Source organism: Oxyura jamaicensis, chromosome 3 (assembly GCF_011077185.1).
Source record: "Oxyura jamaicensis isolate SHBP4307 breed ruddy duck chromosome 3, BPBGC_Ojam_1.0, whole genome shotgun sequence".
NCBI lineage: Eukaryota > Metazoa > Chordata > Aves > Anseriformes > Anatidae > Oxyura > Oxyura jamaicensis.
In genome coordinates, this window is record NC_048895.1 from 21,443,527 (window position 1) to 21,587,705 (window position 144,179).

At 40.4% G+C, this 144,179-nt stretch overlaps 2 protein-coding genes across 4 annotated transcripts in view; one reads left to right on the plus strand and one right to left on the minus strand.

Moving 5' to 3' along the window:
* Nucleotides 1-2,684: 2,684 nt before the first annotated feature.
* Nucleotides 2,685-111,477, minus strand: PTPN14 (protein tyrosine phosphatase non-receptor type 14). Of its 2 annotated transcripts, none has more exons than XM_035320160.1 (19): nt 111,065-111,477; nt 70,127-70,451; nt 62,561-62,730; nt 38,292-38,389; nt 35,712-35,779; nt 32,740-32,810; nt 30,939-31,026; nt 29,115-29,203; nt 27,320-27,407; nt 26,675-26,757; nt 24,321-24,378; nt 21,393-21,471; nt 18,304-19,793; nt 16,066-16,209; nt 14,828-15,046; nt 10,793-10,921; nt 9,574-9,808; nt 8,814-8,977; nt 2,685-3,649 (listed from the first exon to the last, which is right to left on the minus strand). In XM_035320160.1, exons 2-19 carry the CDS (start codon nt 70,298-70,300, stop codon nt 3,521-3,523), a joined length of 3,576 nt encoding a protein of 1,191 aa, XP_035176051.1. In that variant the 5' UTR covers nt 70,301-70,451; nt 111,065-111,477; the 3' UTR covers nt 2,685-3,520. The 2 variants fall into 2 exon arrangements, with proteins under 2 accessions (XP_035176051.1, XP_035176053.1); XM_035320162.1 differs by lacking the exon at nt 111,065-111,477 and adding an exon at nt 89,968-90,073.
* An 11,069-nt stretch (nt 111,478-122,546) lies between these two features.
* The window catches only part of CENPF (centromere protein F), a 41,490-nt gene continuing 19,857 nt past the window's right edge, over nt 122,547-144,179 (plus strand). For both annotated transcript variants that reach the window (XM_035320970.1, XM_035320971.1), the window contains exons 1-10: nt 122,547-122,708; nt 124,092-124,288; nt 127,175-127,290; nt 128,826-128,917; nt 131,702-131,972; nt 133,398-133,600; nt 135,659-135,784; nt 138,546-138,674; nt 140,206-140,328; nt 143,630-143,765. In XM_035320970.1, the coding sequence (XP_035176861.1) occupies nt 122,547-122,708; nt 124,092-124,288; nt 127,175-127,290; nt 128,826-128,917; nt 131,702-131,972; nt 133,398-133,600; nt 135,659-135,784; nt 138,546-138,674; nt 140,206-140,328; nt 143,630-143,765 (1,555 nt within the window). The remainder of the gene's footprint in view (nt 122,709-124,091; nt 124,289-127,174; nt 127,291-128,825; nt 128,918-131,701; nt 131,973-133,397; nt 133,601-135,658; nt 135,785-138,545; nt 138,675-140,205; nt 140,329-143,629; nt 143,766-144,179) is intronic.

The window sequence follows — 144,179 nt, forward strand, 5'->3', positions numbered from 1 at the left end:
CTTTGCATAGAAGGTGCTTGCTTGATTTTCCTTTTAAACGCAGCTATTTACATTCTTTTATGAAGTAACTTTTCTGTCCTGACTGCAGGAACAGTAGGATGCGCTTCAGCCAAGAACAGCTGAATAACAAGACACGGGAACAGATTATTTCCCCTCCTGATTTTCTACCTCTCAACTCCAAGTGGAGCAATGGGACTTGACAGCTCTGAGTTCAAACTTAATTCATCATTAGGAAATTATTCAAAAAGCTATAACGAGATAACTAATTTAATACACTTTGCTTCAAGGTTTATTCCTTGGCTTGTTTCCCAGATATAAAGCATCTCTGTGCAATTACCATGCAGATGCTGCTGAAAAGACTTTAAATGGTTGCTGCTAATTTAACAAGAGATATGTTGGCATTGGCAGAAGGAAATAGAGGAAAAATGAAGTTGACTGGAAACTCAACTGATCCCTAAGAGGAACGCGGTTGAGATATTACAGCTAAATAACTCTTAACCATGTGTTGGTTGCTGGAAGTCTCCACTAGAACTCTCGTCGTTACGCCCCTGGTGCATAGCACCAAAACACACACAGTGAACTTTTACATTAATTTAGGAGGCTCCCTGGAACATGGCCTTCGATTAAGCTCCTGCTTTTACAGAAAGGTAGGTGTGTGGGTCCCTTTAGTGATCCCAAAGTTGAGAGTACTCATTAGGTTAGGCCTTTATACTCAACTTAAAGCTAGTTATGGCTTGGCCACCTGCATTTAGAACAAGAAAAAAAAAGTAGTATTTTGCTGCCAAGCAGTAGGAGGGAAATTACAGAAAAGCTTCAGTGTGAGATGCCCACAAATGTGCAGAGTAATTCCAACCATCATAAAGAGAAAATGCACTGCAGTCTTTCCAGATCGCAGCCTGTGTTTCCACAGTAGGTTTTAGGACCCACCTGACTGATATAGGAGCTGGGAACTGCTGTCCCATGGCCTTCAACAACACTCGGCTTGACCTGTCACACCTGCTGCTGCTGCAGCTGATCTTTGCAGAAAGGCAGATGACTGCGGTTCACATAACGCCACCAGGTAACAGCTGTATCCTCAGAGGACAGGAAGGCTCATCCCGGAAAGAGAAACACAGTAGGAAGCTGGGAGACAAAACCAGGACACCAGCATGTTTGTCTGTCCAAGCTGTGGGATGATACGAAGCCACCGGGGGATATTTAGGGGATGCAAAACCCCAGGCAAAGGAGGACAAAGCATGCATGGAAGGAGTGGGGATTCTGGAAGAGGAGAAGAATGATCTTGGGTGCAAGGGACTGAAATGAGCGAACAGATAAGGATGGGAGGCCAGGGGTTCAGAGGGAGGGATACAAAGGAAAAGCAGCAAGGGACTAAAAGATGAAATTTACCTGGGAAGGGATATGCAGGAAAATAACTTGACAGAATAACCGTGACAGAATAAGTACACTGGGACTGGGGCCCAGACACACTGCACAATCTCCACCCTTGGAGATTTTTGAAATTTGCCTGGACGTGGCAAGCTGATCCAGCACTGAGGTTAGCCCTGTGGGGCGCAGGGCTAGGAGCTGAGAGTGCCAGGGCTCCTTTGCAGCCTGACCCTCCTGGAGCGCCGGGTCGAAGCAGCCAGCTGGGAGCAGCACTGCTGGCAGGAGCGGGCAGCGCAAAGAGACGAGGAAGAGGAGCCAGCGTCAGGAGGGGAGCAACCAGGGGAGCACAGGAACTTTCCTTTCCATCTCTTAAGCCAGAAGTAACAGTGTGGAAACCCCAGCACAACTTGCTAAAGCCTTATTTTTTAAAAACAAACAAACAAACAACAACAAAAAAAAACCTTTAAATACAGTTTCTATCACTTCTAAACAACCGTAAGTGAATGCTACCATGCAGCAGCATGGTAGTTCATAGTGTGCTCCAATGAAATAAACAGTCTGGAGAAAGGGATGTGCACAAAGTTGTGCAAAAACCTCTGGTCAACACTGAGGGACAGAAAAAGAGAGAGCAGAGGACAGGTCCAACTGCTGAAATACTTGCAGGACTCATGGATTTGTTCTTAGCTCCTCCACAGATTTCATTTTTGGACTCCGGCAAACCAGTTAAGAATCTGTTAATCCCGTTCTGAAGTGGAGGAGGTTTGTTTCCCTTTTCTGTTCCAATTGTAAACGTCAAGCAAGGACTGTTTCTCCATCATGTATTTATACAGCATCTGGCAGAACAGATTTCTAACCCTAACTGGAATCCCTGAAAACTGCCAGAATAAAATAGTTATAATAAATAGCAGGGAGAACCCAAAATGACCAGACGTGGAAACAGCAGCCTAAGAGGGCTGGTATGTGCAATTTAATACAGAGAACACCCTAACAAAAAAGCAAGGGCTGCCAATACCAGAAGACGACTGCTTGGTATGTTCATAAACCACAAGACAATGATGGGGGAAGAATCAAGAAAGGCTGTAAGCTAAAGCCCTCCTGGATCACTGTTAGGAGAAATCAGCTACAGAGTAAAGACTACACTGATCTACACTGACTAAGTTCAAAGAAGTAGAAAATAAAACTACAGCAATGAAGACACAGGAAACAAAGAGAGGTGACAAGAGATGTCCAACTTGTATGGGGGTTCTCTTCTACACTACACAAGGTGAGCCTCTAGGCAATAAAACTTCCTGTGCAATTCATGAGGAGATGCTTCATTATTATTATTTTTTTTTAAAGCTGCATTTAGTTGAAATTGTTTTGTTCAGCCCACAGGAAAGACTCATTTACTGACCTCACAGTGCTCTGGGTCAGTTTTCTAACACTGCTTCAACTCTTAAGAATCCCTCCAAGGACTGCAGATAATAGCAAAGGGTTTGTTTAAAAGATCCAATATTGCTTTTTTCCAAGGACTGTTCTAAAAATGTAATTCTCATGGAATTTGAACAGTATAGCACCCAAACTCTCTGCCCTCACAACAGCCTGTGTTTGAGCCCTCTATAACGTGCCCTGCTGCGTATGCTCAGGTCTCCCTGTCCCAGGACTGTGCGTTCTCAGCTTCCACTCATACTATAGCTGACATCTAGCAATTATTTCTTCTCTTTTTTTTTCTTCTTTTTTTTTTTTTTTTTTTAAATCACAGACACCACTTATCTGGGTCAGAATGTTCTTATGTGAGAAGAAGCCCACTGCCAACTAACTGTTCATTTCAGAAACTATGTAGCAAAATAAAAGCCAGTATTTTATCTTTATGAAGGATTGCTTTCCCTATGGACATGTTACAATGCAGACCAGTCATGTCAAATATAGTTCAATTCAAAGCTCACTATAAGTTTTACAAGTTATTAAAGTAATTCACAAATTATTCTAAGAAAAATAAATTATATCTTCTATAAAATAATCCATGGGACACTATAGTAAAGAACATATATTCCTTACTTTCCAGACAACTTTAAAAAGTGCAATGTATGCACACAGTGTTGTCAAGGCAGTTCCCCTTGTTCGTAGGTATGTTTCAGTCAGATCCACAAAGATGGGTCCGGGATGTTTAAAGAGATTAAATAAGTCTGGAGTTTTGCAGGAACTGGATGAGCACTTGATAGACAAATTTGTACTGGGCTATGGTCTGGATCATAAACATTCTCTGCTCACGCAGGTGTCTCAGCATCACAGGGACGTCCACTTTCTGTAAAGTAAAGGAGAAAAGGCACAAGGATGAAGGTTTATCAGGTCAAACAATCATTGCCTCAAAATTTAGTTATCTGACACAGGAACTCTTATAGTTATGCAATGAAATGAATTTTAACCAACTGTAGTGAAATATTGCCTCCCCCCCCCCAACTTTTGAACACAGAATCACAGAATGGTTTGGGTTGGAAGGGACCTTAAAGGCCACCCAGTTCCAACCCCCTGCCATAGGCAGGGACACCTCCCACCAGACCAGGCTGCCCAAAGCCCCATCCAGCCTGGCTTTGAGCACCTTCCCGGATGGGGCATCCACAGCTTCTCTGGGCAGCCTGTGCCAGTGCCTCACCTCCCTCATACTGAAGAAATTCTTCTTTATTATGTTATCTTCCCTCTTTTAGTTTAAAGCCCCTTGTCCTATCACTCCACCCCCTGACAGAGTCCCTCCCCAGCTTTCCTGTAGCCCCCTTTAGGTACTGGAAGGCCGCTGTAAGGTCTCCCCAGAGCCTTCTCTTCTCCAGACTGAACCACCCCAACTCCCTCAGCCTGTCTTCGTAGCAGATGTGCTCCAGCCCCTTGATCAGCCTCCTCTGGACTCGTTCTGATACATCCATGTCCTGCTTGTGCTGGGGGACCCAGCACTGAACGCAGAACTTCAGGTGGGGTTTCATAATAAAGCGTTTCTTCTCTTTGAAAGCTTCTAGTTCCATAGGGCTGTTTTCAATTAAATAGAATAAACCCAGTGTATTGTATTATCTTGGGCTAAAGGCTAGATATATCAGGAAGGTCTAAGGCAAAAATTGAACAGCTAGGATTATACAGTTAAGTCCAGGCTCCATCACTCAGTGCACATGGCTGTGATCCCTGGTCAGCCTCATTCACAGAGGGAGGATTTGAGAGATTTTTCAAATGGCAAGCAGGCATTAGATCTTAAGAACAAAAGGTTCCTCAGACAAAATTGAAGCGCAGGCAAACAACTGATCCTTCCACTAAGAGAAGGAAACCGACTGTCACCAAAAGATCCAGAAACCCCGACACCTGACCTCCCCCAGCCAAGTCTGTGCTAGAGCACAAGGCTCTAGCCTCTTTCTGGAAGACGTGCATCCAGAAAGTCAAACAGTTGGCCCTGAAGACCCTGCATCAATAATGCTAGTTTTGCAGACTTCAGGATAGCATTTGTCTGTTGCCACATACTGAATGGCCATGAGGAGCTGGGACACATCACGTACCTTCCACAAGGGCATCTTCCTGCTTAGTTTCATCCCAAAGAAATTCACTCGTGTGCCCTGAAAATGCTCTGCAGCAGGAACTAGAGTACAGTAAGTGGGGACAGACTGGGAGACCCACTGTAAAAGTGCACCTCTAATCTTAACGAGCACACAGGTGCACATGCACCTTCTGATGAACTGAATGAAAAAATGAATGGGCTGTGTGAAGCGGAGAGCCTTGTGAAGCAAAGTGTTAGAATTTGCTGGAAAACTCACGAGGTATTACCATCCTATCTCCAGGATTTAGGGAGCAAAAGCACTGTGATATTACCATGTCTCAGCTGTTATAACAGGTCTACCAGGAGCTATTCCAAAGTCACTGAGCCATTGAAGCTCAGCCTACCAGGCTCAAATTCAAAGAATGTGAATGCAGTAGGACCCAAGATGGGGGATTTTCTGTTCCTATTGCAGCACTAGATGCAAGCACTGGGATACACACTCCTGTTGAGGGAAGTCCTTAAGTGGTGCAAGATACAAACTGAGGAATAGTTACTCTATCAGGCTACACAACGTGCACTTTGCAATGCCAGTTTGCCATTCCAGAGACACACAAAGGAGCTTGGCAAGCCATCTGGCTGCAATGAAAAGTGTTTCAAGTACAATGCCTGTGCAAAAGGGCAGAGAAACAAATCAAGATTTCTGCTAGCCACTGGAGGCGAAACTGAGCATGGACTCTGCTTGCACGCACAGTAGAAATTTTCTGGAAAGTTTAAAATAAAAATCACGCTGCATATCCATTTTCTGTCCACTTGTACAAAGCTCAGAATCTCCATCCTTTGTAAACAAGCCCTAACTCATACACCGTCACTTTCTGAAAGCAAGGTTAAATATTCTGCCACATCCCCAAACAATCTGTTACAGAAGAACAGCTCTAGAGAGTCAACAAGCATAAAGATTTGTAGGCTGGGATGAGTAATGTCATATTATTTTCAGCAGGTACAAAGGCAAACATAAGCTCTTTTCACTTGCAAACTTAGAGAAAGCCTCCCTGTGGAATCAGAAGCTTACGAAAGCCATTTGGTTCTTGCTGAGCAAAGTCACGCAGAACTCGATCTCAGCTGACTAACTACAACAAAAACACAGACCAGCTTCGACCTGCACAACCACATCACCATCTCAGTGGTTCAGTGTTTGACAGTTTGCTGATTCTTACTTGGCCTGCAGCACACCATGATCAGTGACTCCATGCACCTCCTTGTAACCGATGAGGCTTCCTTTTCTCTCAGAAACGAAAGAAAAGCCCGTCCTGCCTATCTGACCTCCCTATTTGTATTCACCTTAGCATTTTATTTCAGGCAAGCAGAACCTTTAAATTCACCTTCGCCAAAACATGTCAACAGAAGACAGGTAATGCTTTGCTAAGGTGGCATTTGCAAAAAGAACAGAAACATTACTTTCTGACTCCCAAACTAAAAATCTCCCTATGAAGATGCACTTGAAGGTGTGACCGTGAGTTCATGTCCCAGTGCCAAGTCTGAACTAGAAGTCAGCAGAGCACAATAAGCTCAATTACTCTCTTCTACATGACTAGAGAAGTAAGGATGTAATGATGTGACTTACTGTATTTGTTACCATATGGCAAGCTACTGAAAATCTACCCCTGCAATGAGATACACAGCTTCAGACTCAAACAGCAAGTGCCCACAAGTCACACTGACTGAAGTTGTACAGCAGTTCATCAAAAATGGCTTTTCAACTAAAGCTGAACACTCGGAAATCAAGAGGTTGTGTTTGAGCATTGCTGCAGACTTTCCAAGACTGTCTGCAGGGGGATTTTCAATCTCCTTCTCCTTTTTTCTTCTCGACTAAAATATTAACATTAATGTCTCCTTACTAGGATGCTTCTGAAGAAATCAACCAATTCATAAGACTAAAGTTTTTTAAGTAATGAGCCATTTGATTTCAGAAAAAAATAATCAAATCTACTTCAAAATAAACCAGTAAAATTGCTGCGTGAAAAGGAAGCCTCTGTCCAGCATGTAGTATCTGTCGCAAGCTGAAGACATACTGCTCAACTAATAATGAAATAATAAGATTTTTAATCTTTTTTTTTTTTAATTAGGTTTTAACAAACCAAAAATATTAACTTAGTACGATCTAGAGCAACAAAGCCCTTAAGGCAAATTGTCTTTAATATTACTGATGATTATTTCCACCATTAATCAAGACAAAAGAATGCTTTAATTAAGAGACATCAGAGAAATCCCTTATTATTGAGCACTACCATCAGTTCCTACTGAAGTTGATGGAAATTCTTCTGAACATCAAGGCTCACCCCCATGCTCAGAAGTTGAGGTACCTCCTTTATCTTCACTTGCTATTTGGCTACTCTTGGCCAAAGAGGTGACTTCTGTAAACCGCAGACAAACTCAGGTGGCCGAAATGTGTTGCACAACTGTTTAGCATGTGTTCCTGGCACACCATTAGCATTCAGAGGTTACTGTAAAGCTGACCCAGCTAAACTTGTTCACAAACAGTTCAGGTCTGGCTCTTACAACCAACCAGATTTCCTCTGGGGTGCAGAGGTTTCATTGCTGCGGTGTGCACAACAGAAGATCTCGGTGCCTACGGAAATTAGTAAAGTGGTCTCAAATAATCAGAACCACTGCCTCGCACAGGAGTGGTTATTAAACAGCAGCTGACATAAGAAGGCTGCAGAGCTCCCAAAGCACATACGTGTGGGTTCTTTCTGTCCAGGCCAGTTCCTTCTTGCCCCTTTCCCCACGAAAGGGTGTGAATTGTGACACAGATCTAGAGGCCAGCTTCTACAGAAGCCCAATTGAAGTTGCAGGAGGTTTATCGTGGCTGAAACGAGCCCATGATCTCTAGGTGATCTTGTAACTACAGAACAAGGCAACTTCTTGCATCACTTTTTTTTTTTAAAAATAGTGAACAGAACTGTGCAACTTTTCAAAAAAAAAAAAAAAGCAATGAAGTACCAACTTGTCTCCTTTAGAACCTGATTTTGGAACAAGCCAGGAGCACTTCACATGGCACCTTGCACAGGAAGGCTCCAATCTATAACTGCATGGTAACACAGGTCAGTGAGCATTTCAGGCCTGCACATACAGTCTTCAAGCAGCTCATCTAATGGATGATTACTGGGAAGGGCAGATAAGTGCCAGTGCCTCCCTCCTGCTGTATTCTTAGCTCTACAAGAGGTTTTGGTCTCCGAGCAGTTCCTCTGGCAATAGAAACCCCCACCCGTTTCAATAGCTGTTTTCCATATGTTGTAACTGTGTGGCATGTTGTTATTCAGGATGTAATGTTTTTCCTGGACAGGTCTCCAATGACAAAAGACAGTTGAAAAGCAAGCACCTACACACGGTTACTCTCCCAGTGCTCTTATTCTTAACATAGCTTCAGACTACACTACTAGTTTTGTATCAGCTGCTCCTCTTAAAGATCTATTCCCAACACATACGCCTTTTCCTTAAGGCACCACCAAGTTTTGTTCCACATGAGATTAGAGAAAACACAAGAAAAAGAAAGGAGTCTGAAGAGTGAATTTATCCAGCAGGAAGCATTAGTTACAAAAGCATGGAAGCTGACATACTTTAAACTCTGTCAGGCTGTTCTTGTGAACATGCTGTCTTTATCTAGACTGTTAATTACATACAGGTAAGAATTAGACTAAACTCTTAAAAGACATTAAAAAGCCTTAATTTTTAATGTATTAAAACAATATTGACAAAAATGAGTAACATCAACCCAACAGCAAACCAGAAGAAATACTTTCTACAATGGTAAATCTCTGCCTGTTACATTAAGGTCCTTGTTTTACAAAAGTAATAGAAAGGAAGCATTTCAATGCCTTTTAATTTTAAGCTCAGAAAGGTAGCTAGTCAGTCAAGGAATGAGCTCAGGGTTTGTGTTGAGAAAAAGAAGCTTGCTTACTTCATTGTGCTCCAAGCACCCAATCATCAGTTCTGTTAGGATAACCACGCCGGTCCTTCCTACCCCCGCGCTGCAGTGAACCACGATGGGAGGGTTGCAGTTGTTGCTGCTGTCCAGCACGCTGTTGGTATGGCGACGCACTGACTGTATCTCCTCCAAGTAAGCTGCAGGGTAAAACACAAAGTTGCAAACATCTATATGTCTAAATGTAAAAATTGGAAAAAAAAAAAAGGAAAAGGAAAAGTCATTCTTTGTCAAAATGGCAAGAATTTACATCTTTTACAACATACTATTTTTTTTGGCCAGGGTGTACTGAACAGTGCTGAATCCAGCAAGTACCAGTTGGTTGTCAATTACTACTTGGGAGTCTGCGCCTTTAAATTAAACTGCACTTTTTAAAAATTAAATTCCATTTTCACCTCTGCAAATCTCCAGGTCTCCTAAACAGATGGTTCCAGACATTACTTACAGCAATTCCTGCTATTAACAGGATCAAAACAACACTGTTGCTGACTCTGATTTTTCCTCCTGTTACATCACATCTTTCAGGACCAAAATCCTCAGCCACCTCAGCTCCTACCTCTTGAATCCTACTTCTTTCTCCAAATCACAGTAACATCTGACCTAGTTAAGGCCTCTGCTTGCCAAAGCAATAAAGATTTGTGATCAGTCTCAGCTCTAACTAGGTGCAGTGAGCTGAATCCAGTGTGAGCAACCTTTTGTTTGGTGTCTTTTATCATTCAAGTTAAAGAATTCTTACATAAAAACCCTTGGACTTCTTCTGGACAACCATGGTCTGGCCAGTCAGTATACTGCAAATGCCACACTGTCCTCTCCTGCCCAGAGAGAAGATGCTTGACCTTCAGACCAGTGGTCGCGTAGCAGCCGGAGTCTGTGCGGAACTTAGTTGTCACCTTGAACTTCCCATAAGTGGCTGAGCTGTGCTTAGAGCCCAGTTTAGGCCAATAACGATGACTCTTGCTTCTTCCTCCCTCCTTAATCACACAGAAATAAAAGAAAAAAAATAGTAGTTAGCTGCTGCAGTTAGAATTCTCTACAAGTAGAGAGCATAAAACTCTTCAGATAGGACAACACTACTAGAAGAGCTAGGAGCATCCCACGAAGTAAAGAAAGTACCTGTTAAAATTCTCAGCAACATAATATTTCTTATTTCCAGTTTTTACACTTAGAAAATGTTTACATAGGTAGAGCAGACTTATTAGAAATGAATATGAATATATGAAGAACAAACTCTTGTCTCAGGGCAAAAGCCAGCTACTGCCTACAGCATCCCAGGAAATATTCTCCCCCTGGGCATGTCTTTCCTTTCACTTGAAAGATTCCCTACAGTAACTTCCAAGTATCTGTTGTTCATAAGCCCTGGGAACTGGACAGTGACTTGATGTAGTATGGGACTCCCCTGTGCTCGTTAAAAGCAACCAGGCATAAAGCTGAATGCAGAGTTAGTAAGCAACGTGTGTCAGATTTTATAACATAAAGAAATCCAAGCACATAGTTCTTGGATTACAATAGAAATAGCTGTTTTGCTTGGCATAAGAATAAAAAGGTTTTATTTTATTTTTTACATGGACACTTCTACGGAAACAGCAGCTTCTGGTCTCTTTCAGCTGATAAGAGCGGCGGTATGCAGAACTGGCCTTGGACAGGGTGGAAGTTTGTGTCATTTTAACCAGGAGCAGTTCAGCACTCTCACACTCCAATGGAAACATCTTTGTTTTGTTTGGCCAAAGTGGAGTGAAGCAGGGGGAAGGAGGTGCTCTGGTTGCTTCACTTCAGTACTTGCCAAACTGAATACTAGAGAGTTACAAAATATAGCATTATAGCAGCACGGGCATATGCTCAAAGAGAGTGAGAGGAAAAGGGGCTGTTGACAGAAAAACAGGTTACTGGAGTGGGAAGTGATGATAACAGGAGATTCACTCGCATCAGAACGAACTGTGCTCCATGATTTTACATACCTCTTCAGCTGTGACCATGGCTATAACATTCACCCCCTGTTCCCACACCATCTGCCAGAAGTCATGACACGTGTGCGGCAGAGGTCCTTGGGTAGCAATGTAGTGCCACTCTTCTCCACCTACAGTAACCTGGGAGTAAGAAAAAAATAAATGATATAGTCAGTGCTTAAGTTCTCAGCAGTGTTTGTGTCAGAACTGCCCATTAAACAAAAGAGACCACAATGAAACCTTTACTACTCTGTTCTTCCACTGTTGTTTAAAATTTTGAACAAGAACCATCCTTTTGGTAAGAGCAAATCTGACAAAACACAATCTTTGGTGTTTCCAAGTCCTTTCTTGAGGACCACAAAAAAGCATTGAGCAAGATGTTACCCATTTTTCTTGCCATTGCATCTGGATCATACAGATGAAAAAAAAAATAATTGAGGCCTTGTTTCTGAGATGGCTTAAGTACAAATAAACAGCTGACTGACTGCCCTGGGCTTTGTGATAAACTCACGACAAAAAAAGAACTGAGCACCAGAGGAAGTGTCTACATGCATTTAAAGGCATTGCACTGCTGCAAATTAATGCATAGTAGTGTAGAAAGCCTGAATGCAAATGACATTTTGTGCTAGGAAAACTAAAGGCCTCCAACTATTTAGGGCCTCTTTCAACAGTTTTCCAGTCAGGGAAAAAATATTTTATTTAATAGACTCTTACTGCACCGATCACTGTTGAAGATGTGGCCAAAGCCCAAAGTTGATGCAGTTATGCCCACACACTCTACGTAACACAAAAGACAGAGAGGCCCAGCTAGTGATTAGATCAAGACAGGCACCATTTCAAGTTTCTATTCCTTGCTCACCTTGGGTTTTTCAGTTTAGAATCTGCCATCTACTTATATACTAAATCCAGCACATTAGATGTGTTTCAAATGCCATGTGAGATTTAAAATTATCTAAAGCTGGAGTCATGTCAGTCTGTTTCCCAATACGTAACTGGATTAGCAACCGCATCCTGTAACATTATTTTTCTACATGACTATATGCAATCAATTAATTTTTAAAACACAGAGATCACTTTTGTGTGTCAAAAAATATTATCACTGATTATTTGCTATACATCAGGCAAAGTTTATACAAACTTTTTTTTAAGTAAAGTTTTAGGTCAAAAGAGCCAAACCACTCTTAGAGCTACTAGATCTTATTTTAAAATGTCTTTAACAGTGAGAAAAAAAACAAGACAGACAAAAAACACACAGATGAACTAATTATTTTGAAAAAGTTTAAACATTTTTTCTTTGCAGACTAAGACCTTCTAATTCTACATGTCAGCCCAGAGCCACTTCTCACAACAGAGTTATAAATCCTAGAGAAAGAGATTTACAACTGAAGTGCTGACACGTCCATAAATATCAAGGTGCTGGCGGACAATGCTACAAGGAGAAATCAGTAACTCTGACAGGTTTAAGCATATACTACGTTTGAGGTACAGGTCTTTGAGTACATTTTCAGAAATTGAATCAAATTTGTTATTCAAACAGCTGCTCACGAAGCTGAACTGCTTGGGTTTTTACCCCTATAACTAACACAGTGTATGGTAACAAATTCCTCACCACACTGGAAAGTGTTTTCAATCCTGTACACCTAGCTCATTTTCTTATTTCATACTATTCATCAGTCTCCTTCATGACTGACAGTTAAAAGCTGCAAGGCCAATGCAGGCAAATCCCTCGTGTTCTTGTACTAGATGGAAACACAGACAATACAGCACTAATCTGCATCTTGCTCTGCTCTTGCACTTGCCTTTTGGTCCACAGTCACAAGCACTGGTATAGAATTACCGAGGCCTTTCAGTTAGTACTGGCCTGACCCAAACAATACGATGAAGCAGTCTTAAGAACCTTTTGCTTAATCCAAAAATTTAATTATGATCTGCATCTTTGGTGTAGGCAATGATCTCGGTGTCTTAACAGACAAGGTGAATGGTAAATAAGCAGATAAACACTGAAGAACTGTAGGGCCTGCAGACTGAGCGGTGGGAGCTGGAATCTTCCAGGCATGGATCTTATCAGGATGATATAGGAGTTTTCTTTGTCTCCTGACTTCTGGTCCAAATATCCAGCCTCCTGGCACACGAAATGAAAGGCCCATAAATAGTCTGGAGGGAATGTGATGCCTGGAATGTTTACTGCATTCTAATGCCCTGACTGCAGGATATTAAAAATTGAATATTGGGCTGCAAACACACACACACACTGTGACACCGAGGAAATTTTGCAGATGCAATTTCACCTTCTAAGCAAAAGAACATCTGCTTGGCTTCAGTAAGCACCACTTGGAGTGCAAGAGAAAAATACTGGCAAGGACTGCTGTCATGCGCTAAAATATTTCTGCGTGTTCCTGGGTGCTCTGTGAATGTGAACCGAGTGCGTGTCCAACACTGACACACAAGGTGAAATGCAGACTCAGAACTGGCCAGGGAAAATTCTTTTTCTGGCTAGTACTGGCTTGTGGGCATAATTTATGTTAGCAATCTCTTTTTTCATCCTCCCACAAAGTATGGGAAACATTTTGGGCTCAGAAATCCATCATCACAGCAATGCCTGATTATGCAAAAACTCAGTATCTGCTACCTCCCAGGCTATGGCAGAGAAGTGATAGCGAGCCAGGATCCTGGTTCAGAAATTGTTTTGAATCAACACAATTTAGCTCTGTAAATCACAACCAAAGAAGCCAGCAACTGTCTTTAAACTTTTAAAGGGCTTTTACTCCAGTAAAATATCAATTTAACAGGATGTTTTATTTATTATTTTTGAGTTATTTCTTTATAATTTGGATTTTGACAAGGAAATAAAGCAGACAGCCCTCCCTGACAAGAGAATCTGTCATCTGAGGGAGACGAGTGCTGTTAGTTCTCTCAGAATAGAGCTAAAAACAGCAAGAAATTTTAAGCTTCCAATAACTATTTCTAAAGAAAAACCAAGCATCTGCAGCCACTGCAAGACAGTTCACTAAAACTCGTCATGATCATAAGTAAGTCATGACATGGCTTAAATTATTTCCACATTGAATTAACAGGAAGAAATCTGAAGTATCCTGACATCTTACTTTGAAACACAGAAATCTAATGCAGTACCCTAGCAGAAATATAGGAAAGTTCATTAATGAAGTGCTCTCTTTATCACTGCAAACGTATATATATGTATATATACACACACACCATATATATAAATATATAAAATGCACCTCACAATGAAAGAGGCCAAAATCAATTACTCATCTATACAATTGCAATATCTATGTGAATATGGATTACTCATAACTGCATGTTTTCTTTGGACATAGAGCTATGCACATGAAACTATATCCCCCATTTTTAAAAAATCATAACCCATATGCTAGTAAACAGAAAAAATATTTCACTCAAAGCTGGTAAAGTATTAGTTCTGGGCCGTACTTGTCTGTTGCAGGGACCTTTCTATCTTGGAAAGAAAGGGGTTGCAGTGGCCTGCAAGGTTATTGGGACCGATCCGTCAGAACATGTACAGATTGAATACACAAAGTTTGCCTGCAGCTGTTTCTCTGTTTCTCTCTTGAAAACTTCCACTCCTGGAAACTCTGAATGTACTCCCCTCTGACAGTAACATCTCCTTGCTATGTACTTTGCTGCTTTTTCTTTCAAGTACACATTCTTGACAACTGTATTACATTGAGTTAGATCTGCCCCACTACCTGCATTTTCATGTGCGTTAAGAAATGCAGCATCTCTTTCTACAGTAGCCAACAGAGACATTCCCCAAGTTGGCAGAGATGAACATAAAGATGCCACTCTAAAATGAATTCCAAGTCTCTAGCAAATTAATCAACTCATGCATGTTAATTGATATGGGACTTTACAGATGCCTGTGTTGACATGAAGGTACAATGACGCACCCTGTTTTGACCAAGTTACATTTTTAAGTTCCAGAACTATGGAAAATGCTGCTGTACATCCAGAAACAAAGTTCTAATGTACCTTCATTTGCAATACAAAGCCCAAGAAAGCTTTTACCTTTATGTGTGAAGCATTGATGTAGCCTGTGTTATTTTCTTTGGTCGGCACCAGCTCTACTCGGTTCTCCTCATAAGGAACGACCTCCCTGATGCGGTTGCGCTCCGTGTTTTCAGGCAAGGCAGCAGTGGTGAAGATCCCATCTGCCTTCTTCTTTGGAATCTGCTCATATTCTGTAAACACCATCCCCTCTTCCAGCTTCCTTTTCAGGTTCTTGCACTTTGATTTAACAGAAAGTAACATCAATCAATTAACTCTTTCAGGAATAAGATGTACTACTAGACGTGTTTATCAGATCTCTGAATCTCTTTAAAAAATACAAAACAGTATTCTCTCATTTCTCTTTTTTCAGTCACATTTATCTGAGGAAACATGACTTTCTCTATTTCTAACCAAATAAAACCACAAGCAAATTTTACATTTTTTATTGCATCTCCATATTTTTAAGACCAGTACCATAAAAAGGAAAAACATGCTAAATACAATACCATTCAGTATGAATTTGTATGCTATCTCCCCACAATAAGTATTTGTGAAAACATTGCAAATTTATCTTTTTATGAAGTAGATCACACCGAAAAGCATGATGCAATCCACATTTTCACAATACTGTGTAACTTGCATGTATGCAGTTTCTGTGGTTGAACAAAATCCTGCATACATGCAAACTGAGGTTAAGTTCTGTCATCTGCATGCCAGGCAACAAGATAAGGCTGCAAAATTCTCCTCAGAAAGCCAGAAAGAAAGATTCTTAGCAAATGTCTCTCAAATCCTAACAGCAGCAACCGTTTTTAGTTTCCAAAATTCCATTTACATGAACACACCCACATGTGCAAACATTAGGAGACAGATGACCTTTTTTTTTTTAAATTCAGTTAGAGATATTAACTGAACTTGTTAGCTGTATCAGAACATGGAGATCGCAAGGATGATAAGACTCCTTGATCAAGTAAAAAATGTGCAAAAGATTAGATTTACAATTTGACTTCATATGGCATTGATTGGTCACGTGAAATGTAAGCAGCCTCAACTTTCACCAACTTCAGTAAGCACTGAAGGTAATTAACACCTAGCATCTGAAGGTGCACCAGTGGTAACTGCAGACCTTTGCCATTAACTGCTCTGAAAACAGTTATGAGAAATTGTTTCAAATTTTAAATCAAATTTTAATATTTTTAGAAACTTCGTACTGCTGGGAACAAAGGGAACAAACAACATTTCATGAGCCTCCATCTTACCCTCTCGTCCATTGGCATCTTGGATGCTTCATCCTGGCTATCCTCCGGCACTGGAACCCTAGCAACTGAGAGTCCGTTCAGTGCTGCCAACATCAAGGGCCTCTTCTGGGCCTCCAGGCCTGCCATCTTCTGCTTTTCTAGATTCTTTTGGCAAGAAAAGGCACGTTTTCATCTCTGTGTGATTATTTATAATGCCAGTAAAATGCTGGAATGTTTTTTTAATCTCCAAAATCTGCAACTCTCTGGCCAAGGAATGCAGATGATCACCATTAGCATCGTAAATTCAAATACAACCTCTATTCTTCCTGTTATTCCTCAAAGGCCTGCTCCTACATGAGCAGAGAATTTTAATTTCAAAGAAGCAATCCCAGCATATAATACAGTTTACATGCCATCAAAAGACATACAAACACAATCTTGAGCATTTTTCTGCAAACATTATTCTGAATGTAGGACACAAAACACATCACCCTATTACGTTAAAGTAGCTCTGCTGTAGCCAAGATACCTGGGGCATCTTTTAAAAAGCAATAATTTCAATCTATTACAACAAACAGAAAAACACAGGACAGTTTCTTCTCTTCTGTGATGTTAATACTTAAAATGAGAAGTCTTCTGATGCACTCAGTTATTATGGCAATTCAAATAGCACCCGTGATATATTTTGCACTAAAAATTGAGCTCACAGATCCTTGAAACAATGCAACAGCAGACAGGGAGGGATATTGTTTAACATATTCATGCATCACATTATGGGGCAGCACGGAGAACCCAAGTATGAATTTTAAATTCATCCTACTGCCCTCCTTATGCCACTGGGAGCTGAAACATTGAGAAAGAAGACAGACAACCTCCAGAAGGAGTCCAAGCAGGAATATTTACTGCATTTCCTTAACATTTCTTCCTGCTAGGCTTGGACGGAGACATGAGCACAAGGAAGCCGGGTTCTCAGCATGCATATGAAAGCTGTGGTCACCACACGGGCCAAGTTTAGTGTGGAAACACACTGCTGAACCTGAATACCCTCAGACATATGTAAATGCCATGACTTTACCACCACTGGTTTCCTCCAGAGCACTAAATAAAAACAAAAAGGCAAAACAAAATCCCCAAACACTGCTTTCTTTTCTTACTAGACTTCCAGGAAGGAGGAAAATGCAAGTATTTTTCCTTTATTTGGGGATTTATTTATTTTTATTAATATTTACAAGCTAAGATAAAAAAGCCTGTGTTTAAAAGATTGAGGTCTTCAAACTGGCATTAATGTAATATGTGATTCCTATAAGAAGGGAAGGTTTGCATGCCTTTAGACACCTGCACCGGGCTGAAACCACCTTGAAAGCTTAATGCTACGACCACCCATTTACTTCAAATATGAAATCAAGAAAAAAACCTCTTGACCAAAGGCTGATCAGCACGATTGTTCAAAGGAGCACTCAAACAACACCTCTAAGCTCTCTTCTCACCTTCATTTGTATCCAAATATCCACTGCGTTCCTGCTTCTCCACCTTTTGTTTCCCCAGAAGGTCAAAAGAGCCTATATACACTCGTTACACCAATGTCTGCAGTATTCGTTCATGAAATGTTATGTTTTATATTCAGGTACCTGTTTTATATTTAAAGTTTAAGACTCCGTATGGAGTAAACTCAGTTTGCATGATACAATGTAGTGGCCCAAGTTTAATTCCTAACCATTACATCAATGTAAGAATCTCTAATAAGTAAGAAGCATTATACATAAATTTAGAAAACTTCTGAATATACAGCAGTAGTATGTAAATCTAACTAGTTAATAATCTAGCATATTCTAAACTCTTTCCTGCTCCACTTGGATGCTTCATTAATTTGTTTTGGGAATTGTTTACGGCCCCGTTTCTGAAAGACTGAATCACTTTGCTTTCCGTGACTGCAATTGCACTTCCCAGAACGTAACATCAAGTCCACAAAGTCATTGAAATTTAAGCACCCCTCTCTTCTCCCATTGCACGCAGTGGCACTTAAATCTTTATATACACACTTTTTATTCTATATTAATTGCCTGTTCCAAAGGACTCTATTTTTCATACTGGAGCACCTCCTCACTGCCCAGCTGCGTGCCTTGCCACCCCCTGTGGCTGGCATATAGTTTACATAGTTTACCAGGTCCCTATTTACTGCTCCAACAGCTTTTTTAATGTAAGCAGCCCTGTATGATTACCGGTGTTCAAGGAGCCCTAGCAACAAAGGAAAGCACTTACCCTCATCATGATTTCTCTCTCTATAATGCTGTCCTCAATAGAAAACATTTCAGACACAGGCCTTTCTTTGACAGGTTCTTTCTTGACCCTCTCCTTCACACTTGTGAGGTCAGGCTCTGAGATAGAGGGCCCAAGCGAAGACCCATTTATTGCCACTTGATCAGTCCGAGACACACTAATGGCCTTGGAAGGCCCTGGCCTCATGGCCTTGGCCCTGGCTACGGCCACAGAAATGCTAACATGGTCCTGCCTCAGGGCTCCATTGCTGACACTTTTACGAGGCCCAGGGTATTCTGGAGGAGGTTTGTTTGGTATTCTAGCCAAGGCAGCTTGCAGCTGAGCACTATACTCCATGTTCTCATGGAGGGCTGTTATCTGTGACACAGATTCTGTGGTTTCTTCTTCCTCTTCGCTTTCACTGCTGTGTATCAGCATTGTGGCATCAGAGAATGTCTTTTTGTGATGGTAATGAGGAACCTGCTGAACTTCGTGCCCCATCTGAACCGACTCTTCTGGCTGCACCTGCTCCCGCAAAGTGTTCCTGCGTGGCAGAGGGGCGTTTAAAGTTTTTAGTGCCATGGCTTCTATACCACGTACCATATTGCTGATGACCTCCAAGCTATGGCGCTTGTTCACAGCAGCATGATGCTTCACCGCCATGAGGGGCTCGCTGACCTCCTGCAGTGACTGACGGACAACCGGCGAGCTGTCCTCTTGGAACGTCTTTACTGAGAGCTGGACTTTGCGTGTTACCAGGTCGGGACTGCTCCCGCTGACATATTTGTGCCGGTGGCTTGCCAGGTCAGGTGTACTAGTGGCGGGACGTGGGCGCGGGTATGGAGGCGGGGGCCTGAAGAGATAGTTCTTTAACATATGAGCGGTGTTGTAATTCTGGCTGCTCTGTAGCTGCATGTTAGCCAGTTCTGGCGTGCTGACTGTGTGTGATATGGCACTGGCTGCTGTCTTATTTTGCACAGCATTATTAGGGGTCATTTGGTCAGACGGGGCAACAGGCTTGTTATAGCCACCACCCTGGGGCCCATAAGTAACCGTGTAAGGATGCCTCTCTCGAATCTCAGGCTGACTGTAAACTAGGTCTTCTGGCTGGTTATAAGCATGCGTGTTTCCAATGTTGAGATTTCTCAAAGACTGACTTTGGCTATCCATCTGGATCACCCCCCTCTTCATTTGCCTCATGACGGTTTCATAATCCGGAGTCGGCCGGTAGGATGGCACTATGATTGCACTATGTCTGTGGCTGGGGATGTAGTCTGCTCTCATGATGTCACTTCCAGGGATGCTCAGATTTGAGGACATCGGGGATGCCTGGATGAAGTTCTGTGAGCGATTGAGGGAGTTCATGCTGTGTGCACTGCATACGCTCCCATTGGGTCCATTACCATTCAAGTAGCTAAAGTCCACCGGACACCTGTCCAAGCTGGTCTGAGACCTACAGTAGAAAGTTTCTTCATTTCCATGGAAAATGCTGTCTGTGTAGAGCAGAGATAAAGATGTTGACAATTTAACATACAAGGACTCGTTCAACGTTATCAACACTTCAAATACAATCTGTACCAACGATTAGAGAGGGAGCTTAGTGTGTACAACTGCAGGGAACATTTGGTCTTGGGAGCATCCTTGAGTCACCAAAATAGAACTAAAGCGAAACTATCCCCATAAGCTCTCCCAACAGTTAGCAAAATACGGTAGCTCAGATCCCTGTGGGAGACATGAAATGAGAAAGAGAGAAAGTGTTCTTTTGCCTGGGATGGCAAGGAAGAAAAAGGGATGACACCTCTCTCAGCATCTTGGAAGGATTCACCGTTGCTGCTACCACCTTAGAAATCCAGTGCTGGTAGCCTATGATAGTCCTGATAATTATCTTTTCTGCTGATGCACTGCTCTCCATTACTCAACATAGTGTCTGAGAATGAAACTGGAAATCCTACTTCATACGAATCAACAATTTTTGAGGATTGGAAGTACAGCGGTATCAAGACTAAGAAAAAATATGCCAAAAAATAGTTCAGCTAAGAATATCTGAGAGGGAATCAAGATGCTAAAGATGATGTCCTGCATCACAAATTTACTGCAAGACTGTCCATGTCTAAAACCTTGTAAGAAACAAGTAGTAGCTCCCAAATCTCTGAAATTAGTCAGTTTTTCAACAATACTGAGAAATCTGTAGTAAAAACGAGGGAACTTTACAGTTCATCTAAAATTAAAATCAAATCTCCCCTTTGAAAGGCTCTGTTTAACAGTAAAATAGCAGTAGCCACTAAGATAAATCGTCTATTGTACGCAAGGAACTATACTGAATGGCTTCTTTCAAAACTTATCAAATCCTACCTTAAAACCAGTCAGACAACCACAATTCCAAAATGCTATCACGTACAACTAAGAGCACTTCAACTGTACTTCTCATGAACTGCTGAGAACGTAGCCTAATAGACCTGGCTGCGTGTCTTCCAAAAGGTGGGGTCGTTAAGGGTGTGAGACTTAAGGTGTTTAGAGGCTGGGCTCTATTCCCAGCCTTGATCAAAGTTACCTGGTATAACCTCTTAGAGGATTTGTTTGTCAAATATGGGGGTAAAAGTAGTTAACTCTCCTTAAGTAATGGGTACTCCTATGGGTAAAAGCACAGGCAGATGTTGGTTAAAGTCAGCAGAAAATACTATCTAAATATTATCAGTTTTGTGACTATGGCACACTGATTTCTCCTACGACAATAGATGTTCTACTGTCTCCTCTTCCCTCACTCCATTTCTCTCCAAGATCACAGCTGGCACTGCCTTTGAGTACAGCCATCATACTTCCTTCAGAAATTATTTTTTCAGTTCTTTTAACTGGAACGCCAAGTCTAAGATCTATATAATCATGTGCAGATATTTTAGATACATTTTTAAACTGAAATTTGACTTTAAACACAGGACTTACCGCAGCATTAACCATAAAACTGCTAGCTGTCCTCCAGCAGCAACTCTAATTTGACTGTGACAGCACTAGAATTCTAAATATAAGGGGTAGTAGCTTCTCTGCATACGCATAAAATTTAGGCCCCCCTAAGGTAACATATACATTCTGCGTACCTTGCGAATTATGTGTTTCAGTGTAGTGTTCTCCACACTGGACATGCATAGGAGGCAGTATAAATGGATGTTGCCTTGGCTGAAATAAAAGCATAGGTTAAAAAAAAGCATTAGGAACTCAGTTTGCTAGAATTTTTGCAGATGAAACACAGGAAAACGTAGGAACTGAATACTGTTCTTTCTTACCCAGATGAATACACATGCTCAGCTCTTCTTTACAGAACAGAGAGTAACATTTTGTAAATTGTTAGGTTTTGCTAAGGAACCCAAAACTGACCATTTAGACTCCTTTAAAGTAAACCACTTCAGAAAACATTCAGACTCACAGCTCACTTAGAACTTTTGAAAAGTTTATTAAAAGCCCTTACCCTTGAACAATTAAAACAAAACTTTAAAAAAGCACACACAAACACCTAATCAGGACAAAAGCAGAAGATGGAACAAACTCAAGGCCCTAGAACACTGTTATACAAGAAACAGGAACGCATACAGACTTAAAATAACTCTGCAGACAACTTGAATGTTGGGTTCCCCTAGATAACGAATTGGAGCCTTCCTTGAACAATCTGCACCACCACAAACTTTTTAACGGTACAGGTATCACAGGGTAATTCAGCATTAAATCAGTAGAGTTATTTACAGGGAAATAAGCCACAGCTGATGCTATATTCACCAGCTTGTCCATCAGTGAACTGATGGATTTTGCAATTTCATTTTACCACCTGCATTGTAATGTCCTGACTGGTGCTGCTGAGCAGAGTTTATGAAAGCATGCTTTGATATACAAGGAGAGAAGGAAGATGCTCTTGTCTCGTGAACGTGTCTTCCTTAACAACAGAATAAGGGCTTTTCATCTAGGCTGATTTAAGTAGTTTGAACTATTAAGGAATTCTGTGGATGCCCAAGGCAAAAAATAAATGCCAAACAATTTAGCTTTGCCTGCACAAAATGAGCACCAAGCAACAGTTTGCCACTGAAAGGGGGGTGGGGAATGGGTTAAATTTACATTTTCTTTGTAAATGGGGAGAGGGAATGAGAATCAAAAGAAACTGTGTGCACATATGAATTCTTGCATACAAAATGGTTGTGTTAAGCCAGAGCTGGAAGATGACAGGAAATATTTCTGCTAGATGGATTATACTTCTAAGGGCATAAAACCGTACGCTCACTGAACATTTTGGGCAAAGGAGACTGCTCCTGACCACCCATGAATGAGAGTGTAGCATGGAAGAAGCCAAGATGTTTGAAAACCTAACAAATAGTGGGTAGAGGAATTATACAAGGAAGGAGAAAGTTATTTCTACTGAGAACGTATAAATTTGGAGCAGACAGTTGTCTTTGAGATAGGTATTATGAAATAACGGAAGCTATTCACAAGTGGCCTGAAGGTTCCCCCACCACCTATTTCCTTTTTTTGAAGGCCCATCTGCCTCTTCCAAAGAAATAAAGAAATAGTAATGAAAGCTTAGAGGTGTGGAGAACTTCAATATCCAACTTAGGGATCGCTTGGATTAAAATAAATAAATAAATAAATCAGTTATTTAAACATATCACATATATGGAGGAGGTTTTGCTGGAAAACGAACTTCACCAGGTAGCCTGACAGGAAAGAGACAGAGCGTAAAATGGCTTTAAAAAAATGGTTAATAAAATACAAGTTCACTATGATGGCAAAACAATGTTAAGGGTCTTAATCTAAAAGTAACATACATGATTCTCAGTCAAGTGGTAGAGCCTCATCCCAAAGACTCCACTTGGCTTCCCATTTATGCCTATTGATTTACTACCATACAAGACAAGTGAATAGGTAGGCAGACAAAGGTGTAGGGAGCAGAGAACAGTCAGGAGTCTTTCTCCCCAGATAAGAACTGTACAATAACTGTACCAACAAGTTAACGATTATGAAAAAGCACTAAAAGTTCATCACAAATAGTTAACAGTCCAGTTCACTTTTTAATTGATGAATATATATTTATTCCTCCTCTTGATCCTTCTGAGCCTTTTTGGAAAAAAAAAACTTGTTGCCTACATATGTTCAAAATAAACAAGCAGCGGTATTTTTTTCCTGTTAACAAGTAGATTTACATTTTCCTTATCTAAGGGAAAATTTACATTTTCCTTATCTCTCTTTCCCTTTGTGATATATCTGAAGCTGTAGTATAAGAATGCAAAGCACATTTCATTTCTTCACCTTAAGTTTTTCAGAGTCATCTCCAGGGACCAAAATAGCAGATACCAAAAATAATTTAAGTGTGCTTAAGAGAGCGTGATAAACAATCTCTGTGTAACACCCCAGACACATACTGAGAATGAAAGGACAAAGAAATCTGAATTCAAGATTTCAGGAAGAAAGTTGTATTTATTTATCAAGATCAGTTAAAATGGAAACAGACTAAGAAAAACTCAGAGGTCTTGGACTGATGATAAAAGTTTTACTTAAAAATCACAATAACTTCACATAGAGAATAAGCTCTCAACCCAAGAAGCTGAGAGTAAACAGTAAAACAGTAAAAGCAGACTTTTTACAAAAACATGAGGAATAGAAGAAACACAAGATGAGAAGCTCTAAAATTATGTAATGAATAGATTTTGACATATACAGTGTAAGACATTTCAAATTCTACTCTGTAGATAATTATTTTATCTACATATTGAATATAATCTCAATCCAGTAGAAAAGATGCTTAGTTTCTGTATGGCAGATACAAATAAAATGCCTTGAAGACTGTAATTTCTAAACACATGATATTACCCAGTTAAATTAATCAACCTGGGCAGCCACACCCTTGAAACTCATTCCAATCATATTGCCTACAAGAAACGAGCTAATGCACGTATTTGAAATTTAGCAAATATTCCATCTTACACAATGCCCCATTCCATTAGTAGTGCCATAGACATTCTTAAAGAAAGCACTATGGTACATACCAAAGACGATCTACTCCACGTGGGCCGTCGTCGGATAGGGGGAGGAGAATTTGATTGTCTGTGGAAGAAAAAGTAAAGAGAAATACTAGAAACTGCAGAGTTTCAATTCTAATTCACGAATGAATGGGAAAGACAAGAGATGAAGAATCTGTAAATACTTGCTCATTCATGAGATTAAAAAAATATGAATAAGATGAAAATAATTCAGCTTCTTCCCTAAATACAGACAATATTCTAATTCCAAAATATACATGCCTTCTGTTCATTATCCTATTTAGCTTATTTGGAAACACAAGGGGAAAAAAAAACTTCATTTAAAAATGAATCAAACAAAAAAGTCTCTTAAGCAATAAAAACTGAACATGCCACGCAGGCATCGTCTCAGGTGACTTAAAGTGTACATTGAAACAATGACAATTTTATGAAATTCATAGCAATCACTCCAAAGCAATGCACACAGATCATGAGGAAGAAAGCAACTGGTTAGATGATACTAGCAGAGGCAGATACAATGTTAGAGTAGGCAGGTGCAGTGGGAAGCAGGAGGAGTGTGGGAGGAAGAAAATTAAATATGAAGAGAAACAATTTGAAGGAGGCAGAAATATAGTGCTTACGTGAAGAGAGGAAAGGTGGGATTTCTCCTCTTACAGTTTCTGATCTGGTGAATGATGTTATGTGCAATTAGAGGAAATGCACACAGGAAAACAAACAACTACAATTTTAACACAGAGGTCAGGAAAATTACTTGGCTAGAAAACACAGACTGGCATATGCTGTCATCAATATCTGTGGCCCTAACACAGAAGCTCATACCGCATGAGACTGTGGTAGGAAGGAAGGCAGTTATAATGGCAAAAATACATTTAAACTTCAGTTATTTCTCTCGCTGACTTCATGATGTTCCTTATTTTATTAGTCCAAATATTTGGAAGTTGTATGTGAAGCTGTTACATACACCCAGTTCATGGTACCCACATAGTTATGGCTCAGTAGTCAGAAATAAACATGATCAAAAGCTATTGCTTCTGCAGTCTGGATTATGGACTGTAATGGAATAGTCCTCTCTGTTGGCCCCAATAAACAGCTTCAAAGGGGAAATATTCTAATACAGTGGATGATGGTATTTTGTTTTCTTTTTCTTGACTGTCACAGAGAAAAGACTGAGGAATTTCCTTTGAACTCAATTTCTCTGAAACTATTACATCTAGCACTGAAATAATGAAATGCATTATATGCTGCTAATAAAGGTCTTTTCTGGTCTTCCACTCACTTCCCAAGAACTGTAAACAAATCTGAAATCTAATCAACATCTTCTTCCTGTACGCGAAAAGATCACTGTATACAGTTCAACTCCTCAGTTTCTCCAATACTTGTAACTCAGCATATGTTTATATACTGTGCGAATATGTCATACTCGAAAGTTAGACCTTCCAATCTTCCCTTCATCATTTTGGCTTAATTTTCCAACAGATGGCATTACCCAGCTGAACAGATGGGATGTCCAGCTCTAACTAGAGCTGTTTTTGGAGATGAGACTTCTTTATAGCTTTCCAGCTAACTAAACTGGTAAGTTTTGCAAAGAATTCATGTTCTCGTTGCTATACAAACCTAGCATATTAAAAAGGTTTCTCAAAACCCTCGACCTCTTAAAACTAATTTTATCTCAAACTAAAATTGGCTGTGCAGTGGCATAAATAAAACATTCTCAGCTAATAAACTTAGTTTTGACTTAAAAAAAAAAAAAAAAGCCTTATGAATTCCTCCAGTTAGGGTGACCACAGCTGTGAAAGGACTAGCTCATGGCCAGTTTCTTAGTAAATGCTCAAAGCAGTGCCTATAAGAGACTCTAGGTTCAGATTCATTCTCTGATGAGTTGTACAACTATGACTATGCTAATGAACATTCCCATGTGTCCTGCCTTGCTTGGTGCATGTAGGAGGATAAGTTGGGTTCTCCACTGGCTTTAGAAGCCACCTGGGTAACACATCCTCAAAACTCTACTGTAATTCATATTTTGGCATGTTATGTCACCTTTCACTCCAGTTTATACTAACACTCTGGGTCATGAACAACAGAGACCAAGGGCTTCAATTCATTATTCTGTCAGATTTGGCTGCTTGGTGAGCAGTATCCAACAGGGCTCATGCATCAAGCCTCCCAAGGCTCAGAATTAAATTTCATTCTCATTCTTCTGTTGTAGCTGGTGGTTAGAACAAAAAGAAAAAAAACGACAAAGTAGAACAGAATAACTGACACAAGTGACTAGAAAAAACAAACAAAAACAGACACGCCAAAACTCGGAGCACTTCCAAAGCAGGGTTGCCAGAACATAACTCTGAAGAAAGAGTACTCACTCTGTGCAGATTTTGTTCTGTTTGTAAAACTTATGTCTTGCTGCAAACAGCCGTGAAATATATTTGGCATTTTCAAGATCATCCTTTAAACACAAGAAAAATCAGAAAAAAAAATAAATCATTCATGTTGTTGTTCTCACCAAAAACAAAGAAGAGTTCTACAAATCAAATTGCAGTAATGCTTGGTAAGGTCTGTCATGTACAGGATCTGGCTGCCAAGAACATGTCTAGTGCCCTCAAGAGTGTTTAAGGCATTGAATTACTGAAATACAGTGGCATGCCTTTACATGCTGCCACTTCAGTGCTAAGTCACAGTGGGAGGGGAAGAGGGACAACAACAAAAAATGGCTGAAGGTTGCTGGTCCAGTTTCTACATTGGCCTTGGTTCAGTGAGATGTAGAGCGATTTGAAGAAGTGCAGAGCAGCACTGCACCCCTCCTTGAGTTTCAGTGTGTGTGTGTGTGTGTGTGGTAACATGTGGCACTGTGGATGTTTCATCCAACAAGCACTTTTTTTTTTTTTTCAATCTTCCCAGCATGTTATATTTCAGTATGCTTGGAGTGGAATTCAAAAGCACTTTTTTTTGTTGTTCTTATGTATTATATAAGCAGATTCTTCGTAACACTGATTAGATCTTTTTCTTACTGTGTGAAAAAGCACATTCTCTTCTTTGTTGATCAACTCTAGAACAATCGAAGACTTGTTATGTGCAATATTCCCAATGTCATTCCACCTGTAAGAGTAAAAAAAAAATGTGGTAGAGTTTGCCAACACATATACTCAAACATTTCACACACACATTAAGAATCCCTTAGTCAACATTAGTCTTGTTTTATGGGAAAGCTTTTCAGTGGCTATTTGGTGAAGAAGCATGGTCAGGAAAATGAAGTCAAGCTCTGATTCAAGGAGTGAGATTATTCTGTACTTAACCCAAAACAGGAAAGTTAAAAGCTCTCTTTAAAAACACTGATTTGAAGAACCAGAGTAGAAGGTACTCACGTATCAAAACGTATCAAAAATACATTAGTAATAAATATTATACTGAACTGTAGCATTTTTGTACAGAGTGACTTTAACCAGATGGATTTTTTTTATTATTTTTTTAATATAATGCCATTCCACTCCAAACCCTGTTTCCAACATTCCTACATAGTCAATTCTTCCTAAAGGAGGTTAACTTGACAACACGGTTATGTAGGCTATGCATACCATGCTAATACCCTGTTTAACGTTCGCAATCTTTTTTTCAAGTAATTGTCAAGTTACCCAAGATCAGAGTTATAATCTTCTTACAAATAGCTGACAGACACATTGGCGTACATTGCATGCAATCCATGGAGATGGAAAGGACTTGTTTGTTCTGTTTGCAGCATGCATTCCTCTTCATGTCATGGCAGGATGCTTGAAGCGCATATTTCCAAAGAGTAAGGATCCCAGCACCAACTATTATTTCTACATTTAAGAAACTTCTTGCTTTTGTCACCTACACTTTAATACGTCTTCAGAATGGCACAGTTAAAATAATTATCTAATTTCTTCACAAAAGTACATATGCAAAACATCAGCTCTATGGAAAAGGTAGCCCTGACATTTTTGAAGGTGACCACTTAGATCTTTTATAAGGTGCCAAAAAGAAAAAAGAAAAACAAACAAACAAAGAAACCCAACACCCTTCTTGCTCAAGTCTGATACATGCCTTAGCTACTGACTGAAAATGAGTGTACCTCATAAAACAATTTTTTGGCTGCATAGTTGTTGATATTCTAACAGCAACAAGGACTAGGAAAAATCCACTCCAAGTTGACTTCAGCATTAAGGGAAATGCCCAAAAGTAGCAAAAAGAAATGACAGAAACACCACCTTCCCTGGAATCATGCAGATTTCTAGCAGTACCTTCATGCAGAAGAAATTATTATAAGAAGTAACAAAACCTGCAATGAAGGTCAATGGAATGGCTTCAGTGATTCTTAATAACCAAAACAAACAGCAGTACAAACACTTAAGTGACACAACCAGGATTTTCAAAATTACAGAATGAGAAAGTTCAGCTTTTTTAGTGGGGTACCTAAATAGGCAACCAGATTTTCAGAAACATTGAGCGCCTAGGCTGCCAACAGTGAGGTTTAACAGATTTGCATTCAGATGCATCAAAGAAGCAGACACAAAGGCAAGCAAAGAAAAGGGATCAAAGCCTTGTAAGTAGAACAAGATACATGACAGACAACTACGTCTTTCTTGCTGTCAAACCCATTCAGAGACATCAGAAATTATTCTTTATCACATCTCTTACGGCCAAGAGGCCAATGCTGAAAACAGTGAGGTGACTACTCCTTAGTTAGAGCATTGGCACTATTGAAGTCACGTATGTAAGGAAAAAAAAACCCACACACAGAGCTCTGAAAAGAAACTCACTTTAAATACAGAATTCCCCAGTTTTTACCTATAGATCACAGTTGTCCTTCCAATTCTGTTTTTTATGAAGATTCCCATGAAGAAAATACCAAGGTGTATGTCGTTTCCATGATTATCCTGCACAGAAAGGGTATATATTTAGTTTAATAAAGAAACTGGCAAAGACGTGTAAGAACACATGCTGAACCACCAAACAGAAGCCATTCTTCAGGATGAATGTGGGACTAACCCTTGACTAACCTGTATTTTGCTGCTTTATTGGACACTGATTTTCATTATTTCAAAGCAACTAACACTGAAGTGGATTCATTCTGTTGATTACTGAGAATAGATTAAGGCTAAGCGAGCTCAAGGTTCTCCTCTATGAAACAACATGCACACCACAAACTGGCATTTGTTATATAATACCCCACTTTCCCTATAATTGTGATTAGAGCTATCAGAGCCTGTATGACTACCAAAAGCAACAGTCCTCTTTTGCATTCACAGTATTGCTCCAGTCATCTGTTAAAACATGCAGAGATTTCAGAAAACCACACCTGAAGATGGAATCCTTCTCAAAAGCTCTACCCTTCACCCTTCCTCTTTTAAAGTACTGTGTAGAAGTTCAGTGTGTCACACTAAAAAAGTATTTGTTGTATCTTTATACAGATACAGCCTTCATTGTTTTTCAATTATTGCTTAAATATTCATCTGCTTGCATCATGTACCATCCACTGTTCTTGCACTGCTTTTCAGAAATTTTATTGTGTCTAGCCACGTCTCCTGCATGTCCCCTTTTGAAAAGCATGTGTTCCTGCTCCCTTTTGCAAACTTATTTTTCTTAAAAAACGCCTTTTATTTTTGCCAGAAAAGTTTAATGCTGTTGACAAAGAGGTTTCTGAACATTATCAACAAGAACAACTCCTCACAGCTTCATATATAGCAATGGATTCAAACTTCAAAGTGGTAACGCAAATAGCATGGTTAAAAAGAACTGCTAAAAGAAAGGTATAAAGAGAAGTTCATGCACTGCACACACCTAAGTTCTAGAAACCATGAGGTGCCCCTGCGTTTTAAAAGATCTGATTAGAGCTGTTTTCCTGGCCTTCTTGTACTTTATCCCTGCAAGGCAGCAATGGACTATATCTGCATCTGTTTCCAACTATTAAACATTTGACCTTCAGTAAACAACGACGGACACCAGTTTTCAAGCCCCAGTCTATGCACTGCTTTTCGGTGCTGCTTTCGTCAGGATACTTCCACCTGCACTGCAAGGCAGAAGAGGTCCTAACAGCTGACAGTTTTTAGTTTACGCTATTCAGAGAACTTACAGAGATCTCCTTGTCCTGGACACGGGGGAAAAATCTGTGTGTTTTTGTCTATATAAATATACATATGCATACATATAAATATTCTTTTGCATACATATAAATATATCTAAAGAGAAAAAATGCTATTAGAAATATGTATAACAGGAACAACAACAACAGCATCTTTCAGCTGTATATTCAAATGCAGTTCTATTTGTCTACGATACCAGCCTGCTACTCCTTCATACAAAGCTAACATATTTCTGCATTTTTGTAGAGCACCCAGTCCACCACTCATACTTACCTAACATGCAGTATCATCTGCAGGAAGGCCCTTGAATGTAGCAAGCAACATATTTTGTCAAAAGGATTTTGGTGGAAGGAAAGTAACAGCAGAGGCCTAAGATACCCTCATGCTGCAGTCTACATTCAAACTACCAGAAATCATTTCATCTTCTGGAACAGTGAAACAACTCCTGCCTCTTTTGGACGAACAAACGTTGCCACAGACTCCTACATCATTTCACTTAGAGGTTTCTTTATAATATATGCTGACATACCTTCACAGGGAAAGTTTCCTGTCCAAATCCGTCAAGGCGTTCCACTTCATTGATGTACATTAGCTCAGCCTCTGCCGCTGTAATGCCGCTGCAATTGGAATAACAGAAGGCAGCAGACGTTTCAATATTACATGCACACAAAAAATACTAGTGAAAAAATGGGAGATTCACAAACCACTTCACAAGATGCTTTGGATATGCAGCCTAGAAATGTACAACAGAACTTTCAATGCTAGGATCATAATCTGGAAGGGGAAGAATTTTACTGTATGCTGCTAAGGTAAGGTACAAAGCATTAGTTCAAATTACAGCAGGAACAAACTGAACCAATCCCTTTACTCAGTTTCTTCTGCATGCAAATGTTTTCCAAGCTTTATTAAAACATCAGGCCATTGCAACAGGTTGTGCCCAGCCTTGGATAGCCACTTTGAGCCACAAGGGTCCTAATTTGCATAACTAGCTTAAGAATTCACTAAAGGTGCTTAAAATGGCCTAAAAGTGAAGACCTACATATTCAAATATGCTGTTCAAAAACACAGGCACTGAATCCAAATTTTGAGCAGGTTCTCTTTCGTAACAGAGAACAAACTATCTGAAAAAAACTTCTACACACGTGTCCACACATGCTCCTGTCACAGCTCAGGAATTCAGACAGATTTCAGTTCTCAAAAGCAGGTCAGAATAGATTGCAGGTTGTTCCAAAAGAAGGTCACTCTTAATGTTTCTCCTCTTTGCTCTTCCTTACCACAGCATATAAACAGAAATATAGGAAACCAACAAATACCTACGAGAAACACAGAAGGAAAGAAACTGGAATTTGATCTACCTACTGAAATGAGCCTAAGTATTTGTTCTTTGTGTTGTTGAAATGGCACTAAAGAGCACAACGGGGGATGGAAATCTTCCCTTTCAAGTCTGGGAGTTAACCAAGATCACACAAGGAGCCCGTGGCAGAGAGACTGAAGAACAGAACCAGGCGTATGTATGGACAGCTCAGAAACTGGCCGTTCGGCTGCAAAGGCCCAAGCTTGCATTAAACCTCACAGTGAAAATGGCCTTCAACTCACACATTTGTGTTTGCCCCTTTAGGATCATTTTCTGGCATACAATGGAAAATGCTGCACCTTTCACATACTATTCCTATAGCGTTTCGTATAGTCAAGTTTCAAATGCAGATTCATAGCACTATAAGAAAGACAATTTCCAATGCCACATAGGCACTGCCGTTTTTCTAAAAACCAAACTCGAGAACTTTGAATTCCTTTACCACCAGGACACCTAGATGACACAAAAGAAGCCTAGCTACAAAAAAGATATTTGTTCTGGAGCACTAATGCACAGGTCATTAATTAGTGACAACGTATTTTTACCTTTTCCACAACTAGACTTAAAACCCAACAAGAAAGGGATTCCACCTCCTGTTATTTTCAGTTGTGTTACACTGGGAGTGTGTATAACCTTCTCTCTCTTGAATGGGAGAAAACCCTTGAACAGACACTTGGACAACCCTTGATCAAGTCATGAGGTCTTTCACCATCAGGATTTAAATGAAGACAAAAAGAGAAAGAAGTCTACTCTGTAGCACCACTAGTTTTACACATACTCATTAAACCTCGTGGTGGAAATCCTCATTTATTTGGGATTAAGTTCCTTGGCCATTTTGTGTGGACAAGAGGCAGATAACCTTTTGTAACAGACTATAAATCCATCTAGATGTAGCATAATAGTAACATGGAGATAGGCTGGTATACTGCTGCAAGGTACCACTGAAAAAAAAAGGATCTTCACATGTCAAGCTCACCTGTGAGTTCGGTGTTCCTGCGCAACCTTTTGTGTCAACTCTTCCAGGACAGCTTCATCTTGGGTCCAGTCCTGTAAGAATATGAGGTAGTCATCCAGTGAGAGAGAGAATAAAATACAAGACAGGAATTATGATGGCATACATTTCAGGGCTGTTTCTCGTTCATGTTCTTGCACGTAGTTACACAGAGAGAACCTAGCACCAAATGTATTGAAAATTCAGGGCACATATCCAAGCACAGGGTGTTGAAAACATGCAAGAAAAACACAAGTGTGACTTATTTTATTATTTATTTTTTTCTAAAAAGATACTATTAAAACAGGGTTTAGGTGGCTTTTATTCTATAATATGAAACAGAGTACAGAGCATGGATAAGGGATCTTTTCTTGAATAAGGACCAAACAAGCCTTTAAAAGCACTTGGAAGTCTACAAATAATTGTAGACCTTTTTAAGCAGACCAATATATTCCGTGGACCATGTAAATTTAAGTCCTGGGTATTTTCTGTCCTACAGCCTGCTGGTACTGCCTTCTCCACGTTAATAGGAATCAAAAACTTTGCTCTCTCTCCAAACATGTAATGAAATTCACCTTACACTTGCAACACATTTCTGAGTGGAATATATCCTCCATAAATATAATCATGTGTGGTAGAAACAAGTCTGAAATAATTGGGAGCAAGTTAATAAATGAAGTCTGCTCATGAATTCAAGGCAACAAAAAGGAAGCTGAAAAATTTTCTTGCAAAACCTCAAAGCTCTTATTTTTATTTTAAAAAGCCTTAAGGCTGCATGTAACGTACTTAAATTCACTGCCTGTTTCTTGCTCAATGCGGCCCTCCCTCTGATATTTGCTTCTGCCACAAAAAAATGTGAAAGTGGTAGTGTGCTAATGAAAAATGGCATGGTACATGCCTATGCACAGCTACACACCTGTGGGGTGTACTGTGTACATAACTTTGTTCTTTTTGCTGCTGAAGAAATGCCATTTGACACACATTGTAGCCTCACAAGATCAAACAGTACAAATGTAGCTGCCCCTCCCTCATTCACCAGCTCCCTTCGCTAATGAATTTATGGCAACGTTCTCGTTGGAGGCTCCTTCTATGCCTGAGATCTGCTCGCATACTCCCACTTGCTTCAGGCCTAGTTCATATCTGCAGCACTTCACAACTGTCACTGAAGTTGCAGTGAAATATTTACTGTTACGTTATCCGCTCCTCCCCAGAAGGGCAGAGACAAGAAGTTAAATAAAGGGAAAGAGATGCCTAGAAAAAAAGCTGATTTAAGAGTAGGCTCCCAAAGACTGTAGGAAGCTGACACTTTGCTGATCTTGTCAAACTTAGTGGTAGCAGCATGGATGAACAGCTAGATACCACAAAGTGAGCACATCCAAAACGGAAGGGAGCCAACCACAACACAACAAAGGCAGCTGACTCAGAAAAGGAGGTCCTAGGAGGTTGGCCTGAAAAGTAAACTGCTGAGCTATATTGAAATGCGGCTTGAAATCTCATCTGGATGCCTAAACTCTCACCCCCTCCTTTTTTTTTTTTTTTTTTTTTGGTGAAAAGAAAAATACCATCAGCACATTGAAAGAACTTTGCAGGAGTAATTTACAAAGTGACAACTTGGCTACACCTTCCTGTCTATATTTTCACCCATCACCTTTCCCACATACACTACCATATGACTTCATAAGCCATCAACCATACACAGGATCAACAATTACCTATTATTAACAAGAAATCCTTGTTGCAACAAGAATAGATGAATTAACAGCTGCTCTGCTAGTCGGGCTAACAGAAGTTCCTTAGTGAAAGGTCAATACTGAAGCCATGTTCTAGGTATCAAAAGTATATTCAGATCTCTGCATATTCGTTATTTTATCCTCTTTCTGCTGAATTTCTATATTCAACCGTCTGCTAGCTTGAAATTGCACTTTCACTTGAAGACACTGTGTAAATGTTACCTTTTTGAACTTGAGAATTGATTACCAACTTAGAGAAGGGCTGCAGCTTCTATACTGTCAAAAAGTGAAGGTAAATGGGATGAAATGCTTCTGGAAGTATATTTCTCATGCCTTCATATAGTGAGCTTAATCACTCTCCTTCTACCTCGCCACTAATTGCAGAAGGAAACCATATGCCTAACTTTTAGACAGTGACATTCAGGGCATGGGAACCCCAACCCACTTCCAATTTTTATTTATATTCTGAAAGAATTCCAAGCTCTTTTTCTTTTATGAAGCTTAGACTCACTTCCTGTGCTGATGGAGCTGGTGGTCAAAGATAAAGCCAGCCTCTATCTGAGCAGGTTGTGGTGTCATGTCTTGCCCGCCCCCCCCAATCCATCCTCCCAGATGGAAATGGGCTCAGTATCATGGGTTGCAAGTGCTTGGCATTTATCACCAGTTTCTAATGTCATCAGTGTCCTAAAACAATTCCCCCAGCATTCAAATGATTTGCTAGTTCCAATTCAAATTTAAAACAAATTTACAGCACAGTCCCTGGAGGATATTTTGAGAACTGATTCATGCTTCTCTTCATTCTAGTAGTCAGTTGATGTAAATTCGCATTCTCTTGAGCAAAGACTGCATGATTTATCCTGTGACACAACATTTATTACATCAGCAGCTTTCATATCCCTTTATAACATGCCATGTTACTAATACTGCAGTATGACTAATATACACCTTTCTAAATAGCTGCAAATGCTTTTTTGATTCAAATAAGTACACTTATTTTGTTGACAGCTATTCCCAGAGGAGGCTTAACAGCAACTGAAAAAGGGCTACATTTCCATAGCATATATTCATTCAGCTACAACCAAGTATATTGCAGGATTTGGGGAGCAAAGTTTACATCCGCTGTTAATAATTTAGCACTGGTGCTTTTATTGTTATCAACGAAGCCATCTCTGAGGCATGGAGAAATTATTCAGAAAAGACCACAAGAGAAGAGGGTAAGGAACTCACCATAGGAAACAAGACATATTCTCGGAGGAAGTCATGAGATTCAAACTGATTATAGTCTCCAAAATCCGCTGGAAAAAACAACACAGTTACTCATTTTAGCACTTTCCACACATGCTAAGACCACACTCAGTCTTTGCACAGATGCTTAACTTCAAGTGGGCGAGTTCTCTCTGAAGCCACAACCCAGCACAAAGATTTCTGTTTGTACTTTAGCTTTTAACACAGTGGTCTGAAAATAAAAGTGTTATTACCAGAGATCAAATAACAGCCAACAAGTAATTTCTCTTTTTTTTTTCCTTTATATTATAGCTATTTGCAATGATTTACTATCAGACATGCAAGAGACTGGGATATTCCAGTTTCTTTAAAATGGCACGTACTTTTACTTCTCCAAAATCCCCAAACCTGACCCTGACCAGGCAAAAAAAATTAACCTAACTCTGCTACAATTCTACATAATTGCAAGAAAGATGCTTACCTTAATAGCCTAGAAGGTTAAGATCAACTAGCCAATTATACTAAAAATTGCTGATAACCACCATGACTGGGGGAGGGAGTGTGGGGTAAGTCTTATCCTTCTGCAGCCAATATAACAGTCCAGGCAAGTGTTAGTTTAATTGACTGGCCCTTCTGACTTCTCTACATTTTCTGCCTCTTAGAGACGTTCTCATCTGCATGATCACTTTCACTTCTAAGTCAGGCTGAGGATTCTTGTCTAAATGTCCTTGAAACTGTAGCATTTTGAAAATGCTTCCTAAAGGCTAAGCTACTTTAAACAAAAAGAAGTGTATATATATCTGTTAAATACACAACAACTTATATCAAAAGAGTATCTTGCCGGGAGGTTTCTGTTTTATATTAATTGAACTGGATCAAACGCCATCTACAAGATTCTCATATTATAGAAGCTGGAAATCCCCACCATAAATCATATTAGCTAAACATTCTTTCAAAGCTTCTAGACAACTTTACGTATTGCAGGATGCCAAAAATGCAGTTTCATTTTGTTTTCACCTCAGAGTTATGTTTTAACATAAACATAAAGAAATCAAAATGGACATGAAACAGACTCTGTAAGCTTAAATCTAAGTATTTCAAATATCTTTGTTTGCCTCACATGAAAAGGACAAAGGGAGTAACACAAGGTCATGAATAAAGCAAACAAGATTAGATGCAGGATCCTGATGCAATGGTCTTTGAAATATATTACATAGAAAATTCAGAATAATACTGACTATTGCAAAATGTTATAAAGAATGACTAGCTCCCAAAGTCAGCAACAAGCTCCAAGAAACACAGGACAGTGAAAAATATCCAGTGTCTATTTATCATTAACTTAAATGCTAGAAAAACTTAATTTACTCAGAGTGAAAGGTTTAGTATGGAATTTTGCATACATCATCTCCATTACTCATAAAAATATTTCAATATTTAACGGAAAACATTTTTCCTTCAATTTTTAACCAAGCAAGCTGGTGCAGACAGTGCCCAGTGCCTTGGTTTTCATCTGTACCTACAATGTTCCCCTCAATGTCAGAGAAGAGCATGAGGATTAAAATCTTTGAAAGCTCATTCTCCAAGGCAGTTGCAAAGCATCCTGCATACTACCACTGGCAGTCAGAAATAGAACTCAGTCCCTATAAACTCTATATGTCCCTCCTGCAACTATTAGACTTACGCAAAATGGAAAATGAAGATTCAGAAAGGCCTAAATGAAAAATAAGTAAGTCTTGTATTTACAACAAAACAGAAAAACAGCTTTCAGTCACTGAATTTTAAGAGTCAAATTCTCAAATCTAGCAATATTACTGGGCATTTTATATCATAGAACCTGTAATTTTCAAGAATCCGATCTTCATGTTTGTTATTATATGTACATACTTGTCCTCCCTGTCCCACCCGTAACCAAAGAAAAGTGCCCAGTGCATGATTGTTAGAATTCTACTTTGAGCTCTCATAGTCATGAATAGATGAAATATATTTTCTTCAAACACAGGACTTCCTCCTTTACCCACATACATTACATGATCACACTTTTATTGATGTCATTAGGAGGCTCAGAATAAAAATCATATTGTAAGAGGTAGTTTATTATTAATTTATAACTCACGTAACAATTATGGTCATGTGTTCTTTCATACTACAGATAGCACTACACAGCAAAATGAGTTTTTAATTAAAGGCAAAATTAAAGCTGCTGCTATATTCTTTGATGTAACTCCATTTCAAACCAGAGAATGTAAAGTAAATTCATTACTGCAAAGTACTCTGTGGCTGGGGCTAGAACTGGAATTTTATTTGAATTCTCTAGCATGGCTTTAAGAAAAGGGAAGTTGAACATTGTGATGCAGTCCATCATTCCCTCCCTAATGGTGTGAGTTTCACCAACAGCAGTCCACCTAAGCACTTTGTAAAAAAAAAAAAAAAAAAAAAAAAAAAAAAAAAAAAGCTGTTGTGAACAGGAGTCATTCATGGCCTTAGTTAACACCCTGTCAACATCCAGAACAATTCCCCTACCCCCCCACCCCCCAAAAAAACAGCCCATGTTTGAAAATAGCTAGGCAGGTCATATCATCTTACCTTGCACTGCTAAACCAGCTAGTCGAATTCCCTGCTCCAATGAAGAACGCAATCGGCCATCAAGAATATCCTTTTTCACTTGTAGGTAATATTGGTATCTACAAGCGAGAAGAGAGAACATCAGAAAGGCAATATGCATATATGTTTACAACTGAACAAGAGACTGCTGAAAGCAAGAAAAACTCACAACAAACATGTCAGGCAGTTTAACAGCAGTCTGCGCCTGGCTTCAGAAGTTCCACATCATCTACCAGGTATATGCGTGTTAGCAAAATAAATCAAAACGGTCCCAGTGTTGGCAACATTTTCAGGTATGAAAAGGAAAATAAAGTGTTCTAGTTTATATTCCCTAGACCACACAGAAGAGGGACATCTGCTGGGACTACCTATACCCTCCATAAATTCTGTAGAGATTATAGAAGACCACGTGTTCATCAATACAGAAAGAGGGTGCTCCGTATCTTTTTTTTTTTTTCTCCAGTGCCACCATTTGGATAGGAGTAATAGAATTTTAGTAATATACTCTTGCTGCCTGGCATACCTTTATAGCCCACATAGAAGTTTAATTGGCATCCCTCATCTATAAGGTTGACTTAGACACAAATAAAGCAAAACCAACCTCTAATGACACACTTGCTGATCCACAACTAATCACAAAGTAAACTATGCGAGTTTTAACCACAATGACAGAACTCACACATTTCAGCTTACATTTGGCCAGACAGTAGGTGAGGACAAACAAGAAGCTTTCCACAAAAGCTTAACAAGTTACTGTCCCCATCTGTGCATCCCTCCCATCCACTGAACTGTATCAGACTCACAGCAGAACTAACCAAAGCAGAAGGGATGGGTACCAGTCCCTCTGGCATATCAGGTGAAAGTCCAGTGGAGACAGCTTTGTTAACAGGCCACAACATTTTATTCTGCAGGCACTCACACGTTTCATCATACTACCTGTGTTGGATGGACAGTAACACTAGCAAGGGGCGAGAGAGGCAGCTGAAAAAATTACAGCCACAACTGCAAGGACACCGCATCAGCCACCACCACGACAATAATTAGAATTGTGCTACAGTGATATAAAAATCCAGTGTTCATCAGCTTTAAATTCTGGTGCCGGCATGCGTAACCCATCCTAGCTGAGATGAAACATTTCCTCCTCAGCCAACGAGCAACAACAGCTCATCAAGCTGGAGCCCAAAGGCAGAAGTACTGCACCAGTGTAGCCAGTCTGTGTGCTCAGCCTCACGCACCCAAGCCTGACTTCCTGATAGTAAATGGTGTGCCTGGGACACCCATGTTCAGAAATCCCCAAATCCATCAAAGGGGTTTCTCAGGCTGTGACCAGACATGTCAGTCTGGTGCAGCTGAACCAAGTTACAGGGCTACAGCTTCCCAACAGTCTGCCGCTCTCACTGGGAGCATGCCTGCTCACCCTCCCTAACCACAGGGTATCCTGAGTTGGAAGGGACTCACAAGGATCACTGAGACCAACTCCTGGCTCCACACAGGACTGCCCAAAAATCAGACCACACGTCTGAGAGCCTTGTGCAAATGCTTCCTGAGCTCCAGCAGGCTTGGGGCTGTGACCACTGCCCTGGGGAGCCTGTCCCAGTGCCCGACCACCCTCTGGGTGCAGAACCTTTCCCTAACCCCCAGCCTGACCCTCCCCTGTCCCAGCTCCATGCCGTTCCCTCGGGTCCTGTCGCTGTCCCCAGAGAGCAGAGCTCAGCGCCTGCCCCTCCGCTCCCCTCGTGAGGGAGCTGCAGGCCGCCATGAGGCCTCCCCTTGGCCTGCTCTGCTCTGGGCTGAACAAGGGATCTCAGCCACTCCCCATGTCTTTCCTTCCAGATTCTTCACCATTTTCATAGCTGTCCTTTGAATGCTAATAGTCTTATGTCCTTCTTATATTGGGGCACCCAAAACTACACACTGCACTTGAGGTGAGGCCACACCACTGCAGAGTAAAGTGGGAGGGCACCCCCCAAAACAGCATGGATGTTTAACTATCTACTTGAGCTAAAACAGATCACTCTGCGAGGACTGGGTTAAGAAAGAAGTTGTACACAAGCATGCCTGCCAACCTCCGCAAAGGCGGACCAGTCAAACAGACTGGGGGCAGTAAGTGCCTAACCAGACTCAGCTGCAACCAGCTCACCATCTGATCTTAACCTTGAGCCTTTGGGAATAGCATATAAACAGTTCTTGTCATAATGATTTAATGTGTGTAAGTCACATTCCCAGAACCAAGGCAATTAACTTTTCCTTCCTGGAAGGGAGAACCACTATAACATCACCTGTGTTATGTGGATTGCGCTGCATTAATAATACCCCCAAACATTACCATTTAATGGCATGGAGGCACTAGAAAACACCTACATGCTTCAAAAACAGCATAACCCAAATCATTCTTTGAGGGGTATTAATCTTATACAGCATTTTTCATTTTTCCTCAGTTAACTCTTCTGTCAGCGATGAGATGCAGTAACTTGCCACTAGACAGCACCACCGCTCTGACCAGACCTGTCTTCTCAAGGTAGCAGCGCTGTACTGGCTGCAAGCATTGCAGTGCAGAGGAATCCTCTCGATGAAAGGACTGTGGCTGTATCTTTAATATCTGAGAAATTCCCCTTGGAGTTCACATTTCTTATGTGTACTTAAAGAGGTAATTGTTGGGTTACTCATTTTTAGGTTTCCTCTTCCGCTCTCCTCACCTCCCCCAGAAAGGGGGAAGAATATTTTCAAAGAACAAAAAATTAATTTTATTTAAAATACTTAGATTTGGCTTTCGCACAGACTAATGAAGGTTAAAACTTCAGTCGATTTTGAAATTTGATGGCGAAAGGCAATGCAAAAAACATATTGCTTCTCTGATCCCTGTGTTACAGCCCCAGGCATCACACTTGCTTGGTCCTGGAGAGAAGTCAGCTTATTTGCAGTTCTTTGCAATGACTAAATCCCAGTTCTGAAAATACGCTTTCACGCGAGCTTAACGTAAATTGCTTTGTCAAGTATGCAGGTGAGTAAGTGTTTGCTGAATCTGGTCTTACAGACCTGTAATCTGAAAGCATGCTATTTATGGCAGTGGTACATACATATGCATGAGTTGTACATTCTAGTTGGGCAGAACAAAAGTAAAACCTCCATCTGCCTTAAAGCTCTATATAGGTAGAACTATTGCTAAAACAAACACAAGAGACTACATGAAATCCAAAATAATGTAAAATCTTATCATGACACCCTAGCTCTATAGAAATCAATAATCTTACCAGCTTTAGTGAAGCCATGATTTCAACTGCAGTGCCCACAAAAACGTAGATAAACCATGGTAAGGGTTATCTAAGTAACCATCATCAAAAACAGGACATTAATGCAGTTACTGTAGTACCAACTACTATGACAAAGACTTTCAAAAGGAACAGTGATGTGCTGTACCTGCAATCGTAGGCTGCCAATGTTGTTTAAAGAAATTGTTTTAAGAGAGCATGTAGCATCCACTTCATGAGAAAGATGCCATTTAAAGGTGTTCAACCCTGTGCTGGGAATGGGTCATGCTTAAAAATCTTAACAGTGCTATTCTGTAATACTACAGTGCAATACTACATTTACTAACATTGCAGAAGAATACAAGTTTAGGATTTGTTATTACAGATTGTGGCTGCTTAAGACATGAACTGGAGTCACTAATTCCACTGTCAAGGAAGAGGAGGAGCTGGGCTGTCACTGAATACCCTGGAGGAAGCTCTGCTTGAAGGCCACAATAGCTCTAAGAGCCACTGATTCATGGCTCAGTTGTGCTTCAAAACTGTGGTCAGGCTCTCTGCCCAGTCAACAGAGAGCAGAAATTGGCCCATATTCTATCAAGGATTTGATGCTCCTCCATCTAAAATTATGTTAAACATTATTATTATGTCACTATGCTAGCTGAGACTGCTCTTTGTTTGGATTGTAAAAGTATATCTGTAATTTGAAGGAAATCAAACGTTTTAAAAATGATTTGGCTATAGATTCACTGAGGAAAGCTGTTCAAGAACAGCATATAAAAACATGCATTTCATAAGCCTCCTATTAGGTGGTTTAGATGGGAAAGCATATGGAAACTGAACAAAAGAGAAGTTTGCAAACTGCACCCCCAATAAAAGACAAGAAATTCAAACTTAAGACTTACAAGGTTTTAATCACAGAGCCTGTCTGGCATACGAGAAGAACACAAGACAGAAGAGAGACTGCTATAGCCAAGTGGGTGGACAGCTGAAGTCTCTCACCTTCATTGCTCATTTCGGGTTAAAATTTTTTAGCAGAGCCTTTGTGTATTCAATATAATAAAGGCTACTACAGTTTGCCAGCTTGAAGTTAATTCCAAGGGGAATGGGAGTGGACAACAAGTCTGAACAAAGCCATAATTGTAAGGATATCATTTCCCACAACTCTATTTAGCCAACACAGAAAACATGAAGAGTATATTTGCATCTATTGCATTGAAAAGCACGCTTTTTCTAAAGTAAATAAGCTGCAATTGGACAATTACGAGAAAATATTTGAACTCCAGAAGCAACGACTGCATTTCAGCAATATATACTACATCAGAGGGTAAAAAACCAAATAGTACTAGAAACATGAATAAGGGTACTGGTTTAAAATTTAATTACAAGACCCAGATTCAGACTCAGCTGCAGCTGTGTAAATCTAGAGAAACTCCATTTGCCCATGCAATTCTGCATAGACCTCCCAAGACCAGATTCATGTTTGTTCTGCTGTGACTTCAAAAAAAAAAAAGTGGGCTTTTGTATAGAGTTGCTGAATTCACTGTACCCTTCAATCACCACTGATTATCCGATGTATAACCTCTGCTGCTCTTCTAAATAAGCAGAAAATAACTGAGTTCATTCTCCTGATTACATTCTCTTCCACAATGAATGCTTCAAACACTGAAAACCATGCAGAACCTGGCCCAATCAATATTGAAAATGAGATCCACATGGAGATATTAAAGGCTAGCCTACAACAGCAAGAGTAAGGGTTAGTTTTTGCAGAGTAACTGTATTGGTACACTGCATCTTCACAGCTTTTCTGTTCTGAACTTCCACAAAGAACCACAGTATAAATACTTCATCAATAATTACTCAATTTTATCAGAACGGTTGCCTTAATAATCAAGCAGTATCCAACTCGGCTAGGAAACATACAAAAAAAAAAAAGATGAAAAATGTCTATTGACCGAGGGATTTATAATCCATCTATTTCATACACACACACATATATACATTTATATAAAAGATGACAGACTAGAAATAATAAGGATTAATGATGTACTGATCAGTCTGGATTTTTGATATTTTTCCCTGATTTTAGTTTCATTCTCTGTATCACAAGGACAGGAAGGGTTTGGAAAATACACATCTCTAGAGCAGCAGCTAACACTTTTAAAAAAGTTTTTAATTGGTCAGTGTGTTCTGCTAGAAACCTCAAGCTAGTATGAATAAATTCATTACAATTTCAGTGTCAATAAACTATTTACCTTGAGTATACCTGAAAATGCACACAAGCAATAGAAAACATTTATTAGTTACCCATGAGGTACAATTCCTTTAAAATTGTTTCTAATGATGCAATTACTGGCTTGACTAACTTTTTTTTTTTTTAAATAACTCATTAGGTGCCATTTTGGCATCAAGCCTATCTGTTGGATAACTGCATAGCTATGTAGTTTAACTTCTTTTCTAGATGAAGAGAGAACTTCTTTACTGTTTCATATGTCCAAAATAAGAACTCTTTAAGACTCAAAGGAAAGACAGATTTTCCCGTATGTGGTTTAGCTCAAGTCCTTCAGCTCTTTCTCAACTTAAAAAAAAAAAAAAAAAAAAAGCAATTACAGTACAATATGATCTTTTAAAGTTAGGAACACAATAAAAGTCTCATTGAATCACAACAACGGCCCAACTCAGCTCATTTGGGTTCATCTCAGAATGGTACTATACTTCTGAACAGAGACTCTGCAATGTACAGTTATGCAATAATCTGCCCACAGGGGAAGCAATTTCTCCTGAACAGAGGACTTTTATCATGTACTAAAGTTATTTTAAGCATTAGCTTTGAGATATTGATGTGTCTCTTGTTCGTCTTATACCTTAAAATCTTGCAAAATGTTGGCTTCAATACAATTTACCAACAGGATTCCACAGATACTTATATGCTACATTTTAAAGAGAAATATTTTTAATTTAAACATGGGGTCTTTCAAATTTTAGATATGCCACATGACAGCTATTCACTGAGCAAAGAATGGAACTAATTGATAAAAAATATTTTTTTATTTATTACATACATGAGTAATATTTTAACTCTTACTGGTTGCTTTTCTGAGAAAAACATGCTTTAAATAGTATTAATGATTATTAGCCTTATTTTATAAACAGAAAGTAAGCCACATAGCTGGTGAAGTAACTCATCTAAACTCAAGCAGGAAACTAAGGCAGATTTTGTAGAGTTGGACTTTGTTCCCAAGTCTCAGTCAAGAGCACGGTTTACTGGATATTGCTTATTTCATGCAAATCACTCAAAACACTGCAAAAAAAAATTGACCACAAAATTGGACTGCATTCTATAGGCCAAGAAAGAAAGAAAGACAGGCAGACAAGACCAGTCTTTTCAGATAAAACGTTCAGTATATTGGCAAAGCTGGTGTTTTTATTTCTGGGTCTGAGCATGCTGAAACACATTTAGATGCAAGGATTCAATCAGCACATCTTAATCTAAAGGCATTTAAAAAAAGATGTACATACATTGATGATGTCATTGACAGTGCTAGAGTCTAGTCTTTGCCTTTCTAAAAAACTTAAGATGGTGTTGATAAACAGCTCGCTCCTCTGGAATTTCATCAACTTATCTCCCAGTGAAAGTCTGATGTTTCACAGTACTAGACAATAGCCATTCATTTGGGATTTGTGATAGAATATAAAAAGCTATGGCTGTGCTTCACTACTGAAGAATAATATTTTTGGAAGAACATTACTGAAAACAAACCTGCCACACCCTGCAACAGACCTTCAGAAAGATCAGTAGACATGCCAGAAAAAGATGGGAAGGAGACGAAAGGGCCTTTGTCACACATGCAGGAGGATATTTGCTTCAGAAGCTTTGCTTCAGAAGCGCAAACTGTCAATGCCAACAGTAAAAACACAGTCCTAACAGTTTTTAGGGTAGGAAGGAACTCCTTGATCAAAACAACCCTGCAAGGTAGGTCAAGGTTAGTTTCAGGTAAGTGAGAAATGAGATTGTTCAAAAGCAGCATCCAACTGTCTACATCCTTGTTTCCTTCAGCAGCTGGGCGGAAAAGATGATGGAGACTAAAAATAAAATAAATGAAATACATGGAAAGATGTGTCATTCCTTTTTCCCCTTCCAAACGAGTTAGAACAATGCTGGGTTAGCATCATTTTCATGTCTTTGTAGAACTGAAAAAAGGAGGACAGATCAAAACAATTCATAACATCTACCTCCACATCCCTCAATCTCTCTCTAAAAGAAAAGAGTTCATAGCTGAATGAGAGACAAGGGATTTTGGATAAAACGGGATAATTTCACAAATGATTGGCATTTTGTTTTGACATGCAATTTGTGAGCATAAGGATAAATAATAAACAGCCTTGCTGACTTGTCTGCTCTGCAAGCAGTGCTAAGACACACAAAGTTAAGCTACCAGATCTGACCAGTTAAATTCCTACTACAGGCCAATACCTTTGTGGAAGGTTAAGGTTCAGCTATGAAGTCAACTCCTGGCTAAGGATACTAGACCAGGAATCTCTCTGCACATGTAAGAACAGTCCTTTTTTTTTTTTTTTTTTTTTTTAACTGCTTACTTGTTATTTCCCTCTTTTGTTTCATCAGTTTACTCCTGAAAGGTTGTTCATTTGTTTGCATTCTCCATAGTGCAGTCTTAAAATCTCAGATGTCCACCCCCAACCAAAACTTTAAATGGCTGGCAGAAGATTTAAAATGTAAATGCAAAGTATGTGCATTTTAGGTGCAATAAGCTTTTTTTTTTCTGGTGTGAATCATTCAATTAAGTGAAATTCCTGCAGCAAAATGGAGCATTCAGAAAACACAAGACTACTTGCGTTCTTTATGGAACATGGAAAATGGACATGGGATTGTTGAGGAAGGTAACTCATGCTTTATAACCTCCCACATATAAACAGGTGCTTCCAGGACAGCTTGCTATCAAAATATTGCAGCTCTCTGGCATGCAGTGTTAAATGGATGATGAGTGAAACTCTTCACAGCTAAACCGAAGATAACAGCATCATATTCAACGTTCTTGTTGGCAGCAGAAGACTGACTAAATCTGGAGGTTGGTCCAGTGCTGGAGTTTCTCCTTTTGTCAGAGCTGAGGGAGGTGGGCAGAACCGCTAGGTGCCATGCTGCCACTCTCAGGCCGTGCCTTTGCTGTAGATGCCTTCTTCCTCCAGCCATCAGCTCTGTGCCCTGCCCCAGCGATAAAGTCCTTTGAGAGAAGGGAGCTCAGATATTAAGGAAATGCTCTGCAAGTGCTTTGTTTTTCCTGTCATTTCGTATGGACCACAAGCACTTACACGCTCCCAGGCCCTGTTGAGGCCTGCAGACATGACACGAGCCTTCCAGAACACGTACTTCTTTCTTGAAAGGCTTAGCCAGCAGATGCAGCTTTTTTATATCCACCAATTCCTCTGTATTTAAAAAGGAATCCCCCAACCGCAACAGGTCCATCCTCTGTCCTAGGATCTATACTTTTTGCTAACAGTGTATTATACTTTTTGGATACTCTGAGTTCAAATAAACCCACAAATATGAAGCCAAACCTTAAATAAAAAGGCCAGTAATAGCATGCTTTAGCAAGAAAGGAAGGCATGCCACAACCTGATCCTGATTTTCTGCCCTTGAACTCTTGAATTAATTATAACAAATTACAGGGAGCCCCACTACAATTTATAAGCACAATAAACTCCCTCACAACCACCTATAATTTTATCAGGGTTAATCCAAATACCTAAAGAATTATACAGTTCAAAACTCCAACATGCCTTTTAGAGTAAAAAATGTGGGAAGCCATATTCTATTGCCTTACAAGTCCCATCTCTCAGCCAAGGCTAAGCTTGCTCACTGCAGACGGGACTCCAAGAGAGCCAGACCGTTGAGCATGCATCTTTAAAAATGTCGGAGTGGGATTGCAAAAGTAAAGAAGAACGATCAAAATCACAAGATGCACAGAAACCTATTCTTTAGTGCATTTTCAGCTGAAAAACAACATTCAATACAAGCACTAATATTACATGGAAATACTAGAATAAAACATCTGGGACTGAAGAGTTTGTTAGCCACATTTCTTTAAGCAATTTGCTGTATAGCCATCTGTTTTGCATTTTAAGCACATGCTTAAAGTTTTATTCTTCAATATGGCAGTCCTATTGACTTCAGACTACTCAGAGTTAACCTTAACTACATGCCCATGTCTCCTGAACTGAAACAAACACTTATTTAGCTACAGAGATCCAAAGGTTTTGATATGTTATGATACCGGAGACACTTGCAGGCTTGACTTCAGTATCTGATCCTTAAAAAAAAAAAAAGGAACCACCACTTCAGGTAGCTGAATTACCCAAGAGGCCAGGCATAGCAATACTACCTACTACTTTTCATACATAGATCTTAAAGGCTGTGGATGAAGACCAGTATTCTCATCCTCACAGCCCATCCCCTTTAAAAAGAAAAAACAAACAAACAAAAAAAAAACACCAGAGTCAGCAAACCGGGGGGGTAACGAAGGAGGCAACTTCCCGTAACAATGGTAACACTGCAACTAAACCCAGATCTCTTCTCCATCAGTAGGCTCCATAGATAGAGTGGTTATCAAAGCCTATGAGAAAAAACCCTCTTGGTAGGCTTCCTTCATTTTTTTTGTGCAGTCTGCAAGACAAAAATATCAGTCCTTGACGTTTTTGTACGCGTGTTGGGGGTTTGTTTATTTATTTATTTATTTTTGCAACTGCAAACCAACAAGGTCTCATGACTGCTGCCTCCACCTTCACCTACCTACTAATGTGGTCTCCAACATTTCCACATAGGATCCCAGGGCTCTTTCTCCTCACCCTGGGCTCTGTGTGCCAGAGGCAGCTATTGCCCTGGTTCAGGTGCAGGACCTGATCCTGGAGCTGCCAGGGCTTTGCTGTTACAAGCCGCTTGCTGCCTTGGCAGTGAAACAGCTGGGACACAATGCTACATCCCAAGAAGGCATGGAACACACCACCCAGGAGACACCACACTGCAGAGCAACGCTGCTAGATGTCACCCCTCTGACTGACCTAGCCTTGAGCACCACCCTTCCTTTGCTGCAGGACATAAACCATATTTCCAACTATGTACTGGTGCTCCAACCACATACAGGCTCTCTCTCTCTCTGTGTATATATATAACATGCTCAATAACATGACATTGCATGCAGCCTATGCACCATTTCCCAATTAATTAGTAACACACTAAAAACATCAGGTCTCACACACAGAGCAAGCCATGCCCCCAAATCCTTAGATGACACAAAAGTAAAGGCAGAAGGTCCATCCTCACAAAGATGCGAACATGGAAAGATGAACCATGGCTATGTACGTAGTGAAGACTACCAAACCTTATGGGGAAGAGAAGCACAAAAAGCCCCCTTGGTTCTTCCTAATTTGGAACCAGGAAGGATTTCAGCAAAAGTGACCCAAAAATGTTAATATAGCTTAGATTTTACTGCCGTTACTCACACACATTGACTCAGTTCAAAATACACTGTTCCCTACCCTGAAAAGTATATGCAGCTAACCTTCAAGCTGTCTCCACTGTGGGAAAAGGTGGTTTAAGTTACATATGGAAGCAATATGAGTCAACAGTTTGAAAATTCTCCTGGTAGTCAGCCAGGTTAATGGCCAAGCAGGTTAGAATATCATGCTAAAAAAATGTGGTGAGTTAACTAGAACATACATGAACTCTAACTCATCTATTTATTTCTAGTATTGCAGAATATAAGTCTTTAAAACTGGGTTAAGTACAGGCATAACTCTAAATTGTTCTTTAGACAGAGATGAAGATTTCTATATGCCCCTTGCTTCCCTCCTCCTTTGTGTCAGCTGGAGTAACTACAACCTACTGCATCCACCCTATCAATTCAGTCTTATTTTTGAATATATTTTTAAAATATTCTTCTCCAGTAGAACTCTAAATTCAGAAATGACAGAAGTGCCTTAGCCTTTTCTGGGTAAGTATACCTCTGCGCACTGTTAGAAATGAGGCACAGTGAAGTTGCCACCTATCTGTTGAGCCTTCAGTACAGTAGTTCATACTGCTGTGCAATTGTTATTGAAGCATCTACAATTAGTGCTTACAAGCAGCAGAAAACATGAAAAAACAGGTTGTTTCCCTTTCTCAAATATCTTGGTGACTGTAGTGCTTTCAGATGAATGGTTGAAAACAGGCACCCCATGTCTGAAAAACATGCAATAAAACCACGGCTGGGAAGTTAACGTCCCGGTGAACACAACCCTACAAAGTGAAGGCAGCTCTGATAACAACGGGTAACGTTGCCAGAGAAATATGTGAATCATTGCCCTGTTGGGTGGGTAAAGTAGAATCATTTCATGAAACAAATAATTATTCTTTGTAAGTCTTCAAAAACAGCTGAAGATATCAAATGCAGAAGCAGCTGCCAAAGATAAAGCAGTGGACCAGTAAACATCTCACTGCACAGGAATCTGCCATCTTCCGATACTGAGACTTCTGCCAAATTCCTGTTGAGATTTTCAGCTGCATAAGGGCCTCCATGCAAATGCTTCTTTTAAACACATTTGGAGACTTCAGGATTGTACTGACATCCAATTGCAGCTTTTAGCTTTCTACCCTGCCAGCAAGGGGAAAAACAGTAAAGGTATTCAGCTTTGTGAAAACGGGTATGTTTCAAACTGGATTTCACATGTTCCATCTCAGTGGTAGAGAAGGAATAAAGTTTGCTTCAGCTGTATGGCCATCAAAATTAAATAAATTTGATTGAAGTCTTGCAATGCTATTGTAACCAAGATTTCTATTGCCTGCTGAATTCTTGAAATGTAATAGTTAGTAACCCCAAGCAAAAGCACAGGTCTGTTTGCTCTCAGGTTTCTGACCTAGATGACACTTTCTGATGCTGTAGCCAAATTTCAGACATCTACCTGAGACTCCTAAATAGGAGACCAGTGAGCCACAGTTCCCTTTTCAACACAACCAGTCGAAAAAGAATGAATCACCTGAAGAAAGTGATCCACAACAGAGGCATCCTGAATCATGCCCATTTCTTCTCACTGATTATACAGGAAGTCTAGAGCAACCTTTATTCTTGAGGCTTCATCAAGAGAAGCTACATGGCTGCAGCAGCACCAGACTGTGTTGTGAAGACCTGAGGTGTAACATCCTGTAGCAGTCTCTAACTGCGTTAAGGACAATGCTAGCTAACTGCAGCACGTGGGAAGATAAACAGGGGAATATTAGTCCCAATCTGGGTAATATATTCATCTGTCAAAACCAGTGCCTTAAACTACACCAGGAGACAAGTCAGAAGCAGCATACCTGTCTGTGAGGTACACCATAATATTCGCTGTATATACCATGCTACTTAATGAATGGGCAACCCTATTCTGCAATGATATGCATTGCTACTACACCTCAAGGGGAAAAAGGCAGCTAAGCACTTCGCAACAGTCTAAATGACAAAGGCAGTGAGAAGCGTAGTTCACGGATTAGAAGAGAAGGATCCCTTTCATCTTTATTTGAGGAGATGCATAAAGGCTGATGGGCACTTCTGTGACTCAAGCATCTGGGGATGACAAGTGCTTTCCATTTTTCCACTTCTCCTATTCCATCTGCCATAAACCAAAAAGATTAACTAGAATTCATTCGCCCACCCCTCTTTTTTTTTTTTTTTTTTCCAAAGGAAAGCAAAATTGCTCCATTACAGTAGCTATCTCTACAGCAGTTACACTAAAGTTTCACTTTAGAGGAAGAGAACAGAAATTACATTTCAGCAATTCTCAGTATAACACTCAAGCTTCCCATTGTAAGCTACAAGTGAGAAATTAAAAACAGATTTGCTGAACTAATGGATTCCCTTTTTTTGTTCAAAAACATAACAAATAGCTTAAAAACATGCATAACACTTTCTCCCTGAGAAGTCTAGCTTAAAACATTAGTGCAGTAGAGGTCAGAACCAAGCTCTGAGAAGTTGGGCAGGGCCTTGGTACGGCAATCACAAGTGAAGTGGATGATAAACTGTCCTTTATTAAAAACATTAAAAAATAACCATGCATCATTTGGCCTTTACTTTGAAGCAAGTGTTCTTTCTAGTGTATGGGCAACAATAATTTTTTCCTCTTTCTTCTCCACTATTAAAGGAGCAAAGGGAAACAGTTCTAGTACCAGCAAGTCACTTGTTTGATATTAGAACTCCATAGGCTTGTTTATTTTCATAAAAGTGTATTAAAACATGAACTATTTTTAGGTTAGCAATTACTTCTTGCATTTATTCCATGCTACTACAAACCACGTCCTCTGCTCTGTGCTAACTGCCAGCTCAGAGGAATGCCTGTACATAAAACATTTACATTGACATAATGTAACACACCCACAACACTGAATTGCATCCACTATCACACACTCCTAGTGCTTCCATGCCCTGAATGTTCTTACCCGTGGCCAGTCCCGATGGGAGACATGACTAACGACACCTAGCAGCTCAGAATCAAGCCCTTGGATTCTGTTTGAGAACACTGGAAACACTGACAAGACAATTTAACAGATGCCCTGAAGTGCTGCAAGTTTTCCAGCACATAATATAGCCTTACCATTTGAAAACAGTATTGTCTTTGTAAATTTTTTTAATGCTGTAACTGTTGCATAGCACAGCCGAGGAACTACATTGCTCCTGCTTTTGCTGCTATTTTTAAGGTAAAAGAAAACAATATAAGTAGTTTTATTTCTTCTCAGTGCTTTTCCTGATGCCAATAATAAATGAAAGAACAAAGAAAAAAAAATTGCACTTCACCTTTCAAAAACACATTTATTCTCTGCATATGCACACTGAGAGTTACTTCACTCCCAAATTCAGTGACAGTTAATTTAGTGCAAATGACTTTCTCTTCATGGAACATAAAAAGTCAAAGTCTAAACGAAAGGAGAAATTCTGCATGGTAGGAAAGGAATAAAAAACACACCTCTACTTGCTTTTATAGTTGTGTCTATCTGTTCTAATGAGAGGAAAACAATACACTAACAACTTTCAGGGAACAAAAATCCATCAAAAATTACCCTGTTTAGAGTCATTCGAACAACCACCAGAGCAAAAGCTTCTTCACTAAAGTTTACAAAATCTTCTCAACTGAAGCTCAGTCTTCATTTTAAAGAGAACAAGCTCCGCATCCATCGTGGTGATGGCAGTGTTTTTGTCTATTACAAGACATTAAGCTTGAATTTCAAGCCTACAAATCATTATTTCTGTTCAGAAATGAAATGATGACAAAACAAAATTCACTTTTTGCTTGCTCCTTTATACCTCTATATCCTATCTGAACCTGATAAGCTTCTTGGAATTCAACAGCTAGCTGCAGATTTCTTGTAGAGTGCTTCAAGAGTAGATCTAGCTAGGCCATGTTGTTAACCAACTTCTCACAACTCCTCCAGCAGTGGAAGTAGATGCCTTAGGAGAAGTATAGCACCCAAACTCTCTGCCCTCACAACAGCATGTGTTTAAGTCCTCCATAACGTGCCCTGCTGTGTATGCTCAGGTCTCCCGGTCCCAGGACTGTCTCCCCTCAGCTTCTACACGTGCACAACCGTAGCTGACATCTAGCAGGCCTCCAGCCATCCACACTCTTCATCCTCTAGTAAGAGCTGCTCAGTGTTCAACGCGTGCTAGGGCCACCCATCCAACACACAGACTCAGCAATGCCTTCAACAACACATGTGCCTAAGACGACAGAAGAGGAGGATGCTGAGTGCCGTACCCCAGGCGTGAATGCTTCCAGCAGCCTAACTGGCATGGAGGAATTCAAGCTGGTCTACCTAAGACCAAAAGAGAAAGCTCCAGCACGCTGTGTAAATGGTGGTATTTTTTCTCTTTAAGGAGAGTAAAAACTCAAAATGTAACCATTGTTGCCATTTAAAAGGGCCCAATAAATAGGTTAGAGAACTTCAAAAAGCGTCAGGTCTATTGAAATAGAATACAAACAGTTCCCATTAGAGGAGAGATATGTAAGAACACGTGACTAAGCAGCAGAACATAAAATAGGTATTATTTCCTCATGATCAGATGAAAATGTGGTGCTGCCTAATGCCAAGACATTCCACTTACAACATTTCCAACCATCACCGCCGCGGCCTTCAAAACACAGTAAAGCAAGAATGTAGGCTGAAGTATCCAAGACTGTATTTATAGTTACGCAACGCTTTTTTAGCATTGCTACATATGTACTGCACAACCACACACATGAAAACACATTCACTTTCTGGTCTAAAAGCAAAGTGTAATGTAATAGATTAGATCTAAGCATCAACAGCTTCTTAAAATATCTGGCACAAAGAGCTCAGCTTTCAATAATCAACACACAGAGAACAAGCTCCCCATTCACTGAAGAAAGTCAGCAGGGAGAAGGGTTTGCCCTCCTCAGCAAATTATTTTATAAACAGAGAATTAATGTTGAATCTTAGGTCTGCGTTGAAGGAGCTCTTATTTTTAAGTTACAGTTCAAACATTCACTAAAATACATAGGAAAAAAAAAAAAAAAAAAAAGAGCCCAAACCCCTCAACCAAGAATATTACTGAAAAGCAAAACAATGCATAATAATATGAACACAAGAAGACCTTAGCAAATACTGTACATTATTTGTTGCTGTTGTTGTCCTCCAAAAACATTAAAGCTAATTAAGTATCAGCTTGTTTACAAGGTAGGCAACAAGCCTAATGTATGTTTTTTTATGCTGCAGTAGCCAGGAATATTTAAAAAAGTCTAATAATTAAAACAAAACAATAAAACCATCAAAGGAGCACCAAAATGCAAATACCCCAGACTGCCTAAGCCTGGGTGGCCACACCAGGCTCTTAACACTCATCCAGCTTGCAAGCAGTTGCAGAGCTGCTCCCCTGGCTGCATGAGCTCTCTGGACAGTAGCTGGGGTGGCTGAGGGCTGCTGGCTGATCCTAAATTCCTGCAGCTGGAAGAAGGCAGCCAGCACTGCCAAGTCACTGTAGGACCCCTTATCGAATCATCCAAAAGAAGACAGCTGGGATCCCCAGGGACTTAGGACTACCTCTACCTACCAATGACGCCAAGAGTTAAGCCTTTCTCCCAGCCCTGCAAGATAAACTGGACTTCCAGTCAGAAACAGTCGGGACCAAGATCTGTAGGGTCAGACAGGCTGGCAACTTCAATCTAAACTAAAATAGGATTCAGTTCCAGCAGACATTTCATCTCCCATAGGTTTACAAAATTTCAGCTCCAGAGTTCCTGATGCTTCCTCTGAGAGACCCCATCACAACATCACAATGCATTCTTGTGAATAAGACATTTATGTTGGTGCTTGTCCTGACTCTTTTACTTGGTTTCATGATACAACACCACGTTCTCGTTCTTCAGTTCAAAGGAAAGCATCAGTTCTGCCACATATAGATCAGTTTTCAGCCTGTGCCATGCTCATAATCATTCCCTACCACTACCCTGCAAACACTATCTAGCAATTTCACTTTCCAAATCATTTACCCGAGGACAAAAAGTTTGACAGGAATCATGGGAAGAAATTATCTTCCATTTTGAAGGTCTGCCAACCTGTCCTTTTCTGCTCATTTTATATGACCTTTGTGTATGGAAGCAATTGTCTTAATTTGTGAAAGTCATTTAAAATTACAGTCCATAAAACATAGCTCTAAAATAGAAATACAATGTATATAGTATAAATTTATATCATTATGGAGTCGGAAGCATTGTTAGAAGAGAACCTATACTGGCTCATGCTATGCAAGGATCCAGCCCAATATCAGAAACAAAGAAAATCTACAGAGACCTAACCAAAAATAGATAAAACCAGAAACCCTGTGCTGATCATTAGTATCATTTGTGTTGAAGCTAACAGTTATCTTAGCAAAGACGAGCATCATCCTTCCAGGTGGGTGGCCACAAAGCTCTTTCCCATGCTAAGTGAGGGCTGCGTTGTGGCCTTTTCTGAGTGATGTGACCAGAGTTGCTCTGCAAGCACAGCACAGCTGACAGCACCTGCACAGTAGTTTAGACATTTCCCAGAAAAGAGGGCAACAGGAAACTGCTTGCATTAATTTCCCTGCAAACTATACAGCCTGCTCCTGGATGATGTCTTTTCAATAGAGCAGGCATACTCTTAAAATGTGCTGGGACAAAATACACCATAAACTCAAAATGACAAATGTTCTTGTGGAGGGACAAGTTTGGACAAGGCAGTAAGGCTTCCACTGTATGAAAACCAAACTTTAAAAGCAGACTTTTCAGCTTGGTTACCCCAGTGATACTGAATGGTCAGATCTCCAGGTGCAAGAGACCACACTCTGGCCTTTTGTTTTTAAAATACTCCACCCTCCCACTTGCCCCCACATCTCACTCATCTGCCCACCCATCCAAATTAATCACACCTCTCTTCTCCTCCCATCCTGCATGATATTTCTCTTTTTTTATATATATATAATGTACACACACATATACATATACGTATTTTTAATGTATTGTTGAATTCTTAAGAACAACTGGGGTTTAAAAAATTCCTAAGGGTCTACCAAAGGTGTATTAACAAGCACAACCACATAACCTGCCCCAACCCATCACTGCAGGCAAACACACTCAGGGCTGTCCTGAACAAGCCGTATGGTACACATCATGTTGTTTTTTTCTGACACACCATGATATACGAAGTGCTTATTTTGGACAATGGAATCACCACGGTGCTCAAAATCAACTACCGTGAACTTGGAGGTACACACAGAGGCTTCTCAGACAGCCACAAGCTGGAGATGTGACCAAGCATGAAGAGCAAAGCAGTTTAATGTACTTTACTACCCTAACAGTCAAAAGAGTTCCACATCACTGAGCCTGCCACAAAACCAGACTGGCACACAAGGATATGTTACCCAACCTTAACAGAGCAATTAAAAGCACCATTTGAAAAAGAAAAAAAAAAAAAGGGACTGGTGCAAAAACTCAGCTGACTGTGCTTGTATTAAAACCTAACAACATATGAGGATGTGAAGCTTTAACTTGTTTAAAAGAAGCAAAGCAAAACAGACTAAAAGCAAAGATAAATGTCTCGCCCACTTGAGCTTAAGAAGGACTTTTTTGAGAGGAGGGAAATAACCTTGAGAAGAAGGAAAAGAAGTCCAGAGTTCAATAAAAAAAAGTGGATTTGCCAGAACATTTTTTCCAGTAAGTATGGAAGGGTCACACACCATATTCTTCCTTGCTGCTTTATCCTCAAGTGATTTACAAACTCAGTCATAATCGTCTGTAGCTGTGCATTATAAAACCAGTTGTTTTTGAACTCTTCACCTAGATGTTGAAGGAAAAGTAAAGAAATGGAAAGGTGGGGGATTATGAAGAAATATTTTCTTAAAAGATAAGCAGTAAAAAAAAAAAAAAAAAAAAAAACAGCTAGAAGAAATTTTGAAGAAAGGGACAAAACAGAGGAAATTGTTCATTTAGTTAAAGGAGGGTAAGTTCAAGGCTGACTTTTCACAGGCCCTCCAAAAAACAGGCCTGGCAGCCACAGACTAATTCTCCACCTGCAAACACATGAATGCAGGTGCAGTCGTCCTATTCCAAATATTCAGTGCTTTCTTTCACTGAAAAGCTGCGCAGCATGCTCTTTGGGGAAAATGCAGAGCTGACAGCTGAAGCTGGGGCAAGCACCCAATGCAGCACACATGGAGGACATCTCTTCCTACACCGACGTACCAGACTTGCCATGCACAGTGACACAGGTGCCCTGCCCACCCATGGCACTGAGACTGGGAACTGCTCTTGTTTTGCACTGTTATGTCCCACTCTGCAACAGTGCAAACCCCACCAGACATTACTAGGTACAGAGCACACCGTAAGACATGGAAAGCTTCTTCCAAAAATAAAATAAAATAAAAAAAAAAAAACACAGACCAAACCACACCTTTGTTCCTGCACAGGAGGCTTAGCGGTATGATGTGTGAAGATAAGAGATACTGTGAGGACTAAAATGTTACTTCAGTTTACCCTTGAAAATGTAAACAAAAAAACATAGATGGACACAGATTGTCTGATACTGGTACAGAAAGCAGCACTGCACACACATTTTCAGAAAGCCACAAGAGTGTGGGGGTTCTCTGTTTTTGGAACAGGAGCACAGTGAAAGCACTCTTGTTTACTCTAGACACTGTACAAAGACTTACTTTTTTTTAAATAAGTGGTTGAAAGGATGCCTCCCCTCTGAGGAGTTCGCAGAAAATAAAAGGCAGATTTATATTTCTAATCTATGCAAATATCTACTCTACAGGGCATCACAAAGACTGCTTTATATCAGACAGTATGCAAATCCCAGGTGCCTTAAATATGCCAAAAGCATGTGCAGCATCTCCACCTGCGATGGCTGCTCACTCCAAGAACAGCTGGATGACTAAAAAGAGGTTATCTAAGTAGCCTGTAGAGCCTTCCATGAAAAATTCCTTTTGCTAATGTGCCAGCCTCTGTACTCCCAAACAAATGGCATCTGCTGTAGCTTCCATCAAGCCTAGAAATATTTTTTTTTTTTAACTTGGCTTTTCTGGTGTGTTTTAAAGATATATTTTTTTTTAATTACAGTAATTATAAAATGGTGGAAGTCCTTTGATGCCTTAGGAAATGATCATGGGGCTATACTTCGTAATTACCTTACCACTGGAAGATGTCTGTGGGGCTGGGTGCAGGTAGGATGCTGGGACTAGGGGTGGAAGAGATGCTGGAGTCACTGGGATCTCAGAAGAGGTAGGAGTAAGATCAGAAGATATGTACAAATGGGAGCCTCAACCCAAGACAAAAGAAAAAGAAACAGTTCCCTACTGTTCTCTACTATAGGGAAACAAGAGGACTAGGGGGTGGAAAAAGGTCTTTTAGGAGAAAGCCCAGCACCAAGAGTATAATGGTATTACTCTGAGAGGAAGGCACGGCAAAAATATTTTGTTAATTCTGCCAGGAAGACGAGGCAGGTGGCTGCTTTTTGTACGTTTCCCAAAGATATCTGCCGGAAGCTTCCATCATAGGTCAGGAAACACAGCTGTCCTGAGAAGCCTCACCACTTGCACGCAAAATCACTAGCCAAACAAGAGCTACTGTGTGCTACTGCTGCTTCTTACTCTGTCCCAGTGCTCCACTTAGCTTTGTCTGAGGAGAAAAAAAAAAAAAAAAAAAAAAAACACCATAAAACAAACAAAACCCTTACCACTGGTGTTTGCATCTTTAAGCAAGTAACAAATTAGTAAGCAAGCCACAGAGTCAGATGTGACCTGCTACAACAAATTGTGTGTTCCCCTGAATACCTCTCTGCCTCATCTTTTCTTGCAGGCCTCAGAGGTTGACTTCAAGGAGTTGTTAACTGAATAGGCCGCTCTGTCAGAGATGTTTTCACTTTCTTTCCCGAGGATCGCACAGGCCCTCCTCTCTCTCATTATCACAAATACTCCTTATGCCCTGCCCGAACTACAGACATCCCACAGAGCCAGGGCTGTGCCTGCAGTTATGTTACAGGCGCCTGCAGCTCCAAAGGCCCTCAGCAAGCAGTTACACAGTGACGCAGGGAACCCATTCACCCCCTCCATAGTCATCCACACCTTTGAAATGAGACCATCAGGGCACAAACTACAATCCATGAGTTCCCATCTAAACATCAAAAAACACCTTTACTGTGAGGAGGACTAAAAAGTGGAACAGGTTTCCCAGACAAGTTACGAAGTCTCCTTCCACAGAGATACTCAAAACTCAACGTGGCACAGTCCTGAGCAGCCTTCCCCAGCTCTGAGCATGGGGGTTGGACTAGGTGATTTCCAGAGACTTCTTCCAACCTCAACCACTCTGTGGTTAGTGCTGCTACTTTTGTTTAGCTTCAGCATGCCAGCTGACACTCTCACGCTGTACCTCAGATGGACGGTACTGACTAGTTATTAGTAGTCGCTAGACTGCTATTAAATTCCTCTACCAGCATGTCACACATGGACAGGTTTCCACAGTGACTATTTGCCACTGGGGGACACAGCGCTCAGAGCAGTGTTACTCACATTTCTGCATCCACATTTGGCTTGTCCAATATAGGAAGTTACCAGCAAAACCATGAAAAGCTCCTAATCACTACCAACACTTGCAGGCAGCTAAACTCCAGGTGCCTACAGGCATTATGAGCATTTTAGAGCTTCCAACAACGAAGTGCACAGAAGTTACAATTTTATAAACAAACCATTATAGCTTCACCTAAATAGGATTTTTTTTATTTGTACAAGTATTCCTCCTGTTAGTCCCAATCGCCAACCAACTGCAGAACACAAAATGGTCCAAAGACTTCTTTGAAGAGTTGATCTTTCAAATAAAAGTGATAACAAAAGACTGCCTCAAGGCTCATGACCAACCCCACAAGCAGAGCTCCTCTTGCTCAGCAAAGCCTAAAAGTCTTGAATCATATCCCCTCTTCCCAACAACAGCACATCAGGTGTGGGGGCTGCAGTCCCTGGAAGTAGGACAGAATATTTAACTTGGGACAAATCTTTCATAACCAGCTATCAAGCCACAGTCTATAACCCTACAGAGTACAACCATCTCAGTGAACTAATCCCTTGGTTTCTGAATACTTGTGGCCTATGCAAGTGTTTATTGAAGTGTTCTCAGAATATTGTTTTTTCATCATAGGAACATTAGCCAATGCTGGAATCTTCAACTGACTGAAAGCCTGGACTGAGAGATGGGTTTCACCACATCCAGGAAAGCCTGGAGTTAGAGATGTTTCCATCATGAAGAGCTTACAAAGGTAACAAGTTCAATGCTAGCAGCGCTGTCACTAGCTTTGCAGCTTCAGCCTTTGGTGATGTTTTTGTTTTGAGGTTGGGTTTATTTGTTTGTGGTGGTTCTGCAGCTTCCCAGAAAGAGATGAGTACTTGATCAGAAGTTTTGTATTTAAGACAGATTTGTTATTTGCATACACACATAGGAAAGTCAAACACATACACACTGAGTAGGCAAGTCCGGTCTCACTATCACAGGTAGTCATGTCACAATCAAATCTAACCCCAAAAGCAGCTAGTCTCAATTTCAAAACAAATGTTTAATCTATTTACCACAAGTAAGCAAAGCCCCCCAGAAACCTAAAAACCAATGCTATTTGTCCATCTAATCACACTTTGGACTATGCTTTCCTCTGCCATTTCTTTCAGAACAGTACTCCATGTCCCTGCCACTCATCACTTTGAACTTGAAATTTACTGCATCTACCTCGAATTGCACAGTTGAAGGTTTGCTGCCATTACAACACCCACAGTGAAGCAATTCCTTTTCAAGAGACAAAAAGCAAATCTTAACAGGCTATTCTGTATCTGAGATCCATTTAGGAAGCTGCTGTTTTTGCTGCAGATATTCAAAGAAATATGAGAAGCACTTATAAGTCTCTACAGCTCATGTTATCCATCACATCAGAAAGAAAAAAAAAATCAGCAGCCACTCAAATTGAGAGTGCTGTGAAGTTCAATTGTCACTGAAATGTTTTGTTATTACCAACCTGTGCACCATGAGCAAATATACCTCTGCAGGTGAGCTATGAATGAGCAATCAGCACTGCAGGCTGCAGCTCGAAGAGATAATAGCATCCAAGTATCTACAATTGTTCCTTGCACACAATTAGGCCAGAACTGTGCTAACAAATGTGAGCAACAGAAAAAAATAAAAAATAAAAAATCAGACATTCTGACTTCACGTTAATTAATTCTAAAGGAAACAATATGAGTTTTCCCTCTCCCAAAGCACACAAGACAGGAACACACGGTTACAGATAACCATTGACGTTCAGTCTCAAGTCTACTTGCATGGAAATGGAAGTTGTTCTATGGTGTCAGCCCACTGTTTGGCAAGAATTCTACACAAACAGTAGTCAAGAGACTTCTTGACATCTGTCATTTTAAAAATCATGTATTTTGCATCCTACCCGATTCCCCAGTTCAGCGTTAAGAAAAAAATCCTTCATATCCTTTAAAATATACTATCTGCAAATCCCCAGAATGTTTCACATCTTGCACACTTTTTAGAACTAATCCACTCTTTCTCAACTATTTATACATCATTTTTAGACATGATGACCATGTAGTGAATTTCACATTTGCAGCAACAGGACATTTTTTCAAGGCTGGTAGAGAAAGCTTCTGCCAGACTGTACCCCTTACCCAGTTACTCCAGTCTCGACCTCACAGTGTACAGTTGTGCTGATGCAACTTTGTTCTAAACCAGATAAATGAAATAACTTTGGTTAAAAAGAAAACAAGCCCACCCCTTTTGGGGCGAGGTGGGCTTCCCCCCCATCCCCCCAACGACAACACAGATGTGAGCAAACCACAGTTATGTGGTTTACAAGAACAGCCCCTCAAAACAGTTGCATTGTTACAACCACAGCACAGGGCTCTGAATAAAAAAGTAATTCCCACATAAGTTGTTTGCAAAGGTACACCCTGATCATAATTAAAGGACTAATACCCTCTAACAATTTTAATCCTCTTGTGAACTATAAGGGGAAAGATCAGGAATGGGATGGGCAAAACCCAGAAAAGAAACCAAAGTTCACATGCAGCAAAGCACAGGTAGACACGAGAATAATAAACTGAAAATGTATATAGAGGTCATCTGTCTATGGCTTTCTTTTAATCAGAAGGAGGTTAAAGAAGGGTATGGTCACTGTGGTCCCTTTTAAAATGTATTTCAGAGTTTTAAACGTGTATCTATTAGTGCTTTTTTGTTTCTGCAGCTTACCACATACAGTCATTCACCAATACTCCTACTTTTTTTTTTTTTTTTTTTTTTCCTAACTGATATAACCTAGTGGTGATTTCTTTCTTTTTCCCATGTGGGCTGTAGGCAGGAAAGGAGAAGAACCAGATGATACCTGAGCAAATACTGAATGCCAGAAACAGAGCAACTGTCCGTTCCCTCCCAGCTATAACACCACTGTGTGAACAGAGAGAATCCACATACCTTGTTACCTCCTGCTGCAGTCTGGAAACACTGGGCACATAGAACATTACCCCAAAGAAGAGCAAAGGCTCATTGGCAAATTTGTCCAGCTGCTTCTTCAGAGGCTTTTCCAGTTCAACCCAGCGGGGTTGCTGGCTCTTGCTGAGAAACCAAAGGCCAAAGTAGTGTGTCTAGATAAAGAAACAAAATAGTGTCAGTTTATCTTTTTCAGCTAGACCACACACACAAACCAAGGACAAATGCAAATAAGAACAGATGGCGTTGTGTCAAATCTTCTATTCCCATATGCAGCATGAGAGTATTTTTTTATTTATTTTAATGTCCTGTGGCTTTTAGAACAGCCTTGAAGACAAATTAATACTGCAATAGACTTCATGCAGTAGTATCAACTCTCTTATGTCTCCAAACGTATACGAGAGGTCTGTCTGAGATTATGGCACAGGTAACAAATGGTTTACAGAAAGTGCCTGGCTCAGTTTTATTTGACATGTTTACACCTGCACCTTGTGAACAGACAGCAAACATTAAGTCTTAATCAAAGCACAGAGACTTCATGAGATCAGGCCCACTGCAATCAAAGGACAAGGCAATTCTTCCAACTATAAAATAATGCAGAGCTATATACATATCAACAATTACCTACCAATACCAGAACCATTTTCTTGATACAGAACACAATGCATACTTTATTAAAATATAACAAATAAAAAAATCATTTGTGAGATTCAACCCACCTCATCAGCACTGCCCAAAAACGTATGTTACAATTAACAGCAAGTACCGTAACTAGAGATATGAAGAAAAGCAGCAAAAGAGGTGTTCGTGTTTAATAAAGGAAAAAAGCCATTCCTTGCTTGGAAATCTGACTGTAGCCCTAACTGTGAAGTTCATACCAACATTTTTTCTACAATATTTCAGCTGACAGCATCAGCAGATTTCCATCAATGCCCTCAACACAAAAATTTGACTTTGTACGAACACTGAAATAAATCAAACTGAAACAGCAAAAGAAACTTTTTGGACACCAAGCAGATTTATGAACCAAAAGTAGGATCATTATTTCTGAATATTTCTGTTGTTTTATTTCAAAAACATTCTTGAGATTTAATCCAACTGACTTCCTATTCAATAAAAATCTCCCAGTAGTTTCTGTGAGCTTAGATTAACCCTAAAATAAATACTTATTTTGTTATTATAATTTAACTGCACAACAATCCTTCCACAGGCAGTCACATTCTTTTATCCATAGCACCACATTTTAAATGAAAATACTGGAGAATGAGTAGAAAAAAAAAAAAAAAAAAAGCCTTGTTGCCTGTCTAATAAAGCTTTCATTTGAAATTACTTTTACTCCATTCAAAAAGTTTGGCCTAGAAATTAGCCATCAAGATTTCTCCAACTGAATTTCCCAGATGTTCTCACTTTCAAAAATCTCGTGTCAAAAGTAAAGGCAAATAGCAATATTACACTTTGCAAAAGGACCCATAACCAGCCTGTTTCACTTTGGAAAAGATACTTCTCTAAAAATCATTGTATTTACCATGACACTGCATACAAGACGTGGCAACTAATGTGGTATTAAAAAATGTAATTGCTTGAAAATTACAACAAAGCAGCAGAGGCAACATTGCTCTATTTTTTTTTTTAATAGCTGACAGCATGCAAAATATATGCAAAAACAGTGAATCATAGTACAGGTGTATTTACTTTACGGTCTCATCGTGTACATATTTCCAAGTTTGGGGAATGTCCAGACTAGCACATAACTGAAGAGATAACTAATTCAACTTGATCCCCCAATTAAGCATGTCAAACCTTGTACACTGCTTAGTCTTTTCTCTTTAATCTTAGTTTGGTACAGTGTAGCAAGCTGGTTCCTTTTTGAAGAGAAGGCATCTCCAATGAATCAATCAATTTCAGGGCATAAATAAATCAAGAAGTCAGCGTCTCCCATAGGATAAGCTTAAAACAAAAATTCTCTAATTCACTGATAGATGCTTACTCCCTGTGGAGACATCGCTTGATTAGAAGTTCTTTTGGACCGGCTGACTGTGATAGTAATTAGATTAAAATGAAGGTGGGAGGGACAGTGGAGACAGTAAAGGAAAAGAATTCATGTGAGAGCAGAAAAACACACAGTGATTTCACCACCTCATAAAGGAAATCCTTTAATATATGAACTCTTGAAAAATCAGTGCAGGGCAGCTCATCCCCAGCAAGAAACTGTGCAGACCTGTGAAATCAAATCTTCCGTATTACCTTAAAAAGCAAACAGCCACATTACCCAGGACCCCAGTTTTCAGTGACAAGTACTTTTTAAACACCTTAGCAACTGAATCGACTGCTTCAACTTGCAGTCTGAAGTCTAAAACAATTATTCCAGGGACTGAGGGTATTACAGTTAAACAGCTTGAATGAGCAGTCTCCACCACACTGAAAAGTGGGGGCTACAAAAATGTTGGTTTGCTACAGTAGAAGGCTCTTAATATACCACATCCAGGAAAAAAAAAAATCTGAATCACTTTCAAGCAACATGAAGTGAAGGGAATGCAAGATCTAAGCTTCTAGAGCACAGCAGATGCAGCAGACCGCCCCGTGGCAAGCATGCATTTCACACAGCCAAAAGACGTCTGTTTTCCTGGAAAGCTGCCTGCAGAGGATCAAGCAATTACATTAAACATAGACTGCGGAGCAGAGATCAAGTCACAAATGCATGCGCTTGGAAGAAAGGAGCACCACAGTTATCTGAATTCCAGCTTCCAGTTGCCGGGAATTTTACTTTTTGAAAATGTTAGCATTTCTTAACTGCTCACTGTGTAGAAGGACTTCCACAACCAGTACTGCAAACGCCGGAAGAGACAGACCCTCTACCCGAGGAACATCAGTAGTTCCTGAATACGATCAGAGGAACGTGGGACTGGAAATAGCTGGACCTTCAAATCCAGTGCGCTGTGACCAGCCACATGATACTGCAGACGGCCTTACAGCATCTCAGTCATGTGCTGCCATACACTCCAGCCCACAACACATTTTTACGGCACAAACAACCCACAGATTAGATGAGGGGATAATAAAAACATCAGAACTTTTTCGTCTATAAGCAGTTGATTGAAAACAAGGTTGATTGCAGAAGCTGGTCTGTTTGTCCATCCGTGCAAAGTAAACCACTGACTCCACTCCACTTTTCATGGAATAAATATCAACATCCAATCCTGGGAGGCTCTGAAGCAACATGGGCTGCTCTAGGAGGTAAAATCAGCAAAGTGGCACAGGAAATGAATGCCTTCACTTCTGGAAAACCCTTCTTCTTCTAGCCAGGGGCTCTGGTGATACCCCCGATGGTAAGCTTTTTATAACACATAATATACGTGCCCTCGTCCACTTTGTGCACAAAGAGCTTTGGTTGCTAGTGTTTTTGGCCTGCCTAACCTTCAAATGCAAGAAGAGCCCTGCATGAAGAGTTTGCGTGAATTTGCTCTCAAGGTTTTAAAATTTTCCCCACCTACCAGGCACCAACCACTCCACCCGAGGTACAAGGAGACCCGGCTCATGCTCACATGGGAGATGTGGTTTGAACCAGAGAACCTGTGCACCCAAATAGCATTAAGTAAAAAGGTAATCTTTGAAAAACAGCAAGTCAGAAAACTGGACAGTAAAAAATGTGCTTAAAAGAGGAAAATAAACAACAAAAAAAGATGTATTTGTCAGTTCAGGAGACAACGCAATCATTTTGTACTTGGTGCTAGCTGTGCTCCTAAGTCCGGAGGACTTGCCTGTTTGCCTTTTCCACACTTGCCTTTTTGCCAGGCAAAACCAGCAGGATTGTCAACACCACCAGGCTACAGACACTCACTAAACCAGCAAATCTCACTCAAAAAAATCTAGCGAGACAGATTCGGTGTTTGTTAAGGCATCTGGTTAAGCAGCCAACTAAATATTTATCCTCAAGGAAGAGGCAGAGTTCCAGCTCCTCCAGGCAAAAAGCATTAAACTCCGCTGTCCCGGGGCGCTCGCACAGAGGGAAGGCGCCATTTACAGCGGCCAACTGTTCCTAGAAGGCCTCTCATGTGAGCACTGCCTCAACTCAGCCCCAGCTTCACTGTCGAGACAAGTTCAACCAAGTCAAACTTTAAGGCGAGCCGGCGGCCTGACACAGGCTGCCCATTGAGGAGCGGTGATCTTCCAGGTAAAGGAGGGGAAAAAACAAAAAAAAAAAAAAAAAAAAAAAAGAAAAAAGGCCAGAACACAGAACAGAAACAAATGGTCAGCCCTGGGAAGTAGTGCTCAGCCTGACATCCTGTTGCTGCGGCTGGGTTTTACAACACTGTGCTGCTGGAGGTACCATTGTGGGGTTCAACATCCAAGAGTAAATTTGGCTAGAAGGGACCTTCTTGCCCAGCTGTCTTTGCCCATCCCATTCCCTATGCAAAATAAAATTAAAAAAAAAACAAACCTTAAAGTAAGTCAGAACATCCTAAGCTCTTTGAAGTTATTTTATAAAGTGAGCAAAGAACAGAATGGAGAAATTAAGTCTCACAACAGATTTGTACAGCTTATTTTGAGCAAGTTCACTCAGTTTCACTCAAAGATAAAAATGTCATTAGATTAAAAAAAAACTTTTTATAATCTGTGCAGACACATACAAGATTCTAAGAGGATGTTTCCTCTTTCCCTTTCTCTCCCCTCCTCCTTTTCATTTTTACACGGATAGCATAAGAGCTCATTTCATTGAAGCTGGTAACTGTTCAGCTACAAGACCTGATGCTTTGTCAAAAGCTTTGCTGAAAAGGGTAAAAACAGATTGTACAGGAGTTACACGGCTACACTTTCTACTGACCTATTCTTGAACCCTGACTCAGTCAGGGAGGGAGCTGCATTCCCCAGAGATCAAATACAAATATGCATAATCCATTAGATACTGTTTTTCAGTTATATGTGGTGTAATGATTGACAGCCCTTCACAACAATACATACAGTCATCTCAAACAGTTTTGCTTTTTGGCAGGGGCTTCAAACAGCTTTTTTTGTTTTATTTCTAAGAAATCAGCTCAAGTGAAATGTATACGTTCCTAGCACAAAGGGAAAAGTTGGGATACACCTGGGATTTATTTCAATATAAGAACAAATGAAAGCATCGAACAAAAATTGATTATTTTTAAAAGAACAGATATTTTTACCTGAGGCTGCATGGAGGAAACAGGATTTTAACAGTTTTGTAAGCATGGGATTTAATGAAACTTGGTTTCTGCCTTACTCATATGCCACTGTAGTTTTTTTGCTGCATTTAGGGAATTCATAAAGTCTCTTTCCAACATGGCTTCTTGCAAAGCTGTTTTTCCTCCTCGACCAGCACACTTACCGGGTCTCTCTCCTCTACCCAGTTACCTAACAGCAGAAATCTTCTAGAAACATAAGCTTTGTGAAAACACCTTTGACCCTTTCTGTGGAATTTACTTGGTCAGTGAATTGTAAAATTACAGAAGGCTTAGAGGGGGTCATGAACAGTCACCAAATGATCACATTGGCCTTCTCTCCCTGCAAACCATGCCAGGAAGACTAGAAGGTCAGAATAAGAACTGAATTTAGGGTCAGAGAGAAAGGACAGCACAGAGCAATAGGCACCTCTGAGCTTGCCAATTCCAGCTATATCTTATGTGAGGATCAGAGAGGATGCAGGGAGACTCTCTCAGGGTTGAAGAGGTAGGTAATTCTCTTATCTCCTAAGCATTTAAAGCAGCAGTAGATACGACCAGAATCATTCATAAGGAAAAAAAAAAAAAAGACAAAAGAGACCTTCTGTTAAAATATGCTGCACTGTTGAAATTTGAACTTAACAAAATTGGTTCAACGTTGCCAAAATTCTGTTTGGAAAAAAAGCGTGGAGGGTGATGAAAGAAGAGGAAAACGTTCCAACAACATCAAAGCATTCTCTCTTGCGTTGTTAAAATATTTTTTCATCTTGAAACACAAACTTTTTGTGCTGACATTTCTTTTTACGTGACACAAACAATTTTGAAAATGAAAGAAAACACCAAAGCAATACAAAACCCCCATGAAATTGAATACTGACCAAAACAACTTCCTTTGCTACTCCACTGTCTGATCTCTTTCTCTGGAAAATTTTGAAACTTCAGGCTTTGTTCCACTTTGGAACAAAACATGTTCTGAAATCACAAAATGCTTTGTGAAGAAAAATGCTAACCCACTGACAGAACTATTGTTTGCAAATGCAGGTGGACCTGCATCGAAAGCATTATTAGGCCCCACATTTCTGCTGCACCAACTAGATAAACCCACAAGAAATACAAGGAGAATCACTTCATTCATTTCACTCCTTTCTGCACTGGAAGGAGAGGGAAAGACCTAGCCTCTGTAAGGAGGTTAAAGTACCACCAACAGGAAAATAAATCATTTGTCGTTACTAGGAACTCCTCACACCTACAAGATTGGGGTAGTAAAAATACTTCTACTAAAATCCCTTTTTGAAAATAAATAAATCAAATCACAACACAATATTCTGACTCTGCCCTACTCCTGCCTGCACATTGCTCCGCCTATTTTGCAGACACACACAGAGTAAAACTATTCTCTCATTCTTCGTAATTTCTGATATACTAAAATGAGTGTTTATTTTTCATCTGTACTAGTTCTTTGTATTCTACCTTCCAGTTGCCACCATTACAAAAGGCCCTATATGAACAAATATAAGACACTGCAAGATTAACAGAGTTCCCAGCTGTCCTTATAGAAAGCATCCATCAGGACAGCCAGACAACATACAGCAATTCCCAAGCAATGGTTTTTAATTTGTGGTTTGCAAAAGCCTAGAAGCATGCAGGATACACATAATGAGTCCACAGAAGGTAAGAAAAGACTGCTCATATGTGCCATGCATTGGAGAGAGTTTGAGCCCCTCTAAAAATGGCTCGAGTTAAGCACTGAACTCTACAGCAAGAAAATAAAGGATTTCAGTCTTTAATAAGAGAAGTCTATGTTTCTTAACTTTTTCAGAGGTATTGGGAATGTAAAAGATAACCCTTGGTGCTTCAGATGCCAAATATTTCAGTTAAACAAAAGGAAGAAAAAACATGCTCAAACTGTTCCTAGTTACTCTGGCTTGTAACACAACTACTGCCTGTTTCAGTATGTTAATAACAAGAATATATTTATGTCAAGGTGTATATTTAAATGTCAGTTATCTCCTTCCCACTGTCATAGTTCAACAAAGTGTCAACAAAATTAGGATAACACTCAGATAAACATGACTGCAACTTGGCCCACTAGCATCCCAGTTCAGAAAGTAATACCCATCCTTTACTAAGAAAATAAAATTAACCTTCGTATTACACAAAGTTCTCAAATCCACAATGAAAGAGCAACAGTATGAAAGCCTGGGTACTGTTCTACCTTCAGTCTTCATGCAACCAGAAAACACTTGTCCAAGCTGCAGCTGTTGATCACATCTGGCCAGCAATACGAATAACACAATTCAAACGAACAGACTGTCTGAGCTAAAAATGTGTCCAATTATAAAGTGACAGATGGTCTTCCCCGGGTTACTCTTACCTCACGTAATTCCAGCCTCTGAGCAACAGCTTCCAAGCACTCCTGCCCCGTGCTCTCCACAGACAGGGTGCATTCAATGACATTGTTGTCCAGCAGACGGATCCGGGTCACAAAGCAGTTCTTGCTCAAGACATTGTAGCGTCTGGTCCGTCGTAGTTTCAGCCCGAAAGGCATGGCTGTTGGCCTGGAAGGTCGTCCCTTCCCTTCGCTCTTCTGAGAGTATCAGCACACTTGTTGGCTCGCCTTGAAGGCTTCTTCAATTGGCATTACTCTCCTCCAGAAATGGAGGTGGATGTCCATTCCCAGGGCAGGCTCCACAGGATTCCTGCAAAACACATACAAATAAGTAGAGTTAAGTGTTAAATAAATGGTTCCTAAATATCAGCAGAACAGAAAAAAAAAAAGCTCAAAGGAAAACAGTGACATTCAAACCCATAAAACAAACACCTCCACACACCAGATCGCCAGGCACTCACTACATCTCCCCCCCCAAAAAAAACACATTATACAACAAATCTTTTCAAAACTTCAACCTTGGCGCTGAATTTAAAGCATGAATTTAATTGCAAAGTCATTCTATGAGAAGCTCAACACAAAGAGCAACTCTACAGGGCACATACCCAGAGGTGCTAACTCTCCCACCATTCCCCCACCACAGGGGTCTATAACATAATCTTTGAGTTAAGTTTTTGGTGCCCCCAGGCCAGCTTTGAAAGCTAGCTTAAGAAGCTGAGGGTTAGAAGCATTTAAAAGAGGTGCGACTTTGAAAGAAGAAAGGCTGGCTGCAGTCAGCAGGAAATGCGGGTGCTCAGCACCTCCGAAAAATCAAACCTAGGTATGCATGCGAAAGGCAAGAAGCATCCCAGTCATCACAGAGAGGCCTCCTCTGAGGCAATTCCTGACATTTTGCACACTTCCACCTCCAAAGCAGTTCTGCATTTCACCATTTCAGGTGGAATGAGTAACTACAATAACAGCTGTCAGAGGCCAGGATAAAACCGAGTGGGAGGAAGAGAACACATTCTAGAAATTGTTTCTAATTACTACTCCTGAAATTTATCAGGGACACGTGCAAGCGTTAAGCCAAAATACAAAGTAGACAGAAGAACTAAAGATACAGAATAAGGACGTCTAATAACCTATGATCCTCGCCTTTTTAGATAGGATCAAGTTCGAGCTAAACCAATATAAAGCCTTTGCACTGGCATAACCAACTTCACAATGTCACTTTCCACATGCAGGCACAAATGAAATAGAAACCAGAAACCACTTGCTACCAAGCCTTCCTGGTTTTGTTTGAATATTCTGGAGAGAGAGACGGAGGAACATTAAGAGTGGCATTTACAAGCCCATTTCTCTTAACAAATAATAGCGAAAACAAAAGCTAGCTCCCATTTTTTCTGAAGGGACATGACGGGAAGCACTGCCAGCAGAGCGTGCAGCATTTAGCTACCGTGACATTTCCAGCAGATAGCACACTGCCCACATGCAGCATCTGGCACAGAACCGCATGAATCAGGGTTTACCGAATGCAGTTGCTGTGGAGATTATTAGAAGCAGCCCAACTGACTACAGTGATTATCGCTATACTCGAAACATAACTATCACACGTTTGATTAAGTATATATTCCAAAGTCAGTACATCCTGCCATTTTTGAAAGAGATAGGGCAACACAAACCAAACCAAAACCACAGATAGAAAAACACAGGCAACTCCTCACTACTGAGGTGTGCGAGTACCCTGGTAATCTACTGGCTTGACGATAGAAAAGCCTACAGACTCAGAAGGGCCATGTACTATTTGACTGAAGTGCAAACAAACCCACCAAACTTGCTGCTGTACTTTATAATCTCTAGTTTCTGACTTCTGTGAGTACAGGCATAATTTAGTATTTTCACAACTGCATGAGAGAGATGTTATACCTTGCATCACTGTAATATCAGAAGCCACCAAACACAAATTAATACATCCTCACAACAATCTGATGAGGCAGGGACATATTATCTATGATTCACAGAAGAGGAATTGAAACAAACATCAGCCAGCTTGTTCAAGATCACTCAGGAGAACGCAGCAGATCCATGCATCAACACACAGGCCAGGCAGTGCTTTAACCCCTACCTATTCGGCAATTATTTTTTCTTATCAACCTATGCAAAACTAGAATACAGACTTGAAAAGTAGGAAAAATGGAAGGAAATTACAAAGAATGAAGGGTGTGGAGGACTGTGGCTTATCAAGAACAGTATTCTTGTTCAGCCTCTGGCTTTGCAGATTATTTTAAGTGGGATGCATGGAGACTTTTAGCTAGCCAATTCAATTAAAAAAAGAAACTTATCTTGCATCAGTGTAAGTTGCACACGTTTCCTTACAGAACATGAACCATCCTCTGTACAGTAATCGCATAGATAACAGTAGTCCAGAGGTGAAATCAACGTTAGTAAAAAAATTGCCTTGTTTGACAAAATTATTTGTCTTATTTGCCTTGTTTACCAGAAAAATTGAATAATCGAACTACTGTTGGTCAGCCATTCCAGAACACTTGTGTACAGACATGGTATTCCAGAATACAGCCACCAGTTCCCATGAAATGGAAATGTTAACATGGATTGCCAACGAATTTCTGTAAATTGTATCGCCTGATTTGCTTAGGTAATCAAGAGCAGTATTTCCTCGACTTTTCAAGAACCAGTGAAGTAACAATTTTTCCTCAAGTCTATCAAGGGTGATCTGCTGCCATGACTTTCTAAAGATGTGGACACATAAATGGGTTAATGGATGCGCTTTGTGTAACTCAGATTGGGTTACATTTTCATTTCACCTGCACATACATGAAAGCCTGATGACAGCTCTTTCCTATGAAATGTCACACTTGGGATGGCAAGGCTGAGACAGCCTTAACTGTCTCCAGTTGGCCCAGCCTGCAATAACCATTAATTCTCAGTGTAATGCACATGCCTAACTTTTCTATTTACACACCTTCTGGATGTTGGACCAGCTTTATGTTTTGATTTTCTGTTAAGCCAACACTTTGAAAGCCTCTGTTAAGTTTTCTAAGTAAGATCTCAAAGGCCCTGGTCACTTACAGATTCCTAAAGCAAACAGGGTATTTTTGCCTCATTAAGGTTCCATAATCTGAAAGACACCAGGACTATCAATTTTTACTTGCTGCAGATGACTGAAAAAGAAGACGACTGGAAAAAGAAGGGTTGTGGTCTACCAGAGTGCTGAATTTTTCCGCAAGTAGAGCTCTTCTCCCCAAAACTTGCCAGAAGGTTAAATTAAGTTAGCAAATACCCACCACTCTTCAAAATGCAGAATGCAGACAAACACGCCTTCTCAATGAAAAATAATCATCCCTACTGCAGCCAAGTTTCCAGGCACCATAGAGAATCTGTGCCTAGCCCTGACACATCCAGTGAAAATATGGCCCCTGCTAAAAATCTTATCTTTTGGTGGCAGGCAGCACTCTGGTACCCAACTGGGTCTCTGAGGACTGAAGATTAGAAGACTGGAGCACTTGTCGTACGAGGACAGGCTGAGAGAGCTAGGCCTGCTTAGCCTGTAAAAGAGAAGACTGAGGGGAGACCTCATCAATGTGTACATATATCTGAGGGGATGGAGCCGGTCTTTTTTCAGTTGTGCCCAGCAACAGGACGAGAGGCACGGGGCACAAACTGAAGCACAGGAGGTCCTGGCTCAATATGAAGGGGCAATTCTTTGCTGCGAGGTGACAGAGCGCTGGGACAGACTGCCCAGAGAGGTTGTGGACTTTCCTTCTCTCGAGATATCCAAACCCTGCCTGGATGCCATCCTGCACAGTGTTCTCTAGGTGATCCTGCTCGGCAGGGGGGCTGGACCGGGTGATCTTCAGAGGTACCTGCCAGCCTCGGCCATCTGCTGATTCTGTGACTGCATGGCCTGCATGACCAAAGATGCATGGCCTGCTCCTGCCCATGGTACACCCATGGAGGCCATCCAGGTGTGTGGGTGCACTCAGGACCGCACACACAAGGTAATTTTCAGGTGCAGGAGTGGCCAACAGAGAGCTCCGACTGCATGTAAGCCTTTAGCTCATTTCCATGCATACACGTTTGAGAAGACAACTCCACCCTACAAAATACTTCTTCTGAAACAGCCTGATGACAAGCATCACGTATTAGCCGTGAAAAATCAAAACATCCTTTCTAAGAAGCACCTATCCTAAATGCAGTTTCTTCAGCACAAAGACGAAGAGGTACCATATCTTAGCTGGTTCTTGGTAAATACTAATATCCTCTTGTTTCCGCAAACCAAGGAAAAACTGAACAATGAGCCAACCCATTTACTATCATAGACATTGAAATCCTATTTCCTATGCTGTTTACTTAAAAAAACTATGGATAAAGTTAATGGCTGTGGAACATAGAGAAGATTAAAGTCTTCAAAGTTTTTTTTTTTTCCCATGTTAGAAGACATTACAATGAAATCAGGCCAAACCATCAGTACACAAAAAGCAAATAACTGAATTTTACACTTTCTCCAAACCTAAAAATGAAAGAAAGAAACCAGAAGTACAAAAAAAAAAAAAAATCCTTTGCTCACCTAAAGGCAGCTGGGGCTGGCTGAAGTTTCTTACTACTAGTTTTTAAAAGGCAGACTGATGGGACAAAGGGAAGCTGCTCAATGTTTCACGAGGGAGGGGTCATATGGCAGAAGCCCCTTTGTGTGATGAAGGGCACTGTGTTCACTGCTCCAGTTGCAAAGCATTCGTTCTCTTCCTTAAATTTATTTAAAGACCAGGGGAGCAGAGAGACTTATAAATAATTAAGGCCAGGATAACTTGCAGGACACTTCCAAGCATGTGACTTTCTCCTCTATTACAGACTTCGTATATACTACTACTGTACTACATTCAAAGGAGTGAAAATAACAAGAACAGCATCTGATACGAAACACACTTAAAACAGAATGCTTTCTCTCACTTCATTGGCTTTTGCATGTAATTTCTGAAACTCCAGGAAGAAAGCAATTACTGTCAAACTGCAGCCTGTATTTACCAACAGCGCCTGGCCCCCTTCCAGCATTCCTGGCACTGCAGGAGCAGCAGCACACCTCACGCAGCTATGTAACCCTGGGCTGGGCGCGAAACCGCAGGGCTTGGTGTGCGCTGCAAGGAGGGTGCGAGCCTACGGTTTTAGGGAAGAATAAAAATAACAGCGTATGGGAGTCGGGACGTGGCACAATCCATCTCCTCACCGAGTTCTCTCCAAGGGAGGAAGCCTCTCCCTGTGAAACAGCCTCCTCTCACTTGGTTGTTTTCGCGAGGAGGGTAGCACACAGGTAAAACGTGCACGGAGTATTTTTGTAGCTATCAAGGAGTCTGTATCCTACGTGGTTACGGGTGACATTCCCACACAGCCTAAGAAACCCTCAGGAATCAAATTCACCCATGGACTGATGGAAGGGGTTTTCCACCCTTACATAATGTAAGCCTTCTGCTGAAGACCCACGGTTTTCAGCTACTCATTCATACAGTTCCTGGCAAAACAGGGACCTCATCCCCAGGCATTTAAATCTTTAAAAATTCTTGGGGAGATTTAAGTATTACCATAATCTAAGTAGTAAAACTGATAACATTTCACCTTTACATTCTAGAAAAGAGTCAAATTACACTATCATTTCTTTTTTTTCCTCCCTTCCTTTTTTAAGTATCTGCATCAATACCTTATCTTACCAAAAACTTTGAAAGTCTCTAAGCATCGAGCGATCCCCTGCTTGTGTGCATGAAGAGAGGCCAAGGAATGCTTAGGACATTCAAAGCAGAAGACAACAGCTGCTGTTAATATCACCATGCATCACCAGGTATCAATACACAGTGACAAAAGATCTTCTCGGCATTTCTACTTCTGCAACTTCATCACAGGCTTCCCTTCCCAGTTTTCCATCAGATCCATCTTTACTGTACCAGATTTTTTTTATTTTTTTTTTTAATATCTAAGTTGTCATATACTTCTACTGTATCCCCTTTGGGTCAGATTCTACTTTCCATAGTCCAAATATGCTGTCTTGAGCAGCTAAACTCTTGTTCAAGTTAAAAGAGTAATTCCAGTTTTGACTAGTCAAAATTCCACCCTTTTTTTCTTTTCTTTTATTGAAATACCATCATAAATGTTATTAGATGTATTCTTTGTTATTCCATCCTGCCCCCCTTCTATACCAACTCTTTTGGTGTAATAACACCTTTCTTATGCACCCACAGAGCAGCTCTCTGGGGACATCAATGCCCAGCAGGCAGGCACATAATTACTCTTTTGTGTCGAGGTGCACAAGTACCAAGTATTTTTGAGGAGGGCACTAAGTCAGTGTCCAACAGTGCCTACCACAAAAGTGGTGAGAGCTTACCAAACCACACACTAGCACCTTGCCCATTACTTCCTCGCTCATTGCTCCAGACTGCTGTCAACAGGTCTTTCTAATGCAGCTCTTGATGAAGGACTCTGAGTTACTGCACGCAGTCAAGACAGGAGCTGATCTGCCTGAAGTATCTGAATGGCACACGGTTGCCACTGCAGTCAGCCTTAACCCATAGGAACATCAGTAACAAAGCTGGAGCTTTTCCCACTCACAGGGACACCTAGCAGAACTTTGTGCTGCATTAAACAGAGAAAAAAAGTCCAAGGCATGCACACACCACCAGTCCCAGCAGCTTTCCCTCCCCAGTAGGGATCGCCGCCCGGCTGCCCGTGCCAGGCGCTTGCCGCAGCTCCGCAGCGGAGCTCTGCGGCAGCAGGGTGCAGCTCCGCAGGGTACAGCAGTTAACCGCTCACAACCTTCTCGCACCTCACCTATGCTGTTGCAAGACCTCAAATTAGAAGCAGCCAGGAATGATTGGTGCCTCGATGGCACCTGTCCAAGGCTGCAGTTTTGTACTGGAGGGAGTCTCACCTAAGAGCTCACCACTGCCAGGAATGGGAGGGAGGAAAGTGCTGCTCTTTTTTTTTTTTTTCCCCTCCCTAATTTCAGAGCAAACAGCCACAGCTGGTGTGCTGCCAGCTCTGGAAGTCTGCTGGGACCTCCTCCTGGTCATGCCACTTCAACTTCCCAGCTTGCTAAAAGAATAGGATCGTATTCGGCTTCTCTTGGCTGAGTCCACCATGAGCAGCCCACCTGGCACAGGGAAGAGAGCAGCACCACAGTGCTCAGAGAAGGAAGAACAAGAGCAAGATCAGCCAGGCAGTTTGTGAAATCACAGCCCAAGGAAAGCTTCAGGTGCCAGTAGGCAGGGAAACAGCCACACTAGATGGCCACCCTTCCCTGTATGGCAGCACTGTGCTAGAATCAAACTTACTTTACCTGGAATGGCAAGTTGACTCAAAATGCACCTATTTTTATTTTTCATTTTTTCTAAAACAAAGCAACTTATTCTGGAACTGAATGCCTGTAAGAATATAGTCAAGACTATGAAGTCTGGATGGAACACTCCTATTTTTAAGGAAGGAGAAAGGAGGACCCAGGGAACTACAGAGAAGTGAGCCTCTCCTCTGTGCCTGGCAAGATCATGGAAAAGATTCTCTTGGAAGCAATGTTGAGGCACATGCAAGACAAGGAGGTGATCTGAGACAGCCAGCATGGCTTCGCCAAGGGCAAATTGTGCCTGACCAACCTGGTGGCTTCCTATGATGGAGTGACTGCATCAGTTGACAAGGGAAGACCAACTGACTTCTGCAAGGCCTTTGACGCGGTCCCACGTGACATCCTGATATCCAAATTGGAGAGAGATGGATTTGATGGTTAGACCATTCAGTGGGTAAGGAGTTGGCTTGAAGGTTGTACCCAGACAGTGGTGGTCAATGGCTCTATGTCCATGTGGAGGCCGGTGACGAGTGGTGTCCCTCAGGGCTCTGTCCTGGGACTGGTGATATTCAGTATCTTTATCAATGACATAGACAGTGGGATTGAGCGCACCCTCAACAAGTTTGCAGATGACACCAAGCTGAGTGGTGCTGTCGATAAAACAGAAGGAAGGGATGCCATCCAAAGGATCTGGACAGGCTTGAGAAGTAGGCCCATGTGAGCATAATGAGGTTCAACTAGGCCAAGTGCACAGTGCTCCACCTGGGGCAGGGCAATCCCAGACATGAGCACAGACTGGGAGAAGAACTCTGAGAGCAGCCCTGCAGGGAAGGACTTGGGGGTTCAAAGATCAGGAAAAGCTAGCAGTTGCTAGCAAATTCAACTATTTAGAATAAATTGTTTTCAACTGACTTAAAACTTCTCAGAAGATTTGTCTAGATTATTCACTTTTTGTTTGTATTTTACTCCACCAATTACGTTCACTAGCAACATTTACAGGCACCATCCATTTTTTCTTTCACATAGTCACCTTTATGACGGGTTTCAACTCTTTCAGGCTGACTAAAGCTACAGTGATTATAAGAGATTACATTTCCTGCTAAATGTGATTGATAGGCATGCAAAAACATAAAAACAGCAAAGGATATGCCTAGTAAAAAAACAGGAAATTTTCTTAGTGTTTTCATTATTCTTTCACGTTACAAAGACATAAGTAAAACCGCAAATAAAAATTCTAAATACATGATAACACAAAGAGCAGAAGTGGTAATTCCAGTAGAGGTAAGTAACTGAATCGGGTGTGGAGTGAAGTTGTACACACTCATACATTCACACTAATTAAATGTACAGTAGTACGCACTGGTGTCAGTTCTATAATTTCAAACAATGTAATAAAAAGTTTGTTAGAAATATTAAGGCAAAAAAAAAAAAAAAAAAAAAAACTTCAGACATCACCTATCCTGCTTTGACGACTGCTAGACAAAAAATAGCTACTTTCAAGAGCTGGCTTCTATCTCATTTCTGTACCAGAATTTTGCTAGGGGACCACAGCAGAGCGCTTCAAGGCTAAGGCGGCAGAAGAGCCACAACACCTGTGAGCCCACGAGGGTTCCGTGATCCAGACGCGCCCAGCACCTGTCTGGCTGCACTCACACAGCGCTGCACTCTGCTGAGGCCCTGCAGGATGTGGCCTTACCTCTAGCTCAGCACTCCTGAATGCAACGGGGCTGGCTCCAGACCCAGGCAGGCTTCAAGTGCTGCCAGCACGTGCCTCTCTGCACTGCAGTCCCCAGCATCTCATGCTGTGGGATTAGCTCAGGGCTCTCTGCTCCCAGTACCAGGACTGAAATGCAGGCACCAAGTGGCAGCCCCTGAATACACATGTTCTCCACTCTCTGAACCCAGCACCTTATCGACCCCCCCTCTCCCTCTTTTTCAGGTCACGGCCTGAATTGAAATAAGATTAATATATGGTCCTATGCATACACATTGAGGTGTGATATTTCTACTCCTCCCTTTCATTTCTTCTGATTTACACAGAAGAGTTTCTAAAAAATTACACTCAAGCAGAATAAAGGCAGTAGTCATGACAGTATAGCTCCCATTCTCCTTTGTTTCCTTTAACATATATATACTTGGAAGGTTACGAAGTCTTTCAGATGAAAGGAAGTTGGGAAAGCCTGGGTCAGAATTAGAGATTTCCAATATGCTTCAGACTACATGTAACTTTAAAGAACACAAAAGTCAAAAAAGATGCCTAATTAATATATCAAAATCACAACATAGCAGGCTCTTTGCCCTACCAGGAAAGACGTATTTTCTTAAAAACCCATTTTGAACCCATTTTGAACCTGAAGAATATTATGTACAACTGGGGAAGAGGGTTAAGATCAGCAAGAAACATTCAACATGAAACGAATCAAACGTAAACAGCACAGTGGCCCCTCCAAACCACAAACCTGCCCTCTTCCTTCAAGGACTGAGACCCAGTGCTCTCCTCACTGATGCCAGTAAGCAGGCTCTGACATCAAGTGAAGCAAGACCCATACCTGCAGGCTTACAGTAAGAATAAAGCTTTTTCCAGTTCCTTGAAGTTCATAGCAATGGTCTACTTCCTGGGAGAGGCTCAACGAATCCCATTCACATATTAGGTAATGAACCGGAATGATGCGAGGGGAGAAGTGTGGCTGCAGGTAAACAATGAAAGTCAGATCTGATGGGGGGCAGAAGGAGGAAAGGGAAGAGAGGGATCATAATAATATTAAATATATATATCACACACATTGCACATCCTAACCCACAAGTGGGCACATTTAGCTACATAAGGAGGTATTTGATGTCAGATCACAACATGAACTTTTGAACTTGCATGGAAAAAAGCATCTCCGCTACTCGATGTATTAAAAAAAATCACTGCTACAAAATGCTGAAAAATTGCCTTCAAGTTCTATCAAAGGAGTATTATATTGTGGGAACATGCATGAAGATAGTAAATCTGTTATCTTTGCTGAATATAGGCCCTGATGTAAATCACACAGCCAGGGCCTATGAATAACTGCATTTGTTTCAACAGCAAAACAGAAAAACACCTCATCTGAAATACAGAATAGCTGCCGGATATGAGCTAATTGTACTTTTCTTTCTGTATTAAAGGATTATTTTCTAGTGCCCACTGTGTGGGCTTAAACACTGGCCTAAAACAGTCAAAATACTTACGAGTAAGATTTATGGCCAAAATGGGGCCTTTCTTTGAAGCGGCTGACTTCTCTGACCAGCATCTCAGAATTACAAGGCTTCAAAGGGACCTCTCTCTGTGAGCAGCCCTCTATGGTTTTCCTTCATCTCCTCTGCGCATCACATTGATAAACTGTATTTGAAAAAAATTACCTGGGTACCACAGAGTTGGATGGCACATAGGAACCAAATTATTACTAACAGATTCTGTGCTTTTTTCCTAACAATTTTAAACAGGGAAACTCGTATATTTCAAGTACCACACAGGCCCATCAACATGAACCCTTCAGCACTAATACATTTTGCAACAGCTTTCCATGGACCTTGGCAGAAAGGTTACAAATTTACTTCCACAGCATTTCAGTAAGCACTGCTACCTGCATTTACAGCAGAAGGAATTGTATAAACTGTAATCCCATATTGTTTCCTCGTAAAAAAAATGTAATATTCTTTTTCAGTTATATAAGTATTATAATAGATAAGTTTCGTTTATTTCATGTGACATATTATTCATCGTTTATTCTAATTAACAAAAACAGCTTTGCACAGAAGGCTAGTAAAATTGTTTTATTATTATTATTTTTGAAGGATAAAATCCAAGTTGCAGCCTGATATACAAAACCACTGAAGTTCTAAAATCTGTGGCATGTCATCCTTTCTCATATTTTATAATACTGCTTCAATAAATGCTTTACCACCCTTCCCCATAAGTCTGTCTGGGCCTATTTGCCCTTTGCATATGATGATAACCTCAAATATGATTCAAAATAAAGTTATCAGCCCTTAATGAGATTAAAGCCTAATTCTTATTAACTGACCCTATTGAAGAAGGTAGTTGCTTTGGAACAGTTCTGAGGGGAAAAATGTTTAGCAGAAACTTTTACTGGGTCATGAGTTGAAAAGAAATTCTTCTTTAAAGTGAAACAGCTTTATTCCTTGCTCTGGTTAATCCATTTTTGAATTAGCATTCTAACATATGACTGGAGCAAGATAGGGCCAAAACTGACTTGTAAATTCGTGACCTTCCTGAGCTCACAAAATAGACTTTTTATATAAAAGTGGAGAGGGACGCAAAAATTAACATCTAACATCACCTCATTTTACTGCTCTTTTCAAGCAATCCAGATTTAAAGCAGAAGTTAGCCTTTCAGCTCTCATATGAAAAATAGGGAAGTTACTCCAAATTTAAGCTGCACAATTTATGAAAGGAATTTGCACAGGAAAAAAAAAAAGGCAAACAAACAAACACACACAACTTCCCCAAAGTCTGAACATATTCTCCATGAACACAAGTAATTGTTGTACATGCGTATCACAGTTGCACAAACAGGTCTTTGATACATTGTAGTGGTCTTCGAAGTGCTACTGAACGCAAGCAAAGAAAAATACCATATTAGTACACAATTTTATTTTCTTATAACTAAGTACCAGTCATAAGAAGAAGGTGGAGATGAAGAAAAAGTGGTTTAACAAGCTCTCTGTACTTATCCTGTTCTCAGGCTTGTAGAAGCTTACAGAGACAAAGGTATCCCTGTCATTTACACTGGGTATTAACTGGAGCTCCACGAGAAGCAAGAAAAGAAACAAGGAAGATAACCAAAACAAGCAAAGAAGGCCCATGTGATATGGCCCTTCCTGTAATTCTGTCTGTGGTTAGCAAGCTGGAAGCATCTCATTTCTTTCACTTGAAGCCTGACACTCACATTCCTCTGCAGCTTACCGTGGTTGGAAAGGGAGACAGAAGTGCTCCCCACCACGTGTCTGTGAGCTGAGATTCCACCCGTGCTTTTGATGACTGCTGAAGTTTATCATTTCTGTTTGCTGTGACAAGGCTCTGAGATCAATTTGCCAAGAAGTAAGTGGTCTGTTCCCCCCTCCCCCCTCCTTAAACTTAGTTTTATTTTTATCAAATGATTAGCTGTGCTTTTGAAAGAGTTACTAAGGACCAAAGGGCCAAGGGGCAATTATTTAGCAAGCTGATGCCAGGGGTGAAGTGACAGATAAAGCCGCTACCAAGACCATGCAGAGCAAGGAACCGCTACCAAGAACATGCAGAGAAACTCCTGCAAATCATTGGCAATCCCCACGCAGTGTGATTCAGCTCAGAGACAGCTCCAGCTCTGCTCTTCCCACTTGACACTGACCAACTGCAATGAAAATACGAAATCTGACTCAAGGCCCTCAGTGCTCCAAGTTCACACTGGATCTACTTAGGGGCGGGGGAGAGGAAGGGTGGACGAGAAGTCAAGTCCACCACATAGCAGCCACTATGAAGAAGCAGCACTGCCGTTCTTTACTGCGCCTTGTGAGGGAGCCCAGGCCCACCAGGACAGTGCCATCATGCTCCCTTTCTGTTAAAGGCAGCCAGGCCACAGCCAGGCATGGCCCAGCCCCTTAGCCCACAGGGTTGTAGGAGATGTGAGAGGCTCAGCTCTGACTCCTTTTCAGGGGGAATAGGATCACTGGGAAGAGTCCAAAGTACTCAGACTAGAGCTACATGATCTCTAGGGTCCCTTCTGACACAAGCGATTCTATGAGTCTACGATTCTACCCTCATGAAAGAAAGCACAGCTTGTATCTTCCCCAGCCACCCCCCACGCTGCTGAACACAGGACAGTCAGCCCAAAAGTATTCTCAGTGCCTAAAAATAACACAGGCATTCACTCAGCATAAATAGGAGAATCCTTCTGAAGGGCTATCTCCAAAACAACCTCCATTTCTAAGTCAGACTCAAGTTCAAAGTCAAATACAGGCATGTCAAATTCAGGATATCCTTGTAAGAATAATGAATTTATTGTTATTATTATTACCCGTCTATTTTTATAAAGTTTCTAAAAACAACGAACACGAACTAGCCTGGTGTTTCTCAGCCCCAAACCAAGAAGATTTGATGTAATACTATCACAGTACTACAGGATACCATAACAGCAGTTTTCATTGCTTTGGGGGTATGTACTCAATGGTTGCCAAGCTGCTGCATTCCTTCAGTCTTTTGTTTTGATTTAGGTTTTGATATATAAACTTGTCAGAGTAAAATATACCTGGCCCTTAATAATACAGCTTATGCCAAAAATAACATAAATCTATTAAAATCACGAAGCCTAGAATTCAGTTGGAGAATACTGCAAAATATTCAAGTTTATTAAAAAAATCATGACTCCATCAAGAAGTAGGGAGGGAAAAAATGAGAGATTTGAAGAAAAGTTAACAGGTTAAAAAAATGACAATGACAAAACAAACAAACAAAAACACAGAGGATTGAGACAGAATCCCAAAAGGTCACAAAAATAAAACCTAAAAGACAGTACAAGAACCCTGTTTCTTGCGTTGATCCTCCTACTCCATCACGTGTTCTGACAGAGGAAATCAAAAATTCTTAATCTGCAAACGAAGTGTTTCTGGGGGCCATTAAACACCGTACTAGGCAAGGATGCATTCTTCTTTCTAACCACTTAATCCCACCTGAACAATCAGCTGCTGCAGGACACAACATGAGCTGTTCGCTGCTGTTTGAAGTTGTAATTCAGCTACGCCATAAACAGCTCTTCAGCAGTTCAACTCTTAGGAGAGACAGGTATCTCAAGTCCTTCCTAGAGCAAGCGTATGCCAGCTTGGAAGACAGCATCCATACACTAGCTACTTACAACAGGCAAGTTTCACAATCCTTCGTTACTAGCTCTGAACACTCAAGTAAAGCAATCCCGAAGTGGTGGTAGGATGTACACCCTGGCAGATACACATTCTGACAGTGACAAGGGCAGCACAAATCTTTTACCATGGTTTCACAAATGAAAATAAAGACAGCCACAAGACCAAGTTCACACTGCATGATCCTTCTTCAGGCCATACGGCTAAATATTATTTTGCCTGCTAGTAAGACCCACACAGCACCTCTCCTCATCATGAGGTATGAAAGTATTCAGCTTTACAGGAAGAAAAACAAACTTTTTGAATTACGGCAGGTATTTGCTTGCTAAAGCAGGAAAAAAAAAGCCCACCACTTTGGCATAAAGTAGAGAAAGAGTAGGGAGAAAACAATATGGTTGCCAAAAATAACCAGAGAATGTAGAGAAAAGTTTTTCCTCAGTGCAGATAGGAAAGGGCAAAAAACTTTCCAAATGGCCAATTTGTACAAGTTTCAAAAGTATTTTTAAGAAGTAATCAGCGGGTAGAATGAATCCCATGTAATTTACTTAATTTAGAAGACCAGATTCTTCTCCTTAACTCTGTTGCGTATTCAGGCTGCACTTTTTTCCCTCCACTCATCTACTTTTTTCCCCCCTTTCTTATAGAGGGCAAGTAAAAAGAAGCCCCGATTCATCTAATTTGTCTACTAAACAAACAAGAAAATTCCCCACAATCTGGGACTTGCATAACCAATATGAAAACAAAGCTAGAAACCTCCTCAACCTAATTTATCTTCTAGCTCCTTCAGTACAGAGGTCCAAAATAACAACTCATTACCCATTTTCAAGGGTCAGGCTAATCCACTTATGTGGACGATTATTCAGAGACCAAGAGCACAATTATGCCACTCCATGACAATAACTTGACATTAGCATATTGCTGCTATCAACTCCCGCAGGTTCTTTTCTGTTCCTCGGGTACCTCAGCGGTGAGAATGATGGCTGCCAGCCACAACAGACACCAAATAGCCTGGTGATCTCTCACCTGTTTTTTCCTTCAGTTTTTACACATCATAGGTATTCTAGAAAACAAAGAACTATTTTTATAGCCAAAAAAGCAATAACATGACTTCACACCACTACAGTATTTTCAATGGTCATAGCTACTAGTGGGGCCTTAAGAAATTAGACAAGATTGTCTGGGATCTTGCGAACTGAAGGGAGACGTCCAGACAAGAACACCTACATTACGTGTGTACAAAAATGCTCCACAGACTTGAGAAAGTTTGAACATGTTCTTTCAGCTAGAAAAACAAGACAGGAAAAACAATAAACAAATCTCAAGCGGTATTAAAGTTACATGCCCTTGTAGCATCCCCTGTATCACTTATCTCCTCTTTACAGGGTGGTACCTTGTACACCGCAAAATGAAGAGAGAGGAAGAGTCTGGCTGAAGACATTAGTATAAACCTGCTTTTTTAAGTATTGGTTTCATTCTACAGAAGGAAGAGTAAGATAGTCCCTGTAACATTTTATTCTCCTGTAAACGAAGAATACTGCTTGCAGACTTCCAGTAGTGGAATGCACTTTTCTTTTCCATACGCAATTTAAACTGCCAAGTTGAAACAGGAAAATATTATATGTATCCATGGATATCTAAATTTAGAAAGACAAACAGTTCTCCTGCCGCAATGGGGGGTGGGGAAGATGGCAAGAAACAAATTGTTATTACAAGTCATACTGAAAGGAACTATGACAGTGCATGATGTGTGCAGGAGGTAAGGACTGAGTTGGGCAAGTTCCCATGAGGGAAACAACGCAACGCTTCTGTAAGCTCTGCATCTGAAATGGCCTGACTACAAAGTCATCACAGCTTATTGCCAGCTTGATAAGCTCAATTTTTAAAAAGGGAAAATCTTTGAGAAGGATAACACCGTTAGAATCTCTGCAGTCATTTTCAAGCCCCATGCAGTGTTAGCAAGCACAGGGACTGGCATTACTATGACTCCACGGAAGGAACTATAACGTCTGCATGTAACTTATACACAACTTTTCTCTGAAGTCATTGTGGTTTTGGCCTAAAGAATTTGGCCAATAGTCTTCATAAACTTAGCTGGGAGATTTTCCTATCTAGAGTCTGAAGCAGAGAGCTTCTAGACAGTTTTACTGCAGACACCTTCATCAGGTATTATTCTTGCAACCAAAAAGGAACAAAATCCAGTATATGAAATGCACTATGAATATCCCAAGGAAAATACAGACTGAAAAAAAAAGTCTGAGTGACAGCTGAATCTTTTCTAAGAAAACAAAGTCAAAACAAGTATCTGGATAAAAATGTAGATGGTTTGGAGCACCGTAAGCAGCCAACAGATTTGCTTGAGGAAGCAATTTCTCCACGAAACATGAGACACCCTACTGTTAACTAAAACGGAAAATAAGTTTAGTGCAAATCCTTCATGAAATTGCTATAGGAGAAGAAACTAGTAGCTGTACGTATGTAAGATGTAGCTAAGTCAGATACAAGAACTCTGGTTTACTTAAACTGTTAAGTGAACCTACTGATCAAGCAAAGGAAAGAATATGCCTTCCCTCTTAAAAGAAGATGCTGAACACCTCGATGTACTTTTGCTACACTTCAAGGCAGCATAAGACACCTCTGCTGGCAGAGCAGCCCATGCTGCCCTTACCTGGCCCATCACTCCTATCTCCAATTCCTTGTGCCTCCAAGTGCATCCCTGCTGCTACACCTCTGGGATCACTTCTCTCACTCAGTTCATCTCCCAGCAAAGTTTTCACGTAGATCTGCTTCCTGATCAGCTGGGAGACACCAGCACAGAGACCTGAACAATTTGACAGAGAAAGCACAGTCACAGCAGCACTACCATGTTTTCTTGCCTTAAAGCATACGAAACTTAAATTTCTGTGAAAGGTCCTTCTTTAGGACAAGAACAACAAACAGCACTGAAAGAGAACACATTTCACCATTACTACCAAAGATTTTTCTCAAATTAAAAAGTAGCCTTTTCTTTCCCTTAAAAAATAAAAATAAAAATTAAGAGAATGCATTTTCCGTTGACATAAAACTACAAAAAACCTTTGGAGATGCACTGCTTGGATGCTAAGCATAAATTCTTTCCCACTGTAACTGTAAAAACAAGTTACACATGCTTAAAATGTAAAGTTTATCTTCAACTTTAGTTTCAGGCAACATCATAAAGACATCTTAACCTTTACAGGAAAATATTTATATTCACTTGAGCACACATGGCTTCTGTATGAAGAGCTCCCAGTAAACAAAGGCAAATACCAAAAAGAGAAAATGGATAAAAATCTTTACGTTATGGACTCTGAAGCTGAAGACCAGACTCTACTTACAAATGGAGTATCAGTGCCGGAAAACTGGTGCCAAAACCGAGGCACAAAAAGGCCCTTCCATTGACCTTAAACAGCTGGTAGCTCTCCTTGGTAGAAGTTCCCTCCCCAGTATCAGCAAAATTCCGTCAACAGAACACAGCTCATCAGAATTACCAACTGCCTAATCAGCAACTGAGTTTCAATTAGGAACAAACTTTATAATTCAGATATACCTTCAGGTAGTATTATGCAATTTATAAAACACTATTTCGTTCTTTAAATGCACTATTAATTAGATCCTTGAAAATTGCGCTCTCACCTTCAGAATTGAAACCTGTCATGCATTTCCAAAAACTTGTCCAGAATCAGCAGACAAAGGTTTACCAGTCCTCAAGACATCCTGAATCCTATATAAACTTTTCAAGTCATCTGGGCTTGAAAAATACCTTTATTTTGCTTACCCACCTCTCACACACAGGAACTCCCCAGAGGATCATACCAGTCACAACTATTTATCATGAGAAACCAATCAGCAGTCTTAAAATGATCTGAAAAACTTGCTTTTATTTCCTAACAACATCATTAATAGAAGACATAAGAATCTTATCCAGAAGGACAGAGAAAGGGAAAATAGTTACACTATCAAGGTGTCAAAACTACGACACGGCTCATGACTTTTTAAGGATGGACACTGAAAATTTATTGCTAAAACTGATCATTTGCTAACGCTAAATCCCAAGAAACGTGTACCCATGGCCTTAAGCTTTCTGCAATATTGATCCTAGAGGCACGTACTGTTCTGTGTGACTTGGGGTTTAAGAACCTTGGTAGATGAAAACATTAAAGTATACACCCCTAAAATTAATTTCATATTACTACTACTGAAATTTAAACAGATGGTCTGAAGACAAAGACACCACCCAAGCCCACCAAGACACAAAAGGCCTGTAATGAAGTCTGACTGAAAAGCAAAACAAAGAGTTTTGTAAACGGCAGTTTGGAAATTTACTATGAAGTCTACAAATAGCTACTGAACAATTACAATTATGAATTCAGCTTGCCAAAGGGCAACTGCGTCACGCCATGCACAAGGACTTCAGGGCGTTACTCCGGACCCCGTGCAGGGCACTAACCCCCCTCCATCTCCAAGTCCTACCAGCACCACAGCAATTGCAGACCAGCTGAACTCCCTCCCCTAACTCTCTCCAGGGCTCTGTTACAGCCTGGCTCAGTTTGCCATTCCCTTATTTTTATCACACACCAGAACATGGGGATATTTTGACTGCTTTACACACAGCACTCAGAACAGTTTTGAATGAAAACAGTCAAAAGTATCCAAACAAAATTAATCGGAGGGGGCGGAGACACATTTCTCTGTTAAAACCATGATGTTTAACCCCAGTTTTACCTGCTAAAAGTTCACCAGCCAATTTCCTCCCACCACTCCAGCCACAGCAAAGAGCCTGAACCTCTCTTCTCTTCTATCAGCCAGCTGCAAATTCCCAAATTTATGGATTTTTTCTTTGGTGTTTTTGTTGCTGTTGTTTGTTTAAAAAAACAAAGCTACTTTAAAGTGAACCAAATACCAGCTCCTAAAAATCCTCGTCCCCAGCAGCTGGCACATGTTTGTGAACACAAAGAGAGCATTAAACCAGCTCTAACCCTGCTCAGGGTGCCTGAAGCCCAGTCACGAGCACGTGTCCAAAAACCCACAGGCACGGCCGTCTGAAACACGATCCACTCTCTTTGATACAGCTCAGTAGTTTGAAAGTGGAGGGGCCATATCCTATTAAAAATAACAGGAAATTGACCACAGCAATAAATCTGAAGCTCTGGCTGCTGCAATTTGTTATCTTCTGTGAACAGTTGGTGGTATGCAAAAACATGCAACTTTTTCGTTTAAAACAAAACAAAAACAACTTTAAAAAACTATCACTCCAAAACTGGAGATTCCACTTGAGAATAGCTTACATCAGCCAGCCACAGCCTTGGGAGACCTGGATCCTTAAGATCTTCGCCCTTGCGTGGCAGGATATCCTGTTGTATTTTGATGGCTTACTGCTGCCTCCAGGCAAAACATGTCACGGAGAAAGCGGAGTCGGTACACGAAAACTGACAAGTCCCAAGGAAACTCATCAGAGGTTCTGGCACTTCCTACACAACTCGCGTTCTTCTTTTCATGCAATTTCTACACCCAAATGATATCTCCGTCTCCTCTGATAGAATTTTCCTCTTTATCTGCTAAAACAGATTAAGATCTGAGATGATGGCAGCTCCTTCTAATGGCTTACCAGTACTTGAAAGGCACTGAGGCGGCAGCAGTACTCCGTCAGCAAACCCCACTCGCAGAGACACAGCTTCAGCGGGGCTGGAGAAGAAGGCATGGGGCAAGGAAGGGGTAGCCAAGCCTCTTCCTTGAATGGAATAAACAATATAAGCCAAAGGGTTTCGTTAAACTGGCAGAAACTACACCGAGCTTTTTGCCAGCAGAACTGTGTCTGTTGTGGGTATGACTTGTTTTCCCACTCCTAAAAGGCAGAGCTTTGCCAACAAAACTTTAAAGACTGACACCAATAGCGTGGGTGTGGGGCTCAGCTTGCTTGCAGCACACATGAGTGGAGTTAACCATGGTCCAGTTTCCTGCCAATCGAATCCCCACACCATTTAGTGCTATTATTTTATTTGTTTCTTACTCTGATTAGGTCATACAGGCATTTCTGGAGCAGACTGTTCAAGCAGGCAGCACTGCTATGAATTTATTATTTATTTTTAACTCATAGCGTAAGATCACAAAGGCTGGAAAAGTATCAGGGACAAGCACTTTAATACAAAAAAAAAAAAAAAAAAAAAAACTGTTATCTACTTTAAGAGCTAAAAGCTTTTCTAAAACACATCCATTTTGCCTATGTTTAAATGACCAGGACATGCTGGTTGTATAAGGTATCTACCATAGAAAGATCAAAACACTGCACCTAAAACCTAAACAACTGAAGAACTAATGCAACTAAACTCAACCTTATAGACTTAAAAAACAGAGGCTGAACCTCCTTCCACTAGAGCTAATTATAGCAGAGTAGTTACAACATGTTTGGAGATCACCTCACCTACAAATGCCTGCTGAAAATAGGGCTTAGCTCTCTCCTGCTACCCTGAAGGAAGGTAGTTCCACTTTGGATCCAAAAGCACCCTAAAACTATCTCCCTTTGGAAATACGCACAGAAAGCGGAATTGAAAGCTTCTTCTCCCTTGCATGCAGTATTTTTGCAAAGCAGTTTCTTTGACCGCTAAACCTACGCTATTGCCGTGACTGTTAAATTGCCTTCTCATTTCAATTGCCTGATTTTGAATCTCAGCCAGTTTCTGATCCCAAGAGTGAGGCAGACATCACACATTTTTCAGAAGATCTGCCTCTTGTTAGCCAAAGAGTTCAATTTCTTGACGTTACTTCTGGATAATCCCTTTTCTGGCATCAAAAGGATTAATAAATAAGTATGCAAAATGCATGGTGACCCCACTGGCAGGAAAATTATGCTACATCAGGAAAAGAATCATCACCAGGCCACCAAAGTGACTTTCCACTGGCATATTAGAAGGCAGAGTTAGAGCTATGGAATTTCTTCATGCTTGAGGGCTAACTCTTAACCAACACCAACCCATCTGTCATACATCATTTTATGTCTGCTTTGATTTCTTTTTGCTACAAAAAAAAAAAAAAGGGGGGGAATGCACTTCAGAAATGTTATGGACCACCAGATTTGTTTCATATATTATCAAAGCTAAACATTCAAGCATTTTATGGAGATTAAGAGATTAGAGTCCAGGAGGTGTTGTGTTTTTTTTTGTTTTTTTTTTTTCTCTTCTTCTTCTGTATGCAAGGCTCGCTCTTTCAGTCAAATTAAAAAGTGGAGTTCAAGGTATGCTGTTAATTCCTGAGGGGAAATGATACATAACCCACATGCACAAAGAAGTTGGCTTGCGTGCGGTTGTTTTTACAGCACGGAATCTGTTTCAATCTATGTTTGTTTAACAAGATGCAAGTTTCACAATGGTAATTTAGTAAAAGCTTGTGCAGTAAGTGTGTACTATACCAGAAACAATGGTCATAACTCTTTCCAAAGATACAAAGGCATCTACAAAGTGACCAAAACAAAAGCACTGCACAGGATTAGTTGTTTCAAAGCCCCATGTTCCAGTCAGCTTCATAATTTCAATACTCCATCTATAAACACAAACTGATCTTAGACTGTTTCACATTCCAGTAACAAGTTACTGCTAGTGAATCCAGCACGGCATTTCACTTTTCATCTTCACTGCATTTTTTTATTTTTTAAAGGCCATAGTATCCAAAAGATACCTTCCCTTGGAGAAGTCAAATACTTGGTTTAAGTATTGTAGTAGAGACCCTGACCACCTGAACAGCTATGTCCTATTAAGCTGCTCAATCTGCACTGAAGCACTTGAACATAAAACTAGCAGGCAGTGGCAACGCAGGCTGAGGAGAGGAGGTGGCACACCAGGCCTCTTAGGCAATGCCCAAAGCTAAATGCTGCAGGATTACAACCACGATCACGTTCTGTTCTGATTCCTTATTTACAACAATTGTTTGAGGCTTATTAGATGATACTCTGTTCTCTCTTAACAGAAAATATAGCTAAATGAAACTTTAAGAACAACCTCTGCTTTTTCCTGTTTCAGAGAATAGGTCAATGTCTTCAATCCCTGGCCCGTGCTCCCAACACAAATGTGTTACAGAACATCTCTCACCACGACTTATGCTCACATCTTACCTACGCAGCATCTGTGCCAGAGAACTGAACTTTTCTTTGTCTTGCTCAGCATGTGGATTGTAAGAAAAATGTTGGCTCAACATCTGCATTTTGCTCTTACCATCAGAGCCAGGATGCAAGCTTCAGTCAAAGAGTGTGGAAGCTCCTAAACAGGCAAGTCATTTCACCAGATGGGAATCAACCAGCAGACAATCAGCTGTAGCGATGCTCAGTCAGTCACTAACAATAGAAATGAATTAACAACACTAAAAAACTGCATTGAAAATGTTAGGAATAGTTGCTTATAAGCAAGCAATGCATACTTACTGCACAAGCCTATTCTTGTGGCACATTTTTTTGCAGCCCTCGATTATACTATAGTAAGGTCTGTAAACTATGGGTGTTTGCCCTTCCAACTACCTTCAGAAATTGCATTCCACATTTCAGATATATTTGGCCATAATCGACTGGTCTAATCAGTTAGCCATCATTCAATCACACATTCTTGGAGGGTGACTCACCAGATGTCAGGTGGTTTAGCATGCATGCTCCTCCAGCAACCCGCTAGCTGCTGACATTGTTTCTCCCCCATCTCCAGAGTACCATGCACAAATGATCGCAGCAGTGGAAAGCTTGTGTCAGCGGATTAATATCATTATATCATTAGTTATCACGGTTAGGAATAAAACCATTAGGAGAGATCTGCAATGGCATAACTACTCCTGTAACAACCATGGGATAAGTTACAGGTTGTCTCTGTAAAGAAAACAATTAAGGGAATGGAATCTCCTAGATGATTGAAAATCCCTGTTTTCTGGTAATATTCTTTTTGCCTATTTTTCAGCCAGCACAACACAGGCTTTTTTTTTTTTTTTAATATAACTTCAGTGGTGCTACCTGTTTGAAGCTCCTGTCATTTTAATTTAGCAAGTTTCAAAGGAGGAGTAACACAAGCACCACCTTCTTATTGTCCCCCACTACTGCCAGGCATCAATATGTTCAGCACTCGCGTAGCATCTGGTTAGCAAGATGTGTCGGCCTTCAACTTCAGGCATTCCTTTCAGCATTACTCTGAAGGGAAATTGACTTCATCCCCACGTTGGTCCAGATGGTAACAGAGTTGTCTCTCTCCTCCTTTCTACATAGCTGCCACTGTTGTACCAGAGGAGTGAGCTAACAGGCTTTCAAAGCTAGCCATCAGCACTGGAGGTGAGCTATCCAAGGAAGTTCCTAACATCTGAATTCTCCAATACGCACTGACAGGGGAGTTTTTGTAAATGAAAACTATTTCTTCAGTGTGTCAGATGACAGCTTTGAAGCTTCATGCAGCTGCTGGGCTGGTAGCACCAGGCAATGGATTTCCTCTGAATTCTTTTGAGTGCTGATGCTTAAAATCACAACAAAAGCCTGAATGGTTGGCTTGGGCTGGAGAGCCCAGACCCACAGCTGGCAGAACAGCTGAGCGTGTTAAGGAGGAACACCACACTGAAGACACTTTTAGGAGCAACACAAGGAGGTAAGAAGAGCAATCCTCTGGATGTTAATACTGAAGGAAAGATGACTCCCGTTATTAAAGCGCGTTGTGCAATGCCTGGTGACCAGCAGTCCCTTTCCTGTCTCACCAACTCAAAACAATAAAATAAAAAAGAAAACAACACTGAATCTCTGTAGGCACATTTAACTACAAGAGGCACAGCAGCACTGAGAATCAATGCACAAAGGCAAAACAAGGGGTAAGCCATTTCCCCTGAAAACATCCTATGAGAACGAGGGAGAACACCGCTAGTTTCGCCCATTTTTGCAGCGCTTGGTGTCTCTAGCAATGCTGCCATTAAAACACTGTGCAGGCCAAACAAGCCAAAGCCTTTCCTCTGGCTACTTTGCTTAAGCAATAACAAAGCAATTCATCATGTAACCAAACAAATAAAACACTGTTTTGATCCTTCAGCAGGAAAAAGCATGGGTAGATGCAGACGCACAGAGAGCCAACGATAACTGAAAGCGCTGCAGACTTAAGCCATGCTTTATGTACCCAAAAACGTACACGTGAAATATAAGGGTATCCTTGACCTTCTGCAAAATAAAGGCAACTTTTCTGTATATGTTTCTGTAAAATCCAGATAATTTAGTACAGATATGCAGATTTTACAAACAGGTGCAATTTTTAATAGTTTCATAAAGTGAGAGAAGAAATGCCACTACACACCTCAGGCTCTACAATTTAATCTAAGTAACTTGCACTGAATTTTCATCTAGTCTGGACAGCTATCAGAAATCCCGTCATGCAGCTCCTAAATCAGGTTTGAAATTAAACAGGGGAGTGATTTGGGATGGAAACACTTTAAGGAAAGAGTTAATGAGCACAACGTGACTAATACCTACCACTGGCAGTATTTCTTCTACCATGGTGATGGAGCACTTGGGGGAGGGACAGGAGTACTATTATTAACCCTCTATTACAGATGAACCAACCGAGAGAGAAAAGGGATAAAAGAAGTACTCAAAAGTTTCTTAATAATCCCAACCAACTAGAGAAACCAACAGTCGTCAAGGCTTTACAGAATTCCTTTCTCTAATCCAAACTGGAAGTGAAACCGTCCTTCTGGAAGTGCAGAAAAAAGCTCTGTAGAGAAAGTGGCTGCATCAATACGATTAAGGAAATCCTCTTCCTCCAGACTGGCTTCCCCACCAGAATACTGCAAATTCAACTAACCACAGTCAGTCTGAGCACTTAACAGCTATATATGCCCCTGGAGCTCTTTTAGTTAGTAAATATACCACTGCCCTTAAGCTACCAAGGAAAGAGAGTCACCGCTCTACGAAATGCTGCAAAAGTAAATCCCAATGAATGAAAAATTAAAGTCACCTACTCTCCACAATTATCAGACCCAAACATCTAATCTGGAAAATGTAGCAAGTTCCTCTAACACGGCTAAAGGTCTTCAATATATAGGAGCTATGAAAACTGACTCTCGGAAAAATAAAGCCAATTTCTGTAACTATTACAGACCTACGTATCTATCTATCTATGCCAGTACCTGTTCACTGTTTTTGAAAGATGTGCTTTCCACTGACCCAAATTCTAAATAAGCAGTTTTCAAGTCATACATCACAAATACTACACTTTTTATTTATTTATTTCCTGGGCTGTAAACCTCCCAGAGAGTATACTTACTCAGTGTATTTAATTAAAAAAATACACCAAGTTAACACTGTTTCTACATTAGTACCCGATAAAAAGAAATCAACTCCCCTGTGAATGTCACAAATATTTCTTTACACTACACCTCAGTATCAAAATGTTTGGCCTGGACTTGCTGCAATTAACACCTTGCTGACCACAGAAGTCAAAGCAGAAACACTTAAAATGCCTTTATTTGGTTTGTTAAGATTTAGTTTATACAGAGTTTAATCTGGAGAACACAAACAGTGCTAGTTTTCCTCCAGAGTCTGAATTCCCCCCTCCTATTTGGTGCTGTTGTGATTGAGGCCAGCTCTGTCTGCATTACCAGCAACTGCTCTGCCTCACTTCAAAATTACTCTTCTGCTAAACGTAACCTCAGGATTTCTGGATGTGGCAGCAGAGGGAAATGAAACCACTCCTCTGGAGCCACCTTCAGAACCAGTTACTGACCTCCCCTGGTCACGGTGCAAGGCTCACTGCTTGCTCTCCCCTCTCCTCTGCCAGCTGCACAGCTCTGCATCGCTTCTTTGACTTCATTGGTCTGAAAGACTCCAAGTACAACCCCAAGTCCCTCGTTTGTACGTATGCTGCTGTACGATATGCACAGCAACAACAGAAAGCATTGCTGGAATAGAAAAATAAATGACACTGGCTCAGACAGGCTTAGAACGTGGTAGTTGGCTTAAGAGAGCTCTAACTGGATCTTAACTTGATGTACCCCTTTTAAGTCTCCAATAACTAAAATTAATTTCTAGTTTTTAAATGCCATGCTCACACTGTAAATCCAAGGAGCAGAGGTAATTGAGAAAAGTAGCTTTAGATAGAAACCTCACCTCTGGTGAAAAAGCAGCATAATCTAGGAAAGGGGCAAAAAAATTACTCTAAAAGACGAGCTTTTTAAGGATCTCATCTATCCAGACATGTAAAATTCACATTCAAATCATGTATTTCTGAAAACCAAATCCGTGAATTTCCTTAAAGGTATTTTTGGAAGACAGCATTGCTATCCTTCAATACGACAGTCCACAGCAGAACCTCCTTCACTGGCATTACCCAAACACGTTTTGTTACACGGTGCAAACTGCTGGACCCTCGATGCAAGTTACCAGTAAGAGTCCCAAAGCCAAACACTGATCCAGGCTAATAACTTGCACCAACTAAACAGTGTGACTGCTGTTACACCTAGCAGAAACCTGGAACACCGATGTGCTCCAAAGGTCCGACCCTGACTGAGGAATGCTCTCTCACAGCAAAACACACAAGCGCTCTGTATTTCCATGTGCGCGTGCAGTAAAGACAAGGCCTTAAGCCCATCGTGGTGTCTGGTTTCATAACATATGCCCTTCCTTATCAAATGTCATTTGTATTGCCATGCCTGCATCTGTCTGCACAGATGTCATCCCATGTAATGAAGCATATGGGCTTAAGCTGACATTGTTTGCAAACAGGAAGAGCTTTTGGCAAGCGGGATTTCACATAAAGCGTTCTGCGGGCTGCCTCTCTTAACCCATCTTTGGTTGGCTCCTCTGCTCAGCTAGGACTGGTAGGCTACTTTCGGAGAGGGCAAAGAGCCAACCTAACAGATGGGCAGAAGTAAAGTCATGCCAAAGAACCAGAATGTGCATCTAATTTGATAATTAGAGGCTGAATTTCCCCTTAGAAATATTGCAGTTGCAGCGCACACCAAGTTTCCAAGCTTAAGGGCAAAAGAATATGCTTCAGCCTATCCAGTTGTGGGTTAATTATGAAAACGCCAACAAAAAAAAAAAGCCATGAAAGAGGGTGGAGACCAGCCATGGGCTCCAATCATGCAGGATCAGTATTCTTCAAGGAGAAATGAAATAAAGAGAAGGGGAAGAAAGAAACAGCAAGATTAAGCCTTTACCCTGAAATAGCTCTCCACAAGGGACACCTGAAAATCTTGGCCAAAACAGCTCTGCGGCCTTGCTGAAAATAATTTATGCTGAACAGAGATAAAAGCAAGGAACTGATGGCCACTTTACAAAGCATTAAACACAGCTTTCCTGTCCACAAGGAATAGCCAAGCCAATAGCTAGTAAAAGGCAAAGGACAAAGAGTGTTTATGGCTCAGTGGAAATCAAACATAACAATGTACACACATACTTGGAACCATCAACAATTACCGCCTTGGTTTTGATATACAGGGAGACAGAGCTGTGGCTACTAAAAACAGTTAACAGTGCAGGAGAGAAAGCTGAGGACCATCTGAAAGTCTGCTTCTAACATTTGACAAGTTTTCAGGCAATAATAGAGCGGTCCCTTAACTATTCTAAAAAGCTGTTAAAGCAGGCTCTTCTCCTCCCCAGGTGTCTTTTTCCCTTCCCCACATTTCTTAAGCCGCTTTCTTCAGCAGGGTGAACGCCAAGAGCCATGCGAGCCACAGTTTGGAAAAAAGCATTGCTCTAATTCATTCTCCTCTTTCCTCTCTTAAAGCGACTCGTATTAGATTTACAGCTTCTAAAACAAGAGTATTAAGAGTAATAACTACAATGACTTCAGTTAAGTGGGATTTACAGACTTATATTTTGGATTAAAAAAATATTAATCCTGTCTTTGTATAACATTGCACCTTAGTGAAGGTTTTCCAAGAAGTTAAGTGATCATGTACTCTCTCATGTCTCCTGCTTCTAAAAGCTGAAGCTTGTAGAGGCATTCATATTGATGCTGGACGGAAATTAGCTCCCCAGCTCTCATTCACATCTTCAGAGCAGAAGAATTAGTCGCAGATCTAAAATAATTTTAAAGTGATAGCTGCTACATAGCTAAAATCACCTGCACTGCTTTACAGACCTCCACTGAGACATCTTCCTCTGAAGAAATTTGTCAATGCAACTTCCTTTGTTCACCTGTCAAATTCTGGCGAGCTACTTCCCGAATATAGCATGAGACTTAATTGGGCTTTTGTTTAATTACCATCAAGACAATGACGCTCAAATGAAGAGCATAACATCGGCAACTGAGTGAAAGCAATCAATTAGGATGCCCTTGAAGCTGGCTTTGAAGTGAAAGAAAGAGGCTACTTGTCCTGTGGCCACAGATGAAAAATTAAAAATATAAATCTATCATTTGCTAAAATAATACATGGTTCTAAGAGGCAATAAATCGAATGACAGGAAGTGCAAAAGAGAAGCGCAATTATAAAATAAGATCAAGATTTTACACCGTAGTGCAGCTGCCACAGCAGAATTAAGTTAGTGGATTAACATGAATGCTCGTGACAAACTGGTGCAAACTCTCCCGTTTAACTCTGCCACAGGTGTCATATTCAGAAAGAGCCTAAATGATTTAATAAATGAATCAATGATTGACTTCACACAGGAAGAAATAGAGGTCATGGAAAATTTCAGGTAATAATTAGTTTCTGGGTTTGCTGCTTTCCATCTGGCATCCCCCCCCCAAAAAAATATAATATGAAAAGACAAATCTGAAGACTTGATCCTGAAAATTCACAAGCTCAGTACTATATTTAAATATAAGAACACAAAAGGAGCTAATTCCTGTTAGAAAGCAGTAACACACAAGTTGATGCGAAATCCTTGGAGAAACATCATCAATTGGCAAGGCAGCAGCTGCATTTGCCAAACCAAACAACTTTAACCAGGGGGGTAAGACCTAAATACAAGCCTAAGGACCTTCACATTCACCCGTTACTTCACTCTTTACTTACACCAAGAGTTGCAAACTCACCAACATTACAGGCAAATACACACCCTGACAAGCAAATAGCATCTATTATTAGAAACGGCCTTCCAGACATACAGAGGTCCACTAGAAATCAAGATCATCTCATCTCCAAAGTTATCCTGTAAATAAAAAGAATGTATTTGGAACATAAATTAACAATGGACCCAAAGTCTGCCACAGCATCAAGGGAAACCCATCAAGAAAAGCCCTTTACTAACAGCACTTTTAGACAGAAAATGAGACTTACCCATAAGGGACAGGCAAACGGCTGAGCAGAATACACACCAATGACAAGATGTCTGCCCGTGGTCTAAGGAATGCGAGAACATCCCAGAGCAGTTCCCACCACACTATTATGAAAACTCCACTCTGCTTTTTGCTTTAAAGCCTCCTATCTAGATGTACCTTTTGCTTGATAAGTAAGCGATTGCATCTGAAATCCAGCACACTTAGAGTCCAGAGTTTCCAAGCTTTCAAGCATGAGATTATGCTAAAATGTATATATTTCAAGATTTGAAGAGTTCAGCCAGCTGCATACTTTGTCCCTCACCTGCAGGGAGATGCTAAAAGATGAAAATAAGGAATCAAAAACATCTCACCTTTTGAAGTCAGGTTTGCTGCTTTCATAGTAACTAACAAAAATCTCCTCCTTATTAACAGAAGCCAGAATTTCTCCAAAGTGCCACCCGAGATTTGAGCCAAACATGACACCGTGCATGTCAGATACTTATTTTTTCAGCCAAAGTTCACAGACAAAGGATTATCAATCAAACAAAAGCACTTTCCTCACAAAATGCCAAGAAAAGTAACAGAGCAGCTGGTTAGAGCAAGTAAACAACACAGTTCACACGATTTGTATTGTCGAACCAGAGCTATCACACAGGTGAGTTTACCCTTCTTCCCAATAAGCAGACATCTAACAGACTGAAAACAATCCACCAAAATACCCACACCTTGATGCAGTATGTTGAGGACCTGCTCTCTTTTGATGCCTGGAAACTGAAGTCATCAGGCTCTGGCACAATGAAGGACGCTGCTCTTGCAGCACATACACCACACCAAAAAATAATAATTTAAAAGCAGCACTTCACAGAGCAGGAATAAGAAGCTATACAGCTAAACAGGCCGTCTAGCTTTTTGTACAAATTATCAAAGAGCACCAGTTCTAGACAGAAGTAGTATTATTTTTCTCAGCCTGCATGTTATTACAATAGCACATGCCATTAAACAAAAAAATCTGAGAAAGCATCAGTTAGGAAGTTATTTTAGAGGAAGTAAAGCAGGTGGAGAGGAAAAAAATCTCAACCTGAAAATATATAATTAAAGTAAAACCTTCATTACAGAAATATTATACCAGTGCCTTCTGAAAGAGATTGTAAAAATAATGGAAAAAACCCAGTGAGACAGGAAGCTTAAACACAGCTAATCTAATGATGCCTTTCATAACACAGGAAGCAAGTACGCTACCAAAGAGATGACAAAACCAGAGATTATTTGAGGTGTTTACTTATTCCCAGACCTAGCTAAAAAGTATGCTAAAGGAACTCATGTTAAGCACATCAATCTTACTGCTAGAGCTTTTTGTTTTAAAATAAAATCCTAGCAATTGACTTTATAAGTAATTAACCTCTAGGCCTAACATAACAGCGCCTGACTTCACAACAAGTGCCAAGAGTTACTGACTGCTTTCATGTGCTCACCTTTGGAAATGCAATTTCCTCTTACAAATGGATGTCCTGATCCTGCAAACCTCTGCTTGTGCAAATGTTCTGGTTTGGTCAGCAGGGCTGCTGGTCGTGCTGGCAGCAGCGGGGCCGATAAGCACCGGTCGGAGGCTTTGGGATGCCATGCTCACCAGCTGACGCCACCTTCCCAGATGTGTCAGAAATATGAGGTACCTAATACATTCACTACAGTCTTGAATAACTGAATTGCAGTTTTCCCGTCTCCTAGAACATAATATAAGGACGAGATGTGTACTGCACTGCCAGTATGTGCACACACAACGGTAATGCTTTGCCTTCCATACACAAAAAGGAGTCTGGATTGCACTGGCTTCTCTTGCATAAGACTCCAAGCCAGTTTTATCTAATTATGCCACTCCACAACTATCTCCAGGAAAAGATCTGAATTTAAACTAACCAAGTCTCAGTAACTATGCCTTATGGCCTACCTGGTGAGAGGAAATAAAACACAGTTATCACCACGATCCTGGCAGGACAAGGAGAGAACAATCAGTGTTCAGTCCTACCAGACACAGCAATCGGGCGTCCTTTTGTTTTAATTTCCTTTGACCTTACAGTTTGTCCTTGTAAAGTACTCGCTGTTGGCAAGCTAACACATCTATGTTTAAATAAACTCGGTACACAAACTGCTTCCACATACTTGATAATGTCTTCTGTGCACACTTCCACCGGCTGCTCAGAGCTACCACTCACTGCCATGGTCCTTCCGTCAAGAAGGGATGGAAGTACGCCGACTACCGAACACACAGCAAAAGAGTTTAGATAGTTTATGGACAATTCAAGGCATCGCTTTTCCAGTGCCAAATGCAACAACAGGTATGGAGATAGGCAGCACACGATGTAATCACACATGGCCTGCAATAAACCTGATCGCATTTGGGAAGCTACAGATTAATGGTTTTCACTGGCTGACAGAACTACAGCTTCTGAGTCATGTTATAAATCTTCCTGCATTTCACTACCATGATGGGGTAAGAAATATATTGTGTTTGAAGAGAGATTGAAGCTTTTTTTTTTAAAAAAAAAAATCTCTTTTCCTAACAGGTGAAGGCTTGCCACATAACGACTTAAAACATCAGACCTTGACGTTATTCAGAACGGATTCTTTGCTGTTTGGCGCTTTGCACAGTCCCTTACACTGCAGTGAGCACTTGACATCCAGCAGTGTCGGTCTGTTACGCTGGTCAAATTCTTTTAGCTTTGACCTCTGCACACGAAGATAGCCATGCATGCCAGCAAAATCACGTCGTTATCCAAGTGCGAGGTGCTGCACCTCGGTCATGGCAATCCCAGCCATACGCACATGCTGGGAGAAGAACTCATTGAGAGCATTCTGTGACTCTATGATCACAAAGCCAGAGCACTGTACATTTTTTCTCAGAGTTAAATCTTTCATCAAATGCTCCAGTGGACTGTCTAGCATTATTTTAAGATTGTCCCCACAGCAAAGTACTTAATATTCTTGAGAAATTAATATAATAAATCATATGGCTCATTACCAGGAAGGTTTTCCTGGTAAACAGTCTAGATTCTGTTTTAATCTCATACAATCACTCTATTACCAAAGAAGGGTCTCTTTCAACACTGAAGTTTTAAATATTTTTTATTTTCATTCCCCTATTTTAACTTCTTTTAAAAGCACTCAACAAAATTAACACGTTACATCTCAAAACTGTGGCCACAGCGCTCTCAGGCTGTGGTGAGCAGCCTTTTCAAGACAACCATCCACAACCCTATTTTTCCATTCTAAGAAACTACCTGAATAATTGAGAGCTTCCTTTGTTGTCATTGTCATAGCTGTTTGACTGAAGCATACAAGATGAAGAGACTAAGAAGTACATTTGTTCTGCTTCCATCCAAGGTTAAAAAAACCAACATCATAAGTCAACACTAATATAAGCATAAAGAAAGCAAAATTCAGAGGGATTTAACAGTGGACAGAGTGTTTTCTGAAGTAAGCTGAATACCCCGTTCACGTAACAATTTATTTGCATGGAGCTGACTGACTGAAGTAAGCTCAGGCAAGCTCACCGTCTTGCCACTCATGATTATTTCAACGTAGTACTCTGGAGGGGGTGGAAAGAAGTGCAAAATTTCACAGCAGCATGCAGAGAGTTAGCAGTACTTGTCAACTACACTAAGCACATACGGCTAACATGAAAGTACAGCTCTGTATGAACAAACTTGTATTGTAACACTAGGTGTAAATACTTACATAGGAAAGAAACCTTACATTGCATCAACAGAAGCTGACACTGCTGACTAACATAGTGAAATGCCTAACTGTCTCCTAAGCACTTCCAGCCCTTTTTAGATGTTTTGACAGATTAGTTAGTACATGGGTAACAAGCTTCGTACTTAAGTCAGGTTCTAGGAAAACTGTAAGAATCTATCAATCGCTTTGTATAAACCCATTTGTGCATCAGAAGAAACAACTGGGACATCATTAGGCAAGGTTTCATGAAAGGTCTTCTGAAAGCAAACCCTACCCAGACCAACCATTTACCCTTTCAGCAGTGAAGAGTCGCACACAAACATACCCTACAAAAGCAAAGAGTTGTTCCATGAGCAATGATTTTAGGCTGCTACACCAGCAACAGAGATCAAGAAGCAAGACCAAGAAGTGCAAAACTTGCATATCACAGGTAGAAAGGCTCTCCTGCTCCAAGCTGCTATGTTCTCCTTCAAGGTGTCTCCTGCCTTTCTGGCCCCAGGGAAATGCTCATCACTTCATAAGGTCAGATTCTGTGGTGCATTCAGTAAGTCTCTTCTCAAAAAGAAGTCTCCTAATTACTGAGTTTTAAATTTGCAGGAAACGCGTATTCCTAGATCTGCTGGTTTAAATGCTCATTGACAATCACAATTTACCAATGAAATACAGAAATAAGGTAAAAATCTAAGCTACAGCTACAGAGGTATGACCAAAGAAACCAAAATGCTGAGGTATGTGCTGGCTCCTCCAACACACCATTTGTCTATTGAAGCACACCATTTTTCCTCCTCTTCAGATAATAATTCAGGGCACATATTACATCTTTTGCCATTTGTAAAGCTCCTGGCACATTGTATAACACAGGAAGAAATTTTAAAATGCTAATTATAGTTAAAATCTACCTCTTCATATACAATATTGTATACAAACACTTTTCTCTACATAATATTAAGTAGCATGAAACATTAAAACACATTAAAAAAAGTACCAAAGTTAGCTTTTCACCTGAAATGGTAGTTTTTATTTCCTGCTTGTCAGAAAGAAAGTTAATTAACAAAAAAAAAGTGAAATCACTTGCAATGAACGTATGTAATATGTGGGTGCTGAATGCTAACCTGTCTCAATAATGCTACCATGCAATAATACTTCAGTTCCTTTTTTTTTTTTTTCCAGTTCATAGATTTCAAACTATGCACAAATGCATTTTAGGGCACGAAGCTACCCAGGGAAACATGGACCCATGGAAGAAAACTTGCAAGACAACTCTGTCACTGCTCTTCTTTGTTCTCAGAAAGAACCACAACAAAGTGGGAAGCAGCAGCACAAAAGTATCAATACTGTGATTTAGCCTTCTCTGCTATCACAGATTCCCACAACAGTCTTGGCAAAGTTGCAAGGAATCACAGGACCTACACTCAAATATGTCTACATGAGACGTTTATTTTGTAAGCAGAAACTTGCCCTGTCTGCTCTCCAGTTTAAAACTACCAGAGCTCTGAAGCCCTGCTAATATTTCTGTCTACCAGCAAAAGACTTAATTAGCCATCCCATTAAGTTAGCAGACAACTTCTTTCCTGGTAAAGTGACCAAAGCATTTTCTTATACAGACTGAATCTTCACAACACACCATGCATTTTGGAAAGCTCTGAAGGGAAAATGCAGATTTTCCCAGAAATCTCTCTTTTATATATTTGGGGCAGGACTTTGAAGGCCTGCTCCCACCGAAGGCATCATAAAATTTACTGAGCTTCAACATATGATAAGTTAGGCCAGTGAATATATTACTTTTCCTTCTTCTCTCCCTCCATCCTGGTGATGGCCCACAGGCCCAAAGGTTTGTGTAGAAATTCCTCTACACATTGCCTCACCTTTAAAGGATCTGGGGTAAGTGCTGCATATCACATACACAGAAATTGCGGGGTTTCCACTACAAGTGGGATACAGTTTTGCACTGAAAGAATAAATGAAAGCACTGAGGGAAGGGGTCTTGATGAAAATGACATGTAGTGGTAGATGTCAAACACAGCATCTGGCTCCTCCGAGTTGAATCTCTGATGGGCAAAGCCCCCTGATTTTGCCCAGGCTTGTCCAAAAGCCTAGCTCAATTATCATCATCAATAAAAAGCTAAAGGCATTTTATCTACAAGGTAGTGAATGCCTCCTCTCAAAAGAGGGAGTTCCATGATAAGAGCTAATCTAAAAAACCCGAGGAATGCAAACTATTTTCTCAGTTGTAAAAACACGACAGAATTGCACAAACGCAAGTTAAAGCAACTACTGGTAACCTCACACTTCTACACGGCCAGCTGAGCCCGGGTGAAGGCCCGACCAGTGTCCGCTGGGTAGCTACGCCTTGAATTGATGGAGTCCCAAAGGAGGACCTCACTTTCTTTTACCTTCACAAGCTATTTCCATTTGCCTTGTTTTCCAAGTTCAGAAAGGCAGCATGAGGCCATCGTCAAAGTAGCTTGGGCCATTTCAACAGGGAAGTCAGAAAATCATAATATTTTGTAGAGAGCTGCCAGACAGCCAGCAAGGCAGCTCATTCTTGTTGGTCAGGTTACCTAAAAGTTGCAGAAAACCATGGTTTTTATCCTTCAAGTTACAGTGTAGCTTTCTGAAATTTCTGTAGACAAAAGCTTACCTGTGTTACACCACACAGACACTTATCTGCCTACATGAGTGTGGATTTTTAGATGGGTCACACTGCCTGCTACTAATGTTTTCCCACCTTCTCTTCTGCAAGAGTAAGATTTGCAGCCTATAGATGTGCAAGAATTCCATGGCAGTTGGTACACTACCATTTGAAACTATTTTCTTTGAAAGGCCCACTCACTGAGTTACACAAGACCTAGCTACATTCCGAAACTGGTCCCAGTGTTAGTCATCCGTCCGACTGTGACAGTCGTTCAGTTGAAGAATTTAGAAATATTTGCAATAAATACACAAATTGAAAAGTCTTCTTTGTCCATTAAAGCACATACTAGAAATTGCTGATCATTATATAACTAAATTGATTAGTAACTCATAGCAGTGCTCCTCAAATGAAGCCTGACTGCCATTGCTGTTCTTCCCTAAAACAGCCCCAGCCACAACAGAGAATGCCTCAACACATTAAAACATCACCATGCTTCATTTTTTGTGAAAGAGTTTAAGTCCCAAACAAACTTTCTGTGAAGCCTGATCATATACAAAAGCACAGTATTTCAATGCCACCTGCATTGCCACTAACTAGAACCACCCCAGTGGAGCACAGAAATCCTTACAGGGGGGCAGATCACCAGCCCATTACCCTGTTCCTAGCAGCAGCTTACCCTGCATCTCCAGAAGACGTAAGAAACATCACACCAGACACTTGTAGCATGATCTGTCCTAAGGGAAATTTCTTAATCCCTGTCAGATAATGGCTGATTTATGCCCTGAAGCACTGTAGTTAACATCCCTTCAGCTGTAGCTGTAACTGTGCCTCCCATCCCTACAAACACTTCATTTTTCTTTTTTATCCTACTAGGCTGTTGGTTTATATGTTCTCCTTCAACAATAAGTATTACCTTTATTTGTATTAAAAAAATAAATAATGATTTAGCTGTATTATATACGCTGCCTTTCAAACTACACCCTATATCTAGTCAATGCATTGTACCAAAGGGTAATTATCACTTATTAATATGAAATATTTATTTTGCACATATATATCCTACCTCCTCTAAGTGATACCATTGACACAAAGCTACACTCGTATTTGCAATTCAACTTCATATGAATATTTTTCAATCTCTTTTCTTTGATAGGAGATCATGAATTCAGTATTCCAGGTGAATTTGAACACTGGTTTAATAATCTCCTTTGCGTTATTAACGCAGCATTTCACAACAATTGCGGTTGTTTTTTTCTGCCTGATGCTAAACATTAAGGAGGTACACAGGTTCAAATAAAACACTGTTGAAGTTTTTCTCCCCACCTTAATATACAGTTAGTTTACAATCCAGTAACATGAACAAGTAACTTGATTATTACCACCAACATGCATATTCTTGAATTTATCAACATCATCTGCTGTGCTTCCCTTTTACCCAGCTTTCTTGGATTCCCTTTCCAGTCTTCTCCAATCTTGCCTAATCCAAATACTTTTGCATCATTAGCAAGTTTTGGCACACCATCATTCATCTAGTTTATTAGATCACCAACATACATGTTCACCACCCTCTTTTCAGAGAGTTGTTTCTACATCACACGGTAATTTAAGGTTTACTGAAAAAAAAAGGTATTCTTAGTCACAAAGGAGATCATTTCAGCTAGGTACCGATGAAATAAAGAGGAAAAGCACATTCTTTGAGAACTAGGAAGCTGAGCTGCAACTTCAAAAAGTCTTGCATGGTGTTGAGCAAAGCTTGGTATCTAAACTCCTTACATTAGCAAAACACAAGAATGCCCCACACTACAGAAGATCACATCGGGGTTGTAGGATAGTGCTCTCTCCAGAATATCACCATTGAACATTTCACACATCTTTTTCCCTCAAGAAAAATCCTTTGTTTAGAAATCCCTCACAGTATGAGTTAAATGCATGCTTAATTAATACTAAGTTTGTAGTCTCTTAGGTTCTTCCTAAGAGAAGGTTCTTCTTATCTTCCCAGTTTTTTTGAGAAGCCAATCATTTATAGTTGAATATAATATGTACAACTGCTTATTATGATAGCAATGATAGCAGAAAACATATTTTAAAACAAATACGCATGCTTCTTTCACATGCTTTATGCTGCATCATGGTCTTGCACACTTAATTCCAGGTGGCACTTCCAGCATTGATAAGTCTGACCTTGAGAAACGCTTTGAAGAGCATTCTTGAAGCCTTATTTCCTTTCCTCTGCATCTAAAGCCACAAATACCAATCAATATTGCTCAGAAGACATTGCATTTGCACAGTCACATTACCTTCATTTGACCACCATCTCATTTTGGTAGTTCCCTAAGACTAGGCTAAATTCCATGATAGTAATCACTGAAAGTTGAAGATGATGAAATTAAGTGCTCCTAATCCTTTGATCCTTCACACAAAGCCATCCTTGAATTCATAAAGTGTTTTAAAAGATGTTCAGTTGTATTTGTTAACAAATAAACCGCAACAGATTTAGTGGAAACCATGCTCATCAATTCAAAAGGAAAATATCTTGATTATGCTACCTTAGAAGTGTTATTTTTATTGATTCTTTATTTCTTACATAGCAAAGCACAAGCTGTGAAACAAGCATCCTGATAATGTGCACAAACCAGAAATAAAGATGTAGTATAAACCTGTCTAAATCAACTTCTACTATTTCATGAAAGGGATGAACACTGAGTCAACGAGAGTCCCATCAAGCACCTAACATCAGCTTTCCAACACTTGAACATTTAACTCAGCCCTTTCAGACTCTAGAGTCCTCCCCACTCCCTCATACTTGCCAAAAGAAAGAGGACAGGGGAAGAGTCATGGGAAGAGCTCCTGCTCCAAGGCCTATTCCGACATTTGTGAGGAGCCCCATCCCAGCAGAGCATGCGAGATGTCATCTCATAGGTCACCTTGTCAGCTCCAAGCTCACTGCACACAAACAAGAAGGGCGTGTGGAAGCCCTGAGCAGAAGCTGGGCACCCCACAGGACAGACAAAAAAAAAAAAAAAAAAAAAAAAAAAAAAAAGCGCTCCGCTCACTTTTCAGACAAAATTTCAGAGAATTCTGTGCAGATTCCTCACAGGAGGAGCAACATCTACAGGGGCACAGTGCGTTACCAATCTGCTCTTCTGGAACTCCACAGAGGACAACAGGCCAAGGCGCGCTGCACTCGTGGTGGACTTGGACATCAAAAAGACTTTTACAGCACCTACTCTGCATAAAAATTAAGCCTCTATCAAAGTCTCCTTGTAATTGAGCTGGATACACATACACAAATATATTACATACTGAATATTATAGCCTAGCTCCTGTGAGGACTTGCATACATGTTTATCATTACATGTATAAAAGAAATTCCACGGTTTCAAAAGCTGTATTTGTGAAAATGAATTTAAGCACACGGGTGAGTCTTTGCAGGACTAAGACCTATAAGCCATTGAGCAGCAACATCTACTGAGAACTTATTACAGTTTGCACATCACCAGCAGTTTATAACCCCCCTCAGCTGGCTAACCCTTGGAACAGGGAAGGACGTGCTTCCAGCTGAGGAGCTGCATTTAAAGTTCACTTCTCGCACCGCACACACCTGTGCTAAAATTAAATCCGAATTAAAATGAGCTACTTGAGTAGCATTTCATCAAACACAGCCTCACTTGGTATGAGAGGAAACAGAATGATGAGCAGGCCCTTTGGCTGTAGCGGTACCAAGCAAACAGAGAAAAAGGAAACAGCATCGTTACCAGGAGTATGTAGATAACTTTTTTTTTTTTTTTTTTAATAATAAATACTTTATTCAAGATTAGAGGAGCCACCGGTGGCCAAGACAATTTTCTAAGTGTGCAAGAGCAGATTTATTTCATAGAAATCCATTCCATGCCTATGCTGTGATAACTGACTCACAGGCTTCTGCTGGACGAGAATGACCAGGAGAGCAGTCAGGCATTAGCATTAACACTGATTGCTAATTAACCCCCACGAACAACACTGCTCCTATTACAGAAGCATATAAAAGGCCTGCTTAAAACTGTTTGTCCAAAGCAGACACAAAACCTCAATTTGCTCACAGATCAGCCCCGCAGCTCTCCCCCTGGCCTTGGTCTGCACCACTGCATCCTCCAGACCGCACGCTGCCAGTCCTGCTCTCGAGCTTGTCGCACACGAATGCCACGGTGGAAAGGCTCTGCCAGAGATTTTGGGGACTGCCTTTTAGCTGACGGGCCGTTCTTTCAGCCCTAAGTTTCGCAGAGCTCCCAACTTTTGTATCGCGACCCATTAGATACACACAAGTGCCCTCTGCCTGTAAGCAGCTCTGGCACAGCCTCCCAAAGAAACCGAGAGGAGGTGAAGAAAGTCCTGCCAACAGCAGAACGGGGCCTACAGCTTCCTTACATTCCTATAACATCAACACACGCGTTATGCTGTGCCCCCTAATGAGGGCTGGATGTCAGCTACGGACCCCCAAGGGGAAGCACGAGTGCTGTGTCACCTGCCTGCCGTGACACCCCTGCACGGACGAGCGGCCCCATCAGGGCTGTCTCCCCCCAGAAAAACCCCTCGTGATACTGAGGTTGGCAGGTGGCGGCTTCTGATGGGGGGGAGCCATTTTAGAGGCATACTCCCCAAACTCTGAGGGGCTCCAGCACCTAACAGCATTTCTAGAATAACCAAAGCCAGCGGTGATTATTTACAGAGCTTCAGGGAAAATAATAAAAAATAAAGAAGCAGCTTCAGGTAGAAGTATGCCTTCCAACTACAGCACCGGGCTAGGAGCCAAAAACCCCCAGAAAACTTTCTGGGCGACAGCACGTTGAACCGCAGCCCTGCCGGCCGCCGCTTGCTCGCACCCCGCTGCGGGCACAGCCGGCTGGAGGGACGGATGCTCGCCACGGCGGCCGGACACACAAAAAAGGGGGGCTGAAAGCGCCCCGACCGCGCTCCGGGACCCCCCGAGCAACAAAGGCCGCGGTGGGGCGGCGGAGGGGGAGCGGCGGGCACAGCGCACCGCCGAGCCGCCGGGCGCCCCCCGGCCGAGCCCGGCTGCGTTGGTCGCTGCCCCCCGAGCCCTGCCGCCGAGCCGGGCCGCTCCCGAGGCGGTGCTGAGCCCCAAGCCCTCGGCTCCTTACCTGCTGGGCAGCTCCGGCTCGGCGGCTGCGGGCGGGGAGCAGCGGCGGGGCCGCTCCCCGGGGCGCTGGGGAGGGAGAGCCGCTCCCGCCGCCCCGGCCCGGCCACGGCGGGGAACTTCGGCGGGGCGGCGGCGCCCGGAGCTCCTGCTGCCGCCCGCGGGGTGCGGGACGGAGGGAGGCGGGCAGGGAGGCAGGGAAGGAGGCAGGGAAGGAGGGAAGGAGGCAGGCGGCAGGGCGGGGACGGGCGGCCCGCGGGGGCGAGCCGGAGGCGGCGGGGCCGGGGCCGGGGCGGCGCGGTGCGGGGAGTCACGGCGCAGGAATGCCAGGAATGTGGGGCGGCCGCTGAGACGTCGGGGACACGACTTGGGATTTCTTTTTTATTATTTTTTTTAAAGACCCCCCCCCCCCCTTTAGGAAAGAGGAGGGCTGAAGACCCCCCCCGGAGGAGGGAAGAGGAGGGAGGAAGAGGAGGGCGCACGCCGCTGCCAATGGGGGCGGCTGCCCCGAGCAGCCTTCCCCGGGCGCGGGCAGCGCCGAGGGTTTGGGGCCGGCCCGCGGCGCCTCCCCGCCCCTTCTCCGCCTTCCTGGGCCGGCAGGGACCGGCCGGGACGGGCCCTGGAAGCTCCTGTGCCACCCCCCGGTCAGCTGGCTGCCCCTCGCCCGCAGCCTCCCCTCGGGCACACGGCGGCTGCCCCCCACGCCTGTGGCTCCCTGCAGGGCAGGGAGAGGGCTGCGGGAGAGGGGCCAGTGGGGGGCATCGTGCCGTGCTGGGGAGCGGGGTGGGTAAAGCGTGCTGCTGCTTTGAAGTGGGAAGGGTGCCCGGTGCTTGGCAGACACGGGAATGTCCTCCCGAAGTGCGTATGGCCTCCCAAAACACTCAAGGCCTCCCAACATGATCAAGAGTTCCCAACGTGGTCAAGGCCTCCCAACACAGTCAAGGCTTCCCAATGCGATCAAGGACTTCCAATGCCAGCTTCAGGAGAGTGCTCCAGGGGGCAGAGCACATGGACCTAGGGAAGCAAGCAGCGCCCTCACGAAGGCTGGGGCTACGTGGAAGCATTGAATGGAGCGCAGTGGGCTTGAGTGGCATGATTATTGGAAATGATGCACACAGACTCTTCCTTGTCATTGCTGGTGGGCAATTTGCAATTACTTTTGTGTTACATTTACGTAAAATTATCCGTGTGCCCAAAAGCATATAGGAATACCGTTACCAGCGGGCACCTGTAGAAATGTCAAATGGAAGCACGCTAAAGCTGTGACAACAGAACTTGAAGACTTTAATAAATGTGAAATCTATGAAAGATAGTGATAAATGAGGAGTGATGCTCTTTCTGAGTTGCTGTGTGTTTCTGCTACTTGTAAACATAAGCAATATGTGAGCAGATTCATTGGAGTCAGGCTCACTCGGATTAATAATGGTGAGAGGATCAGGAGCTGAGAGAGGGAGAAATAGCACAGATTCTTGATTTTGATAGATACGTAATTGTATTTAAATGCTGTATGTGGAATCACAGCCCTATGTCTTACCTCTGGCATAATATTATTATAATTACATTTTGCAAGGAAAGTCCTTTTCATCTAAGACTCTCAAACATTTTACAAACACCACACCTTAATGAAGTAAGTAATTATCCCCATTTTACGTATGGCTACACCGAGGCACTGAGAAGTGACACTATTTAAGATTTAAACTTGAATTATACTTGACCACATATAGATACAGAACTATGAGTAGCAATCTGGAAGCAACATCAGGTGTCAGAATGAGATGATAAGATGGAACATAGAGCTGCCGTGCTCTGAATTTTTTGCGGTTCAACTTTGTGCCAGTAAACGGCTTCTTCCTAGTGAGTGGAAGGTTGCACGAGAGGATAGCATGCTTCAAAACTAAGGCTGAACTTGTTAGGCTCCTTTCAGGCTCTCCCCACACTGTGGGAGGTACAAGGTCTTTGTTTTTAAGATGGTAAAGGTTGACTTCTGCAGCTATGCCTCAATTTGGTGTGCTGGCTGCCTGAAGTCCATGTGGTTTAGCATCCAGTCACTTTTACTTTCACAGGTCTCCCTGCATTTGAAGAAAACTTACTCAGTTACCTTCACTGCAAATAATGTTAAAGAAGCATAAACGTCCTGACAGGTGAAAGTTCTGGAGGGGAGATTTTATATATTGGCCATCAGCAGCGCAGTTCCATAGAAGAAGTAAAAACAGACAAAATAAAAACACATTATTTGCCAGCAAGAGCTTTTACTAAAAGGTCAGCTCAACAGACTCTGCAAAATGAAATTTTTAAGTTACCATCTAAGAGTAGCTTCTGAAACTCGGAATACTGAAGACCATTACTTTTTTCATGAGAGTACTTAACACAATGATTAATGTCTATATGAAACTCTCGGACTGTAGCAGTAGGTGCTTTAGAAATACAGAATTTCACAGACATCATAGTCAGTTGCTGCACAGAATCTTCTATAAGGAAGTTTGTTATGTTGCTGCTACTGTCCCTTTCCAAGACTGTTGATACCGTGAACCTTTAAGTATATCTTTGTTTTCCAAGAGCTGCTAGGAACATATGACTCTGGTTAAAACAGAGTTCCTACCTGCTTCTTGGGGAGTGGTTTCATAAAATATGAAAACTTATTTAGATGTTTCTCATGCTGCTTCAGGAATGTCATGTTAAAATGATACAAATCAATCAGTTGTTTCCAAACCTCTATGCTTGTTCAACTTTGTCCAGAAAATTGACAGGTTAATAATCTTCTATCAGTCATCTGTAGGCTGGATTATGTATTGTCTTCTTATGCCACTAAGGGATCATGTTACAGTATTATTATTATGATTATTATTATTATTTGCTGAAAAGATGACAATTCTAAATAATATTTAGAGACTATTGACTTACTATAATGATTTATCGAATTTACCTCCAAAACATTACCTCCGCCCTGGTGTAAGTTAATTTTTATATTGGTTCCTCCTACAACTTCATTGGGATTATTATACTAAGATGCTCTATGGAATGGTAGAGTAGATGGGGAAAAAATATTGACACAGGACTGCACCGCAGCTACCTTAGCTACTAGTCTTCTGTATCTTGGGCATGTAGCAGCACATCCCTGTACCGTAGTTTTCTTCTCTGAAAATTGAGCTAATGATAGTGATCTTAAGAAAGTGCATTTTGATTTGCAGATGAAAGCACTCTATAGGAGATAGACATTACTTAAAAAAAAAAAAAAAAAAAAAGTACAAATAATAGATTTGACAGGCTTGAATGTTGTCTCAAAACCCTTCTGAAAATTTTTAGCCCAGCACCATTCAGCTTGACTAAATGGTTAACTATCAGCAGAGGAAAATTGATTTTATGTGCGTCAAAATACAGTAGACTTTTATAACGTCGGTGTTATCTGAAGAGTCATGTGCAATTCAGTTTGAAGTGACTTAGCACATTGCTAGCAAGACCTGTATTAAACATATTTTGAATGTGTTTAAACTGAGGCTAGAGTAATTCTTGAGTCTTGTTATAACATGGAAAAAATCTCAGTCCTTGTTGGTTGGTGAAACCATGTCATAACCTGTTTTGTATAAAACTGTCTTTAAACTGTGCTTAAGCAACAGCTGGTGGTTTCTCCTGTGAACAGTAGATGATGTTTAATTAGCCCTACAGTCATCTACATTACAATCAAATCAAAGAATGCAGTTGCAACACATTCCCAATTTGTATTGTAAATGTGACCCTAACTGTGTTTCTAAAATCTCTGTCATGTGCAACAAACAGCTGGGTACACTGACCTGATTGTAATATAAGCAGACACTTAGTGCACGAGTATTAATTCCCATTCCTAAAATTATATTTGTTCTTTTATAAACTGATACTTTTAATGTTTGAAGCTTACCACAAGGAAAAAAAAAAAAAAAAAAAAAAAGTTTACTTCTCTAGTATTCTCTGCTCTCATTAATTATTCCATTTAATAGAGCTTCTCAAAGTCATCTCTTAGAAAAGGAATTTGGATTACGCAATCTTGGAAAACAAACCTGTTGCCACCAAGCATGAGCTAACATGTTGTAGTACTCTACAGCTTATCACAAGCAAGCCAGCACCCAGTTTTGTAGACCAGAAAAAGTCTTGGTTGATTATCTGTGCAAATAAACTATGCTGTGTTGAATATTCTAGTTTGCTTATAGTCTGCCTGAGGACTTACTGAATACCTGTGCTTGTTTTTCGCTCTTCAGTAAGAGTTGTAAAATGAAAAACTTTTAGCATTTGCCAGTGAAATAATGAACTTTTGATTCCATGGTTGTAAGGACTCCAAATGGGATTGACATAAGCAATGTACCTCTCTATGCATCTGTTTCTGCTCTCCAAGCTAAAACAGTCTAATTTTTAGGACAGAATGAGTGACATTTTTTCCATTTTCAGTTTAGCAATTTGAGTACTTTTAGGTGTATCATTTACAGTGGCCGTTAGGTCTTAAGATTTCTGAGAACGGTGGTCTCCTGAGGAAAAAATAAAGTAAAATAAAATAAATTGACTAGCTTTTAATAGAAGTTCATTTAACTAACTTAGGATTATTAAGATAAACCTAAGTGCATAATTTGCTGCTCTGTTATGTAATACACTCTATACGTGCGTATAACATCTGCCTGAATGGCGGGAGAGCAAGTCTACAGCAGGTATAAATAAAAGCAAGAAATCGCCTATCAAAAATTATTAGCTTATAGCTTTAGGACCCAGTTCTTCAATGTAATTTATCACAGATGTGTAGCTTCAGTTCTTTTGTAAGTCCATGGGACTTAGCAGTATGCCTAGAAGTCAGCATACGCAACTGATTTGTAGATATTTTACCTGCTGCTCACTTCTGATAATCATAATCTTTATTTATGTGTCTCAGCACGGATTTGGATGTCTGATTGTGGGCACCCAGGTTTGAAAATATTTAATTGCCTCTCCAGGATAAATGGTTTCTTGAGAAAGCAAAGAGCTAATGTCATAATCGTAAGTCTGTTTTTAGGACTGTCACAAACTTGTGTAACTTTAATTGAGCCATTAACGTTTGCTATCTCTGTGAAATGGGCACAAGATCATGCTCATATATGAGAGTACTGCACAACTCTGAATTCTAAGACTTTCTGAAACCAACATCAAAGAGCTCTGTTAAAGAAGAATGCTTCAGCTACATGTACTTCAGCTTTTTAAGTACTATCTATTGTTTCTAACAAAGCCCTAATACTCATTCTCGCTTTTGGTTGAAACTCACTCAGAAAAAAGTTTCCTGTCAGAGTAATTTTAGAGTGTTGAGAGGTGCATGTAAAATTATTTTCTATGCTATCATTTCATGATACATTCTATACCCTGGAAAAATTTTAAATCCACACTAACATTTTCCTCTAAAGAATTAATACAAAAATGGCATGAGAAACACCAATAAAACTGTTGAAATTTAGACTTGGAAGAGGTGAGGAGATCAACTGATAACTGAAGTCATTGAAATGTAGCATGCTGTCATCTTCTCCTTGCATATTTATTTATTTTTTGGATCACTACTGCGTGTGGTTCATGGACTATGGTTGTCTGAGATGGGTTTCCCACTGCAATTAGCTGAGCGAGTTTTCAGTCACCCTAGAACTTGCCTGCAAAAATGGCAGAAGTAATGCTGAGGTGGTTAAGATGTGTGTAAGATAAAGGCATACTTTTGTCTTATCTCGTCAACCTTTTAACAGGAAAACATTGGAAGATTTTAGAGACAACATTAAGATAGGCAGAGGCTAAGAACTGCTTTGGTTAGTTTGTCATGAACTCTGTAAAGTGACAGTCTTAATTGTTTCACTGATAAAAGATTTGAGCAGTAGATGAACACAATAGAAAGCAAGTACAGATTTTCAGATAATAACTACATAAAAGTAATACAAAAGTTTTATATGTATATTTAAATAAAGGTTATATATATATACACAGAAACATATGTATAGGCCATAACAAAAGAGAAACAGAGTATAGGCTCAAGGCTTTAATGTAGGTAGTTCATGGGAACAGGATGTTCAAATGGAGATTAGACACTGCAAGGACAGTCATGACAAACGATCAAGAACTCGAGAGAACAGAACAGTCAGTGAAGAAGGGAAACTCAGACTTTTGAAGGCAATCCGGCAGATGAGGGTGACATATCATGGTGAGAGTTGCCTTTAAGGAAAACAGAAATAAGAAATTGGGAAAAAAAAAAGTGAAAAAAAGAGTTAAAGAGGATAAAGAGAGGAAATTGCTGAAGATTAACCAAAGAAAAACTGATCTAGAGAGTCCCAACAAGAGAAAGAGGTAACGTATGTCAGCATATAATTTCCATGTGCCTCACTAAAGAAAAAGACAAGTGCGGGTTAAAGATGGAACAAGGCAGAGATTGCTATGAAAGGTGAATGCCTTTTAGTTTATGTGTAGTGCAGTTTTTTCTTAATCACTTTTACTTGAACAGAATGATACTTGGAGTAGATGTACCTGTGTACAGTTAAGAATAAAATCCTAACAAAAACGGGTGAAAGGAGGTACAATTTATGGACCCATGAAGTCAGTGAACCATAAAGGAAATAGGATCCTATCTTACCAATGCCCCCTGAAACCTGCTTACAACTTGCCTGTAAGATATTGCACCATTTGATAGTACAATTAATATATTTTTAAGTTTAGTGTCCGTAGTATGAAAGATTTGCTTGGTATTGCCATTTCTAGATGGCAGCAGAATTATATAGAAAGAGGGAATTCACCATTAAGGAAAAAAAAAAAAAAAAAAAAAAAAAAAAAGAGTTCCAAAAGAGTTAAAGAGTTCCAATCTTATTTACAGCTCAGTAACTGGTAATTAGAAGCCCTAGACAATACGGACTTGATGTGTCATATCATAATGTAATTGCTGCAATTATTTATCATTTTCTTCATATACGTGCACATTAGTTCTCAAAGTGTTATGCTAATGGATGTATTCAGTCTTTTGCAAAGAATGGCTTTAGAACAGGGAGGAAAGGCATAAATACCTTTTCACTACTGTAACAGCATCGCAATAGCTGTAAATCACAGTTGTTCAGATCAAGACAGTATGTGTGCTCTTTAATTAGCATTTCTTTTATCTGTTTGCTTTCTTCCTCCACCCTTCCAATATACTAACAGACATTAAACAACTAACACTCCCCTTCATTTTCAATTATTTATATGGCTAAATAAGTTTACTATTGCTTCTGCTAATGAGCACAATCTGTGCTCATCTGTGTAACAGCTCAGCAGCTTTAAATTCAGAAGATATCACTGCTGTAGAAGTTTGTAGACTATAAAAAAATCACAGTAATACTACATTCTATGCAAAGTTCAGAGAATATTTTCCTGTGGTGAAAATTATTCAGAGTAATTGCTCTTAATATGTAAGATAAACTTAAATGAAAGCAGAAGCTGTAAAATAGTATTATCCCTGCAAAACACACAAGTTCTAAAGAATGCATTTACTATGGAAAAAAAAATCTTGATATGTGAGGTGTTAGGGATAAGAGCATGAGAATTTAGGGTCTTTATATGTAATATTTTGACTGTTCTAAGTTGTCACCACATTCCTGCCCGCTCTCACCATTATATCCCTGCCCTATCTGTTGAGCTGGATCAGGCACTTACCCGATCACACAGTGCAGCAGTTCGGAGCCCCAAGCTGTGTACAGGCTGCTGCTACCAGAAAGGTCCTTGGCTAGTATTACGCTCTTCACCAGTTTAACCATCTCTCTTGGCAGCTCAGATGAGCACCAAAGCCATCGTAGGGGAGCAGGTGGGGTACAGGAGGGAGTGCAGGAATGTGGCAACATTGCCTTGAGGTGTTTTAAACTGCCTTGGAGCCGCACCCATGGGTTCCTGTCCAGCACCTGGATGTGATTCACCATGTCACCTCAGCCAAGCCAGGTAACCTCGGTCACCTCTGCAGTCCTCAGAAACCTACCCACTGGTGTTTACTAGGCTACACTGATCACCAAACAGAGCAGCTGAAAGTATTTTAGTCACTAGCACATCCATCCCTAGCACTGGTGTGACTTCAAGCACTTCAGTAGCAGTTTCCCTCAGGACGTAAGAAATGCTGTAGTTCTCACTAGAGAAATGCTCCATTCCCTTTGTGAACAAAGCTATAGTTTATCATTTGTGGTATGCTGTGGTCTCTGATTTTCCTAACTGTAAAAAAAAATGTTTAGGTCAGTTCAGCCTTTTCAGAGAGCTTAAAACTAGACAGTTAACGAAAGGTGTTAAGGCTTTCTATGCATCCTAATGGTGCCTTTGTGTTCATTCTGATCACTGAATAAGGTATGGGTTCTATTGAGAAACATGATCCTATGAAGAAGGATCAAGGATATATCAGCAATCAAGCACTGTAGTTTACAACAGTTGCTCGCTGGGGTTTATTAGTGCAGACTTAACCTTGCCACTCCAGTACTAACACCTAAACTGCTAACTTCTCAGTTACCTACTCGCATTGGCAGAGATGGAGAATTTCATTTTCCGGAGGCAAGAAGCATCACTTAGTACAGGGTGGGGTTTGGGTGAGGCCAAAGGAAAAGATCTGTCTTTATTTTCTTTCACTGGCAGCCTGGCAGAGCTTTTGCCTCTCTAGTGCCTGACAGGAAAGCTGGGAAGTTACAACCATGTCAAATGTGAAGAGCCTGGCCCATTTCTTTCTTTCTTTGTCTGGGAAAAGGGGAATGCTCCAGCTCCTCAGGTGCTCTTTGATGAGTGTGCGTGTGTGTATATATGTAAATATATATATATATACACAGAGACACATGAAATAGGCTTTACCTGCAAGATTCTGGCAGGGTGGAATATGGGGAAAATCTCTATCTGGTTTCTGCTCCTTGTAGTGTCCAAGCAGAGTGGGTTTTTCTCATGAGAAGTCCCTTTCCCTTTCCATTTTCACTCCATTGTGTGCTCTGACATAAGCCACAGGATATGAATGCAACCTTTAGTGGGTTTTGTATTCTACTTGCTATTTTCACCTTTTCCTGAAATCATAGTAAGGAGTGCAGGTGAGAAAAGTAAACAGTGATTTTTAATATTTGGAAAGATCTGAATGGAATTTCGAGGACAAAGAAAAGCCACTTCACAAGGCTGAACTAGTTCTCTCCCTCCTCAAAATCATGGGGTGCTCCAAATGAGGGAATTCTGAGAGGCTCTTAGAAAGATCTCGGGAATTCTAGCTAATAGAGAGTAATAGAAATAATTAAAAGTGTTAGGCAAGCTGATGGTTGCTACTAACACCCTTCATAAATAGTTATTTGTAATTGTATTTGAATTATTCTTGTATCTTACACTTTACTGTTACATTTACGAGTAGTTTTGTATCTTACATTTACTTCCATTTGCTAATATAAACAATGCAATACTTATGAAGCTATTGTGCAAAATAAGGTTCATACAGCAAAAAGTAAAGCAAGTTCCTGTACCCTCCATGAGTCCTTTTAACTTTCATGTTAGTTAATTGCAGGGATTTTCAAATAAATGATGTCAAATATAAGAGAACTCATTTTCTAATTTATTATCCACAGAAACCCAGATTGATTTTGACCCTGGCTAGGAATAGGCTTCAGAACAACACTTCACACATCTTTAAGTTTACAACAGTGCTCAGGTTTCTTTTTTTAATCTTGGATGTTCAGGCATTCATCAGACTGCATCTTAAAAGCTCTGCATATATCAGCTGCTATTTTTTCGGGGCCTTGTAAGAACCCTGAAGGCTGTCTCTACTCTTTTACTCTCCTTCTGAAAAATACACCACCAATCTTAGAAGTCAAAGCAGTTTCACTGATGCCTTCCCACCCTGTCCACCATGTGAAAGATCTCCTTTGGCTCAGACTGGTCCTGGGCCTTCCCGAACCACTTGCCAGCACTGCATGTGGGGCTTCCCACTCCTCCGCAGCTCCTACCCCTCTGCCCCACTGCCCTCTCCCCTCAGCAGAGTCTGCAGCCATATCTCTGAGTGCCTCAATGTCATCAGTGACTTCCCTAGCTTGCTGTCTATAAAACCTCACTTGCCCTGTTTCAGGTGGATCATTTCCATCAGACTGATGTCTTGTTGCTTCCTTCTGGGGCCAGTGCAGACTTGGTATAAAACTACAGGTTTTACTCCAAGGCTGTCCCGAAACCCGACGCCCCCTGTCCAGGGCCTTGTGGGGAGCACGGAGGCCAAGGCTTGCACAGTCCTGCAGCCCCACAGCCGGCCCTGCTGCCATTTGCACCCCACGGATTGTGTTGTCCCCTTGTTGGACCAGATGATTTTGGAGGTCTTTTCCACCCCTAATGATTCTAGGATTCTGTTTCAGGGCAGAATAAGCGCAGCAGTAGGATGAGTTGACCTCCCATCCCTCAGAGAGCCACCAAACCCCAGCAGGTGAATCAGGGAGGTGGTGGAGTCACCGTCCCTGGGGGATGTTTCAGGAAGGATTGGGCATGGTGCTTAGGGACATGGCTTAGTGGTGATATCGGTGGTAGGGGGACGGTTGGACCAGATGGTCTTGGAGGTCTTCTCCAACCCTAACAGTTCTATGATTCTAAACCACTCCATAAAGCTTCTGTAGCGCTTTATTCCCAGTTAACTGATTATCATCGGCATACTGCTGGGATACTTTTTATTTTTTGAAACTTTTTCAAACCACAGGTTCCTGCGCGATAGGCTAAGCTCACGCTGCCGCGCCCCCCCCGCGGCCCCCCCCCCCCCCCCCCCCCCCCCTCCCCCCCCCCCCGCCTCCTCCGGCAGCGTTTGAACGCTCCCGAAGCGACCAACCCGCGGTGCCGGCGGCCGGGGCGCTGCTCTCCCATTGCCGGGGAGGCGGGGACAGGGCGCGGGGGGCGGGGGATTACAAACGTGCGGCCGGGCGGCGGCAGGTTCGAAGGGCGGCTGGGTGGCGGCGGAGGGACGGCAGGGGACAGGGGCGGCTGCTGCCGCTGCCCCGAGCCGTGAGGTGGGGCTCTGGGGGCGAAGGGGGAGGCAGGGGCCGCTGCTCGGGTGGAGCCCCGGGAGGTGTGTGGCTTGCAGGAGCCTGGGACGGGCTCCGGGTGGTGGTGGTGGTCCCTGCGTGAGGGGGGGGCTGAGGTAACCGCCGGCAGGTCGGTGCTGGGCGAGCGGCGGGCTTAATGCAGTGTAAGCGTCGGGATAAGGTGCTAATAAACGGCTTCTGAAGGGTGTCAGTCACATGCATCTGTGAGAATAGAAACCCTGCTCTTGTCAGGGGGATCGATTAAGATGGATTTCCTAAATCTCATCTTATTTTGACTCTTCTCTCTCATTAGGACCTAATGTTAAAAGTTGCTGCTTGGTGGCCTACAATTTAAGGTTGTACAATATTCATTCTAACTACTGCTAATCTTAAAAAGGCAATTTATTTAAATGAGAGGTTTATTTGACATCTGTCAAGGTCTAATTGTACTTTTTTTGTTTCAGGTGTAGCTACCACCCATTTGTGTAAAAGAAAAACCCAGCCAGTATGAGCTGGGTTGTGGAGGAGTGGAAAGAAGGCCTGTCCCCCCGAGTCCTTCAGAAGATTCATGAGCTGGAAAGTCAAGTAGACAGGCTTAAAAAGGAGCGGCAGCAAAGACAGTTCCAGTTAGAGTCGCTGGAGGTAGCTTTGGAAAAACAGAAACAGAAGGTAATGGATGTACTATAGTCACTGCCCTAAAATGCCATTCTGCAAACCAAACATGATTATGAAGCTTTATAATCTGTTGTTAGAGAGTGATTTTGGTTTGTTTCTTTCTACTGACTGAACAGGTAATGTAGAAATATAAACTGTTCATCATTCTTTCATAGCTGTTCATCATACCCTCCTCTTTTGTTAAGTTTTCATTGACTCTTAAGGTCATTACTGCCTTTTATCAGTGTTTGGCATGGCTGTTTATGTCCAGGTGTTTGTTTACTTACAGGCCTTCTTCCAGGCTTTGCTTTGTGACTGAGAAAAACATTTATTTATTGTTATGCTTGTTATAAAATCTTGACAATAACTAGGCCTGCCTTCTATCACAGAGCCACACGATTGATGGCCTCTTACTGTTTCTCCTTGCCTGTGTGCACCTATTTGTCTTATCTGTTGCTTTAGATTGTGTGCATCTCATTTCTGTTTTTAAAGACTATTTTATGATTTTTTGACCAGTTTTGTCTCATCTGGCTCTACCTTGTCAACTCTCTAGCCCTCCTTGCCAGGGTCCTTCTGTGCCTCAGTCAGGAGTAATCCATTTGACTGAATTCTGCTTTGTTACATTTGAATAGGGTTTAGAGGCAATTGACAAAGGTTGCCTTTTCTCCTGTTAGCTGTTACAGGCTTCTAGCAAATCTCAAGCCTAGTAGTTTACCTTGACTTTTTTTTCCCCGTGACTTTTTCAGGCTCTTGTCTCATCTTGTCTCAACTGCTGTGCTCCTCAAACAAAAAGAAGGGTTGCATTCAGATAGGTGTGTTCTAAAATTCTTAGAACCAGCAGCTAATACTGGCTAATACTTAATACTTATCAGCTGAAAGCAAAGCTGAATGGAATTCTGGAGTCCTTAATTCCCAGTGGTTACTGATTAGCAGCAGGTGGCTGTAGTTTGCCTCAGAAGCTGGAGGGGAGACAGAGCAAGTCTCTGCTGTCTGTCTCTATTTCCAATTTAAAAGCTGTGACCCTTGATAATTGTTGTGCATTTTCTGTTTAGTGAGTCAAGGTATTCTGATTGCTAAAGCTGATAGATGTGAAGAAATGAGACAATCAGTGAGGAGTGATTCAGTGTAGACTAGTCTTTAAGGTCTAATGAATTCTTGATGAGATTGTGTCTAGTCGGTAAATAGAAGTTGTTTGGGTGTTAATGTCATAGATTTGAATTCTAAGAAGTGTTTTTTGTTTATACCCAAGAATATTTGAACAGTGTGTATATCAGAGGCTTTCAGTGCTGGCAGGGTTTTGAAAGATTATGAAGAAAATAACAGCATATAAACTATAACTATTACTTTTAGTTGAGTGAAGACTTGAGACAATTTTGAAATGCTCCATATTCCTAATAGGTTGAAAATGAAAAAAATGAAGCTGCAACTCTGAAGAGAGAGAACCAGAGCTTGATGGAATTGTGCGATAGTCTTGACAAGGCAAAGCAGAAAATTTCACATGATCTTAAAGTAAAAGAATCTCAAATCAACATTCAATCAGGGCAGCTGAATGACAGCAAGAAAGAAATTGAAAGACTAGAACAGGAACTGAAAAGGTGAGGACTTGCTTTGTCTCTGATCTAAAAACAGTTGTTTTCTCATGTTTTGCTGATTTCTCATTTGTGTTTTCACACATGCATACATGGGCATCTACATAAGTCTCTGTGCCACTTGAAGCAGTAAGCACCTATGGTTCTTGTTAAATTTGGGGGAATTCTATAATACCAAGTTAGAAGAATCCGCTCATTCTGGGATAACAACAACAGAAGTTGTTAGTATAACTGAGTTACTTTACAAAAGTAATCTGCAGAGGGCTTGGAGTTGCAAGATAATTGCACAGATAATTCAATCTTTAAGATCAAGTCTACCAATAAAATATGAAAGCTGGAAGAAGGGGTGAATGTTTCCTGGAGCAGAAGAAGCAGTTGTCAAAAGCCATGATGCTGTGACTGAATCACCACATCCAGTTGCGTAGGTAAAGAAGTGGTTCCCGTTCCCTGGGTATGGAAATGGAGGTTTGGTGGAGGATCAAACATCTCAACTCCTCTGGAACAGAAATATCTTTGGTTAGATATGAAACACCACCTCTGTATTGATACGTGTTCTGTGCAACTGTAGTGTTGTGTAGCTGTGATTCCAGACAGTTATTTGCATTATTTCTTCATCTATTGTGTATTACATTGCAGTTGATGAATGACGCCTTACCTTATAAGCATTACCAGTTATGTGGCACTCTGACAAGAGGTGTGTGCTGGGTATACAGAATCATGGAAGGGATCCACAAGTATCATCAAGTCCAACTCCTGGCTCCACACAGCACTTGCCGAAAATCAGACCCTATGTCTGAGAGCCTTGTACAAATGCTCTTTGGTCTCTGACAGGCTCAAGGCTGTGACCACTGCCCTGAGGAGTCTGTCCCAGTGCCTGACCACCCTCTGGGTGCAGAACCTTTCCTTACCACCCAGCCTGACCCTCCCCTGTCCCAGCTCCATGCCGTTCCCTTGGGTCCTGTTGCTGTCCCCAGAGAGCAGAGCTCAGATCCTGCCCCTCTGCTCCCCTTGTGAGGGAGCTGCAGGCCGCCATGAGGCCTCCCCTCAGCCTGCTCTGCTCTGGGCTGAACAAACCCAGGGACCTCAGCTGCTCCTCATATGTCTTTGCCTCTAGACCCTCTCATTTTATATACTTAAGCACCACTACTATATTGTGCTGCCCAAAACTGCATGCAGTACTCAATGTGAGGCTGCACCAGAGCAGGACAATACCTTTCCTCGACCAGCTGGCAGTGCTATGCTTGGTGCACCCCAGGACACAGTTGGCCTTGGCTGCCAGGGCACACTGCTGGCTCATTCAACTTGCTGTTGATCAGAACCCCCAGTTCCCTTTCTGTGGGGTTGCTCTCCAGTCCCCCCTGTCTGTGCATGTATCTAGCATTGCTCTGTCCCAGGTGCAGAATCTGGCACTTGTTCTTGTTAAATTTTGCATGGTTGCTAATTGCCCACCCCTTTAATTTGTCAAGATTGCTCTGTAAGGTCTCCCTAGCCTCAAGGGAGTCAACAGCTCCTCCTGATACAGTATCATCAGTAAGCTTAGTATGCATTTAAGTCCTGCATCTAGATAATTTATAGAGACATTAAAGAGAACTGGCCCTGAAGTGGACCTCTGGGAACACTACTAGTTTCGTCACATTTAGTATAACCTAGTTTACTCTAACCCTTTGAGCTACACCTGTCAGAGGTGGAATGTAATTCATGTAGTAAAAGAATCTTCTATAATGCAGGCATATAAAATTCATCATCTGAGGATGCTTATGCAAATGGAACAGTTGTCAATAATGAAGTGGACATCGTAATCTGTTAAACATGTTCCTATACTAGAGCTATACTGTTCTTGAATAAAAGAATTTCTACAACTGTGTGTGTCAATAGGGCTGAGTATCCTGCCCACACGATAAACCATTGTACTGCTAACAGTAAAGCAGAGTTACTCGCTCAGAGAGCGATAAGCCTGTGACACAAGGCCTCTTAACGTTTATTTTCTTCATGGTCTGAAATGTGTTTACTTTCTTTAACTGTTGGAAGGTATGCCTCTTAGTGTCCCAGTAAAGTAAATAAAGATGGAGCTGCATTGCACTTTCTGCTTTTACCCTCTGCACGTTTTTGTCATCTTTTCACAATTAGGAAAAACTAAGGAAACGTGAGATATTTGACTGTTGTGAGAAGATTCTAAATTTTATCAATTTATGACACGTAGAAACAACAACTTTGTGCAAGGAATTGCTGAGATCCACCAAGGAAGAATCCAGTGTAATTCAGCAGGGTTGTTAGAACCACACTGAAATATAGAGAAAGCCTGCTGTAAAAGGCTGGCCCTGAGAGGTTACAGGCCAAGGATGTCACATTTTTCCCTTTCCAAAACCATGCAGAAAGCTTAGTTTGCTGAATCCTCTGCTTTCCTTTATAGTTCTTTGCATAGCTGTCCACTACAATAGATTACATGTAGCTTGACCCTGCCTATCAGTTTTGATCTTGATTTGGTTCTGGTTTATCCTAACTGATCACTTACCACTTCATAGCACCTGCCAATGCCTGGGAGAAGAATCTTTGGTGTTGTGCTTTAAAACGGAGGGGAGAATGGAGTAGGAAGCTGTGGAGCCACTAATGTGGTGGGCTGCAGCCTGATCCACCTGGGCTTGCTGGGCAGGACCAAAGTTACTGTTCCTTTGACTGCAATTCCTGCTTGTAAATTCCTAACTAGTTTTCGTGGATGAGTTTGTAATCCCTCATGCTCACAAAAATCAGTTGGAAATTGATTGTAATTCCAAATGGATTTTCAAACTAAGCACTTGAAATCATATTTATTTGTGTATTTTGGACTGTTAAAAATAGATAATTGACTTTCTAGTTTCCATCATTAATTTCTCCTTCTGCTTCTTTCCTAAACAGATACAAATGTGAGCTTGAGAGAAGTCAGCAAGCATTGACTGCAGGAGACTCGTCATTCAGTGGTACTCCACAGAAAAATTTAACTGCTCCTTTAACACCAGTTCAAAGTCATAATGGTAAATTAATTTTTCTTCATCTAGCACAGATAGACAACTATCAGTTTTCTTGGAAGGTGGGAGAGGTATTTTGAATATTACGCTTATGTACCGAGTTGTCTAATCCATACTGCATAGCTCTTATGAGAGTGCCAGGTTTGTAACACTGTAAATTCCAAGTTTAAAAAATATTAGTGCAGATTGAACTGTTACTGCAAATGTTACATCTTTTCAGCACTACATTGATGGGCATGGAATAACAATAGGAATAGTTATCAACAGACTGCAGCATTTTTTGAATGCTTGTTCCTAGTGTTCACGTAGCGAAGAGCGAATTTCTTCTCTTTCATGCACTGCAGGTGCTTTAACTAAAGTTCAATCAACAGTCATTTGTCTTCTTTAGGAGATTATTTTTGACTTAGAATATTATTGTGCATAATAATCTGCACAATTAAAATAAAACCTCTGTATCCACTTCAAAGCATCACTTCTATCTTCAAATTAGTGACATCAAATAGATTTAAAATATTTGAATGAACTGGAAAAACGAGAGGAAGATTCCGTTAACAGGAGAACTGTTACGTAGCCAGACACCTCAGTGCTGTATACGCTGAAGAACGGTGATGGGTTCAATATTGAGAATACTTTCTTTGCTGTGAACAAATGTTCTGTGTGTTTGGCATCTCAGTCTTACTCCAATCGGAAATCTGAGATATTTTTGTGTATACTAGTTTCTTTGAATTCCCTTATACATATCCAAAAAGGGGTGCAGGACAGGCAATGTCAGTTGTTCCAGCTTCCACACAGAAGTGTGGCCTTCCTGAAGTAAGGATTAGGTTAAAGTAACTATTTAAAATGGTGTTGTTGCAAGAGTTTGTTTTCATTGAAAGCTGGTATGTTATTTCAGATGTTACAAAGTATTCTAGTTCTAGTTTTTTTTTTTTTTTGAAAATGTAGAATTATTTACGAATTCAAGAAAAGGGAAGCAAGACTTGCTTTAGACTAATATACTCCTTTTAAAATTTCACCAAAAGAATCCTGTTCAATACCTATTATGTTTGAAAGTTGCTCAAGGGAAAGATCCAGCCTTATTTTCTGTTTGTTTCTTAATAATGTTAATGCTACTGGGCTGGTAGTGTAAAATATATACACATATATAGATATAAATATCCATATATATGTGCATGTATTGTTAAATATATACATGTTTTTGAAAGTAAAAAAAATATAGATACATGTTCATTATTATATGCATTATATACATTTTTCTATATACATTACATATTGTCAAAAAAAGCATGGAAATAAACTCTGGCATTGGATCCTTACTTTTATCAGTTGTGTTTTCATTCTAATGTCAAGTTCCACATATGCCATAGGTGTACTTTCGAGGCCCTAAATTACTAAAAATATTTTTATATATAATTCTTTCTTCCTCATGATCTGATGCTTCTGACAGCTGTTCATTTTCATCACTCCTGTGATATGAAGAGGCTAGAAAAGATTACCTATATACTAAGTTGTATTATGAAAAAGTATTCATCATGTCTTTGTAGATGCTAAGTTTGAAGAATTAGAAGAAAAATACAAGAAAGAAGTAGAAGAAAGAAAAAAGCTAGAATTAGAATTGAAAACCATCCATGTTAATGTAAGTATCTTTTGAAAATAATGTGTTACGTCTAAGAAAGTTGGTACTGCTTAAATTGGAAAATGGAGTGGAAACCAAGTGAAATATATTCTGCATCACTTTAAGTATAATTAATATATATAAAAAGATTATATATATAAATATATATATATATAATATAAAAATATTAATCAGAGTGTCCTGCCATTCAAAAGTAACCTATAGCCAGCATAACTGAATAGCAAAGGAAAGAAGGATATTAAAAATGAGAACACATCTTTCAAAACCTAGGAGTCTTGGGCAGTCAAGGACAAGTGAAAGCAGTGCCAGTTTTGACAATTTAAATGTGATAAAATAGTAAAATAGCTTTGAAAAGATTACAAGAAATAATTTACCCAGCAAGCAAAAAATCAATAAATTTTTTAATTGTGTAAGTAGTACTAAGTATCTTAGAGTATCTCAGAGGCCAATAGATGATGAAGATGTAAAGGCTGTCATTGAGAACAAGAAGCTGAAATCTTTTTGACTTGGTATTTACTCTTTAAAGGCTAAGATAGCTATATATATATCAAAGCCTTTCTTTATGTTGGTTGAATATGTGGCATAGACTCAAACTGAAAAGTCAGAAAAAGTCTTAAAATAAATTGATAAAACGAATAGTACTAAAAAAACCCCACCAGATAGAGACAATATTTACCAATGAATTGATACAGCACTCCAAAGTGGGACTGCTGAATCAATGTGATGTGGAACTGATTTCAGTCTCCTCTTGGCAGGTGGCAAGGGTGATACAAGTTTTTAGAAAGGCTTGCAGTACTAGTTCCTGGGAATGTAGTTTACAAAGGCCAACTTTTTGTCCTGGACAAATCGTTAGAAACTTAAATAAAACAAATGTATTGATGCATGTGTATATATAATATATGGAGAAAAGATCTCTTTATTATTTGTAAAGGTAAATCATGCCTCACATATTTTCAGAGGTGTGTGGTTCTGGTTTTTGTTTTTCTTAGAGTAAATCAGAGAACAAGTGTGATTAATTCAATGTAATGTTGCTGGATATCCAAAATGCTCTGAAAAAAACTAAACTGCTTTGATAAGGCAGAGTTCCTCTTGTGAACTGCAGTAAAGATTGAGGGCTAGGAATAAATGGTCAGTTTCTACAGAGTGATGAACAGTGGAGCCTGAAAAGGATGAGTGCAGAGAACAGTGCTATTCAGTATATATGGTAACTATCTGACAAAGCGTTGAACAATATGGCTGAAGTCCACACGATTTTATTATAGTACATAGCAATAGCTAAGATAATCAAGTTAAATTCAGCATCAGAGATGTGAAGTAACACACTGGGAAAACATAATCTGAACACTGCATACTTGATACAGTCTGTTTCCAAACTTGGTGAAAATATTCTAGGAAGTAATTCTGTAATTATTGTGGCTAGATCTCTGGAAACTTCAATATTGTGTTCAACAATGGTGAAAAAGAATTATTTGAAAGAACTAATGGGGAAATATTTTTTTGCCTGTGTTCTCTGCATGTTCCACAATTATGGTCATTTATCTGAAAACAGGTGTAGTAGAACATGATGGTTCAAAGATGAGTGAGGATCAAGAGAGGAAACAGAAAATGGTCATTTTTCTGTTTTCGTAGGGCACAATAACAGTACCAGCTTTTCAGGATTTGAACAAAAACTTTTTTGTTCAAAAAAAGCTGGTATGTTTGAACAACAACTATTTGATGTTATACAGTGTTAAATGACAGAACTCTTTGTCACAGAGTACTGTAAAAAACAAAACAAAACAACAAAATACAGAAAGATCCAAAAGAGAAAATACAGGTGAAGCATTTCAGTAAAAATTAATTCCTTTAATTTCCAGGGTTCAAACAGTTGTCTCAGGAACTCAGGAAATTTAAATGGCACATCAGGGGAATGATTACCCTTGTTTATTGTTAGGCTTTTCTGTTCCCTGACCATAAAATTATATTTTATAAGATTGGAGACAGTGTCCTGGGCTATAAGTATCTGGTCCTAGCACAGCTATTCCTACATGACAACATATTATCTGGTTGGACTGAGAAGTCGGACTGGGCATTACATGGTTTAGGGAATTAGTTTAAAGAAATAGTAAATAGGAGGCATTTGAAAACCCATTTTAAAAATACATTTGGGGGCATTATTGTCTGAGTTTTTTTCATTTAAAACATTTATAGGAGGGAAAAAATAGATTTGGATTGTCACTAATTTTTCTATGCAAAGAGGTTACAAGCTGGTACCTAGCATTTTCTGTTATTGTGATTTTGGCTATTCTGTGCATAAAAGCTTAAATTACTGAGTATGTTCTGAATTTACCTGTGTTTGTTCAGAATAAATATGGGGCAGATATCAGGTATGTTATTCTGGACTTCTGTATTTCTTGCAGCTTGCTTGTGTCAGAAATTGCCTGTTAGAATGTAGCCATTGATTTTGAAAATTATAGGAAGTAAATGATGATTTTCTATTGAAAAGCACAAAAATCTGGGTATGTTAAATATAAACAGATCAAACTCAGTTTTTTAGGTATCCTGGTCTGTGCTGATAAGTACCTGCTATGCTTTTATTCTTGAATTAACGTTATTTTATTTATGTAGTATAAAAAGCAGTGATATCAATCAGTAATTTGCACTGGTGTATGATGTGTGTTATCATAACAATTTGAAATGACCACGACCTATTATCTACTTATTAATAAATGAATTTTGTTATATGTCAGCTGCGGAACTGTGTAAGGATAGACCTTTTTTTTTTGTTTGTTTGTTTGGTCACAGAAAATAAATCAGCCTTATCCTCAGCAAAGCTCTTTGAGTCACAGGGAGATTGCTTGGCATCAGGCTTCCTCATCTGTGTTTTCATGGCAACCAGAAAAGACACCATCTAAAAATCAAGAAACCCCTGCAAAGAGAAGTTCTACAACATCCTATTTTCCATGGGAAAAGGAAACAAAATCTAGTATGACATCAGAGAAGAACAAGTTTGACAACAGCTTTGCTGAGAATTGTAACTCTTCAGTCATCACCCCGCTCAGAGCACAGAACCAAGGTATCTGGTATATTTCTTTAAAAGCCAGAGGCAGCCTCCTGTATGGCTTCATGAAAGCTGCTGTGCAGATAGAAGAGAGGCACTGGAATTAGTGCTTTAGTGAGGAAAAGAGAAAGATACCTGTTGTTGTCTTTGGCAGCTAGCTCAGCTGGCTACTGGCGTGTGTATTCACAATGACTGGCCAGTATGCAGCGATTATCCACAAGCTGTGGTAGCTTTTACATAATAAGTGTGGGATTTAGGAGGGGAGTTTGTATTTATGGTGTGGGCAGGGGATATCACATCAAAATTGAAGAACAGCCTTTTCTAATAACTCCATTGCTTATGGAACAATTTTCTTAAAACAAAGCTAAAACTTTTCAGGATTTCATTCCATCTCAGTGTTAAATTCAAATTCAATTATATTTTTCCTTAATTTTGTATGACTATTGAGATTAATGGCTGAGCAATATCTGTTTAAAAATTCATTAACTGAACATGCTTAATGCATAACCGAGTTCATCCATAAAGGATGTTACAGGAAGCCTGGGATAAAATAAGATACTAAAAATACAATGAAAAAGCAAAATACGATATTATTTTCTGCATGTTAGCAGAAATACGTTTTCTCTGATATCTGATAATTGGAAGAGAACAAGGATTTGTTTGGTTATGGATTAGGTGGCCATTTACTTAAACCTGCTATTTGGACCAGGTTTTCCACTAACTGCTTTTTGCAGGATTTTTTTTTTAAATTGTTTTCTGTATTTTCCAGATGTTTATTCAAATGTCTACATGTAAAACTTTAGTCTGGGCAGTGTTTTTCAGTTTGGAAGCCATATGAATTCAGCATCAGGAGAATAGGTTTTTGTATATTAACAAATAAATAAAATTTAGCAATTAATATTAATTCTTGATAACAGTCCTGTAGCTGGCTAATACTTTTTACCATAAAATTACATTGTGATTTTTGGAAGGCAGACTCCTGCTGATGTGTATTGTGACAAGATCACTTGGTTTTTACTTTTTATATATGTAGCTTTAGGGGCAAGAAAAACATTAAAATGTGAAATACTATATTTGCAGGTGTGAAATAGCTCAAAAGTCTCTTTGAAGCAGAGGCTCACAGTTGCCCCAAATAAATGTTTGCAGTGGAAATCTTTCCTTTAAAAATAAATAAAACAAAGATAAAAATATGTGTTGGGTACATTTTTCTGTATTTTTAAAAACAACAAAGAAAAAAAATAACAGCAGAGTAACAAATTGTCTTTGCTTTTGCAACATTTGTGCCTGACTTTGCATTTTGCTGTGCTCTCATAGTTTACAAAATGGAATTGGTTGATTTAGTCAACTATTTTTTAGTCTTGATAGTTATAGTCGTTAAGATTATAGTAGTAGAGGAGAGTTGAAATTTTATCTTTTATCTTAACTGTTTTTAAAATTCAGAGCTAAATTCCAGTGTTAAAGACCTAGTACAACAACTGCAAGATCTAGAAAAAGAGAAGAAATCCCATATGAATAAATATCAAGAGACTGAACTCAAGCTGGACAGAATGAAGTTGGAATTAACAAAGAAGGATAAAGTCATAAATAAAACCAGAGATAAAATAACTCAAATGACGATGCAACTCAATCAAGCAATGACACAGGTGAGATGTTGCATCGCATCTTCTGAATGTCCATACAATTCATTCCCAGTATTAATGTGTGTCAGTTTTCAGCCATTTCAGTAAGAACCAAGATACTTTGCTAAGTTTCTTGGACGTTTGCTGAGATTCCAGTTTTGAGAAGACTATGCTAGTTTCTGTATTACCTGTTAGAATGTAAGTATTTATAAGCAGTTGCCATTTTCTGGAAGGTTCTTACTCCACCTGAAGAAATATTTTTCATCCATTAGGCATAGCCCTCAGGCAAGATTGCCTGGATTTCTGAAAAATATTTTCAGATCAAGTTGTGTAGAGCAACAGGGACATCTGGTGGCAAGATGTGGCACTAAACAGACTGTCATGTAACTGAAAACTGAAATCACTATTTGAAAAATACTGAAAAATGAAAAATCAGTATTTGTTGCCTAAACTACAGTATGTTGTGGTGAGATAGTCTTTGGATTTTAAATGACTTGTATAAACTAAAATCTAGGTTAAAATGCCCTGCAAATTGATGTTGAGAATGTATGTAGTTTTAAAATTAGATTTCATGCCCTAATCCTAAGCAGTTTGCATACATAGGCATACTAGGTAAAGAAAAATATAGTACAATTTGTTCAGTTTGTTTAGTTGAGAATTTAGAGTGTATTTAAATACATAATACATAAAAATGAATCTACTTGATTTTTGCTGTTGATCATGCAAAGAAGAGAACACCACTGCTTAAAATCATTGAATTTAAACTGCAGATGACCAGTTAGAAGTTTCCGTTTACTGATCAGTTAGTTGAGTTACAGCATCTTCCTCAACTCCTCTTTCACAGCCTTTGACAGATATGAAAATAGTACCCAGAAGTAATAAGTGACTAGTATACACATGATTATTTGAATCTTCATATTTCCATCTAGTTTTTTTCTTTTCCTACTACTTTGACTTGCCTACAAGATAGGAGAAAAATATTTGTGTCTGTCTTCTCCAGATATAATGATTATTATCCATTTTTCTCAGCACATTTCTACATGCTACCTCAGTATATCGGAAAGCTGTGCTGTTTCTCACAGCTCTAGTATTGGTCCTTAAAAATAAACCTTTACATGTTGAGACCAGTATGTCTTTTGAGAGAGAGAGACTGCAACATTTGGCTGTAGGAGTAGGCCTGGCTGGCCCCGCTTGAATTGAGGCACAGCCTGTCCTTAAGGTACCGTGCAGCATCTCCTTGGCTCAGAGAGTTCTTTCGGTCCCGACAGCTGAAATTTATTCCTTTCTGTTACATTTTCCTTCTCGCACTGGAACTGGATCTCTGCCCACCCCTCGTGCTTTGTACGAATGACACTGAGGTTCTGGATTTTAGTTCCCTGCCTCATATCTCAAATTTAATTTCCGGCATGTCTCTTGCATGGTTGTCACTAGCACCATTCCCTGACTGCAGCACTTCCTCTGTGTCGTCAGATTCTTTCATATTATGTGGTTGGCAGGGTTCTGACCGGCAGGCGTTTCCATGGGATCTTACAGGGGCTCACAGTCCCTGCAGGCTGCTTAATAACCCAGTGTCCCTGTACTACTACCTGCATCGTGTTTTCTTATGGCAGAAGGCACTGTTGTTTCTGTAAGTCATTCAACAGCTTTTGTTGCTGGGGAATAAAACAAGTCCTGTTCACCCTTTGCCATTATTTCTTACCCTCTGGGAAAAAAAAAAAAAAAAAGAAGAAAAAAAAAAGTCTGTTTAGCCTTAACAGGTTGTTTTTGGAATAAAAACACATTTAACTTTTCAGGGAGTTGGGTGACATTGCATCACTCTCCTAGTTAACAGAATATTAACATAGTAAGCTTAATCAGATAGCAAGCTGACATATTCTTCATGTGGAGGTAAAACCAGAATATACACTGCTGCTTTTTTTAAATTAAAGTCTAAATTGTGGAAAAGACCCTCTTGTCATTGTTCAGGTAGACTAAGATAATTGCTTTTTTTTTTTTTTTTTTTTTTTTCTGTCCAAATCAACTTATGAACTTAAAGCATCTCTTGCATTTTTAACATTTGGGATTGATAACTAATTATTATAGGTCCAAATGATGGAGCAGAAGATGAAAAGATTGTCCGAAGAACTGAACTGTCAAAGACAAAATGCTGAGAGTACTCGTCAGTCTTTAGAACAGAAAATAAAGGCTAAGGAGAAGGAATACCAAGAGGTAAGGTGGAACTTTTTATTAATTTTGACTTGCTGAGGAGATGAAATCACATGGCCTGTTTTCTGTACCTGCTTTTCAGTTCACTGCAATCACACTTGATAGATAAAAGCCGCAAAGGTAGTTGGAAAAACTGAAAACATCACAGTAGAGGGGAGATGCTGCCAGAGAGATGCAGACTTAGGTTAGGATTAATCAGATATTAGAGAATCTGCGTGAGAGGCCTGAGTGAGATACAAATCCATGAGAAACCAGGTTGCACTGGCTCACGGAATTATGTATATGTGGGTTCAAACTTAATTCAGTTATTTGTAGGTGTGGAATCTGAGTTAATTTTTCCTGCATGTCACATGTGAGAAACAAATTTATTTAGGATTATGTCTTTCTTCTAATCTTGGTTCGTGCTCAGAAGATGGTAAAATATGGGATTATCATCAGTGTCCTTCGTTTCCTTTTTGTGTCAGCTATTGCAGAGAGAACAAGTGTAACAGTATCCCAGAAATTTTTTGGAGTGAAGTTAGGTTTAATATTAACTTTCAGATTCAGATTAGGTCTAAACTCCTTGTAGAATATAACCACTACTAGGAAATTCAAAAGATTACCCAGGTTTGGAAGTGATGACGACATTTCAGATAGGCATTTTAAATTTGCTTTAGGGGTTGGATAGAGGGTTGCCCTGAAGACGGCTGCTGTTGTGTCAGATCTTTAACCTAAAACATTCTCTGAGGTATCCCCAGAAAGATAAAATCACTGGCAGAGGAATTCTGCTGGAGTTGGCTGATGAACAATGTTGATAAGTGAGTGAAACAGTGGTTTCATAAAATCTGTCAGTAGATGCTAACCCAGGATCTCAGAGAGATACAGGACCTGGTCTAGAAGTGGTAAATAAGAGTTGATCTTTAAATAACTGTTGCATGAAAAAGAGTGTCAAAAGATTCAAACAGAGCAGTAATTGTATTCATCAAAAGATGGGTTTGAAGAAGCATTATGTTGTTGATTCTCCTTACAAACCCAATCCGTGTTGGCTGGTGCATGCACCGACTGGAAACCTTCATGGAGATGGCGGTGCTGAGGGCAGAGAAGCAGCACAGCACCCTGCATACAGGTGGTTTGTTGCTACAGCTTGCTTCAGCAGCTGCTTGCTCAGATGCCAGGCAGTTTAGGTGCCATGCACAGGAACTGCTCCTGTGAAGTAGACTCTATTTTTGTTAAAAAGGCCTTCATAAGGCTAATATGTAAATCCCCACACTGTCATTCTAGGTTGTTCAACAAGGCCAGCTGGTGTGAGGAACACTTTCTCTGTAATGTTTGTCATCTGTAAGCTGTTGTAAACTATTACAAAGTTTGTTTAATGTTCATTTATTTGTATGAACTGGATGCTATGCATGGCAGCCAAATTCCGTGTAAAGGTTTTGTTTAATGCATTCGGGCATCCAAATACGTGTACTATCTTGGGAACTCACATCCGTGCATTTTCCTCAGGGATATTATTCTGTTCTGTGAAACCTAAGTCCTGTTCTGGTCCTACCGAATTCTGCTCTGTGAAGCCTTGCTTGTGTGTTCCTTATCCCATTTCTGTTTCTAGAAGACAGGTGAGATTCAGGCATGCATTCCGTTAACTTCCATAAAGGCAAAGGCCTGGGGCTTCTCAGGCTTTATTCAGAGATGGTAACACAGACTGGTTTCAGAGTCTAAACAATTTCCAATGTTCTCTCTCAAATTTTGTTTGCATGTTTCCATCTGAGCTTCAGACTTCCGTAATTATTGGATTGCTGTGGGACATAAAGGCACTGACTTCATCTTTTCATAATAAGGAGCTCACTAGGGTCCAAAAGACCTCCTCGCATGTGCTCAGGAAATGTTCCTGACCACAGCTTTGCACAAGAGCCCTTAGATCTCGTATGTGCTTTCCTCAGCGTTAGTTACTCGTGTCAGCTAACATGACACCCAGCTGGTGTCACATCTTTCCTTTCGGAATTTGCATACTGCTTCTGCCACCTTCTTCTCTGGGAATGTAATTGTAGAGTTATTTATACCAGGTTCTATGTAGAAAAATGCTAAAAATATATGCGTGTATACGTATCAACATATTAGCAATTGATTAAGCGCTGAAATTTGTACAGAACCACAGCTGTAGGAAGTAGAGGCACAGGAACAGCCCCAGTGAGGACTTGCAAGCACAACTGTTTTCTTAATGGGCGCCTACTTGGCACGTTGGAAGATCCACACGAGCTAGATTGTCCTACAGATTTCAGGAAGAGAATTTTGTGCCATTTTCATGACTGCCTTTGTAAGAGTCTCTTGTTGCTTAGTCCCATGCTAGGTATTATTTTAAGAATAATTTTAAATCTTCCTAGGAAAAAAAAATGAACCCTACAGTATGGTATGCACATAATAGCAAAGAAGAGATGAATTTGTCCACCTGTTGTACTCTAATGTAATTCTTATTTGAAACACATCCTGAAGATAACAAATTGATACTGATACTTTTACTAGTTTTAGATTTTTTCCCTTTTCATGAACGTTTCTGTAATGGAGTTTTTAAGGAGAGGACACAAATGGTGTTACAGCCATTCTTGCCCACGACAAATTTAAAGCATGCATCAAAGTTGTTTTCAAGTTTTTGTTTATCATGTCAGATGGGTGTCTCAGAGCAGGCCATATCTGCTAACGAAAATCATTCTGTTGTTGCTTCAGTAACCGAAATAGAAACTTGTTTTAATTTGTGCATTTATTTCTTTGATATTGTACCACTGTTTTCTAGGAACTAGCCTGTCAGCAACGATCCTTACAAAAGCTGGATCAGCAGAGCAACCATGTAAGAAACAAACTGAACCAGGAGCTACAGCAAGCCAAAAACGACTTCAACTCTCTGCAGGCAGAATTTGACAAAGTAAGCTTTTTAGACTAATATCTTCTACTAAATCAAGATTTACTGATCTTGACAGCACTGCCTTAAATTAATTATATGTAAAACAAATAATAATAATGAATGTGGAAGCTTATATTGATGTTTTGTGCAATTTGTATTAGCTGTTTTGTATTTACCATTTCTCACTGAAGTACTATGTATTTAAATGTGGATTTCAGGGTTTAGAAGGTTTGGGGCTAGTCCACTTTCCATGGGGAACAGTGCAACTAAAATAAAGCTGCTGTGTGAGAGGGGAATAGTTGGGGCTGATCACAAGAGACACCTTGTACAGAAACCTGCAGAGGTGCAGTCTGATGGTAGAGCTAAGCTGTTTGCTAAACAAGTAGTTGCCTTTTGGAACCACAGCCCCACTTCATGCTCCCTGTTCATGCATTCCTTTTACTTCTTTTGTAGCAGCACCCCCACTCCTCTGAACATACAGAGAGCTGAAACAAGGGCTAAAAGAAGAAAAATTATGTATAAATAATATATAAATAACGTTTCCCATTAGTTTAACTCCATGGATTTCCTCTCCACAAAATCCAGATGAATTGGGGCTTGTATGAGGAGGAACCTGAGTACAAGGGAGGTCTCTCCCACTTCCATTAGATCTCACTAGTTGTGATGGAACCACAGTTTTAAGGAAGTTAGAAAGCAGCAAAAGTCTAAAGAGAGGATGACTAAAAAAGATACATATGTATGGGTCAAAAAACTCTTGAGAGCAGCTATAAAGCAGCAGAGCTAACTGAATTATTAAAAAGGGCCATGAGTCTTTGAAAGCCATGCTGAGAAGAGCCATTAGCAAGGAGACTGAACGAAAACAGTATTTCTGAAAGTGACAACAGCTTTCTTATGAGCTTGTTTTATTTTAGAAATTTAGTTCGGTGAAAACATTGTCAAGTGTTTTCAAGTGAGGTTTCTTTATACACATTTTATTTCACATGTACTTACTGAATAAATTGATTTTGTATAGAAAAATAAGTGCTTTTAGTTCTTTCTCCAGGAAAGCTAATTTATTTCCTAATGATCTAAGAGCAGATTTTATATTAGTGTTTGTTTTCCTGTTTTGACTTGATAATGGCATTTCCTTCCTTTTAAATCTGGAGCACTATAGGACTGTTTCAGAGAGCTAAGACCTGTCCGGTTGCTTCAAAATACTGTGTCCATGGAGTGAGAAGCGTGGTTATGACCCTTCCTAAGAGCAACAAGGCCCTTATGCTCCCAATCTCATTTGAAGCTTACTGTTACCATTGTGGTGATGTAGCTGCAGGTTGGATGTATTAATCCACCTCAGACAGCCTATATGTATTTTAGAGACATGCTATCTTTCTGGTCAGAGGGAAAGGAACTGAAAGGCAAGAAGAAGCTGCTTTCTAAACCACGCTAAAGCAACCTTAGGTTCACGGTGGGGTAGTTTTTGTAATAGAATCTTAGAGTTTAAGCATAGGAGGTTTAAAAAATAGTTAGAAATGCCTGTAAACACAATGTGAATTTTCAACGCTCGCTCTTGCAGATAATGGCAGTGAAGCAACGCTTGGAACGTGATACCAGTGACCTCACCCAGAGGCTGTGCAGAGCGGAGCAGGCTTTATTAGCAGCCCAGGATAAGGAAACTGACTTGACAAGAAGCTTTGAGGTAACTAATGCAGAGGAGTAATGGGTACAATTAATAATATAAATTAACAATCTGTAAACACTAGGGCTGTCTAGTAGTTACCCACATAGCATATTTCCCCATGAGCTATCTTAAAATGCTTTTATGAGCTATCTTACTAATATTTTAGTCATGACACAAAACAAGGTCTTCACTAGCTTCACATAGACTAGTGGAATTTGCATATTTGGCTGAAGGATTGGGATTACAATGCTGTAGCATTACTGCTAAGCTTGTGTTTCACATTGGATTTCTGTTACCAAACATAGCTTTTTGTTTTAAGAGATTCTTGCTTTTAGTCCTGAAATAAAAATGCATAAATGTTTGTCTGATTTTAGAAGTAAATTCTAGATTCATTGTCAGTTCCTTTGGTGCATGCTGCCAAACTGAAGGGTTTTCTGCAGACTTACTATATCCTCTTCTGAAAAAATTTTATTTTTCTAAGAAGAAACACAGTCCAACACATATACACTGCTCTAAATGCTTCCCTCAAAATAAAGTTTAATTCAGAGAAGTCCTTGGCTGTGGACACACTACCTCATATTCATTTGTGCAAAAATCTTTTCCACTTTAGTACGTCTAGTATGTCTTCTGTTAAATTATTTTGCTTTGGTAGCAATCAGACTGGAAACGCTGGAAGCTGTTACACTTGTGCCACTAGGAGACCTCTCAATGTATTTTTTTTTTATTTTTTTCATTTTGTACTTCTAATTCTCCAAATAAAGGGAAGAGAGCTTGATACCTATGGAATCCTTGTCACTGATTTGTTTTATTTAAACACTCTTATCTTCCTTGTTGCCTGTTGTCATGAGCAGGTATAAAATAATCTGGCATAATTTCTGCCAGAAAAAATACTTGGCAAAATTTTATGAGAAAAATTAAAGTAACACAGGGGTTTTTGACCAGATCAGCACAAGCATTGATAAAGCTTTAGTATATTGTGAAAGTTGAGGTGCATTCATTGCTGGTGGATTACAATATCTGGAATTATCGCCAGGTATTGGAATGTGACTATTTAAAGTGTTAATTGTTAGAACAGTATTTCACAAGGCTTTGGCCCAGCTGACTAGCACTCTTTTGTACAATTCCCAGGCACAGTTTGGGAGTTCACACGAGGCTGGCACCATTCCCAGCAAGCAGTTTGGTTACAGCCACCTGTTTTGGAAGATAGAAGATTTTAGTGGTACAGATACAGGCTGTTCCATGCCACTTGGCCTCAATGCTGGATTGTGGTCCTTGGCACATATTTATTTAGCAAATAAATGTAGCCAGTGCCTTCTAGTGGTAATGCTAATCAAGAATGTGCTTGTTCTTCCAACATATCCCAAAGGAGGAAAGCATCTAGAAAGCTTCTGCTCATTCTCAGTGTGATCTTTCATATTTTTAATTAAAAAAAAAAAAAAGACTTTGTATATCAAATATTGTGGGCTCATACCCTTTCTTATTTTGAAATTATAGAGTGAGGTTAGATTTGGTTTAGGTGGTTTTAGGGTTGTATTTTTTTTCTTAGACCCTTTTGTCTGTGAGCACCTCAGTTTGTGGAGATACCATTTTTACTGTGCTAAGTGCTTTTAAGTGCTTTTTATCTACCAATCTTATATCCACCTTACTGGTCTGTAACTATAATCATTTTTTCTTCATATTTGTTTGTCTTGGCCAGACAACTGAACAGCTGGTGATAGTGATGTTTCAGAACATGAGTGATACATTTATGACGAGGCCGAGTCTGGGGGAGAAAATAGTATTTGAAGAGATCAGGAACTGTGTTTTTCTCTCTGTCTTGACTCACACAAGACAGTGTGGTATATTTAGCAGAATTCAAGGCCTGGCTGTTATCCTTACTCTCATAAATAAGTATAAAGCAAAAAAAAATCATCAAATTGTTTTGAAGTCTTGGAGGCTTTGTTGACTGCCCCCTGAAGTTCCTCCCGAATAACAGTAGCACCAGTATATAGGTTCTGGACTTTGGTTTAATTTTTGCTTTTTCAAGGCATAGGTGCAGAATGGATAAATTGGGTAAAACAACATACAAGTAGAAGCGTTAACTGGATTGAAACCAAATTGATTCTATTGCTTATAGCTTTGGAAAGAGCAAATGGCTCGTTGTTACCAGATACTTTGTTAAAGCATGGCTTCCTGGGTCTTGCTGAATGCTATTTATTGAAAATGTTTGCACTGAATCAAAATAATTGGACTGTTCAGCCTTTTTAATTTCTTAAACTTGTTTGTTCTTCTGTCCATAGATCACCCTAAATGTTCTAATGAATGGGCTTGTTTAGTCATTGACTCGTGTTGCATGTGGTGCTTTGAAAGCAGGAAGTTTGGGTACTTGTGCTTCTTTGAAAAATATTTGTCGAGATTGCTAGAAAACTTTGTTCCTTGAAACTTTTGTGTGTCTTTTTTATTATAAATTCTGTGTAGGGAAGGCTATGAGTAGAAGGGAAGGTAACTGCTAGTGACAGTGACAATTTTAATCATGTTCTGAGGGTGATTTATTTATGTTGTTTCAAAAACAAGCCTGCCATGCCAGCAAGCTTTTAATTTTTTTCATCCAGACCTTTCTGTTTCTTGAGCTTGGCTTTTGTGAATTGCTGTCCATCTGCTAGTAGTAAACGGATGAATAATTGACGGCCTGTTTCCAATCGGGCCATGCCAGAGCCATGCCATCTGTTGTCCAGCAGCACAGGAGTTTAGAGAAAAAAAAATTGTTTCCCTACAAGAACTTTTTTTTTGCTTCCTAGATGCAATGTAGTTATATAGTTGGGTTTTGCTTTTTTAAACTCAATTTATTTGGAAGAAAATGCTCTTAATGGCAAAATAACCCTTTGAAAGTATAAGCATTTCTAAAGAAAATTTGAACAGTGTTGCCACGAGGATATTTTTTAGTAGAAAGAGAGCTTTGCGTGAGATGATAAGTGAAATTTGATCTATAATTTTCTTGTTAATTTTGATGCTTTCCTTTGTTGCTTTAGGAAAGCAGCCTAACTTAATCACCTCTGATTTTGTAGGATACGTTCTGTCCTGTCTCTTTGGGGTAGGTCATCTGGAGCTGTTTGCTGTATGCAAACAAGGGGCATCCTGACTGTGTCAACTGGCAGCATGCCTCAGATGCTGTCAACGAGTTAAGTTTATGCTCAGCTAATGTTCTCGAGCAGTGCTTAGGAATCATTGTCCATCTGCCCAGAGAGGACCTAGGGGAATATATTTCTTCTGATTTAAATGAACTGAATTCTTTGATCTTGGCAAACCTTACAAAATCTGGTCTTTCTTGATTTTGTTTTAGGAAGTGAAGCAGGAAAAAAACCTTCTGGACTTGCAATTTGAGAAAAAATTGCAGGAGATCCACCGACTTGAAGAGGAACTAGAAACAGCCAAGCAATCTCTAAAGCAGAGCCAGATTTTTGCAGAAGAGATGAAAAGTGAGTTATGTATTCACATTTGCAGGACTCCTGTTGGATGCTTAATAATGCATGTTTGCTGCAATCTCTAAACTTGATTGTGAATTAAGCAAAAGGGTTTCCTCTGCAGGATATGATTATGGTGGTATTGTTAACCAACATTAAGTTTGCCTGAAATGGAAATGAATTTTTATCTAAACATATGCAATTCCTGAAGATACACAATTTTGAAATTACCTGAAGTATATTGAACTTACTAACAAACTGAATTTCAGAGAATGCATTTAAACCAGGAAACTCCTGTTTTCTAATTCTTGCTTGTTTGAATTAAAAAAAAAAGGGAAAATGTTATGTAAGTACTAATTGTTCAGTTTTCTTTGCAGTGTTTGTTTCTAATTGAGCACACAATTTTTTCAGGGATTAAGTTGAAATATA

Bases quoted from the DNA above. Each gene is read 5' to 3' on its own strand.
- PTPN14 (XM_035320160.1), bottom strand. From the start codon at position 70,300: ATGCCTTTCGGGCTGAAACTACGACGGACCAGACGCTACAATGTCTTG. The intron at 10,922-14,827 runs GTAAAAGCTTTC...TCTTACTCCCAG, and splicing joins TCAATGCTTCACACATAAAG to GTTACTGTAGGTGGAGAAGA. The intron at 8,978-9,573 runs GTAAGAATTCTT...TTTACCCTGCAG, and splicing joins AGAAGTCCAAGGGTTTTTAT to CTTACTTGGAGGAGATACAG.